Below are 121,580 nucleotides of genomic sequence, written 5' to 3'. Positions count from 1 at the left end.
GCACCACCATAATAAACATTCAATGAACAAAGCAATATTTTTCATAATGTGAACAAATCCCATCATTGACCAAATGAACAATGCATTTCCCAGAGTTCAGACTGAAAACAGCACTGTGTAATAAGAACACATGGGGCTTTGTTGCTTCAGGTAATGACGAGACAATGGTACGACCCAGGAGACCGAGTAATATATGGGTTTGAAGCCAAAACACTGCACAGTGGGTTATAATACTATGAGGAAGGAGGAAGGAAGGACACATTCTAAAGGCAGTCCTATTGTCACCCTGGATATGACTTTCAGGACTCACCATGCACCTCCTCTGTGGCTATTTTGCTCCATCAGTATCAATTACAGCACCAGTGTACTCTACTCAATCCTCCACTGTGATGGTCAAATAGCTTCTGACGTTACGAATATGGAGGGCTGTGACCATTTTACCGGCATTTTCCAAAGCCGGTGATCAGTGGCTGTGGACAAATCTAAAAGTAGTACTGTCATGTTTAAAATTTTTAGAGGCATGCACAGGGCCTCTGCTATGGTAACAATTGCATTATTGCAGAGGTTTGTAGGTGTGCACACGTTTGTTGAAGTGAACCATGCAGCAGGCCACGAATGATCTTACATGACTGTCTGATGTCCTGAAAACTGTCTGTTGCACTCATCCTCAAACCTATTCCTTTCATCTAAGACGAGAATCTTTGAAAGTAGCTCAACTTTCAGTGGGACTTGTTGACAGAAAAAATATTGGTGAAGCTTCCCCGTATATGCATTGCTGTAAGAACCACAGTTGTCTGGTTTCTCAGTGAAGAGGGAAAGGAGGGGAGGTATTGTGTGAGCATCTGCAAAGTAATTGAAGCCCAGTGTTGAGATAGACAGGCTGATTACAGTGTGTCTTCTCCCACATTTCCCCATCATAGCAACTAATTCTGCTGTCTTCCACCATCCAAAGCAGGCAGTCATGTCAGTTCTTCTGTGAGTAAGCTGAAAAGCATGCACATTCTGAGCTGTTTTATAATTTCATTGTATATATACATGCTATTCCTTTCTTCGTTCCAACCTGTCATGTCAGTAATGTGAAACAGGATTAGCGCCAACAGTGGTCTGAATTCTCTGTGTTTAAATGCACCAAAAAGTAATGGCTCCGAAAATCCATCTGTCTCTATAGTCTGTTTCCATGTTGTCATTTTTGAAGAGGAACCTGGTTTTTCAAAGTATACCACATTTAATGAGGGTATTAAACGCAAGACAAAGCGAAACAGGTGAGTGACATCCAGCCTGTGACATACATGTGAGAAGGCTCACTGATATGGGCACTGAATGTTTGCAGTCAATTTTGGATTAACACAAACTCCAAAAAATATTACTGTCCACTAACAACTAAAACAATTGATGCAAAGAAGAGGACTATTTCACATTGTGTTATTCCTACTCAGACTAGCAAATCTCATGATTTTCACATTTCTAGTTGAACTGCTCTGGTTTTGTATAAACATGATATGATTTTACCACAAATATCCAGTACAGTTTTTCACAGCCCATCAGCAAGTGTTGAGCAAGGCTATGTCCCAAAAATAGATTATTTTTATTTTATGTATAGATTATAATTTTATTTTTCCCACTGCCTTTGGTGTTGTTTACCATTGTTCAGTATTTGTCATTTCCAGCCATGAGTAGCTCCTTATTTCATGATGGAACAACAACATTCATTATGTTGGCCCTCACTATCTTATTGTTTCTGCTTTAGGACCTAGCATAGTGCTATGTTCCATGTAGCAACAGGGCTAAGACCAATAATCCTCAGATGTGTGTAATAGCTACTTTTTTTTTTACTGCTCAATACCTTTGCAGTCTAACATCATAAAGTCCCCCTGAGATTAAACCACTGAGATTATTTAAAGACAGACACATCTTTCAAATGGTAGCAATCGTCAAACAGAAAATCCATTGCATTGAGTGCCCTATTACTGTCTGTTTAAGTCAAGAAAGCATGTGACGTCCAGTTGTTGAAAAGTTTCATTACTTTTTGTACAGCAACTGCATCAACAATTTAAGTCATGGTAAACACATAAAGTATGATGTAAATACTTGTGAAAAAGATGCTGATTTACATATCAGTACTGATTTTCTTATCAGTGGTTTTAACAATGATGATTGGTGAAAAGAGTTGGTCTTGTCATTTGTTTTCCCAAAGCCATTGCACAAAAGTTAGATGTTAGACTGGAGAACATGATCAACACCCTTAGCCTTGACCAAGTGTAATCTCTGAGAACAAGAGGCTCAACTTGACTGGTTGGCAGAGGCATTCGATCATGAGGTCTGAACATTAAACACAGACACAGAACTCTTAATAGTACCTTTACTTAAAGGAATAGTTCAACATCTTTGGAAATATGCTTATTCACTGCCTTACTGGGAGTTAGATGAGAAGATTGATACTACTTTCGTGCAGTATTTATGGCAAATATGTAACTGTAACCGACCTTTTCCACAGCTGACATCTCAGCTTGTCATAATGAGGGAACCACAGGTGTAAGTAATGACATAATGATGGCTCAGAGAAAAAACACAGAAAGTGCAAAGAAAGCCAAGAAACAGCGACACGTCCCCCACTCAGCTGCTGGTGGATAGATGCACTGAGCTGTCAATCAAAATGCAGTTTACTTCTGCTGCCACAGAAGCTTCAAGTGAGTGTAAAATACATGCAAATAATGAGCTGGAAATTACAATTAGTTACAATAAGAATAGGACAGGTGTTGTTATGATTTTGTACCAGATCCAGGTCACAGTTCATGTATTTGAACTTTGCCCTGTACACTATCTGTCTCTTACTGCTAGTGATCCTGCTTCTCACAAGGGGTTCAATGTTTCACAGACAAAATGGATGGGAGCCTGTTGCTCCACCTGGCTCACTGCTTCCTGTGTGTTTCTACCCTCAGTTCCGCAAAGAAGGCCACTGCAGTGAAGCAGTGTGCACAATATCAAGACCCTTGAGCTGGATAATATACATGGAATACAGTGATTATTAACATTGTAAATACAACCTGTGCTTTTTTGACAAAATGAAAATGGACTTTCGTAAACAGCCGTCTCTGTATTTAGCTATATTTTGGATATTAGTAAAACTGCAATTGTATTACTACATACAGCAATTTGTTAAAGAAGTTTCAATGCATTTTTTTCTTATTCACAATTGAAACCCATGCATCCATCCAACTGCTGGAATTTAATCTGACTGTGGTTGCTTTCATCCATGAGCGAGCTATAAACTTTTCAAGGTCAGTTTTTAAAGCTCATACAGGCAATATCTGATTCTTGAAACAGAGTGCTGTGGTACTGAATCACACAGAGGAATTCTCAGCCTTTGAGTGCGTTACACTTGGTGTAAACCCCCCATTAGTAATATCACAGTAGGTGTTTTGGACAGCTGATTAATGCACCTGCAGTGACATCACTGATTAAGGTGTAGCCAAACGTTTGAATCCACAGATAATAGTGAAATAGCAGACCAGCATTTAAAATCACAAGATGATTCTCAATCGAAATGAATTTGATTTAATGGAGTCATTGTAATCATTGGATCTTGTCTCAGGGGAAATGAAATCTGTTTGAATCTTTTGCTTTGATGTTCACCAAAGTTCCTCTTTGGTGAACATCAACACACAAATTTGCTTCACTGACGAATAGCAGACCATCTCGACAGTGGTGACTTTTGAGGTTGGAGAATGGAGAGTCCAACACAGAAGAAGCTATCATATTATCATGTGTGATGCATCATCTTCCTTTATGTAGCCCTGCTGTGCTGGAATATAAAACAAAGAAGACATGGTTTGTAGACTTAGACAGCATCTAAGCATAATGCTGCATTGGATGCATGCCTGTTGAGGAAATGGTATTATCATATCAAATGTGAAATGCAACCATTACTAGCAATGAAAGGCCCACAGCAAATATGAAGTTATTATGAAAGACTGTGTGGAAACATTTAGTTTATTTAAATGGGCAATTTTCAAACTTTATTAATACTGGGTTTGTCCTGTAATAGTAAATTGTGAAAGTATAAATATGGTGTGAACCCTTTTTCTTCCAGAGGGTTGGATATGTTTTCATTCTCCATGGAAACAGGGCATAAGGTTTCTATATCGATTTCTCAGCAGGAGTATCAAAGGGAAGGTGACGTGTTTCTTTTTGACCTCACAGCTATTATTCTCAGTCACTATTCAAATATTGGCCTAGTCCCCAGTAATACCTGTGAATATGGCCTGTACGAACAAACAAAAGCTGGTCAATAATGAAGGTAAAGGGGAAGAATAATATTCAGGTGGGTCACCCACCACATATTCACATCTAGCAAAATGTTCTAATCATACAACAGAGCCATGTCACTTTTTCCACGAGGATATTAAATTACTCTCAGTAACAGCAGTTTAACATCGACATGGTACACTGTTAACATGAAAAGCCTAACAATAAAGGGATGGCTGGAAGACATTTCATGTGAAAACTCTGCAGGAAATGTGGTTGTTTCATTTATTTGTTGGTGTTTATCGCTATATAACCTGATGGCTGGGTACAGCAGTGCTCTACGATTTTCGGTGGGCCTTCTTTTAGGAGGCTTAAATAAGTTTTGCTGTTGACCCTGTGCACAGTGTTGCTCTGCCTCCATATCAGTACTCCTGTATACGTCACCAAACTGGGGGCATGCCAGCTGCCATCTACAGTACCTTTAACATCGATTGAGAAAATGTAGAAGTGAATATAGCCAGTATTTCTGTTGAGTGTTGTACTGACGGAATTCGTGTTGGGGAAATGTGCTTGTTGTCTTGATATAATGAATACATGAAGACAACATATGTTAAAGGATGTTTTGAATTAGCATTAACTGGGGAACAGCAGACATTAGGAATACAGCATGTCTCTATAACCCTGTCAGGCCTGGTTCTCCCTGCCACTGAGGTAAAAAAGGCCACTAGTTGAGAATTTACAGTATCAGTGATTTATTAAATAAAAGATAGTATGAACAGCAGTTGCCAAGTAGCCAAAATGAAAAAAACAAAAACAAAAAAACATGTAGGTTCTGTTCTTAACAGGAGGATTTAGAATACATTCCTCATACTTTTCTTAAGCAGCTCAAATGTCTTGACTTCCCTGCAGTGCAGTTCAGCCAGAACAGTTGGGCTGGACCTGTTTTAGTCTTTAGTTCGTACTTTTGTAACTGTATCAATGCAAACAAGGAGAATAGACCTGGCCAACAAATCTTCAACAACATTTTCTTAATATACCTCACAAATACAATACCAACTTGCACACCAAGGTCTGGTGGTAATACTACAGACAGTATCATGGACATACAGTAGATAGAAATGAGATGTTTAATGACTGACACGTGAATTAAGACAGATTTGTATAAGTTAACCAGCAAAGCGTACTTGTTTCCCAGCATCCTCCTACTGCCTAAAAAGTGTTTTTTGACACATCTCTCTACTGAATAAGGCTGTTGGCTAAAAAAATATTTCTCACACAATGCGCTTGCAACCACAGATCAAGAACAACTTTGGTTTGCTCCAGTAAAACTGCTAAAAGGACACTGAACAGTGAAGACTGAACGCAGACATCCACATGGAAATATCTTGGCTGTTTTTTTCATTGCTTTTTTTTCTTCTGTGTTCCTTGTTTTGTACAACAAAATAGATCCTCTGAGGGGTTAACCTGCATGACTGCTGTCCTGTTAATCATAATCGTCATATTCTGGATCTGTGTTTTCACCCTGGTAGGAAACCCCCTGTGTGGAGTAGGACCTTGTCTTCATTGAACAGTTGGTATCCATCAAAATGGCCTGAAAAGACAAATGTTGACAAGTGTTATTTCTGCCACAACATGTATTAAAGTTCCCTGAGCAAAAGACCTTCTTGTTGCTGAACTTTGTGTTCTAGATTTGAGGAGGTTCTGGGTTTTCCGGGTAATTCTATAATATTACAGTAGTTCAGTGCAGCAAATGAGTGGATGTTCAGTATTTAATGTACATTAGTTATGTCTGAATGATGCCTTATCCACTGATCAGAATCAGACCAATCTTGATCCAACAGATGGAGCATCCCTCAAAATGGCAAAAATAGGCCAATGATGATGGAGATGGCTGATGGAGGGAAATACATGAAGATGTAATGGAGGAGGGTAGTGGTGGACTGATATGGGTTTTTCAGTGGTTGATGCTGATATTAGGAAGCATGGCGGCTGATGGCTGCTATAAAATGCTGATATATTGCTGTTTTTTTTTTTTTTTTTCATCTGATCAAATGCAATTTAATAATAACAAATGAGAAACAATTGCTGATCTTACAGGAACATTTAGTTTGCACTATGTTACTGTCTGCATTGTCTCTGCTTAAGAGACAGATCTCCACTTTGCAGTGAGCCAATCTGAATAAAGAAAATGTATCAACTAAATAAACTCCACAGGAAATAAAAAAAAACTTAACTTTATAAAAAGCGTGAAAAATAAATGAAATTTAACCCACTGAACAGCAGCATTTATGAGCGGACAGCAGCATCTCCTTGTTTCTGAGAGAGCAAAAGTATGTAAACTTTTTTTTTTTTTTTTTTAAATGGCCTGATTAATGGACTGACCGTGGGCAGTCCCATCAGGAGTTCAAACAGTGCATGCAACAGCCCATAATTATTCTTTATTATTTTTAGCTCAGTATTCGTTATAAAATGGTTCTATGTAGCTTAATCTCAACTTATTAACAGTTCTCAGTTATTGTGTTCATTTAAATTTTTAAATCAGAGGTATAATTTATCTTGATTATCTTATCTTGATTTTTTCATGTCTATTTTAAGAAAAAGAGACATGAAATAAATGAGGAAAGCTCAATAATGAGCACAGAATGAATTCCTTTCCTGATCACAGGCACTGGACATTATCAGGGGTTTTGCAGAATAATCCAATATCAACATTATTGTCTGGTGATGAGGTTGGTAAATTTAATTTTATTCTACCTTTTAATGTTAATTAATATGTATTCAATTTGTTCTTTCCATCATCAACAAAATTGGTATGGTTTCTCTTTAAGGACTGCATTTGCTTTTTCCATTTTTTTGGATGCAGGTTGGGGTGGGAAGGGCCTGGGTGGTGTCTGTTCATTTGTTGATGAATTCTGTTAAAAATCTGAAACTTTGAAAATAAAATCCATTTTTAAAATGTTTCACCATACTGAAACTCACTCCTAGCCATGTATACAGATAGGAAAAAATAACACGATATCTCTACGTCTGTAGTGTATGACTTTGGCATTTTTCAAGTGTCTGTTTTTAACTACATGTTCAATTCAATTCAATTAAATATGCCTTTATTCGTCCCGTGAGGGGAATGTCCAAGTTTCATTGCATGTAAGAACACACTTAAAGGATTTTGCCTTCCAGGTCTTCCATATTTCTGTGTGTTTATGTAGGATTTGATTGAATGTAAGTAACGGTAAGTGTGTTTTGAATCTTACAATTTTCTCTTCTTGTCCTGGTGGATTCCTGAGGAAGAAGCAAAGAGGAGCAAAGAAAATGTCCACTACTCCAATTATAGTCATCACCCAGGGGAAGCCAATACTCTCAGCGATGGATCCTCCAATAGATGGGCCTACATGAGTAAAGGACAGATCACATACTGGTTTAGTTTGTTTTGTTTGGATGAGGGCATGACTGCAGCTCAAGAAGATACATTGGGTACAAACAAAAGGGTAATATTACTCTTATATAGAGGTAGTAATCTAGTATTTTTTTGGTAACCATGAGAATATTGATAATGCTAAAATGTAGTATCTGCAGCAGGGTATCTCAAGGCTGTGATGTGATCTCAGTAATAACATGGAACCATGTTGGAGTACCATGGGGTCTCTCCTGTGTCTGCCTAGTGTTCATGTATCTCCCCGCTCTCCACTCAGTATTCGTTGAATCGTCTGTTCATTTCTGCGGTAATGACAGAGACCCAGCTGAATCTGCTTAGTACCTTTTGATCAGTTTTCCTTGTTTACTTGCCTGCCTTTCTGACTCTGCTTTTTGCATGCATTCAGGCGCCTTACCCTCACCTGTCCTCGTCCCTGCCCTGTCAGTCTGCTTTCTGGAAGAAAACTGGATCAACATCCATCTAGCCTCCTCAAGATCAACCCTTCTTGACTGCCTTAGTTTGTTTCTGACGATAAGGAAGATTAAAAGACATTTAACCTTTCCCGGTCTCTGTCCTTCCTGTTGTAAGTGTGGCGTTTGGGTCCTGTATTCAATTGAACTTAACACAAGGTTACAGATTGCTGCCAACTGAATATCCATGCACTCTCCCCTTCAAGTGTGTAGGAGAACCTTGGTGGCCTTCAGGTAACCCAAAAACATGAAAGGCCCCTCTTGGTTTTGTACATTCTAAACTACTGTAGAAAACATGGCAGAGTAACATGGCAGGCTCTGGGGAAGAGGACCCTATCACAGCCGATCTGAGTAGATGCCCACTCTGAGTAGTGGATGACCAACTTTTTGGGGACTGGTTCTCGTTAGGATCACCCATTGGTTAGGTGTTAGAACTTGACCTTCGTACCTGCACTACTAAGACTGGGTAGTGACAGACCTGCTTGCTATGAATGGGACATTCTAGCTAGCTTACAAGCCAACATAAACACAGCAAGTCTTGGTTCCAAGGGATTATATAAGGGCAGAAATGTGTCATTGGAAACTTGAATTTGACTTATTTTTTTATTTTTGATTGCTCAACTTGAATAATTGCATTAAAAAACTGAATCTCAAGAAGTAGCTTGGAACTGAATTCATTTTTCAATTGAATTAATTTGCTCTGAAACTTTATTTGATCCTCACCAAAAATGAATCTTTATACTTTGTTGATGAAGAGGAAGGGGTAACTACAAAGCTTTGGATGGCCCCATACAGATGACAATAAAATTAAGCATAATTCTAAAGTGGCTTATTGGACAAAAATCCTACTACATACAGGATATCTTGAACAGATACTGCATTAATAGTTAAGCCTGCAGGCAGTAGCATCAAGACAACAAACTTCCTATTTAAATGCACACTATTATTTTTTTCTTATATTCATGAATTGCAGTTAAGAACAAGGCACACAAATGTAAATTAAGAGTTAGCGCAACCAACAAAACATAAGACTGTAACTTTTTAAAATGTGTATGTTGAAATGTAAATCTAAACGGTAAAAAGAAATAACTTCCAGTTAAAGCTGTGCGATCCTCAACTATCTATTTCATTAAGGGAAAATGTTTTCATTTGCATCAGGCTTTACATTAGAATACACACATAGACAATGATGATATATGTGTTATTTTTTTTTTAAACTGTGTACAATATGCATTAGCAGATAATAAAAATGTTCCAAAATACTCTTCAAAATGTTGAGAAAAAAAGTCACTCAATCCGTGGCCTGTGGCCTAGTCGTTTACCAGATTTAATCAAAATCTCTTTTCACATTTTTGAGATATCTCACAAATAAACAAATGCAACTGAGTGTGTCTTTGGCTGAGGATAAACCATCTGTGCAACCATAAATGCCATGCAAGATACTGGCCAACTGCCTCATCCTTGGCATTATCTGGAAAGGGAGCCAGGTGCAGTGGAGGACAAAACAGAACTGCTCTTTTATAGACTGGTGAGCTGGAATGGCCCTCTCTCAGAGAGTCCATGAGGGCTGATGCAAATTCTGGGGGAAGGAAACAAATGTTTAGATCTGTCAGTAATATCATTGTTGACTCACACAATACATAATATTTAGAGAGTGACTAAAACTGCTAACCATAAGATGGCTTCCATCATAGGGCCAACGGCCCAGGCACCTTTGGGGAACACTGGGTGATGAACTGCATGATATGGCTATCCATCACTGGTTCAAGCAAACTCTGAGTTGCCATTACAGTTGAAATGCAGGGCTGCTGGGAGAAGCCTGTAGAAAAAGTAGATTATGCAGTTCACAAGTAGAGACAACATTTGTAAAAGCTATGTATTCTTGAATTGTGGAGAGTGTTGAGGCAATGCTGCCAACTTGGGACTAAAAAGTACCATTAGCCAGTGACAGGGCAAATATTCAAATACAATCAATACATACGGTCCCAGCTGATCAGGTACAAAACGAATGCAGTATAATACAACAGTCCTGCAATAAGCTCTATCTCTTCAGTTCAATTCAGGCAATTTGACTTGGAGCAAAAGTGAAAACAGACATATGCACAGACAAACAATGATATGCTGAACTGATTCAGAGAAAAATAATAGTGATAAAAATCAGAATTCTCCTTGTTCACCATGTGGATCATTTCTGGTATGAACGATGCTCTGAGACAGTTGGTAGTGCGCTTTGTGAGGCATAGACTGTTACCAGAAGGGAGCATCAGGGCTACACAGGTAATTAAAAAAAATGAAAATAAATAAAAAAAATGCTTGCTATGTAAAGGCGGTTATGCATTTTGGTCTTTTGTCCACACCAGGGATGTCAGTTTCTGTTAATTAGCTGTCAATAGGCTGAAACCCATTAACCAGTAACTAACCAGTTAAATTTGCACTGAGGAGCACGGTGGACTGCATCTCCCAGTCAGTCATGTCCTGAAGGATGTCCAGGACAAATGGGAGGGATTCCAGTTAAATATCTGGGGTAATGAACCCTAAGTGACTAATGAGGACACCATATTTTTTAAATTGATGCAGTATTGAGAGAGAGTGGTGCAGCTGTTACAGCTACAAAACGGGCTGCAATGTAATGATGATTTTGCACACCATCAATATACATCCACTTAAAGTGTTCATTTTGCCACTGACAGGCTCAGATTGTTCTAATAAGTGTCTGACAACATTACTGAAAGGGTGCCTACAGAGATACTTTTATAGAGTAAGATCCTTTTTCTTTAACTGGACAGCCACTATACACTATATCGCTCTCGCTTAAGCTACTGGACTCCATTTACAGAAGCAAAAAATTTTGTAATCATTACACACTCTTCAATCAAACTCATCAGAAAAAAAAAAAACTGTATAAAAATCTATTTTACACTAATCACTATGTCCTAGAGAAAAGGAGACACATTCTGACCAATTCTCTGGTGTAATCTTAATGTGTAACGGCAGCAACAATGCGCAACGCTCTCTCTAGCACCTGATGTCACCATGACCATGACGTCAACCATAGGGAAATAAGTTACATTAAAATGATGCTCATATAGGGACAGGGTCACTGTGAATGATCTCAAGCTACACTGTATGTTCATCCATCCATCCATTTTCTATACCGCCTATCCCTTTCGGGGTTGCGGGGGGGCTGGAGCCTATCCCAGCTGTCAACGGACGAGAGGCAGGGTACACCCTGGACCAGTTGCCAGTCGATTGCAGGGCAACATATACACACACAACCATTCACGCTCACACTCACACCTAGGGGCAATTTAGAGTCACCAATTAACCTAACGAGGATGTTTTTGGTCTGTGGGAGGAAGCCGGAGTACCCAGCGAGAACCCATGCATGCACGGGAAGGCCCTGCCTGGGGATCGAACCGGCAACCTTTTTGCTGTGAGGCACATGCACTACCTGCTGTTCCACCGTGCAGCCCACTGTATGTTCAATATCACTTAAAATGTATTGATCACTATTAATCATCATACTTTCTTACAAAATTTATGTTATTTTCAGGAGCATATATCAGTGTGAACACACTGAAAAACATGAAAAATAACCCATAATCCATAATGATAACCTAGATACTGCACAAAATGCTCTCAGACCTCTGCCTAGGAGACAGTCAGCGCTCAATACAAAACCCACTGTTCAACTATTATGAGTCCTTATCTCAACAAAAAACTCCTCTTTTAGGATCTAATACAACAGTTGGGTAATGAAAATAAACCCAAGAGACACCTGTTGCATCTAATAGATAAGCTTTGCAATTATCTGTGTATTTCTGTTTCTGTACGGCTGACATACTAATTACATACTTTTTTCAATACAAAACCGTCAATCCAACCACCAATGAATGAGTCCTTATTTCAACAAAAAGGAAGCCCAGGAAGCAAACAAAAATACTCAGTTTGAGACTCAAAACAACAGTTGGCCAATGAAAATAACATCTTACATCTACAAGCTGATCGAGCATCACACTTAAGATGGATTGGACCTTTTCCAATCCATGAGTAACATTATATGTGTGCATTTTGTGAATTCATTAATATTCTGCAGGCCAGATGGGAATGTGGCAGGCTGGATGTGACCACTGGTTGCCCAGCAGTTGATATCATGGGCTGGGTTTCGGCCAACTTGCCATTCAGTCTACGTCTGGACCAGGGTCCAGACTTTGGGGAGCCCTGCTGTAGACCGACATGTGTAACCTGTCATAAATATTCTCAGCCAACATGGCTTCAGGGTCAGGGTTATATTGTTGCCTATTGGTTTGCTGCTCTTTACAGTACTTCACAACATGTGGATGGAGATTAATTTTTTTAAACAGTGCTTGTGTAGATTAGTTTTTTGAGAACAAAGCAGAAAAACTCATGAAATACACATGTAAATGTGAACTAAACCTGGAGCTGGGGTGAAATAGGTTCTATCCCCCATAATGTCATGGGCTGTTGCCTTAGCCTGCTGGTCACTAAATGAAACTAGACTTTGGAGCGGAAATCCAGTGATTTTGGAGCATGTGCTCACTATGGTTTGGAGATAGTTACTGTTTTCGCACACCAACGTCAATACTACCCCTATTGACATTGGTGTGCTTTCTTGATTATTTATACTGATCCACAATATTATATGTTGATCTAAATGTGAACAGTTTCTTGGCAAGGATGACAGACCACATTGTGTTAAAAGCTGAAGAAACAAAGGCTTTGCTCTTGTCCAGATGACTGTGAATGGCCACCTACAGTTTGCATATCGTCCAGGCATTGGGGTGGAGGATGCAATCATCTACCTGCTCCATTGATGTCTTTCTCATCAGGAGCATACTGGAAGCACAGAAAGGGTCATGTTTCTCAATGTTGTGGTTTGCAGCATGGGGGCTCCACAGGGAACAGAACCCTTTACACGTCGACCTTCAGACACAACACCAGCAGCTGCCACATCCAGAAGTTCTCCGATGATACAGCCATTGTTGGACGTGTACCACAGGGGAATGAACTGGAATGCAGGGGGGTCATAACCAACTTTTTCGACTGATGTAGACTGAACCACCTGCACATAATCGGCAGTAAGATGAAGGAAAGGGTCATCATTTTCTGAAGGAAGGTACCAAAGACCACACTGATGAACATGAATGGCTTGGATATTGAGATCGTGGGGGATTGCAAATACCTGGGTGTTCACCTCAACAACAAACTGGACTAAACAAACAACATAATGTACAGGACGTTTGTGTTGTTTGTTTGGTCCATTTTGTTATCACCTGCTATGAAGGCTGAGGTCCTTTGGAGTATGTAGGACACTGTTAAAAACATTTTATGACTCTGTGGTGGCATCTGCAGCTTTCTATGCAGTGGTCTGCTGTTGCTGTGGAAGCTTTCAGAGGGACAGGAAAAGACTGAACAAGGAAAGCTGGCTCTGTCCTGGACTGCTCTTTGGACACAATCAAGAAGGTGGGTGAGGGAAGGCCAAGCTGATATCAATCATAGACAACCCATCCCACCCCTGCATGAGACGGTGGGGGAACTTGGCAGCACCTTCAGCAGCAGACTGCTACATCCCCTCTGTAAGAAGGAATGCTATCGCAGGTCCTTCATTCCAACAACGGTCAGACTGTTCAACTGTAGTTTTGTCTAATGCAGCACTGTGTTTATGTATTTTCTGGACTAAAAGTCGCTCCAGAGTATAAGTTGCATCAGTCAAAAAATGCGTCATGAAGAGGAAAGCCCAGGGCTCTCAAGTCTCAGGCACTGGGCGTGAGACACATGCATTTCAACCCGTTAACACGCTCACATGCCACACCTTGTATTTGTCAATACTAATAATAAAAATCAATAATAAATGATAAATAATAAATTAAATTAACTACCGGGATAACGCCCACCAAGTTGTGCCGCTATTTTTTCTAACAGTGGAACAGGTAGAGGAATTAGTGATGTGTCTGTTGCGAATTTATGTGTCATTTATTAGATCAGATAACGTCACGCACGCTGCATTGTTTGGTTTGGCCGGTATGGCGTCGAGGCAGAAACGCTCCAAAGTATGGCTATATTTCACGCGAAAAGATGACAGCGGGGCCACTTGCAACACGTGCAAAGTTTCCATTTCTTCAAAGGCGGGAATACCTCCAACATGCTAAAACATTTGTCCACACAGCATGCAATTCATTTGCAGGAATGTCATGTGTTTGATACGCTACTTAGCAACGCTTGTGAATCTAGCAACAGACACAAACACCAGGGCGTCATCTGTTATTAGTGCCAAAGGTAATGTTGAACTCATACAAACCGTGTCTGCTGTGTTAAGGTTAGCGCCATTTCACTGTGTGAACTGCTTTTGCCATGAATCATCTCCATGTCCTTCCATCAAATTTAGATGAAGATGACTGCCAGAGTCAGGCTGGCTCAGAGGCTGCAGTGGGCACCAGCAGGTCTCGCGCACCTCTATCCACTCCTTTCACTGAGGCAGGGAAGAGTAAAATGACCGAGATGAGGATAAAGGAATGTCACAGAGCGCTCACTAGATTTGTGGTGAAAGGTTTGCACCTTTTTGACACTGTAGATGCCCCTGAACTTCGGTAGGTTCATTCGTTGCATTTTATCTGGCATATCTGTTCATTCATTCCTACTCTGAGAAGTAGCTCACCTACTTTTTAGGTTTGTTCTGAGGTTACGTCACACATCATTTGTGCATACTGTATATGTTATATTTTCTGTGCAGAGATGAAAATATAAAACACAGTTAACGCAAACAAACCCATTTGTACTCTTTTATTTCCTCACCCAATGAGAACCGATAAGAGAATCCATAAGGAATCGGATCGATAAGCGAAATCGATAATGGAATCGTTAAATTCTTATCAATTCCCATCCCTACTGATAATGTAAAACATTAACAGATAATTAGCTACACAATAGCATAAACATAACATACCTGGGAGGCTGAATACGCAAAATTAACATAAAAAGCCAGTGAGTCCAACAAGCAAGTTCACCAAGCTCCCAATCTCATTCCACGTCACTGAATCCATTGAAATCTTCATCCTCGATGTCGCTCCTGAACAACTCCACCAACTCCGGAGGAAGACGAAGCACCGTCTCCTCTTCTGCGAGGATGTTATTCCGGCCTTTCTGAATCCTGACAGGATGGTTTTGGTTGTCAGTGAAGTCCGTGCTTTGTCTATCCATCCAAGGACTTGCTGGAAAGTTGCATGGCGCATCCTCCCCGTTGGCGTGAAGCTGTGCTCTACTTCCACCATCCACTCCTCCCACAGGCGACGCAAGGCTGCCTGAAAGCTCCGGTTCACAGAGATGTCGAGTGGCTGGAGTACTTTGGTTAAGCCTCAAGGGATAATGGCATGTATGGAGTTGCAAGCTTTTATTTTATTTTACTGTCCATCACAAGCAGGGCTTTGCATGTTTTAAAGAAGCCATCAGGATGCTTAGTGTAGCACTTTGTAAGCCAAAGGTTCATCATTTCTTCCATCATTCACCCTTTCTCATTCACGGCCACGACAACTTTGGAGGGGAGGGATTTGTGTTTTGGCATGGTTTTCCGAAAATGACCATCGGTGGCAATTTCAATCCATCTCCACAACATGCCAGCACCACTGTGAAGTGTGATTTCTCATGCCCATTTGTCACCATATTCACACTTTTCTGCCCTTTCTCTGCGACACTTTGGCCCATGGGAATGTCAAAGGTGAGGGGGACCTCGTCCATGTTGATAATATGATTGGGTGACACGTTGTGTTCAGTTACCAACTTTTCAACGAACTCACGCAGGTCCACCTGACTATAAGTCGCAGGACCAGCCAAAGTATGAAAAAAAGTGCAACTTAGAGTCTGGAAAATACAGCATATTTTTCTTATATATACTGCTACATAGTTTTTAACCAATGTGTAATAGTGAAAAACACTGTACTTTATCCATGTGCAATTCTCCATTCCCTGTATAATATACTGCTACTTACTTTTTCTCCAATGTGCAATACTGAATAACACTGTACTCCCTTGTGTAGAATGAATATATATATATGAGTGGAGGATGGCATGAAGGTCTGTTTGAGCTCCGCCATGTTGAATGCCAGGTCAGGGGGTGAAAAACCTGTTAAGTTGATTAAGCAGAGAATCCCTCCACAGTCACCCATCTTCCCTTGGCCTTCGTGTTTACAGCGCCCATTTATTTTTAATTCTCTGCCACACTACCCTGTAGTTGCCTTGGAGAAACTTCTACTTATTTTTTTGTGTTGGGTGTTAACCTGGTTAATAGCCCATTTCAACCTTCGGTTAACCTGTTTCCTCCTCAGCAGATCGTGTAAAAAACATGATTTTTCATTAAGATAGATTGAGAGTACTTTATTGATCCCCTGAGGAAAATTGCAGAACTGGAGCTATTGCAACAGGCTGGCACTAGTGTGGCATCATCTCAAGGATGGCTTTGAGCACATCCAGGGTTATTATTTGGGAATATAGTGATCTACTTTGCAGACTCAACACAGAACATAATGTATTTTGATATTGTGAATACTAGCTCACCTCGTTCTTGAATCCAGAAACTGCTCCCATGTGGTCTAGCCAAATCAACCCTGTAGGGCTTGATGTAGTTCATGTTTTGACTGTCCACACTTCTTTCTCTATTTGCTTTACCACAGGGACATAGACAGGGGCATGTAGGGTGATGCTATGATCAGCTGATGCAAGTGGGGGAAGATGCTCTGTCTCTCTGTCGCAAACAATTTCAAGCCATTCACCACTTGGATCTCCTGCTGTAAGGCAGCCAACTCTCTCTGCCTTGCCACTCCTGTTTGTCTTCTGCCTGTCACTTTCCCCACCTGGCCGGCTTAGCATCCTTGTATCCAAACATCAACTTTCGGATTCAGTTCAGTAAACTGTTGGTCACTGCTCAACTGTTCCACCTTTGGTGTCTGGGTCTGATTCAGCCATCATTATGACAAGTGGGGGGAATTCACAGGGCAAGTAAAATGGGTGGTGGGAGAGAGCAGGGAATTCAATATCATGTTTGTAGATTTTGACTGAATTACACCCACTGTTGTTGAGTTATCACAGCAGATGAGCCTTTTGTGTCAGTCTTCCTTGTTTGCCCTGCTTATGTCTACTTTTTCTCTTGGATGGATCCACACCAGACCAACAGCACCTGCTGAGGGATGCAGATTAAGCAGGAACTCTCTAGGCAATGGCAAAATGTTTCCGAGAGGGTTAGGTGGCTAGTTGGATCCCCATCCAAGCAGTGTTGGTTTCTACAGTAAGGAGGAACAACATTACCACGGAAAACTTGCAGAGCTTCATTTTGGCATTTGAACATTCCAGACTGAGGGAAAAAGGCCCAAAAGTCATATTATCTATTACATAAAGTCAGCTCCCAAATATAACATGATACATGTAGCCACACTTCATGGAGGCTATAAGATTAGTAGGGAGTAGAGGTTGAGGGAGTGAAATGCCTTCTAGGGATGAGGTCTGAAGCTGTGGGGACAACTGCCCAACATCCTTCACCAGCGCTGTTCTAGTAACTACAATTTACAGTTTAATGGCTTCCATTGATTCTCATAAACACAGATTTTTCTTTTACATGATTGTGTGATTACTATGAGGTGTGATTTGTATAACGGTGTTTTCATGTGTTTTTACTCTTTATCTTGAGAAAGCTCTTGAGCACATATAAAAAAATTATCACACATGATGGAGCTGGAGAATTCAACTTTTTTTCCACTTTCCCCCTGCAGAACAGCCCTTGATTTACTTCAGTACAATTCTGATGCATTATTTCCCCTTCATAAAATATCAATACAAGCATTTCTTGGCACACTGGTATATGTGGAACATGAAACACGAACATTTACCACCACAATATTTCATGGCTGGAGTGCACTGCAACCAAAATAAACCCAGCAGCACCAACAAGTGCCACTGAAGATTGGACCACTGATTATTTCCAGCTAAATACTGTACACAGTATGCTGTACCTGGTTCCAGCATCTCATCTTCATGCATATTCTCAACATGGTTCACTATGCATTGCCATTTGTCACATCTGGATCTCCATTAGGGAGTGGAAGCTGCAGTCCTGTACAGGTGGTTAATAATGGCTGGCCACAGCTTCAGGAAAATGTAAGTATAACAACCTAACCAACCTAAATGAAATTGACAACATCCACAAAGTCTACCTGTGCAAAGCTCACAATGTTTTGGAGTTATACTAGACTACTGTACATCATACTGAGAGGTGTTTCTAATATTTTATCTTTGTACATTATGTATATGCAGTGGACTTATTTGTTTGCTATGGAACATGCATAGCTGACATTTCAGATAAGAGTTAAGTTACACTACCTAATGAACAATGGAGAGGTTTGAGGTTACACTTGAGCCACAGTGACACGCAAAGTGAAAAGGTAATGATTTCAATAATGACAAGCAACATGTGGCTGAGGAGCCAGTGGTGGAAAGGCTTCTTGCTCTGGGTCAACAGGCTCTGCAGCACTGCAGATGAATCTCTCCCTACATTACTGCAGTAGCTTGCTAAACCTGATAACAAACCAACATTACACCACATGAAAATATATCACAGGTGTATTATCTGTGCAATAAAAAAAGCCACCTAGCTATATAGGGAGACTTCAGGTTTGTTGTGTTAGAAACCTGAAGTTATGAATTATACCTTATCAAATGGTGGGTTTTACAAAATGTCCAGCTGTGATGCTGATGCTAGTTAGTATTAGCTATTACACCTTTCAGCCAGTGAGTTACACAGCCTTGCAAAAATAAATACTAACCACATGTTGCTTCTCATTATTGAAATCATTAAGCTGAATAATCAGGAAGAAACAAGCATTAGGAAGCCAGACTTACCCTGCACAGATCATGTTTTCGTTGTTGAAATGATTCTGCTGCCGTCAGTAGAACCAGAAGCTGGTGCTGACAGTGAAACTGATGAAGGAATAGCACTGGTTATCAGTCTCATGTGGTCCTGATTTTGGCATCCGGTCATGAAATCCATCATCGCTGGGAACATAGTCTTCTGTCTAAAGTGAGCTCTGCACACAGCCGCATTTTTCATTACAGATGCAGCAAAGAAGTCCCAACTCTTCACCTGTACAAAACGTACCAGGCATAAAAGCTAGCGCTGGTCCTTCTCCTGTCAGAAAAACGATGGGCATCCTGACAGGCTGGTGTTAAGCACAGTCACTTGAAATGCAATGTAAAACTACCACAGAAACTCACTCATCAGTCTCACTACCACCTACTACCGCACATTGTGCTAAGGCAGTGACATGACTCCCTTATGTTACCTATAGATAGGTTAAAAAATGTTGATTGGTTAAAAAGGAGTTGTATGAATCTGCACTCGATTGCTGTTCCCCATTGACCGGATGTGCGTCTCAGTAAAATTAAATTAAATTGCAAGAACTAAATGTGGAGGAGTTGAATTCTCAGTAAGGATCAGTTTCAGAGCAATGAATTCACTGTAATAATATTACATTCAATTTCAAGATTATTATTATTATCAAAACTAATAAATTCTGTTTAAAATTATGCTGATTCAGTTTTTAATCGCATTATTAAAGTTGAGCATTTCTAATTAAAATATATGATTCAATAGACCATCCTAAATCCTACACACTGCTCCTTTATGTCATGGTTACATCACTTTACCCAACCCACCAAGTACCAGAACCATTATCTGAAAACATATATTTCTGAATAGTAACTACGAATCAGGATTGTAAAAAACAACCATACTTCTAATGTGTTATATTAAACTAATCATTCAAAGCAAAGAAAAAATAATAGGAAAAACATATGGTATGGTAGGTTAAACTGAAATACTATAAAGTGAGAGCTGGAAAATGCAAAAACATGTTTCCTCTTTTGGTAATAATACTGTCAAAACCGAAGGCCAGATATATTTCATGCATAATAATGAATCAGGAAGGTAAAATGCAAAACCTCCTATTACTTTTATGGCTACATTACGTCAAGCTAAATAGGCTATGAAAGACGAGAGACAATATCTGAAAACAGAGATGGTAGTTTAAATGTAATAACAATCAATCGGGGCTGGAATTTTTTTTCTTCTCAATTGTAAGTAGGCATTTAAGCGAAACACTGAAGGCCAGAGGGACTGCCTGGAAACACATATGGTAGTTTCTGTGTAATAACCAAGAATTAGGGCTCTGCAATGACTACAGAATTTCATTTAGACAACCAAGATGAGCCAGAGATTTCTATGGCTTGATCACTCTCTGTTGCTGTTCAAATTCACTGTACACTTTCATAACCTGTACTGTAATTTCATCTGCAGTGATGCTAATGGTGTTTCTGGTTCCTGCTTACCTAAAGCAAATCCCATGCAGAAAGCCACATCAGCAATGGCATACACACTTCCATAAACAGACACATGCCGAAGGTCCACAAGGTAACCCATTATAGGCATCATAGAGCAGTCCACCATGCCTGTAACACACGACAAAAATAAAGATCTTACACGTTCACCAGTGAAAAACACACTTTAGCACAGTATTAAATTTAGCAGACTTACCAATGGCAAAACCAACACCAAAGTTTGGAAGAATCAGACCATAAATGCTTGTGGCAAATGGAACCTAGAACAGACAGACAGGTGTCAGAAATAGCATTTATTTGTTTATGCAATTTAAATCTATTTCAATGTTTTACATGATTTTAGAGGTAAAATCATTGTGAACTTAGACCTCCATAGGCAGAAAAAGATTTGGAGAGGAATGAGTAAGTTTAAGTCTATCAATAAGATAGGACTTTTTAAGTCCTAAAATTAGTCTGTAATGACTAAATTTCTGACTAAAAAAGTCCTGCAAGTTACAAAAAACAGGCACAGTGGCATACAGAGGTCAAAATAAAAATGGAAAAGTCCACAAGATACAGAATAGAAAAAACTATGTCTATGTACATTTGTACAGATTATAAATGCCAAAGAATTCTACTGCCATAAAAAATACTGTTGCTAGTAGTCTTATGAGAAAACTCATGTCATGTCATGTCATGACATGATATGTATTGTATTGCACTTGAGAAATACTATTGCACCTGAGCAATACTAGGTCTGTGTATATGCACAATATATACAGTTTAGAAATGTACTATTGCCAAAATGAATAATAAATATTGTTATTGCACAGTTGAGAGAAATATACAACTTAGAAACTGTACCAGGTGAAATGTGAGCAGATATTAGCATTAGAGCATATATTAGCATTGATAACAGCAGTGCAAAACAAAAGTAGGTTTATGATGTAGAATTGGGAAAGACAGCATCAACACAGTGCTACATTACATGACGCTGGAGTTTAACAGTCTGACAGCTGTTGGAATGAAGGACCTGAGGTAGTGTTCTTTCTTATAGTCTGGATGCAGCAGTCTGTTACTGAAGGAGCTGCTTAAGCCCCCCACCGTCAATATACAGTTAAAACATACGCATATGACAGCACTTTAAAATCTTTGTGAGATTTCTACTGGCTGAGGAATGTGAAATATTTTTAGACTGATGATTCTTTAAATTTATATGTAATTATATATCTTACACATCATCTGTAAAATTCAGCTTATTTTAAACGGTAACATTCTGCAACATTTTAAACTCATAGTTACCAACCACTGCTGATCAAATATCCCATAAATGATATTTGAATTCACACTGACATGTAGCTGCCTCCCTCATACTTACACATATTACACTGATTCCAACCACCATTATTCCAATGAGAGCACAAAGCCATCTGTAAGGCAGAGCAGACGTGGTCAGTGTTATCTAATCGAAAACACTTTTGCTCCAATCAGATACAATGCCTGCATAAAGTTACAGTAAAGGAAGATGTGAGTTATTTACATGCGTGTTTATCTACATTACTTAGTGCTGAACATAACTAATTATGATGTACTGTAAATCATATATGTTATAGGTGAACAGAGTTATGTAAGCTCTCCCCACCCAGTATCAATGATATATCAAAGCTACTTAATAATTGCTAATGAACAGTTTTGTACTACATCTCTATGAGCAATGTATATTTGTTATGCTGGTACTTTTTATTGGTAGTCCATGACATAAACCTTTTTTTTTATGTTTTCACAGGGGTAATGTGGTGGTGGGGGTAATATGTAGTACATTCTATGTGATAGTGGAGTTCAAATAAAAGATAAGTAAAAGCAGTAACAGTAGTGTTAAAAAGTAGTGTGTAAGTGGTAACACTGGCAGCTAGAACAGAGACAGTAAAAGAAATACTAGTACGAGTAGCAGAAGCAGCATTAAACCTGTACAAGCAGTAGTGCTGGTAGCATTAGCAGTAGTATACTAGTAGTTTGATAAGGTTAAGTTGGGAAATTGAAAGTCCTGTTTTAACATTAAAGAGGATTGCTTTATGATAGTATTGAGAAGCTTAATGGCAATGCTAACATTAAAAGAACATTCTGAATATACAAATCCAGATACCGTTTCAAGGGAAGGCATATGCACACAGATATTACGGATGCCCTGCATTATCAAGGCTCCAATAAAATCAGCCTCACAAACACAAACACACACACAAAAAACCCAATGAAAACTCATTTAGAGGAGCGGAAACAGATATCGCATCCACAGCAGAAGAGAGAGAGACAGAGACAGAGAAGATAAGGATAATTTCCCTCCATACCTCCCCATCTTGTGCGCCAACGAGCCAAAGATGTTGGTTCCAATAAGGTAGGAGATGGAAGCTGGTAAGAAAGCGACACCTGGGCCACAGACAGACACACACACAGAGATGAGAGACTGAAGGAGTCGCCAGGCTTTCCAAGATAAGCAGAGCTCTATCGGTGCCTCATCGCTGAGCTGCTGTACATCTTCCATTGTCAGTAATAAAGACTTGTTCTTTCCACCTGCCAGCATATGACACCCTAATATCCTGTTCCCCACTCGTTCTTTTTTTATCTGACCTAGACTTCATATACAATGGACTTGAGGAACAAACTAATAATACCAGCGACTGCAGGAAGCCTCTGGATAGAAAATATTGAGCGGGTTGCTGCAGTGATACTTTTGCACAGCAAGTCACTAAGAATAAAATAAAATAAAATAAAATAAATAATGTAAATAGAGAAAATGTGTGTGAGTGATGATATTTTGGAACAGTGATGAATTAGTAAACAGAAAAACTGTTCATTGACCCTCAGCAAGAGAGAGGCAAATGTCAGCTTGCATAGATTGGATCATGTTGATCAAGCTGGTCTGGTTTAAGCCAAATTTGAAGAATGTGGTCCTAGTTGTGGAAAACCACAGTGTGAACATTAACAGTTGTGATAAGGAGTCTGAGGCAATAGTGCTGCTGCTGGCTTATTGACAATGAAGGAACTGGTGCATTTGTCTAGTCAGATAAGAAAAGGGTTTATATGCATGCCTGAGTGAAGGAGAGAGCTATCAACCATCTATGTACTAGCTCTTGAAATTATGACTGATCCAAGCAAAAGTCTAGCCTTACCAAAACACAATCAGTAAGACAAAACCTATGGGTTGGTCTTACGGTGAAAAGGTTTAGCCAATTTACTATAAATCAGCTACACATTCAAATATTTCACAATGCAATGAGTACTTAAAAAGCAATGTTTCTAGGTTTTACAGATTTATTTGAAAATATCACTGAAGGGGAAGGGAAACACAAGAGAAACTCAATTCTAAAAATTCTTCTCTAAACTCAAAGTTTCTGACAGGACAGTCTATCCTTTTCATGTATACTGGAAAAGGTTGGCAGCAATGTAAAATACACATAATTTTGTAACACGATACATAATGCAAAACACTGGTATGGTTCAGTTCGGGTTATAGTGAGATATTGCCCTGAACTGCATTATATAAAGAGGTGTTTCTAATATTCTGCCTCCCCAACATATGTAAATGGGAAGGTTAAAAAATTAGAAACACCTCTCAGTATAATTTAGTCCAGTACAACACCACCTTTAACTTTGACCTCAATGATAAACATAGAATTGAATTTACACATTTTCGACTCAACAAAAATCATGTTTTGGATATAAACTTCTTCAAGGTACAATTTATGGCAGTGCTGTTGTATTGAATTGCATTACATTATACAGGTGTACGAATTAATGTGACTGGACATATATCTGTGCCATAACACACTCAATTGTTTTTATGGAAAGCATTTTAATTGGCACTTCACCATACAATGTGTGTATGCATGTTTGTGTGTGTCCTGTGCATGCATTTTTAAGAACTATTAGGCATTTGTGCTGTAAGGACATATACTGTCTATCTTATGTGTAACTACTGAACAGAGCTTTATAAATACCTAATTGCCATTTCTCAGCACACATGGTTTCCATCATCCAGATTGGCAGCGTTGGCTCCATCATGGCAATGGCCATATTTCCAAAACAAATGGCACCTAGGAAGGAAGATTGAAGATAAGTGGATGCAGTGTCAATTATAGTCTATTTTTGTTCTTCCATCCTTATTCGTTATTCTTCCACCCCCAACTGCCTGAACATAAACACACATGCAAAGAGCATGCAGCAACAGCTCTCTATGTTGGTTGAGCGCACCCCTGCTCTGGAGTCCGACGCCACTGGCTCGGCCCACCTGCCCCCCCATCCACTGTTCACCACCACGACACTCATCGTGGGGGACAGCATCATCTGCAATGTCCGCTTCTTCAAATGCCACCACACAGTGTTTTCCCGGAGCCACCGTCGCCGTCATCATGGACAAACTCAATAAACTGCTCCAGTCCATGCCATCCTCCATAACCTGGATTATCGCTCACATCGGCACATACTGGCTTGGCGACAGTCCGAATTAACAAAAAAGAATTTTAAAGACCTCTTCAGCCTCCTGGAGTCATGCGGGAAGAGGGTCTTCATTAGCGGGCCCATACTGACCCACTCCCGCGGTGCTGAACGGTTCGTCAGACCCCTCAGCATGAACACCTGGCTCTGGCACACCTGCACATCACACAACCTGGCTTTTATTGACAATTTCAACCTTTTCTGGACTCGCCCTTCGTTTTATCGCCTTCATCCTAGTACACTGGGCAGCTCGGTTTTAGCAGGTAACATTCACCACGCGGTTCAATCACACCCACGTGATTGACTACCTGTACGTCACACACACACCCCACACCCCACCCAAAGAAGTACCGCACAGCACCACCCACATCATCCCAACCATCATCTACAGATCACACAAACCCAGGACTGTTTTTAGACCACGCAAACACACTGTCATTACACCGATTCACTACGATGAGCGCACGTTCAGCATGAACATTAACGTGGTGGTGCTGAACGTGCGCTCTCTTTTAAACAAGACTTTTTAATGAATGATGTGATTTTAGATTTTTTTAGATTAGACTGTCTTCTTTTAACCGAGATATGGCTTGGCACTGACGCGCCTGTTCTCACCAAAGCTTCCCCACCAATTTTTAACTTTTTATTTTCTACTAGAGAGGATAGAAAAGGAGGAGGAACTGTGTAAATCGCAAATAACGCACTGATCTCTAATGGAGTGATCAGTGCGTTTGTTTTTAGCAGCCCTCCGATTCTCTGCATTACTGTATATAGACCACCCCATCACTCTAGCTCTTCTATCAGTGAATTCTCTTAACTTTTAGCAATTCTTCACATCTCTTATAACAGGATAATAACTTAATACCTGGTGATTTTAATCTACATGTTGATGACACCTTGGATCCAATATCCAGAGAATTTTTAAACCTTTTAAATTGTCTAGATTTTGAGCAGCATGTCACACAGCCGACTCACAACAGGTGACACCCTGGACCTGGTCATAGCCCATGACCTGTCCATTGGTGTGTCCTCTGTTGTCGACCTGGCTAGCTGTGTCTGACCACTACTGTGTGTTTTTTGACATCACCAGGCCCCGGTGAGAACAGTGAGGAGGCGCTACCTAACTTCTGAAGTGGCTGCATACTGGACTCAGTAGCTCCACTTTTAACCAAAACAATAAAAACAAAACCTATACCTCCATGGAGAAACAACGATAAAATACATGAACTGAAAGAGGAGATGGAGGAAATCAAAATTAGCAGTCCATCTCGAGATTTTACAGCAACAACTCAAAACCTACAATAACGCAGTTAAACAGGCAAGAATTTCTCATTTCTCACAACTCAACATAGACCACAAAAAACAACACACAACACAACAACCTGCCTTTTAGATCCAATTCCCACATCACTTTTAAAATCATTTTATGGATTCTTCAAGGAACAATTTTTAAACATTATGAATTGCTCTCTTCAGATGGGTGTCTTCCCCACCACCTATAAAACAGCTGTGGTGAAGCCCCTTCTGAAGAAGAGCATTTTAGACCCCAACATTTTTACTAACTACTGACCTGTATCCAACTTACCCTTTTTAAGTAAAAATTCTAGAACCAAATCAATGACTTTTTAAACAGAAACAACATTTTAGAGAAACATTAGTCTGGCTTTAGGATGAACCACAGTACAGAGACAGCACTTTTAAAGATTTTAAACGACATCAGGTGGAACTTTGATAACAAGAAACTTACAGTCTTGGTTCTACTGGATCTAAGCGCTGCCTTTGATAGAGTAGACCATCATAACTACACTCAGACACCTGGTTGGCCTCTCTGGTACTGTTTTTAATTGGTTCCACTCTTATCTCACAGAGCGATGTTTTTATGTAAGTATGGATACTAGTTCCTCAGGAACCCATGAAATTAGGTGTGGGGTTCCCAAAGGCTCAATTTTAGGTCCAATTCTTTTTAATCTTTACATGCTTCCTCTTGGAGACGTCACCAGTAGACACGGCATCAGTTTCCATAGCTACACTGATGATACACAGCTGTACATTGCCGTGTCTCCTGATGACACGGGGCCAATAGGTACCCTTTTTAACTGCATTTTAGATATCAAATCATAGATGGCAGGGAATTTCCTACAGCTCAACCAGGACAAAACAGAGGTTTTAGTTATAGATCCTGAAGGCCAGACTGAGAAACCTTTACCAAAATTACAGGATTTTAAACCAACACAATCTGTAAAAACACCCAGGCGTGATCTTTGACTCTGAGCTGACTTTTATCCCACATATCAAAAATATAACAAAAATAGGCTTTTATCATCTTAAGAACATAGCCAGAGTCCGCCTGTTTCTCTCTCAGGCCAGCACAGAGGTGCTAATGCATGCTTTTATTTCCTGTCGTTTAGATTACTGTAATGCCCTGCTCTCTGGTCTTCCTAAAAAGAGTATTTCAAATCTCCAATTACTTCAAAACTCAGCCACACGCATGCTGACGAAGACCAGAGGGCGGGCCCCCATTACACCCATTTTACAGTCGCTGCATTGGCTCCCTGCCCGCTTCAGGATCGATTTTAAGGTTCTTTTACTAATCTTTAAATGTCTTAACGGCCTTGCGCCCTCTTACTTGTCTGACCTGCTTTTACAGTATCAACCCTCTCAGACCCTGAGGTCCTCCGGCACCGGCCTTTCAACCATACCAAAAGCCAGATCTAAAACCCACAGTGAGGAGGCATTTAGTCACTATGCCCCTCACCTGTGGAACAGCCTGCCGGAGAGCCTCAGGTTTTCAGAGACTGTTGATATTTTATCCTATTTAATCTACTTTATTTATTATCTTATGTATTTTTCTTCCTTTAACTGTCTGATTTATTTTAGTTATCTTATATCCTGCCTTTTACTTTTAACTGCAATGTTTCCTGTTTCCTTATGGGGGTCCTCCATACTGAGAGTTGTGTCTAGTCTGCTGCGACGACTCCTCTCAGTGTAGACGGCCCCAAAGGTGGCGTTTTCCCCGATCCTCAGTGCCTTGCCATGTCTCACTACTGTGTATGTGTGTGTGTGTGCGTGTGTGTGCATGTGTGGGTGTAGTCGTGGGTGTGCATATGTACATACGGAGGGTGGGAGGGATGGGTTTTCTCTGTCTTTAAGTTTTCCTTTATAATGTTTTTAACTCTTGTAAAGCACTTTGCATTGAAATCCCTTGAATTGGAGGAGAAATGTTTCTACAACTGATTCCCGTTAACCTTATTTTAACTATCCTTGGATAACTTGTTTTTATAGTTTCGAGAGTTTGTAAGGTTTGGCTAGCTAAACATCTAGGATGCTAGATGTCTCCTAGATCACTTTCATTATCCTGCTGATTACCAAAAACACCTTAGCATTACAACCAGAGGACAGATCACTCAGCTATTGCCAGGAAGACCTGCTACAACAACATTCTTCTATCATCTGCAACATGAAGCCAGTCATTATCCTTCCATCACAGATAAAAAAAAAGAGGTAGGCATGGAGGGACTTCAGTTATTCCTTCAGCCTCTCCTCACCTCTTCTCTTCCATTATAGTGGCAAATATACATTCCATTTGGAATGGATTGATTGCATGCCAGGTGGCTGGTGGAGAAAGGATACCTGTATTATCGCCCTGAATGAAACTTGACTAGTCTCAAACTCCAAAGTCAGTTTTTCCATCATATGGACTGACAGGACTATTAACAATCAGATGGTATAATAACATCGAAACCCACAGCAAAGTCTGGAGATGCTGACCCTATTGTTATGCCCTCTCTATCTCCAGAGAGAATTCCCCACTGAGGTTGTGTTTACATCCCACCAAGCAATAGCACCAAAGCAGAAGTGGTGGTAGTTGCCAATGACGCTGAAACAACATATGAAACCAGGCTCAAATCAACTGTGCCCCCCAATGGTTGCAACCTGGATATAAGAGTTCTGTTATATTATTTCAAACCTAAAGTCATTTAACCATGATCTTCTCTTGCTTGATGCATAAACCTAACTGAAATGTTCTTCGGCAGCCTTTATTTTGAAAGTGTAAGTGGACGTTGTATATAAATTTGGTGGAATAAGAGGGCCCCTAGGTGTAAGTGTGAGTGTGAATGGTTGTGTGCTTGTGCCCTGCGATCGGTTGGCGACCGGTCCAGGGTGTACCCCGCCTCCCGCCCGTTGACAGCCGAGATAGGCTCCGGCCCCCCCGCGACCCCGAAAGGGATAAGCGGCGTAAAAAATGGATGGATGGATGGATGGATGGAATAAGAGGGCATTTTTTTCAAGCCTAGGTGACCAGCATGGTCCAGAGGGTGTATTACATGTTTGCCATGATACCAGGTTGAATTATTCTGTTTGACCAGAGAATCTTTTAGGATAAATCTAAGAGCAGCTGTCAGGATCAGTACTTAGATTCAGCCTTTCACTGTTTATCTTTTAAATAGTAAACACTAAACAGCCCTTTTGTGAAACTGTATCCATGGTTGGTTATGGGTCTGGTTATGGTACCTCTTATTATTAATTCTTACTAATAATTTTATTGCTATTAATGCTATTACAGGTAGCAATAACTATGCTTAATATCTGCTAATAACCAAACCTGCTCCTACCAGATCTCAACAACGTAAACACACAAAGAAAACAAAAAAGAAAACCACAGCATTGTTTAAAGTATTTGAACTGTGATGGATAGATGACCACCTTTAATGTGCAGCACTCATTTCACAACACACTTTCAAGCCATATTCCTGCTTGTGTTTCGCCGATATGTCCAATAGACAAAAAACAAGATGTGAGTCATTTTCTCACTGCCCTTTACCACTACCAACATAAAAGGCAATATCCCGGTGATGCTTCTCCAGAGTGAGGTGACATTAGGCTTTGTTAGATCTACTCTGCTGATATCATTTTCTTACCAGCTGCGATTAGAATGTACGGATCCTTCATTAGTGTCAACAGCGGTGTCCCCTTCTGACTCTGTGAAGGACAAAGGCATAATAACAAAATTCTATGTCAAGCGCAAACACAACTGTGACAGAGTACAGACCTCAGCGGAATCTGCTTTTGGAAAAGTTTTTTTTTTTTTTTTTTTTTTTGTAGTTTGCACACACTCCAACATTACCATTATGACCCCCTTCCCAGTGAAATATAACCTCATAGAATGCAGGATTTAGATGTCACAAAGGTTGTTCCTAATTGAAGGACTATTGTGTCTTACTGCAAGTCTCTGAGGAACCTCATTAAAATGTCTAGGCAGGCTCCTGGATGGCATAAGAATGCCTGAGATGAAGGATATTGAAAAGATGGAAGAACCACAACAATAAACAGATTCTCATGTTGGCTTTACATCCATTAGCAGTTGTGTTTGGTTGTTATCTCCGCCAATATATGACGTCACGTGTAAGAGAGCATTCTTTCTCTGTTCTGAAGGAGTCATCAATCAGTGTTAAAAAACTATCTAATGAGTTCACTGAAGCCTCTGTCAAGGGCTTTTCATTCTCTTTAGGCCTAATGGTCCCATATGATTACCTGCCCCGGCTAACTTACTATCACAATTACAGACATGTACATCACACCTTTCAGTAATCCAGAATGTTTGACAACACAGAAAATGTAATTTTTTATTCTCACATATGAAGTCACAATAACTAAAATGGGTAACACTAAAGGGATGTACAAAGATCAGGAAATGCTATGTCAAACAAATAAAAAATTCACCGTTTAAATGGTGATATCAGTGTCCAATGTCCATTGGACACTGATAAACATGTGTTAAACATGTGTTGCTACTATCACCTTCATAAAATACATTAAAAAATATTTGTTCATTTGTCTGCACTATTCAGTGTCTGTTTTAAAAATGCACAAGTGATGTAAGGAGTTGCTTTATTTTCATGCATTTAAGCACCATGCTGAGAAACAAGTAAAGCGAAGCAGACAAATGTGACTGATCGGCTCTTCCACTTTTAGATCAGCCTGCCTTACTGTACATGAACTCTGTGTCTACTATTTTCCACTACTATTAATACTCATTACACTACTTTTAAATAGCCTTCTAATTGCCCGTTGCTTCAGGCCTAGCCACAGTTAATGACACCCATCAACTCCACAGACAAATGATTACTTTCATCATTACTTACTTTGTAATTCAGGTTTTGTGTGTTCACACAGCTTCAGTAATTGAAACTTTTACTTAAATTAATTAATTATGGAATTCAAGGCTGGATCCTGAACATTTACTTGCCCTGAATGATTTTGTTTGCTTGGGTGAATGTTAGACAAAGTACTTTCCACTAGTTTCAAGTTAAAGGTGCCATCTACAGTAAGCGCATTTACCATTTACCAAAAGCCATCGATGTTTTGATGCATGCCATCCACCTTCTCTATTTATCTGCACATTTCCTGTATTTACTATCCAATTATGAAAAAACTGCCATAAAAATATCATCTTTAAAATGTTCTGCAGCTGTAAAGGTCATCTTAATGAAGTGATAACCTTCATGATAACCTTCAGGAAATTAATTATGAAGGCAAACCAACTCACCTCTGGTTCCACCTTGGTGGGCTGAAGGATAAAAAGCTGCAGAGCTGTAAAGATACACAGTCAGTCTACTTAATGTAAGCTAAAAGAATAGATCTTATTTCAAAAATTGCTAAAATTATGTTTGACAATGTTGAGCTTGCACATTATTATCACAGTCCTTCTACAGTAATTACTCTTCTTTTGGGTGTAAGCAATTTAAATATACCTCCATCAAACACAGCCAGGAAAGCCAGAAAAAGGAAAGGAGCTGTCTTCCCAACAAACTCATACATCACACTGCCAAATGGGGGTCCAACTGTGGAGGACACACTGGATAGTCAGTTGTGGAACTTCATAATCATTGGTTACTGATGATTAGTTACTGCTGTTTTATCCTGTACAAGACAGCTCACATTGCAACAGGGGTTTCAGGTTAGTTTAAAAAAAAAAAAAATTGCTGAAACAAAAAAAATCATGAATTGGCTCTATTCAGCTCTAATCATTTTTCACTAGCTTACACTTACTGGTTTTAGAATGATGAGTTTGAGTCTTTGGTTATAGCTTTATGCTTTCTTTTTTGATGAGGTATTTATACAAAGAGGCAGAAGCCAATGTGTGTAAATCACAGAGGCCTGGACGGTTTTTTTGTTTGACAATATGTTATGGCTGGAATGTTTTCCTTTCAGATAAAGCACTGTAAATATCAATCCGTGGCTTCTGTGGTATAATTTATTTGAAAAAATATCTTAATAAAAATGTAAAGAAAAATGTACTAGGTAGGCAGATATACATACCTAATACTCCCAATGCCAGACCTCCCAGGGCGATTCCGATGGCATGACCTCTCTCCTCATCATCTGTGTACACACTAGCAAGCATTCCCATTCCTGAAAACACAGATGCAGTACAAACAGTGCTTGTTCATATGAATGTTCAGATAATTACAGACTGCTGTGCCACTTCTTCACAGAGACCAGGCTTGGTCACAACATCCCAGATTAAGCAACTGCACTCAATGGGTGGACCATGTTCCAACAGAACACAAGACTCCAGTGAGAAGATGGGAAACTGACTCAAATGTAGTGGACAGACAATTTTTCTCAGATGTCAAGTTTTTAATGTTAAGATACTGACCATGCTACCTGCCCACAGAATTCACCAGTGTTTGTGCTACTGCTGCTGCTGCTTTACGTCACTCCAGACGCAATTCCTAGTAGACACCCTCTTATGATGGGATCACACCAGTATCAACACTGCAGCTCACTGCTGCACTGTATAGATACAATATTTATGATAGGTTTCAGTCAGGGTTTTGGAAACAGCACTACTGACAATGCCCTTCTGAGGGTTTCTAGTTATATTCTATTGTCCTCTGATGAATGTTCAGTGTAAGTACTTCCTGACCTCTGTTCTGCATTTAACACAGTAGATCAATCATATCCTTATTGAGCGGCTATGGCTCAGGAAGTAGAGCGGTCATCCACCGATCAGGAGGTCGTAGTTTGATCCCTGGCATCGGCAGTCCATATGCCAAAGTATCCTTGGGCAAGATACTGAAGCCCAAAAACTGCCCCTGATGCTGTGCCATCAATATGTACATTGCTTTCGATAAAAGTGTCTGCCAAAATGACTAATTGTAATTATAACTGTATTGAGACGTTATGTGATTGGGTGGACATATCAGACATAACATCAGACTAGTCTTCCTCCTATCTCTCTGACATAAGTTTCTCCTTTGTTGGAGACTTTATGTCTGACTCCTCTCCACTGCATTATGGTGTCCTACAGGGCACAGTTCTGGGGCCCCTCTTATTCTCTTCTTTTGCTGCCCTTGGGATCATACATAGATTTAATATTGCTTATCATTTAGTTGCAGAGAATATCCCAACCAGCTTTTCATTCAGGCCTTGTGAGGCTTTTAAGTTATCTAGTGTCCTAGACTGTCTAACGCAACAGGCTGGATACGAAAAGATTTTTTACAGCTCCATGCTGATAAGATGGTAGTGTTAGGTAGTAACACTGTGTTATACACAGCGTTGATGTTAGTTTTTCAGTTCAGTCCATTGTTGAGGTGCACGCTTGTAATCCTCCAGCACTGCAACATCCTCCTCCAGAATGCACAGTGGTTGTGTGGTCGTCCTGTTCCTTCTGAAATCAATAACCATCTCCTTGGTACTCCTTGGCCACGTTAAGCAGCAGGTGATTTCTACCAGACTACTCCACAAAATCGTCTACCACTGCCCTGTATTCCTCCTCTCGTCCATCCTTTATACACCCCACCACTGTTAAATCACCTGAAAACCTCTGTAGGTGGAACAATGAAGAGTTGTACTGAAAGTCTGAAGTGTACAAGGTGAAGAGAAAAGGAGACAGAATAGTCCCCTTGTAGTGCTCCTGTACTACTTTCCATGGTCTCAGAGAGGCCGTTGCTCAGTCGGACAAACTGCGGTCAGTCTGTCTGTAGTCAGTAATACAGGAGATTGTGGGCGCATCGACTCCCATCACTTGCAGCTTCTCACCCAGGAGCTTACCTGGCCCACAGTCAGGCTATGGTGCTAGTGGAGGGAGTGCTGTGGGGGATGGTGGGAGATGTGAGAGTTGAGTCCAAGGGAGTGAGGGGATGAATCACAAGGGAGAATTGAGGGTTGGAGGGGGGAAGCTTGGGAAGAGGGGGGTTGTGGAGGCTGTTGTGGATAGTGGGGAGGTGTGAAGGGGCGGGGGAATGTAGGGCCAGTCCTGGCTGTGAACTAAACCTGTTAAAAAAAGTGGTTTAGCTCATTGGCCGGCTGCTGGTCTGTCTTTTGCCTTGAGCCTGTGATCTCCTTCATTCCTGTCCACACATCCTTCACTCTGTTCTGCTGGAGTTTGGTCTCCAGCTTCCTCCTGTAGGCATTTCTGCTCTGCCTCAGCTTCTCCCTCAGCTCATGTTAAACACTCCTCAATTCTTTTTTGTCCCCTGACCTGAAAGCTTGTTTCTCCTTCTTCAGCAGGCTTTTCAGTTCACTGGTGATCCAGGGCTTGTTGTGGCACTGTATGTATCCTTGGCATTAGCATACAGTAAGTCTAGTGTGGCGTTGTCTCTGGTGGGACAGTTGATAAACTGGTTGAAAGTTGGCAGAGTTTTGTTCAAAGTATTGTGGTTAAACCCGAAGCAAATAATAAGGCTGCATCCCCACAGCTAGCAGCTCAATGTCCGGACTACAGAAACGTTCCTTAACAGTGACATGTCTGGGATTACACCATTTCTCATTCACAAACAGCTCAGTCCCTCCTCCCTTCTTCTTACTGCTCTGAGCCATGTCTCTGTCCACCTGCACACAGCTGAAGCCAGGCACCTCCACGCTCCAGTCCAGGATGTCTGAATGCAACCACAACTCTGTGAAGGCTATTAGGCTGCACTGTCGACATTCCCACTGAATCCTGACCAGTGTGACAAGCTTGTCCATCTTATTTGCTAAGGACCTTGCGTTTCCCGTGATAATCACCAGAACGGACGGTCTATATCTCCATGCCTTCACCCTCCATTTGGCTCCGGATCTGCAGCCCCAACATCATCTCTTCAGCTCATTCGGGACTACAATCCTCTCTCTGGGCACCAGCGTGGGTTTACACAATGCGATCAGCTGCTCACGTGTGTAGACACTGCCCCCACTCCCCTCAGTATAGCCCTCCGTTACAAAGAGTGTAAAAAGTAACAGAAAGGCCACCAATAAAGTTATAAAACTGCATGAGAACATCATGACACATTTACCAAAAATGCAGTTAAGGAATAGAAATGAAAAGAAATGGAGAAAACACACTAAATGAATAAAAATGAATGAAAACAAAAGAGCTACTACAACAGGCTGCCACCTAATACAACGCCATCTTGCAAGAAAAATGTGCCACGCAAATGTGCCTGAGTATAATTCAACCCATGCAAACACAGGTGCGAGTGTGTACGTGTATACACAGTCATGTTTCCATCATTTTGGGGGACATTACATAGACTTACATTCATTTCCTGAAGACTTACCCTAACCATAACCACGACTTGCCTAGCCCTAATTCTTACTCTAACCTTAAGTCTTGCATATTGTCCCCATAAGGAAGGCGAGTCCCCACAAAGTGACTGTTTAAACAGATTGCTGTCCCTACAACATAAGTAATGCACACATGCAAACACTCACAAACAGATGAAGATACACACGCTCTCTATACTTGCTTTTTGCTATTATGTGGAGCATGTTTTTTTTTGTTTTCTTCGTTTTGTTGCCATATTGGTTTTTGAGCAGTGAAAGTAGTTTAATCACATCTGTTACAATATAAGTGTGTCCTGAAATCATGTTGTCAACCATAATGTTGTCTGACCATGATCTCACAGTAGTAATGGTTCCTTAGGATACAGCAACAATTTTCACTTGTTTTGGGCATGGTGGAAGGGTGGAAACACTGTCGCCTCACAGCTAGAAGGTCCCGGGTTCAATTCCCGCTGTGGGCGTGTCCTCCACCATGCCTTCGGTGTCTGCTGCTCGAGGAAAAAACAGTGTTTGCATGTTCTCCCCGTGTTCACCTTGGGTATCCTCCATAAAAATACCCCCACTAAAAACATGCAAGAAGATCACCACCTGACCAATGGTGATGGAAAGGAACTGGGTCCCTTGGCGGCGCTGTCGGCTGGCAGCCCACCGCTCCTGGTCTGCCGCGGAGGAGGGACATTCCAGGATAAGTCAAATGCAGAGAAATTATTTCACAAAGCACGGCGTGTGCATGTAGTGTGTGCATGTTTGTGTAGTGATAATAAAAGTACATATCCTCTCTTCGCCATTTATCTATTGCCAATAATGACACATTCTGCAGTGATGCCATCGCAAGTTTTACCTAATGTATTGGAACAGGAACAGGAATGATTTGATATGGGATGCAGTTACTTCAAATTAATGTAGTCCAGGGGTAATAAAATGGGTGTGGGGGTGTGGGGTGCGCAATGGCTGCTTCCCTATTTTTTACCTCCCTACCTCTGGCACTTGCATGGACCACACCCATTTCAACCTTCATCTTGATCTCAACTACACATCTGTACAGTTTTGTGACTTTGCATGGTTGTGACACTGATGCATTGAAAAAATCTGTCCACAGTCAAGGCTGGTGAAAATGTACTGCAGGAACTGAACGAAGTCATCAATAGTTTTATGACAAAATAACCAGATGGTATTTTTACTGTAGCTGGTAATTTTAATCAGACAGACATCAAAACTCCACCAGCATGTCCACATCCTCGGCAGGGGAAGAAATACCATGGAATATGTTTACTCAGACATTCAAGGTACAAAGCCATTCCCCACTCCCATTAAGGTCATATTTCCCTGCTTCTCCTTCCTACTTACTCCCAGCTCATTAAAATGGTCAAACCATCAGAAAAAACAGTTTAATAAGTGTGGACAGCAGATCTACAGGACTGTTTTGAGTGCACACAGTGGTACATGTTCACAGATGCCTCCATCCAAGAGTACCACATCTACTCAAGAAAACACATCATAAGTGAAATCATACATCAGAAAATGTGTTGATGATGTGGTCATCAAAAGGGCAATAAAATATTTCTTCAGTCATAACACCTGGATAAATTGAGAGGTGAGGCCATTATACACAGACAAAAAATTGGGTCGGTGAGAAAGAAACATTAAAGATCAGTGAGACATCAGGGGCCCGTTGCACAAAACTAGGATTAAGACATCCAGGATAAGTGACTGAGCTGAGTTCAACCAATCCAAAACATGAGCGTCCAGGCTTAATCGGTTGCACAAAGACCAAGAAAGGATGAGCAGACATGGATTCAACAAGCCAGGTGAAACCTATCCAGGATAAGTATGTGCACGCGGCTTCCTCAAATAGATCCCGCCATCTATCACAGATTCACCGATTCACCATGGCAACGAGAGCGGCATACTTTTCCCCGTCGGAGGCAAAAGTCCTCATGGAGGCTCAAGGACCAAATTAAAAAGAAAGACAACACCGCCACAGTTATAAAACAACAAGAGAAAGCGTGGTTAAGTATTGCAGACTGCCTAAATGCGTACGTAGCTAGTCACTGCTCCGCTGAAACATCACAATTACAATCCAAATAGTTGATCTCTGAAAACGTAGATGAATCAGTTGAAAGTGTAAGTGAAATTGTGTAAATGTAACTTCATCAGACTGTATAACTCCTTGTTATACCATGGTCTGGGTGACCATGGTATAACAAGCTGATTCTGATTGGCTGCAGGGTGTCCGTTGTGGACACCTATAAAAAAGTTCCGGTCAAACAGCCTGATTGTTCTAAATTATTGCGCTGGCTCAAACGCTAGTTGGTAACAGAAACTGTCTTACTTACTTACTTGCTTGATACAGAGTGAATGGTGGATAATATTTATAAAAACGATTTAGGATAGACTTACTTGCTTGATACACATTTAATGATCAGAGTCAATGGTGGATAATATTTCTTGCAATAAAAACGATTTAGGAAACTATCTGTGGACTTTGATTCTTTGAAACAAAATGTCGCATCATCCTCTGGACACACACAAGCGGTAAGAGGTGCACTTGCCCTCTGAAATGATACTTTGTATCACGTAACATAACGTTAAGCAATCATCTCACTTCCCTCCACTGATTAGGTCTAATATAACAGCTGCGGCCGACCGAGCTGCAGGTTCTGTGGCCAGAGCCGGTAAAAAACAACATTAACGTATTAATGACCAATTTAATATTTATTTCTTTCGTAAGTGACCATGTTATAAGCGGAGCTTAACGTTGGACGGTTCACGCCTCCGCGTCGTCCATTCATTTCTGATAATGGACACCTCGTCGGGCATTATCCCTTATATAATTTCCCTTTGGGATAAATAAAGTTGATCTTATCTTATCAACTTAGATTGATTTGGCCTCTTATGTTTGTGCTGTACACAAGCTTACATCCATTCATTTGTCTGTTCATTTGTTGTGTATGGATTTGTCCTGCACTTATTTCAGTGTGCAGACATGTGGGGTGTATTATATACAGACCTTTGAATGTGTATTTATTCTTGTGTTGTATAATATGCTTTGATTCTGTGCTTTCTATCTTGTAGAGTCACTGTGTGACTTCAGTTTGGAAAGGAACTGATGCTTTGATTTATCCTTATTCAATAAAGGAACATCATGTTACTCTTTGATGTGTATTTATATTTATATTTATATTGGATGTGTATTTTATATATAGTCTATGGGAAACTGTCTATCTGATGATTGCAACATCATCTAAAATCATCATTTATCTACAATGATTGAAATGAATGAAATTAATTTAAATTGAAATTAATGATGCTTATGTTTTGTGTTAATGTTTAAATAATGACAGTGGATCTAGTTGAATGTGATAACAATGTGTAGTGGGCAGTGGAATAACTATTGGTTTCCATTTGTGATGACTGCTGACTGAGATAAGGGATGAGATTAAATAGATCCTGGAACTTAGCCTGGTCTGGAGCAGGCTAGCTCCACAGAATAAATCTCCATGGTAACTTATCCCATAACATATTCCACTTTCCGCTATCCTGCTTTTGTGCAACTGGATCATGGATAAGTTGAGTCAGGATAACCAACATATCCCGGCGTAATCCCTTATCCTAGTTTTGTGCAATGGGCCCCAGGAGAAACTGGAGAGAGACATCAACACCAGCAACACAAAAGATATGTGGCAAGTGATCCAGACCATCACAGGCCACAAAAGCAGGGGTGCCCAATCATGTGGCCATGTTGCCACATGTTCACTTGATCACCTCAACAGAGAGTCAGCTGTCAAGTCAACCCTGCCTCTAGAAGACCTGACACTGTCAGTATCCACAGTAGATGTGAGAGAAACCCTGCTGAGAGTGAAGATGAATGAAGCTGCTGGGCCTGATAACATCCCTGGCTGTGAGCTTAGAACATGTGCCAATTAGCCAGTTGATGTAATTTGTGACATTTTTAGCATATCACTGAGAGTTCTCCTTCCTGCTTCCACCACCGTCCCTGTACCTAAAAAGTCTTCAGTGTCTAAACAAGTACCATCCTGTGGCACTCACCCCCATTCTGACGAAGTGCTTTGAGAAACTGGTTGTCCCACAAATCAAAGACAGCATTTTGTATTCAGAACCAACAGCTCAACAGAGAATTCCACCTTGAAATTCACAACAGAATATTATTTGTTGATTTCAGCACAGAATCCAAATGCCCTCCATGAAACTGACTGGCAAACTTAGCACTGTGGGTTCAAGAACCACACTCTGGAAATGAAGATTGGACTTTCTCACAAACAGACCAGTTCAGACTGGTGGTCACACCTCCTCACCCTTCTGCTCAACACTGGAGCGCCCCAGGGCTGTGTGCTCAGCTCCCTCCTGTCCCACATTAGCACCTCCCTACACTGCCAGAACTCTGTTGTGAAATCTGCGGGGGACACCTCCATTATCAGCCAGATTTCAAACAACTATCAGAATTCATATCAAGAGGAAATCAGCAATCCTGCAAGGTGGTGCACAGAGAACAACCTACTGTTCAAATTCAACAAAATTGATTAATCCCCCAAACTAAACCAATAAATTTTTTTTTTGTGTGTAGTATCAAGTTACTACAGCTTGCCTTTTGTTGTTTACTCAGACCTACAACTCTACCACTCTAATTGGTGCGTGCCTGTCATCTTATAAACAACACTATGCTAACATTAAAGTCCAGTGTGACAAAGAATCTAAATCATTACTAAAGCGGGCCCATCTTTAAACATTTCAGAAAGTGACTTGCCTCCCTCTTACACACTTTCCAATAGCTGGCAGGACTGGGGTCTTCACCCTTTGTCTGGCTTGACAACATTTCTGCTACAAACAACCTATAATGCAGCACGAATGTAAATTAACAGGCTCAGTCACACAAGAACAATACACCAGAGACAGTACATATTGTATGTCTGTTGTGAATTCATGTTAATGTATTCAGAACAGCTTAATAGTTAACACTTTAATCGATTGACTGGATATGAGCATTGTAACGCAATAGAAAGAGTGAGGTCTTACCAGCCACAGATGAACAGGAGGAGCCCACACCTTGAAGTGATCTGGCCAGAAACAGCAGAGCGTAGCTCGATGAGAAGGCGAACACTTCACAACAGTGAGAACAGCAGAAATATAAGAAACATCAGGCATGATGCAAGCATTCTCAATTTCTGATAATGAAGACATGTTGGCTGAACTTACTGATAGTAGAGATGAACATGATACAGAAGCCAGCAAATATGGGAAGTTGGAATCCTATTCTAAAGGGACAAAGTGGAAAAAAAGGCAGACAAAATGCAATCATTATTTATATAAACATTTCATCAGTTTGAGATTACGCAAATATGCATGAAATAAATGGCTTCATTCCAGGTAACATTCATTATTTTCAATATTGTGAAGAAGAGAGATCTAAAAAAAATGTTAGAAGTTGTGGAGAACTGCTTATTATTTAAATGGTAATTGCTACAGCCAGAGAGGGGTGACATTGCTGAACATATGCTAAAGAATAACACGAGTGAAAGCTGTTAGTTTGGATGCATCTTTGCTATGGTCATCAGAACATGGATGGAGGATGTAGATTGTCTCCAGTTGTGTATGAGGTATAGCACAGTTATGTAGTACTACAAAATCATCATCTGAAAGCCAAAGCACTAACAATAAACTCCACATTAAAAAACTGTCTTGTAACAGCATCAATTCAAAGAATTTCTAGAAATTCTGCATTTGCGTGAAAAATTTTTGCCAGTTACAATTGTTTGCCTGACATTTTAACCAGAACACTGGAGGAGGATGACAACATCTTTTTTCATTAAAAGCCTAAAAGCTGCCAAGCACATCAGAGCTGTTGTATTCCCCCACAGATACCTGAAATGCTTGACTTGCCTTGTATTGTCCTCTGTCAGGAGCGAAGGTGACTCAGAACCAGTAATGGGACTGTGTTTTTTGCCTCAATTACAGCATATCTGAGTGCCCATCTGAGACACTAAATACTGGCTTTGTGTTGAGAGCCAGTGATGTTGGTGCCACTCAACTTGGTCCAGAATGAAAGAAATTAAAATAAAGGCCATCTTTTTCAAGAAAATCTAAAGAAAAAGTGCTAGTAAATACATGTTTATATATATTTTGAAAATTGATCATTCAGCCAATGTGTTCCACTTCATGTACATGGTAAAATGTCTTCCTCAGCCAGAAGAGGTTATTGTGTTTATTTAGGTAATTGGTATATCAAATGACAAGCCAAAGCAATCATTCAAGTGCAATGTGGAGAATTATACCAAGTCTATTATACTAAAAACCTGTCTTAATATAGTATAGTATATAGTATATATCATTGATGAGTCTAGTAGTATAGTTTATAGTAAAAATTGTCAGCTATTAGCAACTCTTGTCGAGTTATTCTTAGAATAATCTTGTTACTGGTTTTCAAATTTTTGAAAAAGCTGCAGACAGGCAGCTAATTAAAGCAACAGTTTTTTTTTTTGTTTTTTTTTTTTACCAACAGATCAAGCTGTAAACACAACATCTTACATATTATTAACAATCACTTTACTCCAATTTACCAATTTATTCATCCAGCAGCCAAATTAACATTCTTTTGAAATCATGTTTCTAGTTCTATATTGACTGTTCTTTGGTCTCCACTGACTCACTGGAATTACAGTAAGAGTGTAATCAGTAAAGTGCAAATCTCCAAAAGGCTTACAGTCAAGGTGGCAGAAAGGTAACAAAAAGGGAGATTTAATCATTTTGTATTTGTATCATCTGACTTTCATGGCTCATAACATAATATGTGATTAGTCTGCAGATACTCCAGTCCAGGATATAGATACCAGTTTTTGAGCCATGACAAAGACTGTAACAGACTGGGTAGGCCTTGTTTTTAGCCTTAGCCTAAGTGCCATTTGCTTTGTTGTACCTCATGGAAACATGATTTCAAACTGAACTGGCCAGTTCAGAGGAGGGAAGAGCCAGTGTGTTTTTCCTCAACGGACTGTCTCAGTAACTAATTCCATTATTTATGCCTGTCTGAGTGGTGACCATGAGAATTGTTTTGTATTTTCTGTAATGGAGGTCTTTAAGGCTTAAGGACAAGTTTATTTTGGAAGGCATTTTCTTGAGTGACAAGTGTCACCGCCTGTAACACTCAGATATGTTAAGCTCAGTAACCCGTTCATAGAGCAGCTATCCATGCATGAAAAAGACAAATGCACATGCATGCACATACACATACAAACACACATAATCAGGAATTCCGCTCTGTTTGATTCAGTTGGATTAGATCTGTTGTAGCTGACATGGCATTACACAAACTGCATTAAAATGACATGTTTACCATGTGCAGCATTTGATTTTCCTCCCCAGAGCATGAAAATGGAGCCTGTTGCTGATTTTTCTCTTCAATTCATGTTGGATGTTGCCTTAGATAAGACCATAAATGCTATTCTGTATTGACCACTGGCTGGCTTTCAAACACAAGAGGAAATCTGAACCACAGTTTGGGCCCTGGGCTAAGAGGAAGCCTCTGTTGCCTAAAAGGAAACCGGTCATACTGTGATACTCATGCTCTGTCCTGTTATTCTGCTTAAAATGTAATTATTTCCTCTCAAATGTTTCTGGAGTTGTATTAAATGCCTGATAAGACCATCATTTCATTTCCAAAAAGTTATCCAGTTATCCTTTTCAGCTTTTTAGCTATTAGCTTGCTCACCAAAAACACTATCTCTGTTAGAATGGGGTCTTGTGAAAGCTGCTTGTTGGGCATGCAAACTCCACAGAAGAGTGTAAACTTTATCCAAGCACAGTTCTTCTTGCAGCTCATTCACTTTAGCATGTTTCAAGCTGTAATGATTCTTGAGATTAGCCTTTTTCATCACTGTGTGCATCCCCACTAACTAACTTGCCTTTTTCTTAAATAGAAAAATAAATGAATAAAAAAAAATTGTCCATTAGTCTTAGAAAGCGCAACACTCTGCCTCTACATACATTTTGCTGACTGGTCACGGACCACTCCAAAAAATGTGTCAGTTTAATATTTTATGTTATTTTCTCTATTGCCGAAAAATAAGAAATAGCTTTTTGGTATTTTGAATTAATCAACCATAGTTATGTCATCTAAAATTTTCAAAATACAGAAATGTTTGAACTTCTTCTTCATCACCTGCATAGAAAATGATAAGATGTATGACTTTGTTTAGCTGCTAAATGCTCCATTATGTTCACTGACTCACTGACTGATGCTTGGTGCTGTGCAGGTACTGTACAGTTTATTGTACAGTTTATTATAGTTCTTTCATTCAAACGGCAAAAACAAGGGGCTAAGAAGGGTTTGCTAGTCCGATAACCAAAGCAATGACATAAATGAGGCTGAAGGGTTTTTAGAGCTGAGGGAGACTGCAGAATTGATTGGAGTGTGAATCTGTTGCACATTCATCATTCATTCATCTATTAATTGTTCAATTCCATCAATATTGGTTCAATAATGTTCAAGTGAAGAAAAATTTAGCCAAACAATTGAAAAAGGGTCAAAGAAACAGAACAGTGCTAGTAAAACAAGCCCCTACACACATCCTGCTTTCAGGCCAGGATGTTAAAATGCTTTCCAAGTGTCGAATTTAAATCAGATAATATGCTGCCAGGCAGTTCTGCTGCCGGTCCCTCTTGTATTTGGCAGTCTTCTTGTTCTTGTTTTTTTTTCCTCTTCCTTCCCATGCACGAAAATAAAAAAAGAGTTTTCACATATGTCCAGTCCTATGCCAAGTTCTTCTACTGGCATTGTGGGTTAATATTCCTGATGGTGGCGCTAAAGAAACCTTCTAAAATTGAAAATATCTGAAAATTCAGTTGATGCTTTGAGCTGGCAGCAATTATGAAGTTCATCACTCTGTTTTTCTCAAAACCGTAAAACTAATTAGTCTTTCACAAATGATCCAGCCAGATTTGTAAATTATCCAAAATTGACCCCCACGCGTATCAAAATATTTTACTCTATACAGTATACTGTAAATGCACACTCTAAATGCTCACTAAATAAATCTCCAGTGTTCATGAAAATAATGATGTCTCATTGGTCTTCTTTCTCTTCCCTTTTTCATCTCCCTCCTTTTCCTTCTTCTTCATCCTCAAAATGCCTAAGCCTGCCTTCCTGCTGTACAGCAGCTATAATGTTAACTTTACAACTGAATTTCTTTTGCTAGAACATAAATTTGAAAAAAAGGCAAACTCCAGAAACCAACTAACTATTGAGTCAACTTATGCACATCCCAATCCAGACTATATCTTTTTTGTCTTGTGGCACAATTTCAGAAGAAGGTTCATTCCTGATTTATGAGCAAAAAACTAGAGATCAGACACTTCATTTTTAGCTTGAATGTTTTCATCATTTGTTTTTAATATCATTAATTACAATTAGAGAAAGTGAAGCTATGCATTTTACTTTTTATTAGATTTTTACTGATACTTCTGTTGCCAGCTCACATTTGACCTGCTATCTTTAAATTTCTTGTCATTTTACAGAATGCCGAGCTGACAGATTAATAGATTGGGAGAAATATAATCGCAATTATTTAAAAATTGATTAACTGTCTAAATCATTTCTCAGGCAAAAATTTCAAGCATCAGACATTTGGTCCAAAACAAACATACAAAACAATTTGATGACATCACTACTTTCATATGTTTTGTGGATCAATTGACTAATTAACAAGACTCATCAGTGATAGAAAATATTGTTCATTGCAGCTCTAATGGTATGTCAGGAGGGAAAATTAGCCGGACTTTTACTTCACCACTCAATGTTTTGCCAAATACCCCCTAAAATTTTTGGTTTCACCCAGTGATCTATCCTCATGTTGTCGCCTGTGTGTAGTTGATAAATGAGAATGTAAACTGATTTATGCGTTTGGATAAAAGGCATGTTTTCTATTCATTATGTGACAACTAGGTGGATTTTGATTGCTTTAACAAATTTTTAGTTACACAAATTTCCAGGATGATATCACAAAGGCAATAGACATATTTTAGATTGCTTGTGAAAACCCTTAAATAGCTAATTCCACCAGTTGTAAATGCTACATAACCATCACCTCCACACAGACACAGACACCTACCTATTTGTGAGTGGCCCTATGAAGGGGTTGGTAATCAGCTGTACGGTGGCTTTGGAGGCAAACAGCAGTCCCACTTTGACATTCTCATTGACCAGTGTGCTGGTAGACTGGGGGCAGTCGGAGGAGTTTTGCGGAAGCTCCATAGCAGTGGGGGCTGCAGGGACCAGGTCAGTAGACCTGGCTGTGGTGTTGGAGCCCAGAGACCTCACACTGTTGTCGTACAAGGACACGATGCTGTGGAAGGCTCCTTGAGAACCCTGGTCGGATAGCGTGTTGTTCTTCAACAGCACGTCTTTTGACTGATCCAGGCTGTACAGGTAGCTTGGAATGATGGGAACTGACAGGTATAAAGAGGCAAGAGGAGATTGATGCAATGGAATTTGACACAACCACTGACTGATGCTCAATGGCGTGATGCTAATCTGGATGTGGCTTCAACATATGTCAGCATGTATTGCACATATAGTGTAAACAACAAACAGCATTAAAAAAGTGTTGGAGTCATTATTAAAGACCATCATTTAGTTCTTCAGTTCTTCCTGGTATTAAAAACTGTTCCTTTCGTCTTCTTCAAGAACTAAATGTCAACAAACATTATGTTTTAAACAAATTAAACTATAACCATGTCAAAAATTTCTTGTGGCTGTGTTCTAGAAACTGGCTCAGTTTCCTGACATGACAGTCATGAAATAAGAAACACATCAGAAAAGGCTAAGTAAAGTGAATTTTGACAAGTTCTCATGGTGTACACATTCTTTCTGGCACACTGCTGCTCCTTGGTTTCATTTGACAGTTAGGGTGTCTATAGATGTATGTAGATGATCTTGGTAGAAATTACTGAAGGAAAAAAAAACTGATGCAACACCCTTTAAACAAATGTTTGATGTGCTAGTCTTACGAATACACTATAAAGCCTTGAGATTATAAAGTAACAGTAGAAGCCAAACCAAACTGTATGTTCATTACATTTTAGACTTTGTGAAAGAAGGAAAAAATGAAATCAGACATTCTTCTTCTTATGGCTTTAGATTGACTGTTGATGTTGATTGTGCCAAATAAATAATGTTAACTCATATATGGACTTTGAAATATGGGCAATGAGCATCCATGCAATGAATACTGATTGTAGTATAGGTTAAATATTTGATGCTGCATGCAATGAACCAATTTCACTTTCTGTCTACAGGTTACTTTTGTAAATAACACTACATGAAGGTCTGCTTCATATTAGGTTCTTTCTTTCTTTCTTTCTTTCTTTCTTTCTTTCTTTCTTTCTTTCTTTCTTTCTTTCTTTCTTTCTTTCTTTCTTTCTTTTTGCTTTAATTCAGGATCTTCTCTCTATAAAATCTGACCTGCCAAAAAGCTGGAGTGTGTGACAGAGATGTGCAGAGAATGGCCATGTGTTGGATGGATTATGTGATCAAGCAAAGATTTATTACTTGATTGCAGAGCAGACAAAACACAATTGAAAATTTTGGGAGAATTTTGTGCGTGTAAGAAAGCAACAGTGAACTGCTGATGCTGGTCTCAATCATTAACTCTTCTTACGCTATAAAACAAAGCCCATTCATCTGTCACCGTGAAATTCTATGAATGTATTCATTCATGATGCTGTTAAATGTTTTGGGATTTGAAGGGGATAATTGGGGTGGATCAAACCACTTTAATATATCACAATCACTTAATTTGTTCATTGACTAATTTGAGGTAATCCTATTAAACATGGAATAAGCATCCGTATCATTAATTTGCACCTGAAATGCATCAGAACCCAAATGAAAACCAAAGTCCCAACCCGAATAACACCATGCATCCCTTATAATCAACTTAATTCGTTAATAAAAGGGTCTCAGGCAACTGAATTTAACTCCTTGTTTTAGGTGAAATGTGTTTCCAGGGATATATTCAGAGTAATTCATGGTATTTTTTGATTGTTGCTGTTTGTGGTGTTAAATACCAATCTCTGGATGTGATGTGGGATCGGGATGATTGATGATACTTTACACAGGAGAATACGTTTGGGAAAAATAAGCAAATGACCGTCAATATGTTGCAAGGTTTACTGTAATATGTTACAATAGCCTTCCTTAAGTCTGGTCAGGTGGGCATACACAATTTACGTGAGAGAGTAGCACAGGCATACTTTTTAATATGAACTCTTTGTAAGTGTCACGTGGAAGGTTAATAGATGAAATAAATTCACATATGATCTTTTTGCTTTCAGTCATTCTGATGGAGATCAATGTCTTAATAGCTTTGTCCAGTTCGGTAACCTGCCACTTACACTTTACTTTACAAATATAATATCGACCACCTCATCTTATCTTTCCAGTTTACTAAACGTGGAACAGATGTGGACTGGATGTGAGGACTTGAGAGCTCAACGAGAGCCTCGTGGAGACTCGAGCAACAGGCTGCGCTGCAATCAAACACAACTGGACATATTTATATATTTGGACTGACAGTGAAGTGGACTGCATGTTGCACAAGAAAAAAACAACAACAACAACAAGAAAACCAACAACTTTGCAGAGGAGTAGAAGGTGAGAAAAGCAGGAGTGCACCTACCGACTACAGTTAGCAGCATGTTATCCAGGAGCAGGGCGACGAAAACAATGAAGAGAATCAGCTTCCTCGACTGTCTCTCGTCTCTGAGCCATGTTAACAAATTAAACTGCCGAAGCGCATCAAATCTCCCCATGGCGTTAGTCCCGAAAAGAGCAAGACAATAGAAAACTGACGGATGAGACGGATGATAAGTCCTCCTGGAGACAGACAAATGGCACAGATGGGTTAGTAACTTCAAAAAATCCTCTAAGCCTATGTGGAACAGTTAATAAGTTAGAAATAGGAGACAGCCCGTGTGAAGTGTTCAGAGCTCTTACCTGCGGTACGCAGCAGCAGCAGCACTGCAGGCAGGACCAGACGCTCTTTCTACTGCCTGGACCCGCTGCTGACGTCACTCCGCTCACACCTACCTGTAAGCCCCAAACACTCAAACCAGAGCTACAATAACACAGACGCAACAAAAGAGCCCACAGAGTACACAGGATGACAGGCAGCACACCCAAAGCCTGTCACAGCAGAGATCAGTCCTGACCTGATGCTGCCTTGGACTTCAGTCAACTAATCTGTTTCCATACACGTTTCATAAGTGATCACCACCAAAACACAAATCTGTGCTTCGAGGCATTAATTCATGATTTAGCACCTGGCTGAGGGTCTGTGCTCTCACTCTGGTCCATTAACATGTGAAAACACGAACGTTATTGCTTCTTTGCTGACAAGACTGTGCAACACATTTCATATTCATATATTCAGTTTTTCCACATGCTTCCATTAAAATCTTGCTGAAATCTGCAAGAAATGACAAATGTTTTTTGTTCATTTTCACACAGGTATTAAAGAATAATTAAAATCCCTGTCAATCCAGCAGGTTTACTTCAAGTGATCAAAGCAACAATGGCTCCTTGGGAAAAAAACTCAACAATACGCATGTCAAAATCAACACAGTCCTATTAACTTCTAGTCATCCATCAGACATGGAGCAACACAAGCGTTCACTGTCATTTTTCTAACATGTCAAATATTAAAGAATTTTTATTTTTATACAATTTGACTTTTATTCAGGCTGCACGGTGGCACAGCAGGTAGTGCGTGTGCCTCACAGCAAAAAGGTTGCCGGTTCGATCCCCGGGTCAGGTGGGGCCTTTCTGTGTGAAGCTTGCATGTTCTTCCTGTGCATGCGTGGGTTCTCTCCGGGTACTCCGGCTTCCTCCCACAGACCCAAAACATGCTCATTAGGTTAATTGGTGACTCTAAATTGTCCGTAGGTGTGAGTGTGAGTGTGAGTGTGAATGTTTGTTTGTCCTTACATGTGGCCCTGCAATCGGCTGGCGACCGGCTCAGGGTGTACCCCGCCTCTCGCCCATTGTAGCTGGGATAGGCTCCAGCCCCCCGCAACCCCGAAAGGGATAGGCGGTATAGATAATGGATGGATGGATGGACTTTTATTCATTGCTTCTATTGGTTGCAGTAACATGCTGATCAAGATATCTTTGGAACATAAAGATGAAAAGTAAATGCACCTGTAATGTTGTTGTAACGGTCCGACATTGTCATGTAAGCCGTGCATATGCATGGTTTTTCATTCCAATGTGGACTAAGAATATAAGGTCAAAGTTGCACCAGGAAGTCGATGTGTAAACTTTGATTTCTGATCATCAAAGTGTTCATGTTTCTTGCCCCAGCTGACCCAGTTTAAGTGATGTTGCCACATTCTAAGATCTCAACAATAAGTTTGCTACGTACAAAAATGAAAGCATTAAAGTGTGATTTTCCTTAAAGACAAATATTAAAAGTCACCTGTGTTCTGGTGTGGTATTCCTGCTGCAGAACAGAGGCCATTGACTCACTTACATAGGCAAGTAACTGGGAATATTAGGGGAGCTTAAAGCTCATTCATACCCAAAGGTGTGTTCTTCAGTTTTAATCTGGTTGAAATAATACAGACCAAAGCATATATATAGTGGATTAAATTGTTCCGTTACTTTCTTGTGCTCATTGTCCGGACAGACAGGTATCAATGTGTTCCCCTTTTGTTTCGTTCATCTCAGTTTCTGACTTGGACTTGCGCTCACAGCAGGCAGCAGGGAGCTGCATGAGTGGTGGAGCAGACAAGGATTTCTGAAGCACTGAAAGTTTTGATACCATCCAAATGGTGACATCTACTGGGGAACCTGTGGTAAGACATTTATGTGGAGGGATTCAATAAAAGACCTTATGGGTTAGAATGTAATACTGATAATTTGTCCAGTGAAAGTTTCGAATTAAATATGAATCACCTTTTAAGCAGAGTCTGCACCTCTGCTCTTACAGTAATACTGTGGCAGACTCACAAGCAGTATCCAGCAGAGTGACAGACACTGACACATGAGGTGCAAATTATGGCTCACTGTGCTGATTCAAATTGTTTTCGTTGATGTGTTCAGCTCAGAGTTTGTCAGCTATGTAGTCTGTTTATTCCGCTTATTTTTTTCTAAGCCAAGCGGTCACATCACTGTCCACATAGGAGACAACGTACATGGGTTGGAGACCACATCATACTTCATGACTCTGTGATGTCGTGCAGCTACTGGCTGTCTCCACTTCAGTTCTGGTTCCAGGTGTTACGTTGTTATGTCAGCTTTTATTTAAGCAGGAAGTAGTGTGCTGTACATCATGGAGTCACCATAGACGGACGCACCAATGCTGAAAACTACTAATTTGTTTAATGACAGTGAAAATTCAGTATAGTCAGTTCAGCTTTAAGGTATCTGAGCATCTGAGTCTTTTCTTTAAACTTGCAGAGCAACAGAAAATTAAGGCAATTCATGGATTTAAGGGACACCAAGGGATTAAGACATGGCCTCTGCATGTTTTAGAGTGTGTTTATGGATATTTTTCAACACGGTTTGTGTTTGCATTTAGGCTATTAATTTCAAATTTAACATTACATTGCATTACATTTTGGGCTGAAAGTAACTGTCTTTGATGATGCATATTGGCTCATTTGAGCCAATTTGAAAATGACAAAATAACATGAAAAAGGTTTTAGACAACAAAGCACATTTTAGTATTTAGGCCTAAAAATGCAGCAGATCATTTCAGTCCGATGATATCTGTGCTTGATTTGATGGAATTATTTTTTTTCACCCTGAAAGCTTCCCACATCCTTTGGTGGCAAACACTCCTTCCTTCTTCTACCAATAAAGCAGATGTGAATTTGAGAGTGAGAGGAAGAGAGACTGCTAGAATGCAACAATGAAAGGCTGTCAGGGTTCAGACAGTTACCTGTACAAACACAGTCTAGCAGTAACTGCCAGTGTTCACTCTCACAGCACCATCTTGTGCTCTGGTAGCGCTACTGCAAAACAGGGCTTCTGCTCACCCGCTGCAGAGTTACTCAACAAGCAACATTTTTTTTCAAGTCAAAGGGCTTTACTGGAATGAAACAACAACAAAAAAGACGTTCTCCAAATATTTAGACACAATAACATTAATATACTAAGTATAACATTAAGATTGACATATATTAATTAGACATGTACTGTATGTGCATGTATCTGTGTGAATGCAGATGAATGACCTCACCTGTCCAACAGTGTCCACATATTCTGTTTTCTTCTGGCTGCTGCTCAATAACTACTCACTACTCCTAATTCTGGAGATGGGTTCAATGCAGAGAATGAATTTCCCTGTGGAAACTTATTTTTTGTGTCTTCCTTTTTCTATTGCCAGTTTGTGTCCCCTGAGTCTGTGCTTGGTTAGGATCTGTTTCTGCTTTCTATCTCACAGTAGAGAGATATTCGGCCAATTCACAGTTCTTTTTAATGCCATATAACATTCTAATCAGATTTAGAATTTAGTTTCTTCTTTCCAATGTTCCAAGGTTTCTTTCCGTTGCATTATCATTTGACTCGCTATGATTGGTGTTTAGAAAGCAGAGTTGCTGTGAGACTGGTCAGCTCTGGGAGGGCTTTGGGATTGAGGGTGTCTAGGGGGCTGTATTTAAGGTGACTGTCAAATTTGTGAATTCCAGAAAAGGGCAATATATCTGCCCTAATTCTGCTTTACATGCATCTGGTGGTGCTTTTCTGTGTACATGTAAAATGTATGTGCAGAATGTAAACTTTGCATGTAAACTTTCTGCTGGATGTGTACCACAGTGGGTATAGCTATAATGGCTGAGTGGACCCTATACTTCACTTCCATAAATGACAATTATAACTTGAAAAGTTCCCCTTGACTGTTTTTAGAGCTCTTGAGTTTTTTCTTTTACTGCATTTTCTGCATGTTGAAATTCCCTGATACTGTTATGGTTACACCAAGGTAAGTATAACTTATATTTTCATGAATAAGATTTTTAGTTAGGATGCATTGTTTGTTTCTAGTTCATTTAGAATCCTACCAAATAATTTACCATGGTAACATCCTGACCCTAATACCACAATGAACAACTTGGTCACTGCAGCCTGCATCTCTGGGGTCCTGCATTATCTGGACCTCAAGCTTTCTTTGGTCAGAGAGAATTTGTCTGTGTGGTCAATTTGTTCCCAGTTGATGGGAAATAAAGGGGGCTTGTTGTGGTCTTCAGTTGTTTCTCCTAATGTACGTTGATCTTAATTCACTAGAATTATCATCATATTTTCTGCACAGGTTTTGGAAATGTGTTCTCCAGATATTATGTTGCAACTGACGAGTTCATAACAGTTAATAATAGACATTATTAAAATGTAGTAAAATGCAGCTCTAAGTAAATGTCTCACATGTGTACAATGTAACCAGTTAAAATACACTGCATACCAAAAGACTGTTCTTCTTTTAAATGATGATTGCACAATAGTGGGTTGAAATTAAGGTGGACTCATTTACTCATGCTATACACTTGTAAGGGACTGCTGCTCTGTGTAAGAACATATATTATACTTTTACTTACGGCTATAGCAGTACCTTTATCATTCTACAGCTCATACAATCTACCATGTTGCTAGAGGTTTTAAAGCTGAAACTAGTTTAAAAAAATTAAATACACTGGTGTTTTTCCAACCATTCCTACGTACCTCTGCTGTTCTGTGGATGGACAGATGTGAAATGGCATCTCTGACATTTTTGTGGGAGTCTTTAATGAAGTGGTTTCATTTCAGGAAAATCAAAGACTTTTAGAGCAGCCATTAGTTGTTTGGAAGTTGTGGCAGTCCTTTCTTTTTCTCCAGCCACAACCACAAAAGCTGAATGCCAAGCTTTTCCAGGAAAGTGTAGCTCTTCTGAGACTATCTGGCTCTCTAGGTTGGACAACTGGAAAACAATATGTGTCATCAGTCCTAACTTCTTTTGGAACCACGACTGTATCTTAACTGTTATCCCATTCACAGCTCATGTTGTCTGAACTAGTTCTGCTTTTATATGATCTGATTCATAAACATTGGTGGTCTTAGGTACGTCTTCATTTCCAGAGCTACTATCATCAAAACCCTCCAGTATCAAAGAAATTGCTGCTCTGCACTTGATCTGGGAGGAGCTGCACCGTCATGTTATTGTGACAGTAAGCTAATATGAAGAAACCTTTAGGGACACATAAATATACATTATGCATGTGTACATGTGCACATGCACAATAACAATAATATTCAGAATAATGATACAAAGTAATAGCACCGAGTTTTCCAAGTGTATAATTGTAATTGTAATGAAATGAGAAATGAGAGAGACAATGAGCAATGAGAGAGGAAGGGGAAAAGAAGAGTAAACAAAAAGGAACAAGACAAGCTTGCATGTGTGTGTATGTGTGGGGAAGGTCTGAGCAAAATACTGGAAAGAGCTCTAACCATGAATTAAAATATTGTTGTCAGTGCTGCTGTCACCATGGCCTTACTCATAATAATATCAATAAACTGGAAGTCTTAATGTTTACTTTTATTTGTATATATGATCTTAATTGAGGTTATTCCAGGAAGTGCTAATTCCCGTGCTGTACTTCTGGCCCACGTTTGAGTATGAGGTCAGAATCAGAGTCACAATCAGAATTCCTTTATTGATCCCTGAGGGTAACTTGTTTTTGTTGCAGGTGCTCCCTACATATGTACATATGTACATATACATACATACACACACACACACACACACACACACACACACACACACACACACACACACATATATATATATATATGTGTGTGTGTGTGTGTATGTATATGTATATGTACATATGTACATATGTACATATACATACATACACACACACACACACACACACACACACACACACACACACACACATATATATATATATACTGAGAAAAAATAAACAATATATACAAAAGGATGTGCAAAGTTGAATTGGTCAAATATGTGTCAGTTTAAGTGAAAAGTCCAAGGGCCATTCAGAGGGAGAAGTTGTACAGGTTGATGGCCACAGGCAGGAATGATTTCCTGTCGCGTTCAGTCTTGAGTTTTGGTGGGATGAGTCTCTCACTGAACGTACTCCTGTGCCTGGCCAGCACATCATGAAGTGGGTGTGAGTCGTTGTCCAAGATAGTCTGTGGCTTAGTCAGCATTCTTCTCTCTGACACTAGAGAGAAGAATGCTCTAGTGCTAGAGAATAGCACTTGCCACCACAGACTCAGAAAATCCTGAGCATAGTCCGGCAGATGTTGAAGGACCTCAGTCGCCTCAGAAAATAGAGACGACTTCCTGTAGAGAGCGTCAGTGTTGTTTACCCAGTCCAGTTTATTGTCAATGTGTGCCCCCAGGTACTTGTAATCCTCCACAATGGCCACCCTGACCCCCTGGATGGAAACAGGGGTCACCGGTGCCTTGGTTCTCCTCAGGTCCACTACCAGTTCTTTAGTCTTCGCCACATTTAGTTGCAGATGGTTCTGCTCGCACCATGTGACAAAGTTGTCCACAGCAGCCCTGTACTCATCCTCATCACCCTTACTGATACATGGTGATGGTCAAGGTGTTATTATGAAAGTTATACTGTATATTTAAGATGTGTGATCCCCTTTCAATCCATGAACAGAACTCCTGTGTTTTGTCAACTAGAAAACCAGAGCATGTTGCTACTGTTGCTGAATTTCTTAACAAAGCGTTTTACATCTGTCACTGTATATCAGTCTGCTGTCTGACTGGTTAGGGTGGATCCACTTAAATATGTGGATTAGTAAGGAACTAATGGAATAATGCTAATAAAGCTAATAATGCTACATTAGCATATCATTTTAATCTACATAAATACTATTAACTCTGAAAAACATCATAGTGGAACATTAAGCAGCTAAGAGCAAGATATTTTCCTCAGAAATGAGACATTTCACTTTTTAGCCATGACGTTCAGGGAAATTGTGTTTGAAGGAGCAACAATATGAGACTGTGTTTTCAATGGACCACCGTCCTTATCTGGACACATGAAGGCGACCTGACATAACGCTCAGAAAGGCTCTGTTCTAAGGCTGGATCTTTGATTTTTAGCATTAGTAAAAATGCCAGTGGGATTTCGGATGAGGTTTTCTTTATTTCTGGAACAGAACTCAGAAGTTCCAGCACTTCTGTATCAACTGATGGTTTTTATAAGGCCTGGTTTAAGTGGGTGCTGCAGGTTCCTCAGCATCCCTGTTTCCTATATAGTTCCTATAGTGTTTTTGAGAAAAACATTGCAATCACTATAAAACGTGAGTCCTTGCATTCACATCTAAGTGATTTCTCCTCGTGTTATTACTCAGATTATTAGGAGAGTGATGAGAATGCACTGTCACCATGCAGGTCTATGTTACCACTTGCCAGTAATTTGTGGTCCATCTGCCATAAGGGTCCCTGTACTGTTTAGCACAAACAGACCTGATTCCAATTCAAAAAGAGAGATTACCACAGAGAAATACATGTTTTTTACACAAATGCAAAGATGTTGTTATTTCTTCCAGAACAAACATAAATGAGAAATAAACCAGTGGAAAAGTCAGTGTTGGAGCTACAAGTAGAAATACAGTCTGGTGCTAACTGTGAGAGTTCACTCTCACACTTTCTCTGTTTTACAGCAGCACCATCTTGTGCTCTGCTGTTGCTAACACCACAGGGCTTCCACTGACCTGGTGCAGAATCACTCAGTGGTCATTATTGTTTATTCATTGTCACGTTATGTGTTTAGCAACTGATGGGTTTGTAACAGCTAGGGCACACAATCACTGGATAAAATGTAGTAAAAATGCACTTAAAAATAAAGCGATCAAAAATGGAATAAAACAGTGGAGTTGATGGCGACATACTGACAGATGAAGGTGACTGATTGCACCATTGTACCAAGTCAAATTATTACGTAAATGCTGAAAAGTAGGTGCACCCAACCAAGCACTGTACTAAATACAATTCTAAGATATTAGTATGACTATACTTAAGTATGTACAGGTGCTGGTCATAAAATTAGAATATCATGGAAAAGTTGATTTATTTCAGTAATTCCATTCAAAAAGTGAAACTTGTATATTATATTCATTCATTACACACAGACTGATATATTTCAAATGTTTAGTTCTTTAATTTTGATGATTTTAAACCAAAAGCTAATGAAAATCCAAATTTCAGTATCTCAGAAAACTAGAATATCACTTAAGACTGATACAAAAAAAGGATTTCTAAAAATGTTGTCCAACTGAAAAGTATAAACATGAAAAGTATGAGCATGTACAACACTCAATACTTAGTTGGGGCTCCTTTTGCCTGAATTACTGCAGCAATGCGGCGTGGCATGGAGTCGATCAGGCTGTGGCACTGCTCAGGTGTTATGAGAGCCCAGGTTGCTTTGATGGTGGCCTTCAGCTCTTCTGCGTTGTTGAGTCTGGCATCTCGCATCTTCCTCTTCACAATACCCCATAGATTTTCTATGGGGTTAAGGTCAGGGGAGTTTGCTGGCCAATCAAGAACAGGGATACCATGGCCCTTAAACCAGGTACTGGTAGCTTTGGCACTGTGAGCAGGTGCCAAGTCCTGTTGAAAAATGAAATCTGCATCTCCATAAAGTTGGTCAGCAGCAGGAAGCATGAAGTGCTCCAAAACTTCCTGATAGACAGCTGCATTGACCTTGGACCTAAGGAAACACAGTGGACCAACACCAGCAGGTGACATGGCACCCCAAACCATCACTGACTGTGGAAACTTGACACTCGACCTCAGGCAACGTGGATTCTGTGCCTCTCCTCTCTTCCTCCAGACTCTGGGACCTTGATTACCAAAGGACATGCAAAATTTACTTTCATCCGAGAACATGACTTTGGACCACTCAGCAGCAGTCCAGTCCTTTTTGTCTTTAGCCCAGGTGAGACGCTTCTGACACTGTCTCTTGTTCAAGAGTGGCTTGACACAAGGAATGCGACAGCTGAAACCCATGTCTGGCATACGTCTGTGAGTGGTGGTTCTTGAAGCACTGACTCCAGCTGCAGTCCACTCTTTGTGAATCTCCCCCTCAGTTTTGAATGGGTTTTGTCTCACTATCCTCTCCAGGGTGCGGTTATCCCTATTGCTTGTACACTTTTTTCTACCACATCTTTTCCTTCCCTTTGCCTTTCTACTAATGTGCTTGGACACAGAGCTCTGTGAACATCCAGCCTCTTTAGCAATCAGGTCCTGAAACGCCGAATTGGATGCGAACAAGATTCTGAATGGAAAGTTTAGTTTCAAAAAGTTGCCAGATGGTTCGACTGACAAGACCAAAGTTATCTGTGTGTATTGTTGGTGTGAACTGAATTATCACCGCAGCACATCAAGTCTGAAATACCACTTGATGGCCAAACACACGGCGAATGTGAATTCTCCGCCGCCTCCTTGTCAAAACCAGGTGACAATGGATGGCTTTCGACAGAGGCATATGGATACCGCCACTAAGAACGAGCTTACTGCAGTCATAGCCAGTAATGTTCATTCTTTCTGCAGAGAAATAAGAGGCTGCGTTGATGAGCCTCTGGTGAATAAACAGAAGAGCAGTATAGTCTGACTGCTTGTATGTTCAAAGGAAACTCAAGAAAGGAAAGTTTAAGCCATGGTTTAACTGCACTATAGGCTGAGTCCTAGTTTACAATGATGTGCACTTTGTAACTTTAGCTTGTATGACCCTGTTTTGATCCCTTAGAAAGGGTTGTTGAAGGGTCTTTTTTGTAACCAAGTATTTATTTTTTTGTCATCTGTTTATTGACAGTGTTAAATTGTGTGAGATTTGATTCATTCAAAGGTGAATGACTGCTCAAAGTGAGAATGTTAGTGTGAAATATAACACTACACGTTGTTTTCAATAAAAAAACATTTGCACAAAGCAAGCCTATCCACTTTTCCATGTGGGATAAGAGTATTAAAATAGTAATCCAAGGGACATTTAGAATAGATAAAAATGTGCGATTAATTTGCAATTAATTGCGAGTTAACTATGACATTCATGAGATTAATTGTGATTAAATATTTTAATTGATTGACAGCACTAATTTGATCCCATTGTTTTCTGCTGGAGGAACTGAAAGCGTGAAATAGAAAATGTCTGATGATGTAGTAAAAACACACTGAATGACATTAAGCACAAGAACAATCAGTAGATGCAGGCTTTGTAGACCATAATCTACGGTACTGGTAAAAGACAGATGCAGACAGTCTCTGTCTGTATCTGTAAACGAATGGCACATGTCATTCAAATGCATGAATGCAGAGTCCCCAGAACATGGTCTGACCAATATATCAATACTGCACATTTTTCACAACACAGAAAATACAAGTTGTTTTCGCAGTCACTTCTATTTAGCGAAAAGTGTAGTTGTCTTCTACAGTCTGAAGCAATCTGACATGCAGCGGTTGAAATCATGGGTGGAGCTGCACAAGTGGAGGAAAAACATCACACTTAAAGGGAACATGCACCTTCTCAATAGAAAAGGCAGCATACAGGAAACCAATGATGAAAATGCATTAGTACAGGCCGGACACTATGGTGGTGAAATTGTGATGAAAAATACAATATGGATGAAAGTTTAATCACTGATGAGCATCACAACAAAGGATAATAAAATGGACATCATCCATCCATCCATTGTGTACACTATTCCATCAGGCACCAGGCACGGTGCTGTGGGTGGGCCAATGGGCATGGGCCTAGTTATACAACTGGCCCAACCTAAATCACTGAGATAACAAATATTTCCTTTTGAAACAAAAACAAAAACAAAAAAAGTTCTAAAAAAAAAGTAAAAGACAACATTTATTACCTGTGAAGTAAGGACCAATCTCAACAGGCTCTTTTATATTCTACTGTCTCCCAGAAACCTGGAAAACAATAAAACTACAAAATGTGAAGTAGAGCTGAAAATTCATTGTCTCTGCATTGCCTTGAATGCATAGACCGTTTGTGTTGAGACAAGCTTTTGAATTGACAGCACGGTGCGTTGCTCTCTTCTTAAAAGCCAATCTGTTGTGGCTGTGTTTTTGCGACCTGGGGCCCGTTGCACAAGACTGGGATTAAGACATCCAGGATAAGTGACTGAGCTGAGTTCAACCAATCCAAAACATGAGCGTCCAGGCTTAATCGGTTGCACAAAGACCAAGCCAGGATGAGCAGACACGGATTCAACAAGCCAGGTGAAACCTATCCTGGATAAGTATGTGCACGCGGCTTCCTCAAATAGACCCCGCCATCGATCACAGATTCACCGATTCACCATGGCAACGAGAGCAGCGTGCTTTTCCCCGTCGGAGGCAAAAGTCCTCATGGAGGCTTACGAGGAGGTGAAGGACCAAATTAAAAAGAAAGGCAACACCGCCACAGTTATAAAACAATGAGAGAAAGCGTGGTTAAGTATTGCAGACTGTAGTGCACAAATACCCACTCACTGCTCCGCTGAAACATCACAATTACAATCCAAATAGTTGATTAACATCTCCGAAAACATAGTTGTACTCTGATTATGAATCAGTTGAAATTGTAAGTGAAATTGTGTAAATGTAACTCCATCAGACTGTATAACTCCTTGTTATACCATGGTCTGGATGAATACTTGATTTTGATTGGCTGCAGGGTGTCTGTTAAAAAGTGTTGTAGGACACCTATAAAAAAGTTCCGGTCAAATAGACTGATTGTCCTAAATTAGTTTATTTATCACAACGGCAAGACATTCATGATCAACGGCAATGTTGCATTTAATTTTGAATAGTTTGTCGCCTGTCTTTCTGTCTTACTTACTTTACTTACTTACAGAGTGAATGGTGGATAATATTTATAAAAACGATTTAAGATAGACTTACTTGCTTGATACACATTTAATGATCAGAGTCAATGGTGGATAATGTTTCTTGCAATAAAAACGATACACACAAGCAGTAACAGGTGCACTTGCCCTCTGAAATGATACTTTGTATCATGTAACATAACGTTAAGCAATCATCTCACTTCCCTCCACTGATTAGGTCTAATATAACAGCTGCGGCCGACCGAGCTGCAGGTTCTGTGGCCAGAGCCGGTTACCTTGGCAACGCGTCACAACGAGCGATATTATAGTCCACTCAGCTGCTTCTTGTTAAAAACTTTAACGGTAAAAAACAACATTAACATATTAATAATTGATTTAATATGTATTTCTTTCGTAAGTGACCATGGTATAAGCGGGATAATGCCCTTCGAGGTGTCCATTATCAGAAATGAATGGACGACGCGGAGGCGTGAACCGTCCAACTGAAGCGGTTGCTTCCGTACGTATAATATGCTTTGATTCTGTGCTTTCTATCTTGTAGAGTCACTGTGTGACTTCAGTTTGGAAAAGAACTGATGCTTTGATTTATCCTTATTCAATAAAGGGCATCATGTTACTCTTTGATGTGTATTTATATTTATATTTATATTTATATTTATATTTATATTTATATTTATATTGGATGTGTATTTTATATATAGTCTATGGGAAACTGTCTCATATCTGATGATTGCAACATCATCTAAAATCATTATTTATCTGCAATGATTGAAATTAATGAAATTAATTTAAATTGAAATTAATGATGCTTATGTTTTGTGTTAATGTTTAAATAATGACAGTGGATCTAGTTGAATGTGATGACAATGTGTAGTGGTCAGTGGAATAACTATTGGTTTCCATTTGTGATGACTGCTGACTGAGATAAGGGATGAGATTAAATCAATCCTGGAACTTAGCCTGGTCTGGAGCAGGCTAGCTCCACAGAATAAATCTCCATGGTAACTTATCCCATAACATATCCCACTTTCCGCTATCCTGCCTTTGTGCAACCGGATCACGGATAAGTTGAACCAGGATAACCAACATATCCCGGCTTAATCCCTTATCCTAGTTTTGTGCAACGGGCCCCTGCTCTGATCTTGCCTCTATGTGTTTCCAGGGCTGGAGCGTGGCAGGGGCAGGGCTGATCTTCCCTGAGGCAAGCGCCGACCTGACACACCTGTCACTAATCTCCTCTCATTAGGACTCCCCTTCTTAAGCAGGCTTCTCCCATACTCTGGTGCCAGATGATCCTTTGCTCATGCCTTTGTGTCTCGTCACAGAACAATCTCCTGGTCCCTGGTCCAGTGCTTTCGCTATTCACCTGTGAGTTTCCTTTACCTGCCTGTGAGCCCTACCCTTAACAGAGGTTTTTGTTCCTTCTGCAGTGACTGTTGAGTTGTTCTCCAGCGCTTGTTGTTTTTGTTTGCCTGCGTGCCTTTTTCCCTTAGCTGAGTTTTTTGTTGTCTTACCAGTGACTGTTGAGTTCTCTCCGGCACCAGTTATTTTAGTTCTGCCTGTGTGCTTTCCCTAGTGGAGATTTTTTGTGTCCTTACCGGTGGCTGTCGAGTTTCCCTCCAGCACCTTTTTCCTTTTCATCCGCCTGTGTGCTTTCCCATAACAGAGATTTGTGTTTTCCTTACTAGAAGCTGTTGAGTGTTCTCCAGCAGAGACTACGTTCTTCATCCTGAACTAGGCCGCCTGTTTTGAGTATTTTCAGTTGCTACTTTGTTAATAAACTTGTGAGAACTTCCTCTCTGCATTTGAGTCCTGCTTTCCAGCACACATGTCACACAATCCAGCTCACCCAGTTGATCTCTCTCTCTCTCTCTCTGCAGTCAACTTAAACGAATAATAATCCAGTCAGTTATGTTTATTCAAATAAGAATGTCTTGTAACTGCCGGCAGCATAAGCCAAACAGTTATCAAAGACAGACTGGCTGCTGGTTCATGTTGAACAAGGCGGTGCCACTTTGAACAACAGACAAGACAGTGATGCAAAGATGACACACAAACATGATATATCACTTTGGCTGTGACAAATGGCCTGATAATAATACCTCTGTTCCAGTGCACAGCTATGCAGAACCTACATTCCTGCACGCTCACGGTTACAGGTATGTAGGGGCCCTGTTGCTACGGTGGGAAGTTTACATACATGAGTCGGCTATGGTGTGTTTAGTCAACACATGATCAAATGTCAAACTGACTTAATGAATAATTTCATTATGTTGAGAATATTACACAGCAGTCAGCCAATCAAAAACCAGTAGGTCATACCATGGATCCAGTAGGTTGTAATTAGTGTTGAATTAAGCAATATAGGCAAATGAACACATGCAGTTTGTGTTTCAAATACTTTCATTTACTTGTGTTGAGCAAATGAAGCCACATTTGAAAAATCCATTCTGAGGAAAAGTGCAGAGGTCAAGCTCATCTAATAGGCTGTGAAAACTGAGCTAAGACAGCTTGAGTGAACTGCAATATTCTGCTTCCTCACTTGGAGAAAAAAGTGCTGAGGCATCATCCAGTGCACTCCAGTAGTATTACACCTATGAGTCCCGCAGAATATATCAAAGTCACACTATAAATGGAATTATGCTAAATTCATTTCTTATCGATGATGAGTAATCGTCACGTGTCACTTCAGTCTGTTGTGTGAATGCTTTATGATAGTGAAAAGGTAGTGGTTCATTGTCAGTTAGTCATAAACGTTATAGTTTTACTGCAGTTATCAACAGATGATGTCTTGTAACTGTGCAAAATATGTTTGTGCACAAGGCAGCAAAGCTGCTTCCAAGACAAAAATAATCAATCTGCATTAATAATTAACTGTTTCATTCTGCCATGCTGAAACTTTTACCAAGTGCAACAATTTAAACAAATCTGTAATCTATGAATTACACTGGAGTGGCACTGTGTGCTGGGCATACCATTTCTGTGTTCAGCAATTCTATCACTGAACATTACATACAGTGAAGCATCTGTCAGTCCTGTCAGAAGTGAAACTTCTCGTATGCACTTGAATTACCGGACCTTATCTTGTTAATGTTATACCAGCACCTTAAGAGGACGACCTTTAATCATGAAATTCTTTCACCATAAACGACTTAAACTAGAACATGTCCTGCCACTGTTTCGGAAACTTACCTTGCAAAATAACCATACATAGCTCGACCTGGCAGAGGAGCTTGATAGCTAAAGGCTCTGGCTCCTGATCTGCTTTTGGAGACTTTAGGGACCATAAGTAGGCCTGCATTCTGGGAACGCAGTTGTAACCAACCTTAAAATGTTACAAAAATAAATAAATAAATAAATAGTTAACTAAAATACATAAAAATGTTGAATCAGTAAAAAAAAAAAAGTTACTTTTGATTCACCAAGAGTTAAAACCTCATGATTAAAATTAGATTAAAAAGTTAATTTGTTTGAAATATGTATGTATGCCGCTCTGCCGCCATTTTAGGCCTGGTGAATGTGGTGGTAATGTTAGGATTCACAGCTGCTGAAAAACATTGTTGAGTCATTAATTATTAGTAGTAATTTATTTTGGTTATGATCTGTTGTACAGGTCAAGTTTTTTGCTTCTGTTAAAAGCTCAGTCAGAACGAGGATTCTGTGGTGTGTGCGACACACACACAGGCAGGAGACAGCGAGCCAGACCCAGTGACTACGTTCTCAACTTCATCGTGCCAGTGAGGGGATCTGCTGAGTATGGTTGGACTGTGATAACTCGCTGCCAGAGCGGTAGGAGTGTGTGGACTTATCTTTTATTTTATTTGAACTGAGAGAAGACTTTCTCTGAGCTGGATTCAACTGGATACAGACTTTTCTCTGAACTAGATTCAAACTGCCTAAACAACTGAACGGAACTGAACTTGAACTGAATTAAATGTCACACTTGACACCATCCTTTGTTTCATAATTGTAAACATTGTGATCCATGGTGATTGTGTTTCATTGTAATTGATGTGATTTTGGGAAAAGGTGCATTTGTACTTTTACCTGAGAAGGAGAAAAAAGAAAAAGAGTTAACTCAAGAAAAACAGTGAAACAAAAATAAGTTACAACTTATTTATCTAAAAAAGGAGACAGTTAATAGACTGGTCTAACCTAGTCTAAACTAGTCAAAAGTAATACAATACACTGTCTAACCTAAAAGAACAATTTCTGACCTAGAGGAAAAAAAGGGAAAGTGTGTCACACTTACCTCTATTATACTTACCTTTGTTACATGCAGGATAATTTGTATTTTATTTTGTTGTGCATTTGTATGTGCTTTATTTTGTTCACATTCACTAAATTGCTGGTTCTCACACTCAAAGTCTGTGGTCTTTGGTCTATTTTTTATAGTGCTTCCTCACTCCTTTGAGCCTAGAACTGGTCCAGGGGCATAGACAGTGGTGTTGGTTGACACGAGTGCTACACAGTGTGGTAATAAGGTACTATGAGTTCTTTTAGATAAGAAGCTGCCTGGCCATTTATGGCTTTGTAAGCAAGGAAGAGAATTTTAAATTCTCTTCTAAACTTTACTGCCAGTGCAGAGTGGCTAATATTGGAGAAATATGATCTCTCTTCCTCGTTTTTGTCAGAACACGTACTGCAGCGTTATGGAGCAACTGGAGAACATTCAGCAACGACTTTGGGCAGCCTGATAGTAAGGAATTGCAATAATCCAGGCTGGAAGGTACCAATGCATGGACTAGTTTTTCTGCATCATTTTGACACAAAATATGCCTGATTTTTGCAATGTTACGTAGGTGAAAAATGGCAGTCCTTGAAATTTGTTTTACATGGGAGTGAAAGGACATGTCCTTATAAAAGATAATTCCCACATTCTTTACAGTGGTGCTGGAGGCCAGCGCAATGCCATCCATAACTGCATGTCATCAGGAAGTGAGTTTCTAAGATGTTTAGGGCCTTGCACTATAACTTCAGCTTTGTCCGAGTTTAGCATCAGAAAATTGCAGGTCATCCAGGTCTTTATGTCCTGAAGACATGCTTGTAGTCTAGTTAACTGACTGGTTTCTTCTGGCTTCATTGATAAATATAGCTGGGCATCATCTGCATAGCAATGAAAATTTATTGAGTACTTCCTGATAATCTGATAATTTAATATGAAAGAGTCAATTAAAGGTAAAACTTCTTTAAGCAGCTTAGTTGGGATAGGGTCTTAAATACAGGTTGATGATTTTGATGATGAAATTATTGAAATTAGCTGGTGAGGGTCGACAGGTGTAAAACAGTCTAAAACTGCGACAGTTTGAATAACAGTTTCTACGGTTTCTGTACTATTTTGTCTCTAATAGTGAGAATTTTATCATTAAAGAAGCTCATGAAGTCATTACTGTTCAGAGCTAAAGGAATACATGGCTCAACAGAATTATTACTCTCTGTCAGCCTGGCTACAGTGTTGAAGAGAAACCTGGGATTGTTCCTATGTTCCTCTATTAGTGCAGAGTAATAGGCTGCCCTGGCACTGCAGAGGTGTTACGAGTTACGCGGGTGGTGGCAAATCATAAAACAAACAAAAACCAGCTATGCCTATCCCCAAATCCACCCCAAAACTAATTACCATACAAAGAAAAATTAAAGAAGAAATTGATCTATCTACACTGTTTCTAACCTTGACAAAAATACAGGGGAACAGCCACCCATAAACCTAGTGTGCTAACATAAAAGTTACCTGTAGTGTGGTGCACGGTGATGTGTGAAAAACTCAGTAAACTAATTATAGCCCAGCTCCCCAAACCTAGTGCCTCAGTGCAATTAACCAAACTAAACTCACAGGCAGACCTAAAAACAAAGCAGGATCTACACAGGACTCGCAAGCACTAACAATATTACACTCTTTCGAAGAGGCACAACGAGGCCAACTGAATCACAGCTGTGTCGGTGGCGACGGCACACTCTTTTTATAATATGCGGTAGTGCCCGTATTGGAGCGGGCACTGATGAATGGAGGGGAGGAGAGACCAGGTGGAACTACGGGATAGGGCAGTACACTCAGCGAGGGGACGGGTCCGGGACTGTCGGGAGGTATCTCTGAATCAGGAGCCACCGCACAAGGGAATCCCCGATGACGTCACAGTCCCCACGCTGCAGAACTGGAGATACTTATGAATGAATGAATGTTTTAAATGCGTTCAAACACATAACGCCCGTAACACCCCCCCACACAAATTCAAACCCAGGGGTTTGATACAATGATACAATAACACAGAAAAAAACGCAATCACACTCTGAATAGAGCGTTAGCGAGCACATTATCTGCTCCTTTCTTGTGCTCAATCAAAAACTTGTATTCCTGCACAAACAAGGCCCAGCGCATGAGCCATTGGTTATGGTTGTACATGCGCTGCAGAAACACGAGTGGATTGTGGTCAGTGTGAACAACGAGTGGGGAGCTGCAGGACCCGAAATACACCTCGAAATGTTGGAGGAACCATAGCAACGCAAGAGTTTCTTTTTCAAACGTGGAGTAGTGCAGTTGATGCTGGCTGAACTTTTTCGAGAAGTAGCTGATGGGGTGCTCGATCCCAGTTGGGTCGGCTTGGATCAAAACAGCCCCCGCCCCTACTGCACTTGCGTCGACTTCCAACAGGAAAGGGCAAGAGACATCAGGAGCGGTGAGGACAGGTGCGTGACACAGGAGGTTTTTGACTAGTGCTGTCAGGCGATTAAAAAAATTAATCTAATTAATTACAGGATTTGTAATTAATTAATCTAATTAATCACATTTTAATCTCATATCTGCTAAAGATCCCCAAATAAAGAATTTGAATTCTAGGACATGACAATTCACTGACATTCACATTACAGCTGGTGAATTCTTTTCATCACTGTAGTTCTCGACGGTAGCTGGAAATTAGAGTCAGATGACGCTATCTGAAACGCCTCTTTTAGGCCCTCGTCTTCCACGATTGAAATCGGCCTGCAATCAGCAGCAACCCACTTTGCGATTGAGTTTGTCAGTTTTTCTGTCGTGGCTCTGCTCATTCGTTTTCCTAACTCAGCAAGTGTGGGTTGGTGGAGTGAGCTCACGGTAGCACTAGCGGCACTAGCAGCAACTACATGTTTAGCGTTTAAATGATAATTCAGGCTGGAGCTGCTACGGTGATAGGAAAATTCTTTTTTACACAAGGTACAAATCACTGCGTTCTTGTTAATAGTCCCGTCTTTGTTCTTTTTATAAATAAACTTGCCGTTCAAAGGTCCAAGTAGGCTTGCCTCGCTCTCCGGTGTCGCATCCACGTCTGTTGTCACCCGGCTTTTGACTAGTAGCGCAGGTAGGATGCAGCCTACGGGTCACTCAAAGGGCCAAATTTAAAATGCTTGCGCATTGACTTGCCACTCATGATTAATTGCGTTAATTTTTATAGCACGTTAATTTGCAGCGTAATTAATTAATCTAATTAACGCGTTAAACTTACAGCCCTAGTTTTGACGCTTTCAAACGCGTGCTGAGCTTGACCTTCAGACTCGTGAGATTAGTGAGAGGCTGCACGATGGTGGAGAAGTCTCTACAGAAGTTTTTTGTAATAACTGGCCAACACCTCAGCTCTCAGCGGGTTTTTGGTTCAGGAAACTCTGTTATTGCACTGAATTTTGCTTCGACTGGCCTGACCTGACCTTGGCCCACCTGTCGGCCCAGATAGGTTACGGTTCCCTTCCCAAACTCACATTTGGCCAAATTCAGAGTGACGGAAGCACGCGCAAGACGATGAAAGACTTCTGTGAGGGTGTCAACATGCTCAGTCCAGGTGGACGAATACACCAGAAGGTCGTCCAAATATGCGGAGCAGTTTTTCACACCTGCTAGAACGATGCCAACCAGATGCTGGAACGTGGCGGACGCATTGCACATACCAAATACCATAACAGTGTACTGTAAAAAACAGTCAGGGGTGACGAAGGCGGAGATCTCGGAGGCGCGTTTAGTGAGAGGCACCTGTCAATAGTCTTTTAGTAAATCAAGCTTAGTGACAAATTTGGCGGAGCCTATGTTGTCCACACAATCCTCCATGCGTGGTAGAGGATACAAATCTTGCACTGTGACCACGTTCACCTTACGAAAATCCGCAATGAAGCGCGGTGTGCCATCTGGCTTGCCTTCCAAAAGGCAAGGAGAGCTCCATGCACTGGAACTGGGTTTTGCCAAACCATTGTCGAGTAAATACTGGGCTTCCTTTTTCATTAACTCCCTTTTGACTGGGTTCACACGATAATGATGTTGTTTGATTGGATCTAGCATCTTTTACATCAATATCATGCTGGAGCACGGTGATTCGAGAGGGGATGTCTCCGAAAAGATACAGGAACTAATTTATTAACGTCAAAATGTCATTTTGCTGTGAGGATGTCAAATGTCTGAGTTGCTGAGTCGGTTCTTTGATCATCTCCGAGTTTGGGAGACGGGCGCTCATCAGAGCAGTGTGACGTGCAGACAGTCCGTCTGCATCATCGGGCCTTTGCTCAGTGACGATGAGCGCAGAGCACTTTTCAGCTAGCGGAGCTGCACCTGTTGCTATGGTGTCGAATTTGTCGCATGAGTGATATAACTTCAACATGTTTATGTGACAAAGATGGTTTTTGTGTCGCCTGTCAGGTATGTGAATAATGTAATTTGTGGTGCTCAGTTTTTGGTGAACGGCATAAGGACCAGCGAAACGTGCAGAGAGGCCAGGAATTGGCAGCAGGGCCAGCACCTGATCTCCGACTTCAAACTGGCAGTCTGCGGCAGAACAGTCAAACTGCTTTTTCATTTCAGTCTGTGAATCCGCGAGTGCTGCCCTCGCAAAGGAACAGGCGTGATGCAGATGCTCGCGGATATTACACACGTTTCACCACATCCCTCTCCGGGAACAGATCCACTGAGAGAAATCTTTCCTTCAGTACGTTAAGAGACCACGACGTACGTGGCCAAAAACAAGCTCGGCTGGACTAAATCCTAAAGATTCTTGGACAGATTCACGAGCCGCAAACAAAGCAAATGGGACTCCATCTTCCCAGTGTTTTGCTGTTTCCAAGCAATATTTGCGTAGCATGGAGTTTGATGCCAGTGCTCCAGCGTGCCCTGGGATTCCGGATGATAAGCACTGGAGACAACATCAGCTTCCGGGATCTTAACATCACCAAGACCAAGGAGATGTGGCTGGGAAGCAGCAAGAGAGGAGGCAACAAAGACTCTGTGCCCACCTTCAAGCCAATCAGCATGAAGGGTCAGGAAGTGGAGCAGGTCACTCAATTCACATACCTTGGAACAATAATAGACAACCAGTTAAATCCAAAACCATGTGTAACATGACTATGTACATGACTATGTGTACAAGAAAGGGAGATAGCACCTGGCCCTTCTGAGGAAACTCAGGAGTCTGAACACCAGCCAGTACACAAATACCATGGTCTACAAATCACTGACCGAGAGTGTGTTCATTCAACATCGTGTCATGGTATTGGCACCTCTCGGTCAAACAGAAGAACACACTGGTACAATTCGTCAACCAGGCTGGAAAGATCATTGGACATAAACAACATCAACTCCCACACTTGTACTTAAAGATTTTAACGAAAAAGGCATTACAGGTTTATCAAGATTCCACTCATCCCCTCATTGTTCTTTCCAGCTGCTGCTATCAGGACGGAGACTTGGAGTCCCAATGGCAAGGAAGAATGGTTACAAGTGGTCATTCATTCCATCAGCTGTGACCAAGAACTGCCGACGGTCAGATAGATGTATGCAGTTAGGCACTATATCTTACTCATTTATTTATCTATATATTTGAACTCCTCTGGAGCAAACTGGACTGATTTAATAGTTTTTCTTATACATTCCTATTTATATATTTTTATTGTGCATAGTGTTGTCTGTGATGTGTGTGTGTGTGTGTGTGTGTGTGTGTGTGTGTGTGTGTGTGTGTGTGTGTGTGTTTGTGTGTTTTTAATGCCATTGTCAAAGACAAATTTCCATTTTATGTAAAGTTTACAATCAGATCCCTAATGCTAATTTTACAATTCGGAAAATGCAATATTTGTTTATGCTGAATGTTTGTTAATTTCAGATCATTTTATTAATTGAGGTTTAGAAGAACAAACAAAACTGAATTTAAAATGCATTTTATTTGATTTTCTTAGAAGGAAGTAAGAAATCTGGAGTGCTGACTTTTCATCAAAAGCAACACTACTGTGTTGACCATCTATAGTGCTGTAAGGTAGTACAATTGCTACAGTGGGCATATCATATAGTACTACAATACAGTTAATAGTCATTCCTTGACAAGATAATGTATCTTGATATGCTGAAATTGAAGTTCTTCTTAATGAGAAACAACTTGAATATCATTCTCCTTCACTGGGCAAAAGCTTTTGGCACATGCACAATTTTTATTTTGCTCATGCTTAAAACTTAACAGCCAGCACAAAGAATGCACTGAATGACAAGTTCCCACAAACTCACATTTCTGGCCAACGTCAAAACCAGGACTGTGAACTTGTGCACCTCTTGGACATGAAGCAAAGATTCTCCCGGTGACTTAATCGTTCTCTTCATTTTTGAAAGTCTTCACATTTCCCCTGCTGATGAACTTGAAGAATTGGCGGTAGAAGATTACAATTCGTGCTTGGCCCAGCTTGAAAGCCATGGACATGATGGCCATGCCTACAATGATGAAGAGTGATGTAAGCATGAAATACTTGGGGTGATTGGGTACAATGTCGCCAAAACCAATGGTAGTGAGTGTGATGAAGCAGAAGTAGTACGGGTCAAAACCCTCAAATTCAGTTTCCCACAATGGAAGAATCAAACCGCCAAAGAAAATGTAGGCAAACACGATGAAAAGAATCAGTACAAAGGGTACATCCAACATTTCCATTCCATCTCCTAACCCTGTGAAGTCCCATATGGCATATCCTTTGGGTGGTGGTGGCAGCTGGTCCAGCTCTGGGCAGGAGAGGGTCCTGAGCAGTGGGCCCTTTCTAATCAAGTTCTCCCTGGCAAGAATCTTCTCAAAGATCTCTTTGTTGTTTTGGAGCTGGATAGATTTCTGCCGTACATCGGCTTGGCTGTGGAGCACCTGCCGGATGTCGAGGGGTTCACGGATCACAATGTCATGTCTGAAAACAAAGGTACCATCCTCCAGGGTCCGGTGGCTAGAATCTCCTGACCTCTTCTTAGCCTTCCTTAGTGACCAGGTGTAGGAGCGGAGGATTTTGCAGAAGGAGTGAATGCGTATGTAGGCTCTGGTCATCAGCATGGCGAGGAAGTCTCCCACATCAAGGATCACCAGAAGCATGAGAGGAATGCCCACCATGGCATACAAGACACACGCCACCTTACCAGGCAGGGTAACTGGATAGATCTCCCCATACCCTGCAACAATAATGGAGACAATGAACACTTTAGTTCAGAGAAGCAGGAGCAACTTTTATTAATTTAAAGGCATCACATCATCATCATACTTTAAATCCTTGTAGGGGGTAAAGGCAATCAGGGGCACAAACACTCTTCTAATCAAAGTCATCAGATTACAGGTTATGTTTAGTTGACCAGGAAATATACAACAATTAATTTTTTTCTACCAAAACTAAATAAAGGGTTAAATGCTGGAAAATACTGACCAACAATTTTCAAAACCAATCTTTCATTCATCATGCGCTCTGTATATCAAGAGATTACACATACAACTTAGAAGACTTTGCATGTTAAAATTCAAATATACATAATGACTTGAAAGAGCAGAGGACTCAGGAAGCACAGCATGTGTGAATTGTTTAAACAGAGACAATTTTTTTCCCTGCAGGTATATTTAGCCTAAATCTATTTTGAAAAAAATGACTGCGCCACTCAGAAGTCAAATAATGATGAAGCTCTGGAGAGATCATAAATATTATACTGATGACCAATTTAATGGCGTAGCAATATGGGTGGCGCGGTGGTGCAGCAGGCAGTGCGCGTGCCTCACAGCAAGAAGGTTGCTGGTTCGATCCCCGGGTCAGGCGGGGCCTTTCTGTGTGAAGTTTGCATTTTCTTCCTGTGCATGCATGGGTTCACTCCGGGTACTACGACTTCCTCCCACAGACCAAAAACATGCTTATTAGGTTAATTGGTGACTCCTTAGGTGTGAGTGTGAGCATGAATGGTTGTTCGTCTGTATATGTTGCCCTGCAATCGATAGCCGACAGGTTCAGGGTGTAGCTGAGGTGACAGGTGGGATAGACTCCAGCCCCCCCACAACCCCAAAAGGGATAGTCAGTATAGAAGATGGATGGATAAAGCATTATGATAAAATAGCAATAAAATAACAAACACTATGAGCGGTGTCTGACAGGAGTAAACAGTGCAGCTCAGGTGTGCAAAGCAAGCCAGCTGGGCTAACCATGGTAGTTTACCCTAAGCAGATACAATGTAGATATTAGACTGGGTCAAGCCAAGTCTGCTCTTTGCTTAAGTGAAGGATCTAACTGTGTATTAAAGGCATGTTAGGTCAGGGCTATAGAATGGGCTTGAGGTGCTGTTTGTCAGAGGCCTCAGTAGTTTAATGATGACACAGCCTGATACAAGGATACTAGGCTTCTATAAGAATGTTCATCCAAGTTTTGGCACATTTTATCATTGATAACTATCAATAAAACTAAAATAAACAAAATACAAATACAATAAAAGGCAATGCATGCAATGTAGGTCAAAAAGTAAATGCTTATTTTTCAAACAATATACATTAACACATAGTGATACAGTCCAATGGCAAAGAAAAGTCTCAACCGTTTCCAACTCACAAATGAACATGGAAGACAATGTGCCTCTAACCTCAAACAACCTCTAATGAGCTCTTAGTGGTGATGTAAAAAGCATTCTCTTCTGAGTGTGCCCTCTCTTCATTGAGTTGTGGGCTTCCTGTTGCAGCTAAGCAATTAGCCATTAGCTGGCTTCCTTTAACCACTTATCTGTATGTATCTGAGAGTGACTTACTCATGTATCTTCACAAGGTTCACATCATGCCATGTCAAGGAAAAGAGCAGACAGAGTCTATGGCCATGCAAGTGGCTGTGAGAGCTTATATCTATGGTCAGTGGTAATATGCTAAAGTTAGCATTATAATTCATCATGAGACAGACTTCAATGTCTGTACAAATTTTCATTAGAAATGATCAAATAATTGTGGAGAGATTTAGGTCTTTAACAAAGTGGTCGTGCAACTGACCAGTCAACCAACCAACCAACACTGCCATGCGAAGAGCTGCGCCACTTGCAAGGCTAAAAAATCAGAATGGGAGCATATGCTTGTTCAAATTCTTACTGAAGATAATTATGCTATTGACTACTGTCCTGAGGGTGGCCCTAGAAAAGGCCATGGGGCCATTAAAATCTAAAGAGTTATCCCATCTCACTACAATTGAGGACTCAGAGGTCATGCCCTTGGTTTGTTCGACAATGTTGATGATAATGGCAAGTTCAGGAGAAAACACTAGGCTTCATATGACAAAGGTGAGGATATAATTTTACTTCAGGGCTGTCAATCAATCAATGACTCATCTCCCTGCAGTGAAATAGGCCTCACCCTGCTTTTAAGAACTGCAAAACCACCAAAGACAAATTCAACAGTTTGGGTTTTAGAGGGATGTTTTGGTGTCTGGGGATTTTCTAACTTTTCTACTTTTCCAATAACACATTTAATTAATTCCATTAAGGCCCAAAAACATATAAATATAATTGCAGCCATTGGAATTCAAAAAAGGAAGAAATGTAACAAGACAATGCATGCGCTATGCACTATATAACTTCAAACTGCTACATTCATATCATACTTAGCCAGCAGGCCTTAATCAGAGCAGAATAGATCAGGAATATTTCCATGTATTCATACAGGTCGAGGCCACAAGTACAAGACAGTGGTTATCTGAGTCACAGATGTAGAGGTGAATACTTCACTACAAGCACATTATATACAGTTACTTACATCAGCTTCCAGAATGTATTAGGCAGATTTCCATTTATTGCCTAAGGACATATCATAATGCATCATCAGATCAGTAAAGTTTGAGATCTGACAGTGAATGAAACAGATCATATAATCTAAATATCACTGCTATTACAGCTGTAATTCCTTGTGTGTGTGGCTACCTGATGTTCCAATATTTACACCCCTTTGGTCCCTTTTTCTACCATCTCCTGAGAAAAATACCTGGCTCATTAGCTGCTAAAATGCTGCTAAAACTGTGTTCTACAGCTAATCACATTTTGTTGGTCACATTTGGCGCTGAGCAGGTAGTGCACAGAGGGTTCATCAGAGCTTTCTCACTGAAAACAGCTTCCTGCTGTGGCTGAAAGCAAGGTTGACAGTGATGAAAGTGAAGCAAACAGTAGAGCTGCAGGTCATAAAACTAAATCAATGATCTGAAACACGCTAAAACTCTTCATAGAGGTCAGGGGAACGGCATAGCTGGTGATCATAGTCTTATCACTATGAAAAACACCTCTCAATTTATACATTTGATTCACTATTGTAATAATATTGCCTAGTGCAGCAGAACAATTTGCTGGCACAGTTTTACCTCTGTGGGTAACTTCAGCAGGAGAGATTGATTAGGCAATTCATAAACAAACAGGAATGGATGATTTCTAGTGATGCCCAGAATGAAATTTTGCTCAACTCCTGTCATCCTCCTCCAATAAAATGGTTGCTGGTTTGATCCACACTTACTATAATCAGATAATCCTTTATTAATCCCACAGTGGCAGAATTTACAGTGTTACTGCAGCAATTGGGATAGTGATAGTGATGACAAAAAGGCAAGATAACTAAAACGCAAGATACGATACTGGGAAAGTAAACTAAAGTTCAGTATTACAGTGGATACACTACACTATATTATTATGCGAAAAACCACACCCCTTGTCATGTATATGTATGGCTTGTTACACATTGACAAAGCAGCAGTAATATGTAGCACGAAATTTTACTGCCTGGCAATGTCAATACAATAAGCTGAACACACAGTCATTAGCACCAAAGTGCACCAAACCGCAAGTGACACAGACCACAAAGGAAAACTTCTGACTGAAAAGAATGGGAAGTCAATAACCATTCAGTGCCACACAGGAGTGTTTCTAAAGGCCTAACAAGTGATGTGTCAGTGCAGTTTGGTCATCTGACCTCAGGGTGTTTCACAAAGCGAGACTAGCAAGTTGGCCAAGTTTCTACTGCATAAACATGTCTTTAAACAAAAACAACAGACTAAGACTTAAACATGACTGACCACTTGCAAGGCTGTTGTTGTTAGGCAAGTTTTAAAAAAATACAGGTTGTCATTTACAGATATAAAATGCCACTACCAGACCAACACTCACTCTGATAATCAGTTCCAGCACAAACATGACAGAAACTAACAAAACTCACTAATTCACTTGCTCCCCCGTTTGTGCTTCTTGAGATCAGCCTGGTATCTGCAAGCATCGAGCTAGTTTTAGGGTGTGAGAAGGGAAAGACCAACAAAGTAAAATTGGTACACTGACTGGTCTTCTCCCATGGTTTCACCTCTTGTGATAATATTGTGTCATGAGACACAGCGAGTGCTGGTCAAACATGTGCAGCATCTCTTTTCAGTGTGTTCTTCTGCAAGATGTGATCCTCGGATGCACTATTGTACAAGATGGCCAGAACCAGCTACGATACTGAGTCAGGACAGGACAGAAACTGTAGCTTTTCACATCACAGTAAATTTGAAGGCCACTAAACAAAAACAATGAGCTACACAGAGTTGAATGGAAAATACAGTCAGGTGAGAATTTTCTGTTGGTTCATTGTTCATTGCTCATCCATTGTTAATGTAAAAATATTGATTACAGCAGCTTTAAGGATGTTCTTGGGACTGTAACATAATATGTGTTTAAGACAGCATCACAGTTCCTGTCAAATGTGAAAAGGAAAAGGCCCTCCACATCCATATGCTCTCTCTCTCTGTGCTGACCACTGAAAATGTATCTCAGGATGTCCAGGAGGAGTAGTGGTGGATATAATAATGTAAGTTATAATGTAAGCTGAATATGGAAATAAGTGAACTGCTGACTTAAGTGACTTAACTGCTGCATCAGCATTTGTGATTGCCAGCAGCACAACTGGTGTCTAAACCTCCACCTCAGCCCTGCGGTCATCACAGACCCTCAACTATGTATGAAGATCAAAACTTCCCAGAATGAGCCACACATGCTCACACAACGATTTTGTATTACTGCCTTTTTCTTGTGTTTGGGCTAAATGTTAAAAGTTAAACAAATGTTAAAAGTTAAACAAATATCATTCACTGTAGAAATGACTGATTAGGCTATTAGCCTATGATGACAGACGTTTAGACAAATCAACAGACGTGACACATTTGGACAGAACATGCCTTTTTGACATGAAGTGCCCTTGTGTTGTTGGATGTTGTTGACCAGCTTCAGATTGGCCACTGCCAGTAACCACTGTGTATTTCAACACCTTTCTTACATATTCATATTTTTAGATTGCTTTCTGTGTGACTGGTTTGATAGAGTACTTTGAATTGAAATGAACCAAATCAGTCGACACAGTGAGTTGCCTTTGGGTAAACATGATTACTTCAATAATTATCATTTAATGATACATACATGGCCTCTGATACCTGTATGAGTGAATTTAAATCCCAAGACAAATCTAACCACACTTTTTTAGTTTGAAAATTTTTTTAAGAGAAATGAGAATGCAAGACCACAATGACTAAATTGTATATGATCACATGGTCCCATGATTATCTGATAAGCTAATAAAATGGATAAGGAAACCTCTGTACTGCATTTTTATCCCATGCGTTGTCAGTATCTATACTGAGAGCAAGGGGTGGATTTATGTCACATGCAAAAGGATAGATGAGTAAAAGAGGTCAAAATATGCAGATTTTTTGTCTCTAGTACAAGTACAAAAAATTCCCTTTAGGCAACTCATATTTCCTCAATATTTCATTTATACTAGGTAAATACCAACATGTTTCAACCTCCATACCCTCAGTTTTTAACGCAGGGTGTTAAAAATCTTAAGTGTCAAACCCAATCAAGAATCTCAGATACCATCATCCATTACATTACTTAAATACATATAGTTTTATATATGTTTTTAAAGGCTGTGTGTGTGTGGTTCTTCTTTTGAGTAAACTGATCTTACACATGTATGCCAAATTCTGCTTAAGGTCTAGGAAAGAAGAAAAAGATGTTGAATTTCGTATTGACAGAGATTTTAAGTCCTTCCAGTCTGGTGATTCTATTTGCATATAGCATGTTAGCTCATCAACCATGTGAGAACAGGTCAAGCAGCCCTTCCTCACCAGAAAAACAGCCGTATAGGTCATCTGTGTAAATAGGTTATCATGAGCCATAATTGCATTTATTGTTATGTAGCAATTATGATGGGAGCAAAGGAGGAAGTAATTTCCTGTTTGTTGTTTTGTAGCAGTTTCACATCATTTCCAGTTATGGGGTTTCATGTTTGCAGCACATTGCAGCTCGTGGCAATTTGAGCAGAGGATAATAAATTATCATTATAACAAATATAACTGTAAGCTGTGATTCTGGGTTCAAGTAATTTTTGCCAATTAGTTTAATTCTGTGTGACACCAATCACACACTTGTTTCACATTCACAAAGCTTGCAGCATTTCAATAACTGCTCACTCAAAGTTCTACCATTTGTCCCCTTCATCAGCCTTGAATGAAACTGTGTATTTTCAGAGATGTCTCCCATGAATTTATTCAGAGTTGCTCAAAAGCATCTTGACTAACGTATCATAGGCCACGTTCATTTGCACTAATCAATATGGCACTTCGGGTTTTGATTAATACTTGTCCTGGGAGCATGCACATTTGAATTGGTGACATTCTATCTACTCGGTTTTGAGGTACACATTTCTGGTTTTTGTGGTCCCCCCTATGGGTCAGGCTCAAAATGCCTCACTAGGCCTATTCCCAATCATGGCCTGAAGATATGTGCCAAGGTTTATAATCACTGGACAAACAAGTTATGGCCATTTTCTTGCTAAGCCCTGACCCTTCCAGTGTAGCTTTGGGTAATGGAGGCTATGTTTTTAAACCTATCATTCTCATTTTTAATAGAAATATTTATCACATTCCAGCAAAGCTGCATACCCAATATGATGTTGATAGAGTGAAAATTGAAGAAGTTCTATTCCAATTACTGTTTTTCAAAAAAATCTAAATGGAAGGAAAATTGATGGTCCGAGAGGCTTTTTTGAAGAGCACATTGAGCTGTGAACTTGTGTGTCCAGTTTCAAGTCAGTTGGACCTACATGTGAGGGGCGTGGTCTGCCCAAAATGGATTTTGTTTTACCTTAATTACAGCGCCACCATTGGGCACTCATTTCTTGGGAAGCATTGTCAGATCATTTTAACTTTTCTAGCTCATTCCAGCTCACAGCACAAATAATTCTAATAATAATAATAATCATAATAATAATAGAAGGAAGAAGACAAAGAAGACAAAACTGGCATAAACACGCTTGAACCCTAAATATTCAGTATAGCAGCTTCAAAGAAGCTTTGGCTGCAGGTACAAAGCTTCTGCCCTCATGTGTTGATGTTCTACGTGTCCAACTGTTTCGGCCTGTGAAACATCAGGCAATGATATAACTGAGCAATCACCTGGCAAACCTGGTCTACCTAACCCTGGTGATGGTTTAAAGTGATACTGAAAGTCCAAAACATAAAATATTCCTCAAGGTTCTTTTTGGGTTTTTTTTTAAGAATCTCTACTTTTACTACTACTACTTCTACTTCTACAGATCCACTGTATCATCTCAACTTCCTCCAGTCTCTCTCTCTCATACACACACACATACAATCCATCAACTTGCAGTAGATATAATAATCCTGCTGATTTACCGACTGTAGTGAATACAGTGCAGCAGAAGAACATGGAGCCAAAAAAAGTCCACCGGTCAGGTCTCTGGAGCCATATGGACTTGAACTCATATTGCATCTTAGTCTTGACTTTCCTCACTATGTCTTGATGTGTGCAGGAGGCGTCATCTGAAAATCAGTAGAAAATGTTTAGTGTAGAGCAAATGAATTAGGGCTCGGACTGTGCCATGTGCCATTAACATCTTAACATGGTTAGCATCACAGAAATACGCATTTCCAAGGTGCAAATTGTGCATTATTATCAGCAATAGATTACAATGAGGAAGAAATACCCGTCACAGATGTAATCAGTGTCGGTAGAAGTGAGTTCTCAGCGTTTGGTTGCTGATATTAGGTGGTGCCACAACTTATTCGTGGCTAACAACATTTGTAGGCACTTACCGGTGAAGTTCTGGACCGTGCTGACAATCTGATCCAGGAACTCAGCGTAGTCTTGCTGAGTAACGTTGGTGGACGCGTTTCCTCCCTCAATGTGCTGGAACATGAGCGCACCCAGCGACGCGTATGCCACCAAAGAGAGACACAGTAAAAGATGAGGAAAGAACCTCCAGAAACGCGCAGCGCATTTTCTGGACTCGGCTTTAGCGCTAATCCCTCTCTTCAGCGCCACTGACATCTTCTTCTGCTTCTCCTTCCACCGCAGCTGCTGCTGTACCGTCCCTGCAAAGAGCGGCCGTGCGTCCGTCAGCTTGGCTTTCTGCTCCAGCACTGTGCGCGAAGGCTGCCGACGCAGTAAACACAGCACATCATCCATGCACACATTACAAACACTGCGATGAGGTCTCCGGGGAGATCCGTTATTGACTCTCTACCCAATTACTCCCTCCCTGACGGGCCGGGGGGAGCCAAACAGCGGTTCTGACAGCCTTCACAACCATTTACACAGGGGAAGTCAATCACCAAACCAAGATGAATGTGCTAAAGTTCAACCCAGCTATCCAAATAGAGGATGTTTTGTTAATACTGAATTGGGATAAAGCTAGGAGAATAATCCTGTACATAGTGAAAATAAATTCAATTAGTTGTGATCAATTCCACACAATTTCTTATATCTATATTTACATCACTGATGATGTGTCTGAGTGCATCTGGAGATATATTTTGGAAACTGTTAGCATCTCCATATGGGAATAGAAACAACAAGAAGAAAGGTTTGAGAACCACTGGACTAATCTTTAACAACGTATTACATAAAGTGACCATGTCTTTTTATGTAACATGACAAGTCATGTTTTTATGCACCATAGCAAATCGACTTGATTCACTCCAGTCTTTTAGAAGTTCCACTGAGTGCAAACGCAATACTGTCCATCTGATGTCTAAAAACAAATGGCCTTGCCTTTTGTCAAGCCATAGGGGCAGCAGGTGCTGTAGGATTTCTATATTTAGTGAACCATGCGAGGGTCAATTATGGGTCAGAGTCAATGAACAACTGGGGCCTCTTTCTGTAAATACCTCATTATATTTGGAACGTCACTACTTTTAACTTGTAACTGGTGATAGGCAAAATTTACAGTGAGGTGAACAACACTGAGTTGATCACATTTTCATTTATAGGAGGTGAACTTCTGTATTTCTGCACTGGAGACAATATATTTTTCTAAAGCTTGGAACTGGCACATTATCAACAAGACACTGGCCCAAAGCACTAGCACGTGTGATCTAATACAACAACATAAACTGCAGCCACAGTAATGACCATAACTGAACCAATGCCTCTTTGATTTAATTGTGACAACTATAGACCTACTGTCTTTGATTTAATTGTGTCTACACTTAGATCAATCAAATATAAATTAAAGGAAGATACTGTAGGAAATCAGGAAATTGGTCTTGAAGGAGACCAACATGATACAAGCCAAGATAAATTTATCTGATGAGGTAAAGTTGCAAAAACAGCAAGATCAATAATAAAATGATTATATTATATGTTTTATCAATCATTGAGAGAAATACATTCCTTCCCTAAAATGTTTTATCACATTGATAATATGTAATGTCTTCAATGTCCAATAGAGCTTTGTGTCAGTAGATAACTCCATGTAATGGCTTTTTTAATAATGTCTTAGATATCGGCCAAAAACATACAGCATAACTGCTCCTAATCACAGTGTACCAGCACAGTCTGTAATGATACATTTGTGTAGGTACAAGGAAACACATGTGAAGGTAATGAATAAGGCATTAACAACCTGGCAATTTTTCATACTGTCATATTTTTCATATCTTTGAACTGCGAGGTACCAGGTTACAGTATGACCTACTAAGAAACAATCTGAAGGAATTTAAAGAAGACCCAGGGTGGGTATATAGGGTAGCTATTCTGAGATTATGGGGTATATGAGTGTGACCATCTGTGAGAGCTGCAAACAGATCATAAAAGTTAAGTTTTGGATACAAGCTGTCTGAAGATAGGTCAGAAGAGATGTGCTGAGTTTGAAAGTTATGAGGTGATTGATATCATGTCATATTCTAATTTTGATATTGAGCACTTACTTTAAGTAAAGTTTTGCAATGACTATAGTGCTCATGTCCTGCACTGTTCATGTCAGATCATCTTGTACATCTGCCCAGGCTGTTAGATGGACATGTCTGGTTTCCAGTCCAGCTGTATTTACTATATAAACGTCACCATAAAAAGATGCACTTACTGTACTCCATAACAACATGAACAGCACCCTGTGTAACAACAGTGTCAAGTCCCCTGTAACTACAATGTTGTACCCCATAAGTAGACCTATTGCTTTACTCTTTTTGTTATTATCTGTTCCCCTCTAGTGTTGGTAAGTATTATATGGCAATTTTTAAATTAATCACAGCAGATTTATAAAGTGCTACAGAACTTATTATCCAGTCCATCCAAACTTCCAACTTTGTGGCACAGTTGCTCATGAAAAGTAGTTAAAAATACATGCATATATATATATATAGCGCGGTGGCGCAGCAGGTAGTGCACATGCCTCACAGCAAGAAGGTTGCTGGTTCGATCCCCGGGTCGGGCGGGGCCTTTCTGTGTGAAGTTTGCATGTTCTTCCTGTGCATGCGTGGGTGGTGAGTTGAAGGCTTGCTTAAATACTGAAGTTAGTTGATGATGAAATCTGTTGTGTACATTTGCAAGGGTAGTTCTCAGTTTAATGTAATCATGACCATAAATGGTACTGCAATAAATGATACTGCAACACAGGGGAGGTCCAGGGAATGTTGGCTTCCCTCTAAAATACACTACTTGAACAGCTCTCACGTCTGCTCATCATCAGCAGGATAAACACTCTGGTTAAGATAAACACCCATCAGAAAGTCACTGTGTTCTTGCCTTTACTCATCACATTAACAGCAACACCATACCAAAGCAAATAGAGAAGAAACACAGTGATGCTGTCCGTATCTTTGGACACCATGTCCTAGACAAAGCTTTTAAAGGCAAAATAAGTCAGCTGTGTTTGTGTTAATATGAATTATTTTGAGATAAATTTGAAACAAACCTTACTTAGGCCCGCCAGATCACTGTTGCCTGTGTTTATATTTGAGGTTAATTTTTAAAGAACACACCACATGACAGTTTCAACATGACACATGTGGACCATAATGAAATACCCACAAGCCAATGGTCTAACAGTGCTTGTCAAATGGGTGCAAGGGGGTGGGCCGTGTCATATTAAAACACCAAGATAAAGGTTTCTCATGAACACTCAAGTAGAAACACTAAAATTTTGAAGAATGCAGTCTTATGAAGTTTCACTGGAAAAACGCAAAAGCTAAAGACAGATTCATACCTGTGTTGTGGCATTAACGTCCTAGCAGCTGCAGCTACAGGCAGAGGCTCCATAGCTAAGCTGTAGCTGATGCGCACCTCCTAAAAAGGTGACCATATGTTGGAGCTACAGCAGGCTGCAGAGACACCACGCAGATACTGAAAGATGTGTGACTGGTCAGCTTTAGCTGCTGTTTTCTCCAACATGTTTGGGACACTGGTGGAAATTGTTGAAACTGAAGACAGACTCAATCATCTTCTTTGGAGGTCCCCCGACAGTCTAATCTTATAGCAGCATAACTAGGGTAACTATAAGCTTTATCAAAAAGGAAAGTTTGAAGCCTACTCTTAAATGTAGAGACAGTGTCTGCCTCCCGGGCAAAAACTGATAGCTAAATGCTCTGACTCCTGTTCTGCTTTTGGAGACTTTAGGAACCATAAGTAGACCTGCATTCAGGGAACGCAGTGTTCGAGTGGGGTAATAAGGCACTATGTGCTCTTTAAGATAAGAAGGTGCCTGGCCATTTATGGCTTTGTAAGTAAGGAGGAGAATTTTAAATTCTGTTCTAAACTTTACAGGGAGCCAGTGCAGAGTGGCTAATATTGGAGAAATATGATCTCTCTTCCTCGTTTTTGTCAGAACGTGTGCTGCAGCGTTCTGGAGTAACTGGAGAATATTCAGCAATGAATTTGGGCAGCCTGATAGTAGGGAATTGCAATAATCCAGCCTGGAAGTTACGAATGCATGGACTAGTTTTTCCGCATCATTTTGAGAGAAAATATGCCTGATTTTTGCAATATTACATAGGTGAAAAAAGGCAGTCCTTGAAATTTGTTTTACATGGGAGTGAAAGGACATGTCCTGATCAAAGATAACTCTTCTATTCAATTTTTTATTCAATTCAATTTTATTTGTATAGCGCCAAATCACAACAGAAGTTGTCTCAGGACACTTTCCATATAGAGCTGGTACAGACCAAGCTCTTTTATCTACAAAGAAACCAACAGTTCCCCCATGAGCAAGCACTTGGCGACAGTGGCGAGGAAAAACTTCCTTTTAACAGGCAGAAACCTTGAGCAGAACCAGACTCTGGGTGGGCGGCCATCTGCCTCGACCGGTTGGGTGAGAGAGGAAGAGCAAGAGAGGGAGAGTGAGACAGACAGACAGACAGACAGACAGACAGACAGACAGACAGACAGACAGACAGACAGACAGACAGAAATGCAGTCAGAGAGAGAGAGAGAGAGAGAGAGAGAGAGAGAGAGAGAGAGAGAGAGAGAGAGAGAGACAGAGAGACAGACATGCAGTCACAGTAACAGTGACAGTGGATGTAATAACAGCAGTAGCAGTTGCAGTGGATGTCAGGCAGGGCCAAGGCAGGAGATGCAGCTGAAATCCACAATCCAGATTCAGCCACTGTCCATGGGAACCTGCAAGACGACAAAGCACAGAGACTCCGGGGAAAGAGCTAAGTTAGTAACACGCCGTGGTAGGACATGAGAGCGTGCGGATGGAGAGGGACAGAAGGACAGAGGAGCTCGGTGTATCTTTGGATGTCCCCCGACAGTCTAATCCTATAGCAGCATAACTAGGGGCTGGTCCAGGACCAGCCTGAGCCAGCCCTAACTATAAGCTTTATCAAAAAGGAAAGTTTTAAGCCTACTCTTAAATGTAGAGACAGTGTCTGCCTCCCGGACAAAGACTGGAAGATGGTTCCACAGGAGAGGAGCTTGATAGCTAAATGCTCTGACTCCTGTTCTGCTTTTTGAGACTTTAGGAACCATAAGTAGACCTGCATTCTGGGAACGCAGTGTTCGAGTAGGGCAATAAGGTACTATGAGCTCTTTAAGATAAGAAGGTGTCTGGCCATTTATGGCTTTGTAAGTAAGGAGGAGAATTTTAAACTCTATTCTAAACTTTACAGGGAGCCAGTGCAAAGTGGCGAGTATTGGAGAAATATGATCTCGCTTCCTGGTTTTTGTCAGAACACGTGCTGCAGCGTTCTGGAGCAACTGGAGAATATTCAGCAACAAATTTGGGCAGCCTGATAGTAAAGAATTGCAATAATCCAGCCTGGAAGTTACGAATGCATGGACTAGTTTTTCTGCATCATTTTGAGACAAAATATGCCTGATTTTTGCGATATTACGTAGGTGAAAAAAGGCAGTCCTTGAAATTTGTTTTACATGGGAGTGAAAGGACATGTCTTGGTCAAAGATAACTCCCAGATTCTTTACAGTGGTGCTGGAGGCCAGCGCAATTCCATCCATAACTGCTATATCATCAGAAAGTGACTTTCTAAGATGTTTAGGGCCTACTACTATAACTTCAGTTTTGTCCGAGTTTAGCATCAGAAAATTGCAGGTCATCCAGGTCTTTATGTCATGAAGACATGCTTGTAGTCTAGTTAACTGACTGGTTTCTTCCGGTTTCATTGATAAATATAGCTGGGTATCATCTGCATAGCAATGAAAATTTATTGAGTGCTTCCTGATTATCTTACCATAAGAAAACATATATAAGGTGAATAGAATTGGTTTAAGCACAGAACCCTGCGGAACTCCATAGCTGACTTTAGTGAGCACAGAGGAGTCGTCATTAACGCGTACAAACTGAGAGCGATCTGACAAGTAGGATTTAAAGCAGCTTAGCGCGGTTCCCTTAATGCCAATGAAGTGTTTCAGTCTCTGCAATAGGATGCCATGGTCAATGGTGTCAAATGCAGCACTAAAATCCAATAAGACTAGTACAGAGACAAATCCTTTATCAGAAGCAGTTAGAAGGTCATTTGTAACTTTAACCAGTGCTGTCTCTGTGCCATGATGCACTCTAAATCCTCAAATAAACTATTTTTGTGTAGAAAGTCAAACAGCTGATTAGCAACTGCTTTCTCAAGAGTTTTTGAGAGAAAGGGAAGGTTGGATATCTATAGTTGGCTAAAACCCCTGGATCAAGAGTAGGCTTTTTAGGTAGCGGTTTTATCACAGCTACTTTAAAGGACTGTGGTACGTAGCCTGTTGATAAAGACAGATTGATCATGTCTAATACGGAAGAGTCAATTAAAGGTAATACTTCTTTAAACAGCTTAGTCGGGATGGGGTCTAAAATACAGGTTGATGATTTTGATGATGAATTTATTGAAATTAGTTGGTGAAGGTCGACAGGAGTAAAACAGTCTAAAACTGTGACAGGCTGAGTAACAGTTTCTGTGTTTGAAGACAAAACAGTACCTGTTAACGGCAGGAGTTGATGAATTCTTTCTCTAATAGTTAGAATTTTCTCATTAAAGAAGCTCATGAAGTCATTACTGTTCAGAGCTAAAGGAATACATGGTTCAACAGAATTGGCTGTCAGCTTGGCTACAGTGCTGAAGAGAAACCTGGGATTGTTCTTATTTTCCTCCATTAGTGCAGAGTAATAGGCTGCCCTGGCACTGCAGAGGGCTTTCCTGTATATTTTAAGACTGTCTTGCCAGGTGAACCGAAATTCTTCCAAATTGGTAGAACGCCATTTCCTTTCTATTTTCTGTGAAGTTTGCTTTAATTTACGGGTTTGAGGGGTATACCACATTAACCTGTAGCACGATCAACCAGGTAGTCAATTTGGGGGGGACAAAGGTTGGCATAGGAATCCTCTGTTGTATTGAGACATGGCATTGAATTAAATGCTGATGGGATCATATCCTTAAATTTAGCTACAGCACTATCAGATAGGAGTCTGGTAAAAAGAATTTTTGCCTACTGGCTGGTAGTCTGGTAATATGAATTCAAAAGTTATTAAATGATGGTCCGATTAAAAAAAAGGATTCTGTGAGGAGACTATTAAGTCTTCAATTTCAATGCCATATGTCAGGACAAGGTCGAGGGTGTGGTTAAAACAGTGAGTCGGTTCATGTATATTCTGATGGAAGCCAACTGAGTCTAATACTGAGATAAACGCAGTGCTAAGGCTGTCATTATCAATGTCGACATGTACATTGAAGTCACCCACAATCAGTGCTTTAAGTGGGCCGGTACACACCGGTACGGAGTACCAGCACTTCTAAATTTTAGCCTCTAGCGTACCAGGACTTTTTACGGCGTACTGGGACTTCATATGAGCCCATAGTACCCTCTCTTGTTGTATTTCTCTCTTGCGCTTTGTGAACAAAAGAGAACCTGGACTAGTGATGGACCCGGTGAAGATGACACAGGACGACAGACAGACGTTAACGTTAATCTTGCAAGTGACGACCAGCTAGCTAGCAGTAACGTTAGCGCTTTTGCTAACACAGACGTGGCTTCTGATTCACCTGTTGCCAGCGATGTCAACAATAACTCCATAGAACAAGAATGGCCAGACTGCTGGTCAAACCACCAAATAAGGTATTTTTGCTCATAGAATGAGTGGCTTATAATGGAGATCTTATTTATCAATAATGTCATGTTGTTGGTCCTCCTAAATTTGTGAATTTGCTCAGCTAAGTTACACTACAAACAAATATTTAGGTCTAAAATATTTAACAGTCATTGTCTACTGTTTTGTTATGACAGAAACAAACACAGGAGTATGTCATTTAGCCTAATTGTTTTCTTGTCAACTGCATAGCTTACTTCTCCAATTTTCTCCATGTACTGCCTGTCTCCATCTTCTATCTACATATTTCTCTCATGTGTGTGTCCACAGGAAATTGTAGGTGCCAGTTCACTTGTGCATCAGCCTGTATGCTACTTGAGGGCCACCCCCCTGACGACCTGCCTTGGGCCAATATCCAAGTGAACAAACAGACTTTATCTGCAAAGTTGAATATCAGTAAAAACAAATTTCTTTTTGAAAATCAGTATCATGTCCTAGTATTTAAATTAGGGCTGTCAGTTTAACGCGTTAATTAGATTAATTAATTACGCTGCAAATTAAGGCGCTATAAAAATTAACGCAATTAATCATGAGTGGCAAGGCAATGCGCAAGCATTTTAAATTTGGCCCTTTGAGTGACCCGTAGGCTGCATCCTACCTGCGCTACTCGTCAAAAGCAGGGTGACAACAGACGTGGATGCGACACCGGAGAGCGAGGCAAGCCTACTTGGACCTTTGAACGGCAAGTTATTTATAAAAAGAACAAAGACGGGACTATTAACAATAACGCAGTGATTTGTACCTTGTGTAATAAAGAATTTTCCTATCACCGTAGCAGCTCCAGCCTGAATTATCATTTAAACGCTAAACATGTAGTTGCTGCTAGTGCCGCTAGTGCTACCGTGAGCTCACTCCGCCAACCCACACTTGCTGAGTTAGGAAAACGAATGAGCAAAGCCACGGCAGAAAAACTGACAAACTCAATCGCAAAGTGGGTTGCTGCTGATTGCAGGCAGATTTCAATCGTGGAAGACGAGGGCCTAAAAGAGGCGTTTCAGATAGCGTCATCTGACTCTAATTTCCAGCTACCGTCGAGAACTACAGTGATGAAAAGAATTCACCAGCTGTAATGTGAATGTCAGTGAATTGTAATGTCCTAGAATTCAAATTCTTTATTTGGGGACCTTTAGCAGATATGAGATTAAAATGCGATTAATTAGATTAATTAATTACAAATCCTGTAATTAATTAGATAAATTTTTTTAATCGCCTGACAGCACTAATTTAAATACATCACTTAATGATCTGCTGTTACCCACCGCCTAATTTACGTGACAACAGTCGAATAAGGGGAGTACTGGCACTTATTTTTTTCCACTTAAAGCAATGCCCACAATAATTACTTTATCTGCTTTAAGGACTAAACCTGATAGAAACTCAGCTATAAATTCGGAGTAAGGACCAGGAGAGCGGTATACTATAACAAATAAAACTGGCTGCACTGTTTTCCATTTTTCATGAGAAAGAGTGAGAACAAGGCTTTCAAATGAGTTATAGTCGAGTTTAGGGTTAAGGTTGATTAAACGGTTTGAGTCAAAAATGGCTGCAACTCCACCTCCTCTGCCGCTGCCTCGAGGAATGTGAGTATTAATATGGCTTGGAGGAATAGCTTCATTTAGGCTCACAAACTCTTCAGGACACAGCCAGGTTTCAGTCAGTCAAAATAAATCAATATTATGGTCTGATATTAACTCATTACCTAAAACAGCTTTAGAGGACAGAGATCTAAACAGAGTCCACATTTAATTCTCCTATCTTGTTTTACTATTGCAGTGGTTGTTTTAATTTTAATTAGATTTTTATGTTTAACTCCTCTTCTCTGTACTTTTGGTTTGCCTATGTGGCAGATTGAGTTCTCGGCCCCCCTCCTTCTAGTGGAATTAACTGGCAGTGGGCTGCACTCAATCAGCCATCAGCGCACTGATTGCGAGGCGGGGCTGCTCACCTTTATATAACGCTGCTCTGGTCCCTCTTCCTAACCTTCGGAGTCTGGCGTCTGTGTGAGCGGGGTGTGCTTGGTGTGCCCTCCGTGGCGTTTTGACGTGCTGGCTGCAAGTCTAAGGTAGGCACTTATGGCACTTCCTGGTGGCGCACATCTATTGTGTGCGTCATGGGCGTAATATCGGCCGTTGTCCTCGCTCTGCAGTGTGGCTGCTGTTGTCTCTCCCCTGTGGCAGTGAATATAGCCCAGTACAATCATCACCGGCTCGGAGCTCTGGCTTCATGCGAGTTGGTGCTGTGAGGTAGGCTTGCTGGAGTTAATATCGTAGCCGGTCTCTGCCTGGTCCCGTCTCTACTTAAATTTTCTCTCCTCTTGGGTTTTGGTCAGCAGTAGGCAGAGTGCGCAACGGCCGTGCGTCTTCATCTCTCTATTACACAGTTGGAAAGCTGTTCCCTGCTGGGCGATACTTCAAAGGCACGGCTGTGCGCCACGGTGCAGTGCATCATCCTCCGAGTCATCCGCCGTCACCTCCCTGGCGCAGGCTGCTGTTCTGTCTCACTATTTGTATGGTATACTCCACATAGGGTTTATGCCCGGCTAAATTTCTTATAAGGGTGCAGACTCGCCAGAATTGACATTTTCTTCTTTTATCAGGGACTGTATCAGTGCGCTATGGGGTGCCCATCCGATTTTGTTTATTCAAATTGAGTTAGTGATTTGTACTTGATTTTCTGATTTAGTGTTGATTTGTTTAAGCTGTGCTTTTTGCTTTTTTTTTGGTTTATTGATTTAACTGAATGGTTTATCATTCTTTTTTTCTTTGCTAATTTGCAGGGGGTTTTGGTGTGTGTGTGTGTGTGTGTGTGTGCTATATAGGCCAACACTAACTGTCTTCTCTGTTGGGCAGGAGCGGTGGATTGTGAGCCAGTGGTGGGCAGACCTCCTGGTGGTGCTGTCCCCCTCACTTTTTGTTATTGTTTGCTGTGTTTTGTTTGATGTGATTAGATTTCACAGGTGGTGTGTTTCTTTTCTTTGGACCCATCCTTGTTTCCTTTTGGTCCGTCTTCCATGGTAAGCACCCCTCTTTACTTCTTTACTCTTACTTCTCAGGCCCCTACACACAGTAGATGTTGGATCATAGTTGCTTGGTAATTGTAGAATTGTGAATCGTTTATAATATGTATATTGTTGGCAATAAACCTTGGTATAGTTACTTTGGATTCTGGTCTCTGTCCATGTGTTAGTGAACCTGTGAGCCTTATTCTTGGTGTCCCTGGTAAGGGTGAAATCACTACTTCCTGGGGTTGACCTTACCCTGGGTGGCGTTGTCGACAATACATTACCATCTCTTGGTATATCAGCCGTGTTCAACTTGCCACACTTAGTTTATGTGGTCGGGGGGCAGACACAGTCTCTATGGAGTGTTGGGTGGGTAACTGCTCTAATGGAAGCGCAGAGAAGCATGTTGTGGTGATAATGGCAGAAATCCAACATTGAGCTATGAATAAAAACCTGTGTCATGGTATACTGTCAAAGAAGGGAGTGTTTACTGCTTACATCAAGTTTTTAAGTGTTTTCCAAAGGCAATTGGACTTGCTTGTGTTCAAGAAGATATTTGGGCTCTCATCCAAGTCGGTTCTTCAGTTCTGACCAAGGCCTGGGAAGTCCTGGTCATTAATCCTCTTGCAGGATCGTTGACCCACCCAGCTATCATGTGAGTCGTAAGTCATGGTGTTAATGCGTCAGTGGCAGAGATGGGGGCAAGTCCCATACATGCAAGTCACAAGTCTTACCCCTCAAGTCTCAAGTAAGTCCCAAGTCGTCTGCAAGGAGGATCAAGCAAGTCAAGTCCAAGCATAGCTTTAGTCAAGCAAGTCAAGTCGTTATCAAATTAATTACTTTTTCAAATGTCTGTATTTCACCAATCCTATTTTTCAGAGTCAATATCTCTTTTTTTTAAAGTAAGCTGATAAGTTAATGAATCAGCTCAACATGAATGACTTTCAAACAGCTTTTTATTACTTTAAAAAAAGATGAAACAACCACATTACTGTAGTATATGGAAAAAAAAATAACACCGTAACTGAAACTTGAGGTAGAATGTACTGTGTGTGTGTGTGTGTGAGAGTGAGTGAGTAGCGAAGTGTAGTGTTGCTTGTGATGAACTGGGAGATCTGCAGCTGACTAGAGTCTGATATAGTTGCTTTTGAGCGAAGGTATTCTTCATACCTAAACACTGGGACAGAGGGAGAAAAAGATACGTTTTAAACTCATGCATTCATTGCACAGCTTGTCATTACTGCCTACAAAGTAGTCAAAACATCTGAGAATAAAGTTTGATTCCGTACAGCCTCATTCTAGGCAGGCATGTATAGATATTTTGCATGTAAATGGCAAGTGCATGGCAGCTAACAGTAGGAACTTTTGAGTTCTGCACTTAACAGCATGACACAAATATAACAGAGTTTCTACAATACATACATTTATGGATGAATAGAAATACATTTATTTAACCCATGAATGAATAAATAACAAAATTAACATGTTTGTTAAAACAATTAGTGTACCAACTTCACCGTTATATTGCGATATGCTGTTATAAGTTCAGAACTGTTGAAAATTCCTATACCTGTTCGGTTCATGAGAGAGAGAGACAGAGAGACAGAGAGACAGAGGCGTGGTTACAGCTGACAGTAATCGGGATTGAATTAAAAATTGCTCGAAAATTGTCCTCTTCTTTCCACGGTTACTGTCTCATGTTCGAACGTCAACACTGGGATGTGTCTGTTTGTCTGTCCACGTTATGATTAGAGCGGGGATTTAGCTATATTTTTAGACTCTGAATTAAACCGGTGGGGGATGAGAAATCCACCGCAGTAATTTATAGATCACGGTGTTTCTGGTGCTGCATGATGAAGCATTGATCTGGCTGAATCTGCTCTCCAGGAGTTTCATGGTGACATGCTGTGAGCGACCAGGTGAAAAAAAACACGAAGAAAAAAGAGACTTAGAAAAAATCATATTGACGCATGTGAACCTTACTAACAGTGTAGAACAAAGGAAACCAAGTTTTTTCCATTACCCCCCCAAAACGGGACAAATTGTGTCCTGGGAGAGAGTGTCTTCTTCACGGGACAGATGATGAAAAAAGACAACTCTGGGAAAAATGGGAGGGGGGACAACACTAATATCCATAAAGGCAAATATGTTAACGTAGTCAGTTCTGGTCATAGATATGTATAGAAAGGCTAGCTGTCTCAAGGCGGAGTCGGCGGCGTCGTCACTGGCGGCCATCTTAGGACAGGAGACCGCGCTGCTGCACCCTGTTGCTGTGGACGTAAGGTGAGTGATATATGCAAACTTAAATGCTCGTAACTCGCTGAATTCTTGACGGATTTACAAACGGTTTGGTTTATTACAAACCTTATTAACGTGGCTATGATTTATGCTGCTGCTGATGTTTAAATTGTAGCTTCACGTTTTGAGAAACGCTTAATATTGCAGCATAGCTGTGTGTTTCATGGCTGCCCTCAACTCAAAAGTGATACCAAAGTCGACATTTTCAATTATTAACAGGTTTCCCTAAGACCAATAACGTCTCTTGACAACCTAATCTTTTGTCTAAATGTCATTTTGTGGACGTGGTTGTATTTATTTGCTGGCTAGCAGTGAAGAGGTCATAAGTGAGTCACCAAGCAATTGTAAATTGGTGGGAGAGGCAGGATTAGTCTTTCGTTTCAACATAGCTTTGAGTTACACATGATTTCCAAGTGGTTTGGTTTCTTAAAAACATCTTTACATTTAGATTACTTTGTTGGTTTTTTGTTTACAGAACTTCTGATAATGATATCGTGAAAATGCCTGATTTTTGTGCCGCCTACGGCTGCACCAACGCACGGAGCCTCCAAACGAGGACGCGTGGGATCACCTTTCACAAGTAAGATATGAAAATATTATGACTATTATTAGGATACTCGTTATGTACAATACACGTTCTGCTACTCAGGAACAGTGTGACTGAGACAATATTACAAGATTGCCATTGACCCTGGCTTTTTAAGAATGTTTCTTCCACCTACTTTTCATCTTTTTATTCTGATTATTTTCTTATGTCTAATTCTCAATATCTACATTGGCTACATATATTTGCATACATGCAGTACATAGAATCAAAATGATAATATATTTTATACTGTATTTTTGTCCATACCCTCAATGATGAAGGAAATAAAGGTGGAAGGTTAACAATCATTTATATATGACTACTATTTCTCCCATTTGTAAGGTTTCCCAAATGCAGCGAGCGCAGGAGACAGTGGAAGCGTGCCCTGAGAAGGGATGGTTTCGTGGCTAACGATAGATCACTGCTCTGCAGTGAACACTTCAGCAATGAAGATTTTGACAGGACAGGGCAGACTGTCAGACTCAAAGCTGGAGCTGTTCCAACTATCTTCAACTTCCCTGTTCATCTTCAGAGGGTATGTGTATAATTGGCCAACTAGAATACAAGGTGTTAAAGATGGATACATCGATATTTAAATGTGATTTAATGTCACACTCTCTGCAAGTTTAGCAATACATAATGTGTATTACACATCAATTGAATATTTAACTATTTTTTTCAGCCGGTAGCACCAAGAAGCACAACCGCTTCTAGAAGAGCAGGAGAAAACCTGCCCATGGACCCCCAGCAGGATCAACCTCCGCCTGATATTGTGAGTATTTGTACACATGAGGAATGTCAACTAACAAATGAACTAACCCTAACCCTAATTAACTTCATTATATATTTATTTATTATTTATTGTATTATTTTTTTTTCAAAGCCACAGGCAGCCACTGGAGAGAGGCAAAGGAGTCAGAAGAGGAAGGCCCCTGACCACCAGTATGCATTCCCTTCCTCCCCAAAGGCTCTTAAGGCCAAACTTGATGCAGCCATGGCAACAGTGTGTAAACTTCAGCGGGAGAAGAGCAATGCCTTGGCAAGGGTAAGGAGGGCCAAGAAGAACATGAAGGCTCTTCTGGAGGAGCTGAAAGCCAAGAACCTCATCAATGAAGAGCTGCATGCAAAGAGAGGGCGAGGCCAAAGGTCGCAAGTGCAAGGAGTGGCGGTGCGAGTGTGAGGGCCCGCCAGAGCCCCAACGGGGCCCTAGTTATTTCTTGCTTTGAGCTTCAGTAAAGGTCTTGCCGTTCTTGTTGGTGGTAGACAACTCAAGTCTGTTTCTCCAAGAGGGAGAGGGAGGGAGCTGTACTGAAAAGGTAGTTGCATTGATACGGTACTTAGGTCTTATTAAAGTATCTTTGTTCTATTTCACACTTTGATACTGATGGAAAGATAGTTTTGTGTCCAATTGTGTCTTAATGTTTTTTTGTCTTGTGTCCAATTGTGTCTTATAAATATTGACAACATCATTACTGTGTGTGTATGGGTATACCTATTACTTTACCTGTCTAGTCTACTTAATATTATACTATTTTCATAATAAACTCCGTGGTTATAATTATTCACAAGTATGCAGTTAAATAGCCACATCTCTGACGTTTATGACAAACCAAGCCGTTTGAAAATCGGTTGAAAATTGAGCAAAATATAGTTATTTCAGCACTACATGCACAATTGACTTTAATGTTATGACTGGACGAGCGTTCCTGTCCCAAGATGGCCGCCGTGTGACGACGTCAGTCCCCATTGGCTCACAGCGCTGGTAAGCTATCTAGCCTTTCTATCCAGTTTAACCCTAAACTGAGGCTTCTGTTGATCTTTACAAAGCAGTGCATGTGTGGATGACAGTGCAACACATGCAAAGTGAGCAACTTGAAGGCTTTGATGTATTCCAAAATGGACAACCTATTGGGTGACTATTTTGTTCTGCAAGTGGACCCTGGCAAATGTGGGCAGATGATTGCACTTACATCACACAGACCATAGCTGCTACACGGACAAAGCAATAAATCATCTGTGGTGATCAGCCCCTGACATGCCCAAATTGCACCCTGATCCATGGATCCCCCGTCTGGATCAGTCACCGCAAGGCCTTCTCAGCAGCCTCCAGAATGTTCTTGGCTTGTCCTCACTGTAGCCCTTTTATTGCAAGGAGTTTGATGAATGGTCAGCAAAGCCCTAGCAGCAAACTTCAGCAGGTTTACAGCGGGTCTTCAATCTGGTCATCACAGGGGACTGTGATTTCCAGCAGGACCACTTGCTTTGTAGATTCCAAAATTCCTTGGTCTGGTGGAGCCGGCTGAGTGGTTGAAATGGTTGGTTGGTAGTGGTTTTTCTGGGAACTTGAGCTGCTTCCTAGGTCAACTAGCCAGTCCTGTGCAGTAGCAAGAGGCTCTCCTGAGGAGCTAGGCTGATATTGTGCTTTTCCCCAGCTCTGATGTGATGTGATTTAGATTTATATCTTGTAGAACAGTGTTTCCCAACCTTTTTAAGCCACGGCACATATTTTATGTGTAAGAAAATCAGGAGGCACACCACCAAAAAGTGTCACAAAAAGTACATTTATTGAAATATAATGTAAATCTAGTCTCAGTTTACTCAATTTAGTGAGTGTTAAACCTGGGCCTGTTTAGTTGAACACAAAGCTGATATTCTTGCAGAAATTGAAGAAAGACACACAGGAAGATTTTCTTCTGATTGGTGCTCTAAGCCTGAGAGCATCAATCACCTGATTGGTGCTTACTTAGAGCACCAATCAGGTGAAATTGTATAATCTTCCACGGCACACCTGATGATTTCTTCTTCTTCACATAAGTATGCTGTGGCACAGTGGATGGGAAACACTGTTCTACAATGATCCATTGAGTGACCAAGTCTTCAGAAGCACAGTTCACAAAGACAGTTTATAAGGAAAAATTAAATTATAAGATTCTCGTCAATTCCATTTGGACCCAGAGGACTTGATAGCATACAAAGCTTTACATCACACGCATTAACACAATCTAATTCCAAGTCTTAAAGCGGTGCCGTCCCTCCAGTTAGGCAGACATTTTTCAACAATAATGTTCTCCCCCTTTTACCACTCACAGCCTGTGTTTGGCCTGGACCAGTGCCAGGCTGTCTGATTAGGAATAAATCTTAGCCATAAACCTTACTGTTAATACTTTGTTGGCAGTGTCTCTGTCTTCTTCATACCGAGTGCCTCCCCCACCTGACATGAGATTTGAGACACTGACACTGAGATTACAAAATCTGTTTGAAAGGAATACAGCAGTGAAATAATGTTGTGTTTTCATTTCTGCACAGCCATTATAGAGATATGCCTTCCCTCAAAATTCACGCAGGAGGAAAACAGCATTATTTACTGATTATTATTATTATTTACTGATTCACTGAATTCATTTCCCATGCCCAAAATTGGAAACAGCTAACCTGGCTGTGGAAAAAGTGAAAATTCTACCTCCTAACAATCCCAAAACGCACTCATGTATGCCTACGATGTATTTCATTTTCTATTTGTAACAGTATATGCAATGTATAAATGTGACATTGTAGTTAGGTGGTAGAGGTTTAGGTCAGACTGACATATTTTCATTGTGGCACATCACAGAGAGAGAATATATAAGATATGAATTTTCAAACATTACTGAGATCTTTGAATTACTTTATTGACATATACTTCAAGAAAGACATCAGACTATATTAAGCGTCAATAAATTCATTGATTCAATACTAATTTATAATAAATATTAATTGTGATGTAGATAATAGATCCATCATAGAGCATTGCTTTAATATGTTATAGAAGGCCTTTCAAACTGTAGCTACATGTCAGCTTTAACAGAGGTCTGCCAATTACCATAAGGCAACATACAAGAACTTGGTGTGGCAAAGAGAGGCCTATTAATTCCTGATCTCTTATTTCTTTATCTTTGATGTCTTCATCTCCAGGACCTTGCGCAAGACTTCAAGGATGGTCTCCTTGTTGTTTAATATGTTGTAAGAGGCCAACTCCACCAGAGTCTCATAATCTTCTTCTGAGTAGGTCAGGTGGTTGGTGGTGTATGGAGACTCGCTGGTGCTCACATCCACCTCACCAGCTTTTATTTCTTCCTCAGTTTCACGCTTCACACCTGAAAAATCATATGACATTAATACAACTGGTTAAAACTCATTTCATACAACCCATCCATCTATGTTGTCACTTCAGAATAAATAAGGGACAACAAGGGTAGCAACATTAAGTGAAAAATGAAAAAGCAGCCATAAACTATTATGGAATATTCTGACTCGTGATGTGTACAATGAAATTAGTGAAATGAAATTGGTCAGTTGATTGGCTGCAGTCTGAAAGTTGCACTATTTAGCATTTTAATTAGGGCTGTCAGTTTAACGCGTTAATTAGATTAATTAATTACACTGCAAATTCACGCGCTATAAAAATTAACGCAATTAATCATGAGTGGCAAGTCAATGCGCAAGCATTTTAAATTTGGCCCTTTGAGTGACCCGTAGGCTGCAGTGGCAGGTCGCATCCTACCTGCGCCACTAGTCAAAAGCAGGGTGACAACAGACATGGATGCGACACCGGAGAGCGAGGCAAGCCTACTTTTTGAACGGCAAGTTTATTTATAAAAAGAACAAAGACGGGACTATTAACAATAACGCAGTGATTTGTACCTTGTGTAAAAAAGAATTTTCCTATCACCGTAACAGCTCCAGCCTGAATTATCATTTAAACACTAAACATGTAGTTGCTGCTAGTGCCGCTAGTGCTACCGTGAGCTCACTCCGCCAACCCACACTTGCTGAGTTAGGAAAACGAATGAGCAAAGCCACGGCAGAAAAACTGACAAACTCAATCGCAAAGTGGGTTGCTGCTGATTGCAGGCCGATTTCACGACGAGACGAGGCCTAAAAGAGGCGTTTCAGATAGCGTCATCTGACTCTAATTTCCAGCTACCGTCGAGAACTACAGTGATGAAAAGAATTCACCAGCTGTAATGTGAATGTCAGTGAATTGTAACGTCCTAGAATTCAAATTCTTTATTTGGGGACCTTTAGCAGATATGAGATTAAAATGCGATTAATTAGATTAATTAATTACAAATCCTGTAATTAATTAGATTATTTTTTTTAATCGCCTGACAGCACTAATTTTAATAATATCAATGGACTATGTGTAATGTGAAAGGTGTTGCTTTGGTGACACCCACTCTCAGATTATCTTAAGGCCTATGGCACATTTTGGAATCTTTGAGTATGAAGCTGCATCATTGACTTTCAAGTAAATTTGCAGTAATTCAGCAGACCAATAATAATTTAGAAATTATAAAGCTGTCAGGGCGATTGGTTGATGTATCAAGTGGTTGTGTTGAACATCAGTCATCAATTCTTGTATGTCATTATATCCCCAAATTTCCTGTAATCTCTCAATAAGGGTATAAAATGAACAAATAATACTACAAATAAGTAACCATGTCCTGCCATTATCAGTAACATTTTTCCTTTTGAAAAGATCTTTGTTGTTCCATGACTTCCAAGATAACTAGACTGTTACACTGAAATTTAGCCACTTAAAATTGGCATACCGGGCTGTTTGAAGTGTTTGTATGTGACATTGACCAGTGGGAAATGAACCACTATCGGGGCCTTGGGATTCTCCTTATCCTCAAAGATGTAGACCTCCTTCTGTGGCTCCTTTTCCAGACTGGCAAAATCAGCACTTGGAAAGGGGATGTTACGATCTTTGCAGTAAGCTGCTGTCTTCTCTAGGACCTGGCAGATTAAACATGATCATAAAGAGTAATGTTAATTAATTTATGGAATACATTCAGGAACCATTCTGTCTCTTTCTGGGATGAGCTCCTCCTCCTTCTGTTTACCCTGAGGATGTGCTCTGGATCCCACGAGTAGTTCAGACATATGATGACATCCACATCTCTCTCTGGCCGCAGGACAGGCGCACAGCCAATATTGACAACATGACCAGAGTCCACCAGGAACATGGTGGGGTCCCTGGGTGTCAGTTGGTTTGGGAAAGAATCTGGATGTGTCTCTGGACAGAAAATAGAAGATAATAACAAATAAGCTTTCAGCCAGTTGCAAGAATTGGTGGACAAGTCAACGGAAAATCAAATAACCAACCCAGACATACTGTCCATTGTATTCTGTGTTTTACTCGTCTGTTCTTATGCAACCATTATATGCAAGGATGCTGCCTTGCAACAGCAGACTATGTAAGGGTCCTGACACCAAGGAAGTGAGCAATATCTGTGTATTCAAGTGAATTTAGTATCTGTGGAAGACATTTGTTTTTTGCAGAGTGTCCTGCACTTTTCGCTCTTGTTGGCCTCCTCAGCAGTTACTCTGCAAATTCAGCATATTGAGTTCAAGCAAATATAACTAGTTTATGAATTTTGTGTGACTGTGTTGTGTGCAAGCAACACATCAATAACAGGAGCGAGAGAGCCTACCTTTCCAGGCAACAAAGTTGCTGTTTTTATTGTAATCAAGGTGCATGAAGAGGCCATGCATGAAATTGTACATTTCAGCGAGGACTGGACGATTTTTGAAGAAATTACACAGCATGCGCGTGACGCCAGTGAGTGGATTTATCAGGTATGTGTCCAGAGTTGATGGTTGAGTGTCAACCTCTGTCAAAAGAACACAACATTTTAGTAACACATACATGTCAATCAGAAAGTTCTGATGTAAACATGGAAGTGTCAGTACTTCAATAGACTATGGTAGTAATTAATGCTGTCAAAATACTGTTAAAATACTGGTATATGGCTTGTTGTGTAAACAATGAATGATTGCAATGATTTAAAAAAATACTTTAAATGATTAGGGTGACAATAGTCTAGATTTTTCTTATTGTCAACTATCCCATGAAATGACCAAAACCAACAATAAATTCATCCTACTAACAAGTATTGTGCAACCAAACCCTAAAATATCTTAATCCTCTGTGCCAAAGACCTCTGTTGATCAATGAACAACCACTGCAGTGACAGACATGTTTGCTATTATGGTGAACGTGGACGCTGTAGTTGAATTTTAGTCCATCCCACATATAACATCATTGTGCCATACCATAAGTACTCACTAGCACACCAAAGTTTCCTAAAACAGTCCACACTATTCACTCTTGAATGACATCTGTTGAACATTATGATGGCTCAGCTAGATATTTTAGGAAATTGCTGAACCTTTTTTTAAAATCAAAGTATATATTTGTGAACTATTTTTTAAAGAGGCTTAAAATCGTAGGGAAGTGAGAAAGAATTGAGAAATGGAATGTGGACACATTGTTGGTTTTGGTCTTAAATAGGATTTACAAGAGATTACATAGAAACACCAGCAGCTGTACCTAATGCACTGATATCTGGTCCGAGCCAGGGGCTCCAAGAAGGCAGGGACCCGGTGGCAAGCGTCCAAAGCTCAGTCAGGTTGACAGAAAATATGCTGCTCCATATTCCTGATAGGGTTAACAAATGAAAATAAAACACTTGACTACTTTTAATCTGAATTGTAGTACTTCGTACGGACATTGTGACAGACACCGTGGTCTTACCCATCAGATATGGTATGCGGACTTCTTTGTGCCTTTTGATGATGTGACCAAGGAAGAACTCACTCCCAAAGTACTCACTTTTGACAAATGCCCCATACTTCTGCATGCCTACCTCGTAGGGGGTAAACTCACACCACTCTGTCAAAACGATTTGTTACATTATTGCATAATATTAGAACAAATTCAATCATTTTCACAGAATTTTCACTTCACTTCCTGCTGGATATTCACATATGCCCATGGCTGGAAAAAATGTAATATTCATTTCATTTGAAAACTTATACTTGACTTATACCATATATAGACTTATACTTGAAAACTTGATATATTTCATATAAAAACATTGCATTCATAGGTTTTACTTCAGTTCCACATTAAACCTGCAGTTGTTTTTAGTCCAGCTATGAACAATTCCATTTGATATGCTTTATACTGTATGTCCTAGGGCTTCAATTATCTTGCACTAAATATGTTCAGGATTACAAGATAATTTTTTCAGCCATTACATAAATTAATGTACAAATTAAACATATCCTCCAGAATAATTACCAGCTTCAAATTCACAGCCCAATAACTTATCCTTCATGTTGACAGCAGTGTATATGGGTAAAGGGTTTTGCCCTTCATCCACTGCCAACTGCTGCTCAGACAGTGTGCTGGTGACTTCCTGTAATTGCAACCACATGTAACAAATATTATTTGGGGAAAAAAGTAGTCTTTTCACCTTAATTTTAAGATTTCAAATTAATATATAATTTAAAGTGATTGCAAAGTATTCAGTTACTCACTCTTCCAAAGACCAAATGCTCAAGGACCAGGCCTGCCATATCAATGAGGGACACAATGTAACCCTCGTTTCCTTTCTTTGTCATTTCTTCATTGTAATACTGCAGTTTCTCAAGAGAGAAGGCACTCAGAGCACTTTTGGTCATCTGTTCCTTTGCTGCTGAGATGACACTGTTTATGTCCTGCTGTGACCAGTTAGCTTCTTGATACAGAGTAGACATAGTCCTGTTCACATGGAAAATAGTGTTAAGGGAATACATTGATCTGAAAACAATTCATGTAACCTGGTAAATGTATACTTATGCCCTGCCCCAAAGCCCCTCCTCCCTGCGGCGTCTGTGTGGCTGCCATGACAAGCAGTAACGTTAGACACAAGCTAACATCTGTCCATTCGCTACATCACAGTCGCTAACATAATGTACGCGCTGCGGAGTGTTACTGTAACAATCACCATATCAGCTTTATGATTATTTCTTGTCTTAGCTGTATATGCTGTTGTTGGCAGCAGCGGTACTGTATGGGCAGTTTCTCCTCTGCGGGTGGCTGTCGCTCCACCATAACTTTCACTAACCTCCTGACCTCCTGATTTAGCCATAAGCTATAGTGACATAATGAGGCTAAGGAAGATTTATGCTTAATTGAAAACAAATCAGACAAAGAAATATAATAAAGCACAATAACACTGTTTCATTTTCTTCTCATGTATGCACGTAATGTGTCACAATTAGACAAAGAACATTTGTAAAAGATCAGAGAAAAAACTTCATCAAATCACAACACAGAAAATAAAGTAAAGATGTAGAGGGTGAAGTAAAGGTGTTTCAGTGCTGTCCAGCAGAAAGTAACACCTGCCAATTCTAAATAAAAACTAGTTTTCATGAGGAGGGACAATTTTCTTTTTGAGATGGACACACATTGTCCATTCCAAAATGAAAAAAAACCAAAACAAAACCTGTTATATAGACTCTTGTCTATATCTATAGATATATATATTCTATTTTCTAGCATGAACAGGTCATGCTCCTTATTCACAGCCTCACTGCACTGTTTCCTTGTATGTTATGCTGTGTAAAATAAGATTGATATTAGAATACTGTGGACCCTGACTGGTTTTCTCACCATGTGGATCCAGAAACACCAGTGATGTAAGTGGAAGCATCCAGGACCCCAATATCCTTCAGGGCCCTCAGACTACCAAGCAGGCCTGTCATGGCTCTGGTCCCTCCTCCTGAAGCCACCACTGCTATAGTTGGCACCTGGGCAGCGGACAGAGAGATGTGGTTCTCTCAGATCGGTGGTGCTTGACACTAAATGCTAACGGCAGCATGCTAACATGCTCTTAACAGTAATGTTAACATGGTGATCTTGAGCAGGTAATGTTCAATGTTCACCATGGTCACTTTCATTAAGCAATCATAGTTTAGCATGTTAGCATGCTTACGTTTGCTAACTAGCATAAAAGAAACACAGCACCGCTGAGGCTGATGGTAATGTCTTTACTTTGGCAGGTATTTGGTCATATATGTAGGGATGAGAATCGAAAATTGTATTTGTCACTGGCTGACATTTTGAGTGCTCAGCTCATATATCCTTTTAAAAAGGAGAATTTTAATTTCTATTTGAAAAATGTTCAACATGTTTCTGGACATTATTGTGTAATTGTCACAGAGTAATTTATGCTACATTTTGTTAATTTCTACAGAGGATATATTTTTCTTCTTCCTCTTCTTCTTATTATTATTATCATTTCATATTTATTTTCAAAACAAATAAATTTTTCTGAGGACCCCCTGGCACCCCATCAAGGAGCCCTAGGCTGTGGGCCTCTTAAGACTTCGCTGTTGGGTTTGTAAAGCCATGTTACTTCTAATCTAGTAACTGACAAAGTTGATGCTAATTGACCTGTTTGTTTTCCTTTTTTTCCAAATGAGATTCGATAAGACAATCGATAAAGAACCGAATTATTAAGCAGAATCGAAAACGGAATTGTAAAAATCTTATCAATTCCCATCTCTAATGACATGTGCTTGTAACTCTGTTGGTGGAGTGCATGATGTCATGGTGCTGTTTCATATCTTGGTCATGATGTCTAGTCCACTTGTATAATATTGCTTTTTTTTTTTTTAAGCAAATCATTTTTATTTATTTACTTTTACAGCAACAGTACTTTTATATATACATAACATTAGTTACATTCAAGCCCTTGCCAAACAAGTTCCCTCAGTGCTGATTAAATCTTTCACCACCAGGTACATCTCTGCATTTTGCAGTATATCAGAATTATTAAATAACAATAATAATGTAATAACAACGCACTCTACCTTTTCAGGTTCTAGTTGAGACCCAAGGCCTAAAATCTTCTGCAAAGCCTGTGCCACAACACCTTTCCTCTTCTTCAGATACTCCTTCTCTTGAGGTGGGATGTCAAAATCCAGACGAACTGCAAGAGGTTCCTCCTCGCTGTGGACGTCCGAGGTAAATGCAAGTGAAGCAGAACGCAAAACCAAAAAGCACTGTTTCACTGACTGACTCTTCTGGACGAAAAGTGTCAAGTCTGTTGCATCCCTGTGCAGTATTGTGTTGTATATGATCAGAAGGATGCGCATATCTGTACACTTTTGGTCTGGCTGTTTTCATGGTTTGGTAGAGGCCCCTTAGTTCCAATGACGGGTAATCTTAATGCAAAATCATACAGTGATATTTTATTTTTTAGACAGACAGTGAAATTTTCTTCCAAGTCCCTTTCCTGTTTCAACACTTCAGTACCTATGCACACAAAAACAGCTCTATAAAAGAAAAAGAATCTTAAAAGAATGCCTTTCCAGTTTGGTGTGGAATAACTTGACTGGCCTGCACAGAGTGCTGACCTCAACCACATCAGACACCTTTAGAATGAACTGGAATGCCAACATTAATGGTCTAGCTCACTTTACTCTATTCTGTACACACATCTGTCTCTCCTTTTGTCCTTCCCGAGGCCTCTTCCACTTTTTAAAGGGTTTTTAAGGCCACTTTTTCTGTATCTGAATTGAGGGTCTAAGGATCGATAGTGTCACATGCTGTACATTTTGGAAAGCCCCTTTAGGGAAATTTGATTGATGTATATAAATAAAATTTACTCGACTAATGCTTTTGTGGTAGAATGGGAGCAAATCCCTGCAGCCCTCTCAGAAGCGTAGAGGCTGTTTCCATGGTTTTGGAATGTGGTGTTCAACAATCACATATGGTGTAATATTTGGGTGTCCCCATAATGCTGCACTTTACCACTCATGCGTTTCCACATCTAAATCCACTGTGTCCTGTAAAGGAAAAAATGCCACATAACTATAAAACAAATAAACAGCCAACAAGTAAGATTTCTTATGTTCATCTCCTATAAATATGAAGTGAAAGAGAAAAGAGTGACTACGGTAACTTTGGTCAGGTATTTCTAGCTGGTAAAAGATTTTTCCTATCTTTAGGTGTCACCAGGCAAACAGGTTCTCCAGCTTTCAGCACTTGCTTCAGTAGAGCCCACCAGGTGAACATTGTTCATGTGATTATTTTTGAGGATGATTTTAATTTGACACATCTGAGGCAATAATAAAAAATAACAGCTCTGTATAACAGCTTGGCCTGGCTCTACATATGTTCAGTTGTCCAATACAAAGGCAGCACTTAATTTAGCTGCACACAAACTACTAAATCCTTACCTGATCAATAACAAGGGACAATTTGTCAGCATGTTCGGCTGGTAGTGGCTTGACATTTACAGAAGATTGCATTTGACCAGCAGAGGCAAATGCATAATGACGCATCTGAAATACAAAGAGATAAATAACATGTTATGTTAAACATTCCTTGCAATTTTGATTACAATGTTACTTTGTTGCACTTATTGAAGGTGCGTAGAGCTACGAAGTTCTTAAAAAAGAACAGCATGAGGGTGAAAACTTCTTTCTGTCAAACAGATAACACTAACAGACAGTTAAAACTCACTTCCACATTTAGCTCTGTCTCCAAGTCTCTATTGATGAAGAAGCGCAGTTTTGCAGTGTCCTTTGCATTAACTGTTTGGCTTTCCTGAAAGGCCCCCCTCAGCTCCACCACCATTTCCGTAATAGCTGGCAAAAAATTGAAATTTGCAAGAGAATAATATCACATGCATATCTGTGAAAACTGATCAATAGCATTTAGGGTTGCTTCATAAGTCATTACTAATAGTTATTAGAATTCCAAAGCCATTCATTTGTCCTGAAAATGACTTCTCAAAGGACTCTTGATTTTTGTTATTTGTGGTATGTTACTGTACATGTCTCTTGGTCAGACTGTTTTCTTCCACAGCCTACTGAGCTTGTAAAAACTGAGAGGACCTACATATTCAACAAAGACTAAACAGCCACACTTAGGCTGCAATGTTCACTGTAAATAACACAAATGTAAAGATGGATAAAACCATTGTATAAGTTTAATATCCATTCTACATTTAGCTCCTGTTTAGTTTCAACCAAGGGAACATCTGGTTCTATGGTTGCTGAATGCTCCATGACTAAAACAGTCAACTTGCAGGCTGTGAAACCAAAACTATTAGTTGAAAAACATTGAGTCTTTGTAGAGCTGAGGGGAATGGAGTTGAGAAGTTGAGTGATAATTCACTGTGCGTTCATTACCACAAGTGACCCTTTCGCATTACAGTCATTTGAGCTATTGTTAATATAAGAACGTTGATTTGAGCAGCTTAAAATTAAATGTTGGCCACCAATGAAGTCATTTTCCCTACAATCCTAAGAGTCCAGTGAAGTCTTTCATGCCTGTGAAGCTGGCTCAATCATTCTTTCCAATTAATGAAAACACTATTTGACCAGGACAGCGACAGCTTTAAGTCATTTCAACCTGACTAATTGAATTGGACAGAACTGTAGCCTACATACATTTATTGCTTAATAGCTTGTCAACATCAATATCAACTGCAGAGAATGGGGCAGCCTGGAAGACACAGAGACACAGTTACTCTTGTTAGGATCGTTAAAGCAAGATACATTCATATTTCACAATTGTTTGCACAAGTATCAGGACTTTCCTGGTCTGTGTTGTGAGGCAGCTTGATGGTCATATATAATCACTATCACCACTTAAATGCATTGCTTCATTTCCATGTCAAATGAGTGTGGAAAGAGAAGAAGTTTTATTTTTTTTGTTCTGAGTTTGAATGAAGTATGTCTTACAACAAAGCGTACAGTTGTATTTTTCTGTTTAATAAGGAAAGTAAGTGTCAGAATATTTCCCTTCTTGACATTTTGTGAGTTTATTTTGACTAAAAGAGCTAAGAGGGCTTTGAAACATTGTAAACTTGCATCCATCCTAGCTGAACCACAGTGGACTTTTCTATCAGACTATCACCTCTTGAGGTACGAAGTAGTATTACAAGACAGGACTGGCTGAGGCTAGCTGGTTAGCATGCTAACTTTAGTAGATATCTCTGCAGCACAATGCACAACGCTTTTGGAAATACATCAGAACTGTTACTTCTTCAGATTCTGTTGATAATTTTCATTTTTGTCACACTGGCCCATGGCTTCTTATCTTCCAAGCTGGTGATCATCCATACTTTGTCAGGGTTTGCTAACATGGTGGAGGGGTGTGTTTATTTAGACATAAGCTGAAGCTGAAGCCATGTCAAAAGTCTTACCACAAGGACACCATTACTGAGATATTCACACGGTTGGTCCTCACTACAAAAAAAAGACATTTATTTTGAACAAGATCAGAAGGTGTGTTAGGATAAGAGAAAATTTCTGTAAATATCTTGTAAGAATGTAAACACAGCAATATCTGAATCTCAGTTACCTGTCAAGTAGCTCAAACTCTATTTGCAGTGTGTCCTCTGTCTATATGGAAATAGACACGGGAATAATCTTGAATCATAATCATTTGATTAATGGCCATATTATAAGCACATTCACGCTACTAACATACGCAAAAACATGGCATACACTTGAAATCAACTTTTTTTCTTCTGACCAAGTACGGCTGGTCACAGATCAGTCCCACACCAAAATGCATCACAATTACAGCAAGTGCTGCACAACTCATTTTCAATATCTTGTTGATGCTTTTACCTCAGGGTTTATGATGAAGACCTTGGTCTCCTTCTTCCCTACTGTGAGGTTGGTGATGTCAAACATAAGTGTAGAGATCATGTTATCACGTGCCAAAGTGTCCTCATCGTACATCCTGATCTCTAAAATGTTCTGAGGAAACAGCAGAGGAGCTCACTCTTAGCAAGTTAAAGCAGCCACCATTAAAACTGTAGCAAAAAAGACTACACAGTGTTGTCATTTGAATATTAATGTGCTTGCTACGCCGCTGAGGAAAGATAAGGTGAACTGTTTTTTTTCCAGGTCGACTGAACATAACTGTACAGTCAGCCAGATGCTTGTGTTTGATGTTATGCTAATACTGAGTGGACTCACTTTCACTTGGCTGGGGACCCTGAAGGTAAAAGTTTCATTCCACTCTGGGTTGTTATTGTTGGACACTGTTTTTGTGCGGTAGGTCTTTGTCGTCGCCGTGGGGAGAGAGAGAATGACATAGCAGTCGGATTCAGACCCTGTAACAAAGAGACAGAAAAGACAGAAGCATGAAAACAGACACCAGTTTCAGTTAAGCAATGATAAAGCACTGCCCTCTGCATGTCACTGTATATGTCTCATGTGAAAAGGTAAAAATAAATAAAGTCTGAGAAAATGATTTTAAAAAGTGACTGTCATTCCAAAAACACGCACAGCACAAATGTGTGACTTAAAAATCCTGTGACCTGAAAGCTGCTCTTACAGTAATCTTTGGATTGATGTGTGTTTGCCTTCAGTACAGTGGCTTTCAGGATCCAGTGGGAGACAACTTCTTTCTGTTAAATGAGCCAAACAAAGCAATTATAACAAGACCTATGCCATGACAACCTTTCTTCTAGTTAGGTGGACAGTTTTTGTTCCCGTTCCTGGAAAAGTGCAGCAGAACTCTGTTTGAAGCTTTTGGACAACACCACATAGAAGAAAGCCAAGAAGAGTTATTGTGATCAAAATATGTACAACCCTACTTCCAAAAAAGCTGGGATGCTGTGTAAAACGTCAACAAAAACAACTGTTCACTGACAATAGCCTATGTAGTAATATCTGTTATATCAAACGTATTACTCAAATGTCTGCTTCTGATTTTTATTCAAGATCAGACATCCAGAACGATTGGTGATAACAAAACATTTAACCAGTTAACCTCCATCTCTTGTGATTGACACAGCAACCAAGCATGAAACCAACGCAGACAAGGCTCAGACAGTTAGTCCATATTTATTTCTGACTCAGACATATTCTGACAACTAGGGATTGACCAATTATCGGCCTGGCCGATAATATCGGCCGATATTCGGCATTTTTTTCGATGATCGGCATTGGCCATTTTTTCCACAGATAGCCGATAAAATTAATTAATGTATTTTTAAAACGCGCTTTTTTGCCTCTGATGCAGCCATCTCTCCGCCTGAAGTCACCACTACTGGCTGTGTAATAATGTCCCGCCCACAGCCCTCACTGATTGGCTACATGGCACAAGTGAGTCAGTGACAGCCGATCAACACTGAAGCCTCGACTGCTCCAGTGATTCAATAGAGATAAGGCAACAGAGTCAATCGAAGTTGTAATAAAACCCTCTATGATGAAGACATAACGTCATACCGGTAGGTGGACTATAGCAAGTATAAGGGAGGAAAAACTGCAGAATTCCGCTGTTTGGCTCTGGAGATGAAACTGTTCACAACTTCAACAAGGTGTATGATGACCCACCGCTACGTTATAACTGCCGCTGTGATGGCTATGATTTTCTGTCACTGTGTGTTTCCCTTTTTTCTCTGATACTGGTTGTCCTTGTCCACGCCTACAGCAGGTTGGAGCGGGAGAGAGAGGCGGGCCGATCTACTACAGGAGCACACTCAAGAGTCGCACCTGCACCTCATCAGATAATCAACCCGGCTTCTTAAGCTGCCTCGTGCTTCACTCCTGTGCCGGACTATTCTCTCAGCCTCTCTAGTGTGCGGCTCGCCTAGTGGTTCTGCTCGTCTCTCGATCTTGCTCCTCCTGTTGTGCTTGTTTCCTGATTGCTGGTGTTATCACTGTGAGGTTTTTCATAGTCGCCCTTGGTTTAGTATTTTTTGTAGATTGCATCCCAGTACTTTTCCTAGTCAGTTTTGAGATCTCGTTATTTTGTTACTTTGCTTTTGCAAGAAGTTAGATCAGTTTTTGTTATTGTCTTTTCCCCTCTGTGGTGATTCTTAGTTTGTTTTTTTGCTTGTAAGCATTATCCCTGAAGAAGGAGATTTTTGTTTGTACTTTTTTTAAATAAATCTCGAGTGTTTTTCATCTCTGCATTTGGGTCCTGGCCTTCCTTGTCACCGACCGTAACATCCACAACCCTTTATAGCTGGGGCCAGACGCACAGTAATAATATAGGCCCTTTTGGTTAACATTACTTTGTGGGAATATTAAATCTCCTTACGTGTCTCAGCCCATGGGGTAGTTCCTGGTTTATCAATAGCCAACACCGGAGGTGATTATAGCCTATAAGTTTAACAGTACTACACACTAACGTGTCCTTGTTTGTTTACAGTCGCCTCCCTCAGTGCTCGTGCTCTCACTACACTATGATGCAGCAACGTAACTACTGGTGTTAAATGATCGTCGAGGAGATTATTCTCAGCGTGTTTCATTTTCAATCAATAAATTTACTGTCGTGTCTACAACTCACATGTGTAATGAAGCCTTTATTGCTTGCATTTACAGTTGCAAAGTGCCTTATTCTTATTTATGTAATACGACACACAGTTCTAAGCACAAGAGTTTACATCTAGCCTATTGTTCTGAGATTCAGAATATGCCTTTAGTTCTCTAAATATATATAAATAAATATAATAATAAATAAGGAACTATAGGTGAAAAACTCTGGGAACCCCTGAAAGTTGAATCTTTATTTACTCATTATGCTGTTTTATGTAAAAATTAATCTGAAAAATAACTACCAAAGCTATTAAATAAATGTAGTGAGCCAAGGTCCCTGCCATCCTCTTTATTAGTTTGCTCTTAATCATTGAGGGAAAGGGAAGGGAATCATTAATCATCACTTTTTGTTTTAAAATAATTAAACTTAAAGGCACTTCAATTAAGATTTTGTGGTTGTGTTATTTTATAAAAAGTTAAAATCTTTTTTTCAGTGTACACAAAACAAACAAACAGTTTACTGTATTCATTCTAGTCCCAGGTGTGTTACTCTAAATTTTGACACCAAAAATTTCATTTTTACTGCAAACAAATATCGGTTCTAAATATCGGCTATCGGTGTCGCTTGATTATTAATAATCGGTATTGGCCCTGAAAAATCCATATCGGTTGATCTCTACTGACAACTACATTTACACCAGTTATTGTGTCCCAGAGAAAACAAGACACATTCTCTAGCTGTGATTTAGGAGCTGATACCAAATTCTCTGGTGGTGAAATCCGCAACAACAACATATCAGAACTCATAGCAGTTGCCATGACAACAATGTCAATCATAGAGAAATAAGACACATTAAATCGACATTCATTTGTGTTACACTGTATATTCAACATCACTTTATTGATTAATTGAACATTTCTAATAAAATAGAAAACATTACACTTCATAATGTACTGTTAGCCTTTTCACAACATGAGGTACAGCAGAGATCCTCAACTGTATTTGTCCAAGACCCCAAATTATTCAAAGCTCACACTGGGTGTCGGACTTAATATACATTTTCAGTATATCCCTGGTTTGTTTGTGTTTAATATTTGTGTAAACATTATGTGTAGATAGTTAACTTCCTTTCTGGTTAAAGTAAAGGACTGAAAAGTATTGTTTAAGAGTTTAGTTTGGTTAATTGGATCAGTTCTGTGTTAAGTTAAGCATTTTCTCTTTGCTACTTACCCTCCCCTCCATGTCTTGCAGCTAGATGCAGAAGTTGTTCGAACACTTCCTGCAAATATGTATACTGGGTGACATCATGAGTGATGTCACTGGGACAGGCCAAGGATGAGGTGGGTAATTTAGGTTAAGTACGTGTTAATTATGCTGATTTAGATCTGTAGTCAACTGCACCATGTGTGGTACAGAGTAGACTGGCTCCTGCCCGAGGGGGTTATTGAAGCAGTTGGCTGCAGGGGGCTGCATGTCAGAGTGTAGCTGTTTACATATGATGTTAAATTTCATTAAGATGCATTACTATAAGTTGAGTTTTGTTCAGTTCAGCCAAGTTCAATGTTCATTTTTTTCTTTCTGTGTTGTACATATTTTTTTTAACATCTGTCTCATGGTGCCACTTTTGAAAAAACAAAAAACAAAACACCCGTGTTAAAAACCTGGACATAGTTTCTCAAGTCAAGTTGTCCTGTCTCTCACTTCTTTCACCCTCCCCCACCTACCTGCATGTAGATACCTGGCTGGGTCTCATGGCTCCACCCATTCTTATCTTGTTTTTGGGAAATTATCGTTACCACTGTCCTAACTCTGAGCCACCCACAGTGCACTGTTTCTGACTCACTTACATGAACAACAAGGAAGAAGCAGACAGCAGGAAAAAGATGAGTTACCAGGATAATGTTATTTAGCTTGGTACCAAAGTTAAGTTAGTCTGTAGGCTGTAGACTTTATTTTAAGTTTGTAACTTAATGTGAAATTGAATATTGGGGGTATTGCTTGCTAGTATAAAGTAGTAGTTGTAACCTTGTCAAGGCAGTAAGATGCACATTGTGTTTTCATCCATCCATCCATCCATTTTCTATGCCGCTCATCCCTTTCGGGGTCGCAGGGGGGCCGGAGCCTATCTTGGCTGTCAACGGGTGAGAGGCGGGGTACACCCTGAACCGGTCGCCAGCCGATCGCAGGGCACAAACACACACCATTCACACTCACACTCACACCTAGGGGCAATTTAGAGTCACCAATCAACCTAATGAGCATGTTTTTGGTCTGTGGGAGGAAGCCGGAGAGAACCCACGCATGCACGGGAAGAACATGCAAACTTCACACAGAAAGGCCCGACCCGGGAATCGAACCTGCGACCTTCTTGCTGTGAGGCACGCGCACTACCTGCTGCGTCACCGTGCAGCCCACATTGTGTTTTCAGTTTTTGCTAAATATGGATGTATGAAACTCATCTTTTGTGTTTGGTTAGTTGATTCAGATTGTCTTGAGAAGGGTGTGTATGTAGAGACCTTACCATTATGGGGACTTCAATAGGGGGCCCCACAACTTCCTTCTCTCTTCTTTCTCAAAAAAAAAGAAAGAAAGAAAGAAAGAAACCAAAGCATGAATTATTTCAAATTAAGTTCAAGGCTAAATAGTTGAAACTAAACATAACTTTAGAAATACTGAGGAATGGAAGAAGAACAGTTACCCATCCAGCAGCTCAAAGGTCACCCAGAGTTTACCCTGGGACCAAAGAGAAGATGGCAGGAAAATATGTGAATGTGTGATGGAAACCAAACATGGTAATCGTATCACATACAGGCATGGATCTATCTAATGTCTGCTTCTACAGGTATGCAGTCTGATTTATAGACTGCCTCCCAGTCTACAGTTTGGGAGTTAACAGCCTCGCTCTAGGGCACATGAGTGATGGTAATGATGGAGGGGGCCTCACTGTCTGTGCTCCAGTGAATACTGACATTTGTGTTGACACAACCAGAGGTGCTATTAGTGGTGGACAGCAGCATTACCTCTGCACCACCTCTGTGCTCATGCTGCAGCACAAAATATTTAAGTTACTCCACCAGATGCAAACCTCATTAGTCGCAGCATTTTATTGTAGTGGGCAGGCCATTTCATGATGAACTTTTTATTACATTGTCTATTATGTGAGCCTGCAGTTTTTGCATTGTGGAGCTATTTTGAGATATATGTCATGTAAATGTGTGTAATTGCTGTGGAGGTATGTTTGAAATTTTTACCTGAGGGTCTATGACGAATTCCTTGGTTTCTTTTTTCCCTACAGTCAGGCTGCTGATATCAAGCTTTATGGTGGAGATCAGCTTGTCAAATTTGAGAGAGTCCTCATCATACAGTAACATCTCAAGAGTATTCTGGAAGCATAACACAGTTTTTATAGCAGGGTCTGGTTTTTCTGCAAATAACAAAGAGTTCCTGGTAGCTACAGCGAGGGTCTAAGAGTAGAGAGTATTTTACGTATTGTAGCATACAGAAGCATATATGTATTTACATTTCACTTGTCAAAAAACATATATTTTTGTTTTGAGTTAAGCACAAAGTCATTCAAAATGTCCTCAGAGAACCATTAATGAAGATATATGAGAACAAAAGCTGAATTTTATAGGAGGTTCAAGGAGACACAACTTACAGAGGGTTTTATCTGTATGAAAAACCAACAGCTCTGGACTGAATCCTACATATACTGCTTCAAGAAAAACCCTTCAAGTATGATTCTTAGGCCACGTGTTGTAAAATATTCAAACAGAGAAACTCTTCAAAGAGTAATTCGTACAGTACATGTGTTCAGTTTATACATGAAATATCTTTGTCACTATGTTATATGTATGAGCAGTTGAAGTACTCTTACCTCAAGATTATCATTGACCTTGAAAGTAAAAGTTTCATTCCACTCTGGGTTTTTGCTGTCTGCCACGGATTTAGTCCTGGAGACGCTTGCAGATGTGGAGGGGAGACATACGGTGACATAACAGTCTGCCTCAGACCCTGGTGTTTGAAAACATGGAAATGATTAATAGACATCATTAATATATCAAGCATAGGTTATAAAAGATTTGCCCTGCTCCTCATTAATGTGAATGTTGCTGTTAAAGGCCCTGAAAAGCTAGTCAGAGTACAGCTTTGTTGGAAAAATGTCATGTCATCTACACAGTCACGATGAAGCTGATTGGGTTCATTTTTCAGTGGAAAAATTCTGAATATATATTCATCCATCCATCCATTTTCTATGCTGCTTATCCCTTTCGGGGTCGCGGGGCTGAATATATATTATGTTTCTCTTTTTCCTTCCACTTAATTTCAGTTTTGATTTTGGCTCATTTACTAATGAATATATGGAAATACTTCAGGGCCTTCAACACTTTGGCATAAATCAAAAGCATTCTTTCATTGTCAAACAAAAGTAATATGAACAATGGGAAATGCAGATCAGAATGTGTGTGGAAGCTGTCGGTATCACACTTGATGTTATGCAATCAACTGCTTAACCAGTTTCAGAAAAGTTTTTTACAACTGAAGGCCAAAGAGAAAAGAAACTATGTTTAGAAATACTCCATCAGGGGCTGTGCATGGATGGATAATCGGACAATGGAGCCAAACTGACAGGCTTTACTGCAAACATTAAACAAAATACTATGGAATACTACACAGAACATCGTAGGAAGTCCTGAAAGAAAGCTGTGTGTGGGTTATGCTTTCATCAGACATCCTCAAATCCAGAAATCAAAACAAAATAAATGAAGAAAAAACTCGATTGGGACATTCCTTTCTTTATATCACAACATACATCAAAGTATGCACATCACAACATGTTCATTCAGATCAAATTGATAGCTATACATACAATAATCTGTAGAGAGGATGTTTTCTGCTCTCAGTATGGTGACACCCAGTGTCCAGGAAGTGACAGGTTCCTTCTGTTGAGGAAAGCAACATATGAAACTAGGAAGCTATGAGACATGTTAAAATTGCAGCTTTCAAGATAGCACAAAGTGTGTAGAATTGAAATAAAAAGCATGTATGTGTTAAAAGGCTTCTGGGATTAAATGGAGAGGGTTTTTTTGTTTTTGTTTTTTTGAGTGTGGCTTAGACAGTGTCAGCTTATCAACAGGTATTCTACTCTGAGCTCTATCAAGCTCAACCTGTTTGTGAGTCTCTCTGATGCTATTTTCTCTGACAAAGAGTTTGAAACATGTAAGTAAGAAGAAACTTTAACATGAGCAGATTACAATATTACAAGTCGCTTGGGAGATAGCGCTGCTGCAGTTCCATCAAAAATATCAGCTGTACATACTCTGTTTTTACATATTTAACGTTTACTATTTAAAATGGCTGGTTAAATGCATTACCTAGCTGATAGAATGGTAAAGCTGAAACCCATGATGTGATGAGTGATGTAAGAATGAGCTGATGAAAAGTGTTAGAAGTTAAGTACATCTTCATCAGGGTCCTAGATTCATTGTGATGCACCTTGCAGCTCTAATAAGCTCAGTCATTTCTTCACTTGCAAATTCAAATGTTGGGGATGATGCAAAACGGCAAAAACCACCATGAATAACTTAACATGAATAACACCGTAAATTTGCATTCAATGGACATTTCATTTTCATACGAAAACGAGTAAAACTGACTGCCTGTATCAATAGTTGAAGGCGTTGTCTTGATTGAACAGAATGAGAATTCTTTGAATTTTTAAAACAACACTGACAGCACACAGTGTCTCCTCACAAAGATCATCTGCTTTGAGCTCCACTGCAACTGGAAATTATCACATTACACTGTCGACAGGTCGGGAGTTAAGCACAGGGTTGACACATAGAGATACCCATCTACCCATGCTCACATTCACACATAGAAAATACACTGCATGCACCCAGAACCTCTTCATTTATTATCGGATGGGGCTGCTTGGCTAAAATACCGACCTACTGAAAAATCCTGGAAAGGATAATACTTTGCCTTTCCGTTCATGACTTTTGTAGTAAATGTTTGCCCATATAGCAAGATGTGTCCTTGACAAAACAGCTGTTGAATGTGGAATGTCCTCCTTGCCCACCTCTGTCTGAATGTCAGCCTTGAGTAAGGTGCAATAAGACAAGGTTAGAGCACAAACACATTTGCGCTACACTGTATATTCAACATCACTAACACTTAATTGATTAATAGAAAATATATTTCAAAATAGAAAACATTACACTTCATAATGTACTGTTAGCCTATTCACAACATGAGGTACGGCAGAGGTCCTCAACTGTATTTGTCCAAGAGCCCGGGGGCTGGACTTAATATACATATAGAAGAAGAAGAAGAAGAAGAAGAAGAAGAAGAAGAAGAAGAAGAAGAAGAAGAAGAAGAAGAATCGTACTTTTTATTATGACATCACACTACATGTTGCACACTACATGCTTCACGCCATGCTTCCCGTGAAATTAATTCCTCCGCATTTGACCCATCCTGGTCGTCCTTCCTGCGCGGCAGACCAGGAGCGGTGGGCTGCCAGCTGACATCCGACAGCGGCGCCCAGGGAGATGTACAGTATATTCCAGGGTTGTTTGCGTTTAAGCTTTGTGTAAACATTATGTTTAGATAGTTAACTTCCTTTCTGGCTAAAGTAAAACACCGAAAAGTATTGTTCAAAAGTTTAGTTTGGTTAATTGGATCAGTTCTGTGTTAAGTTAAGCATTTTCTCTCTTTGCTACTTACCCTCCCCTCCATGTCTTGCAGGTAGATTCAGAAGTTGTTCGAACGCTCCCTGCAAATATGCATACTGGGTGACATCATGAGTGATGTCACTGGAACAGACCAAGTATGAGGTAGGTAATTTAGGTTAAGTACGTGTTAATTATGCTGATTGAGATCTGTGTATGTCTGGCTGTAATTGTGTGGTACACGGCAAACTATGTGAAGTGGTTCAACATGGAGAATGAAGAACGTTATGACTTTCCTGATGTCAGGTAGGTACTGTAGTCACCTGCACCATGTGTGGTACAGAGTAGACTGGCTCCTGGCCGAGGGGGTTACTGAAGCAGTTGGCTGCAGGGGACTGCGTGTCAGAGTGTAGCTGTTTACATATGATGTTAAATTACATTAAGATGCATTACTACAAGTTGAGTTTTGTTCAGTTCAGCCAAGTTCAATGTTCATTTTTTTTCTTTCTGTGTAATACTTATCGTTACCACTGTCCTAACGCTGAGCCAGCCACAGTGCACTGTTTCCGACTCACTTACATGAACAACAAGGAAGAAGCAGACAGCAGGAAAAAGATGAGTTACCAGGATAATGTTATTCAGCTCAGTGTTGTGCTCTGGTGCAATAAGACAAGGTTAGAACACAAGCAACAATTTACAGGAACCCTGAGCTTGGGTTTGTTAACACGTGAAAAACCTTTTGTTTGAAAAAATGGATTAAACCTTACAGTCCTCTCCAAGACTAATCAGACGAAGTCATGTTGAATATAATGACCAATGACCATCAAGTGCAGAGAAAGAAAAAAAATGACATGCAGACTCTCTGTCTATGTCTCCTCAACTCATGTTGAGAAACCACATATTCCCTTAGCCCACAGAAACTAAACTAACATTTTAGGGAAATGTTAGTTTCAAATTTCTAATGTCCTCAACCATGGCAGGCTGAGTGAAATTAGCATGAAATGATGCATAATCTATCAGCAGTACTTCCATTGGATGTAATGGCTTGGCCACATAAGGCAGTGTGTTTTTGTTTTTTAAGATTTACCAAAGAGCAAAAGCTGAGTTTATCTGCTTTTTGTCCTGATGCCAAGTCTAGTCTACAAAACGACTTAGCACTGATTTTAGCTATCATCAAAAACCAAGCTGTTGCTTATTCAAGTTTTTTTGGTTAAACCACATTCTACAAATATCTGAAACAAGACATAGATACATATACATATACATATACATATACATATACATATACATATACATATACATACATGCATACAAAGCTTAGGCTTTACACTATTTGCAATATAATAGGCACAGGCTAAATAACATATTACCCTGGACTGATACAGAAACCTTACACAATAGAAAGTGCAAGAATAGTATGAAAACAGCAGCAAATCTCATCTTTAAGTATTATAGCAAATTATACAACCTTATCGCTGTAGTGTAATGATTTTTCTTTAGAGTTATCCATTGTACTCACTGTTGCCATTAGGGCTGTTGACAGTTTCACCAAGAGTTGCAAGAAAGCAGCTGTACTGCAGTCCTGATGAGTGCACTACTATCTGGACTAATAGCTGCTGAAGCAAGTTATTAACATGATATGTTAATTATCATATGACATGGAAATCATAACCAAATGAGTGGAATAGGCACAGATCTTTCATTTCCATATGCAACTGAAGCAAATTACAGATAGAGGCAATTTTGCAATCTTCTGATCCGAATGTTCTTTTATTATATTGTTTATTCAGAGAACCGCAACCACAGGGTGTAACCCTGTTCAGCTCCATCTATTTCAACTGACGGATGTGATTCCTCGCTTTCAGGTGGAGCGCGGGACTGAAAGTTGGTCTTACCCTGGTTGGATGAAAGTGGTGCTGAGCTTCTTCGGTGGGGCCTTTCCCATGCACAACTGACAGTCATAATCAACTGTCATAATCCTAACCGACCACATCCTGGCAACCACTCATCAGGAGGACTCGTGAGAAATTAGGATTCATTTAGAGCAGTCACAAAGGAGCATTGAATTAAGTGTGTTTTAATGGGATGACCAAGGTTCAGTGTGGGCCTATGTTCACTAGAAGGCACTTGTCTTTTATGTCTGTCCATTCAATTGTTAACGCTTAATAATGTTAATAACATGCCATTTGTGGTAGCCCTAACATTCCTCTCCCTATCTGCTTCCTCCAGATATTTTTAGCAAACCCAAGATGTTCCAAGGCCCAAGGTGGGATTTATGTCTCTCCAATGTGCTCTTGGTCTGCCCTGGGCTCTCCAGGGGCATTCTGATCAGATGCTCCATTATCACCCCAGCTGGAGCAGTACTTCGACTCCAAGCTCCTTCTAGATATCCCAGCTGCTCAACCTGTTACGTAGACGAAGCCCTGCAAAATAAAGTCATTGAAGTCGTTTGCATACGCATGTCTCTTCCTTTCAGTCACTACCAGGCCATATATGTGAAGTTCCACACCACATTAGTCCTGTACAGTTGTACACATTACAGCCAATGCCACATCTCTCAATCTCACAAAAACCTCAAGGTACTTGACAGTCTTTACTTTGGGCAGCAACTTGTTCCAAACTCAAAGGGGGCAGTTCCCTATTTTCCAGCAGAGAACCAATGGCCTCAGACTTAGAGGTGCTGACTTTCTTCCCGCTGCTTTACGCTCAGCAGCAAACCATCTAGTGTGTCTTTGAGATCACAAATTGATGATACCAGCAGAACTGCATAGGTAAAAAGCAAAGATGCAGTTCTATGTATTTTCTATGTGTGTGCATCATGAAGGGGATACAGCTTACATTTGCACAATGAAATGTATTTCTGTTGTAAAACATTTTGGAAAAATTAAAACTTTGGCACACAGGGAGCAGGCTGGAGCAGTGATGTGAGCTGCAGCACCAAATGGAGTCAGCATGAAAGAGCCAGGATAGTTAGAAGTGTCCTCTTGTCACGGCTGCACTGCACACCTGCATGAACATGACTGGATTTTACTGTTGAATGATCCAATGAATGTGAAGTATGAATGAAACAGCTGATTCTGACATATGCATGACTTCAGTGATCCACTTGGACACTTTCATACAGTCCTTCTGATTATAGACTTCTCTCCTTCTGCCTTCATGACAAACATAATCTACAATCAATATCACCTTTTTTTATTATCTCTATATATTATCTCTCTCTAGGACAGATCTTTACTTATTTTCACAGTAATGAACTCTGTTGTGCCCCTACAGTACAGTGTGGCACCTGTAAGCAGCTGTATGCTGTAGTGGACATGAATAGTTTTTTCTGGAGGATGATGGAATTCACTGACCTGAAAAAACATGCTAAGCTACAATAAAGGTGCATGATATCTGTGGTCCACCCTGTCGTCTAAAAATAACAATTAAAGAGTATTCATTTGCTATAGCAAATACATTTTCAAAGGAAGACAATGTCACCCTGATGATGCTTTTAATGGTCATATCTACAATTTTGCAAAATGTTCAAACTACTGAGTCTACAGCATGTCATTGTATTACATTTGTTTTCACTGCATTTTTGGCTCTTGACGACTGAACCCTTTAACCCCTACACTTTTCCTTTAGCGCCATACCCCCCATCAAAACGTCATGACTTGATGAACGGCATTCCCATCAGCCTGAGCTGTATTTCCAGTTCCAGTGTAATTTGCATGGTAACACACTATGATGTTGAACATGGTAAACATTATACCTGCTAAGCATCTTTATGTTAACATTGTCACTGACAGTATGTTAGCATATGTTAAATGTAACACTTCCTAAGTGTTACATCCCATTGGAAAACTATTGCTGCTGAATGTAATCCAGGCAGCAATAGCGTGCATATCCTTCAAAACATATTAGACAAACCACTTGGCAGTAAGTAAATGTAATCTTTAGGAGACAGGGTTGTAGTTGTTTGGGTTTGGTACATGAACAACCCATAAAGCTCACTCTTTTAAATTAGCCATATCCTCTTAGTTCTTTACCACAGGTTTTACAGACTGTGTATTCACGCACACAAACGCTGATGACACTGTTCGCCAGCCATTTCCTTCCAGGAGTCATACATGTATGCAGACTTTGATTAAAACAATCACTACACTACCTTGTGAACTGATTAGACCTAATACTCTGCAGGTTTACTGTCAAACCAATGACTAATGTTGGTCTTGATGTTCTGAGCCTTCGGCTGACCTGAGGAGCATTATCTTGAAAGACCACATGAGGGCCCCAGAGGCTCAATAGTCAGTAATCAAACGATCCTTAAACATTACAGAGCTGTCCAGCCATCTGATTCTGTGTTCCACAAACTTGTGTTTAATG

At 40.1% G+C, this 121,580-nt stretch overlaps 4 protein-coding genes across 4 annotated transcripts; 1 reads left to right on the top strand and 3 right to left on the bottom strand.

Moving 5' to 3' along the window:
* Positions 1-4,975: 4,975 nt before the first annotated feature.
* slc18a2 (solute carrier family 18 member 2) lies at positions 4,976-48,686 on the bottom strand. Its single transcript, XM_070977179.1, has 16 exons — positions 48,545-48,686; positions 48,228-48,424; positions 45,660-45,996; positions 40,753-40,811; positions 40,573-40,656; positions 32,314-32,406; positions 31,746-31,835; positions 31,541-31,584; positions 29,913-29,973; positions 24,498-24,593; positions 22,848-22,926; positions 21,881-21,932; positions 20,720-20,783; positions 20,515-20,634; positions 7,497-7,630; positions 4,976-5,836 (listed from the first exon to the last, which is right to left on the bottom strand). The coding sequence occupies exons 2-16, from the start codon at positions 48,358-48,360 to the stop codon at positions 5,729-5,731; spliced, it is 1,554 nt and encodes a 517-aa protein (XP_070833280.1). The 5' UTR covers positions 48,361-48,424; positions 48,545-48,686; the 3' UTR covers positions 4,976-5,728.
* Positions 48,687-70,941: 22,255 nt separating this feature from the next.
* kcnk18 (potassium channel, subfamily K, member 18) lies at positions 70,942-80,009 on the bottom strand. The gene is made up of 3 exons (XM_070978324.1): positions 79,775-80,009; positions 79,355-79,501; positions 70,942-71,819 (listed from the first exon to the last, which is right to left on the bottom strand). Exons 1-3 carry the CDS (start codon positions 80,007-80,009, stop codon positions 70,984-70,986), a joined length of 1,218 nt encoding a protein of 405 aa, XP_070834425.1. The 3' UTR covers positions 70,942-70,983.
* A 13,330-nt stretch (positions 80,010-93,339) lies between these two features.
* LOC139341489 (THAP domain-containing protein 2-like) lies at positions 93,340-94,605 on the top strand. Its single transcript, XM_070978041.1, has 4 exons — positions 93,340-93,419; positions 93,768-93,960; positions 94,108-94,197; positions 94,345-94,605. Exons 1-4 carry the CDS (start codon positions 93,340-93,342, stop codon positions 94,603-94,605), a joined length of 624 nt encoding a protein of 207 aa, XP_070834142.1.
* Positions 94,606-97,300: 2,695 nt separating this feature from the next.
* pla2g4f.1 (phospholipase A2, group IVF, tandem duplicate 1) lies at positions 97,301-113,917 on the bottom strand. The gene is made up of 22 exons (XM_070977884.1): positions 113,787-113,917; positions 113,234-113,268; positions 113,057-113,102; positions 108,604-108,676; positions 108,243-108,379; positions 107,889-108,020; positions 107,617-107,657; positions 107,459-107,501; positions 106,701-106,755; positions 105,769-105,893; positions 105,483-105,587; positions 105,055-105,089; positions 104,112-104,250; positions 102,910-103,046; positions 101,793-102,015; positions 101,554-101,671; positions 101,005-101,142; positions 100,801-100,908; positions 99,902-100,081; positions 99,311-99,483; positions 99,017-99,203; positions 97,301-97,558 (listed from the first exon to the last, which is right to left on the bottom strand). Exons 1-22 carry the CDS (start codon positions 113,904-113,906, stop codon positions 97,344-97,346), a joined length of 2,565 nt encoding a protein of 854 aa, XP_070833985.1. The 5' UTR covers positions 113,907-113,917; the 3' UTR covers positions 97,301-97,343.
* Between the last annotated feature and the right edge of the window lie 7,663 nt (positions 113,918-121,580).

This window comes from Chaetodon trifascialis, chromosome 13 (genome assembly GCF_039877785.1).
Source record: "Chaetodon trifascialis isolate fChaTrf1 chromosome 13, fChaTrf1.hap1, whole genome shotgun sequence".
In the NCBI taxonomy this organism is placed as follows: domain Eukaryota; kingdom Metazoa; phylum Chordata; class Actinopteri; order Chaetodontiformes; family Chaetodontidae; genus Chaetodon; species Chaetodon trifascialis.
This window is presented reverse-complemented; position numbering and strand designations above follow the sequence as displayed.

What these genes read in the sequence shown, in the direction of transcription:
- slc18a2 (XM_070977179.1), bottom strand. Translation starts at nt 48,360, where the DNA reads ATGGGGAGATTTGATGCGCTTCGGCAGTTTAATTTGTTAACATGGCTC. An exon ending in TCTGGCATTGGGAGTATTAG is followed by an intron (nt 31,836 to 32,313) that starts GTATGTATATCT and finishes TGTCCTCCACAG; the next exon opens with TTGGACCCCCATTTGGCAGT. An exon ending in TTGGCGCACAAGATGGGGAG is followed by an intron (nt 21,933 to 22,847) that starts GTATGGAGGGAA and finishes TCTGCCTTACAG; the next exon opens with ATGGCTTTGTGCTCTCATTG.
- kcnk18 (XM_070978324.1), bottom strand. Translation starts at nt 80,009, where the DNA reads ATGTCAGTGGCGCTGAAGAGAGGGATTAGCGCTAAAGCCGAGTCCAGA. An exon ending in CACGGTCCAGAACTTCACCG is followed by an intron (nt 79,502 to 79,774) that starts GTAAGTGCCTAC and finishes ACTGATTTTCAG; the next exon opens with ATGACGCCTCCTGCACACAT. An exon ending in CACTGTATTCACTACAGTCG is followed by an intron (nt 71,820 to 79,354) that starts GTAAATCAGCAG and finishes TTATTGTTGCAG; the next exon opens with GGTATGGGGAGATCTATCCA.
- LOC139341489 (XM_070978041.1), top strand. Translation starts at nt 93,340, where the DNA reads ATGCCTGATTTTTGTGCCGCCTACGGCTGCACCAACGCACGGAGCCTC. An exon ending in CGTGGGATCACCTTTCACAA is followed by an intron (nt 93,420 to 93,767) that starts GTAAGATATGAA and finishes CCCATTTGTAAG; the next exon opens with GTTTCCCAAATGCAGCGAGC. An exon ending in TCCCTGTTCATCTTCAGAGG is followed by an intron (nt 93,961 to 94,107) that starts GTATGTGTATAA and finishes TATTTTTTTCAG; the next exon opens with CCGGTAGCACCAAGAAGCAC.
- pla2g4f.1 (XM_070977884.1), bottom strand. Translation starts at nt 113,906, where the DNA reads ATGTTACTGTATGATGAGGACTCTCTCAAATTTGACAAGCTGATCTCC. An exon ending in GAGTTTGAGCTACTTGACAG is followed by an intron (nt 107,502 to 107,616) that starts GTAACTGAGATT and finishes TTTTTTTTGTAG; the next exon opens with TGAGGACCAACCGTGTGAAT. An exon ending in TGTCCCTTGTTATTGATCAG is followed by an intron (nt 105,090 to 105,482) that starts GTAAGGATTTAG and finishes TTTCCTTTACAG; the next exon opens with GACACAGTGGATTTAGATGT.